The sequence below is a fragment of the Scomber japonicus genome, chromosome 13 (genome assembly GCF_027409825.1).
Source record: "Scomber japonicus isolate fScoJap1 chromosome 13, fScoJap1.pri, whole genome shotgun sequence".
Lineage (NCBI taxonomy): Eukaryota > Metazoa > Chordata > Actinopteri > Scombriformes > Scombridae > Scomber > Scomber japonicus.
The window spans coordinates 14,574,328-14,713,795 of NC_070590.1; the positions used below are offsets into that span (position 1 = coordinate 14,574,328).

The 139,468-nt window shown below is 39.0% G+C and overlaps 11 protein-coding genes, 2 long non-coding RNA genes and 1 other non-coding gene across 14 annotated transcripts; 8 read left to right on the forward strand and 6 right to left on the reverse strand.

The window, feature by feature from the left end:
* The first annotated feature begins 349 nt into the window (after positions 1 to 349).
* On the forward strand, positions 350 to 12,494 carry LOC128371476 (solute carrier family 13 member 2-like). The gene is made up of 12 exons (XM_053331805.1): positions 350 to 593; positions 3,378 to 3,506; positions 3,988 to 4,124; positions 5,012 to 5,268; positions 5,339 to 5,504; positions 5,593 to 5,715; positions 6,288 to 6,497; positions 7,296 to 7,396; positions 7,595 to 7,710; positions 8,463 to 8,624; positions 8,706 to 8,843; positions 10,628 to 12,494. The coding sequence occupies exons 1-12, from the start codon at positions 492 to 494 to the stop codon at positions 10,751 to 10,753; spliced, it is 1,767 nt and encodes a 588-aa protein (XP_053187780.1). The 5' UTR covers positions 350 to 491; the 3' UTR covers positions 10,754 to 12,494.
* Positions 12,495 to 14,031: 1,537 nt separating this feature from the next.
* Positions 14,032 to 28,841, reverse strand: unc119b (unc-119 homolog b (C. elegans)). The gene is made up of 5 exons (XM_053331678.1): positions 28,218 to 28,841; positions 15,933 to 16,046; positions 15,705 to 15,804; positions 15,409 to 15,581; positions 14,032 to 14,270 (listed from the first exon to the last, which is right to left on the reverse strand). Exons 1-5 carry the CDS (start codon positions 28,486 to 28,488, stop codon positions 14,158 to 14,160), a joined length of 771 nt encoding a protein of 256 aa, XP_053187653.1. The 5' UTR covers positions 28,489 to 28,841; the 3' UTR covers positions 14,032 to 14,157.
* A 4,567-nt stretch (positions 28,842 to 33,408) lies between these two features.
* LOC128371314 (beta-crystallin A1-like) lies at positions 33,409 to 34,565 on the forward strand. Its single transcript, XM_053331598.1, has 5 exons — positions 33,409 to 33,470; positions 33,630 to 33,748; positions 33,871 to 34,012; positions 34,112 to 34,254; positions 34,418 to 34,565. Exons 1-5 carry the CDS (start codon positions 33,432 to 33,434, stop codon positions 34,563 to 34,565), a joined length of 591 nt encoding a protein of 196 aa, XP_053187573.1. The 5' UTR covers positions 33,409 to 33,431.
* A 4,876-nt stretch (positions 34,566 to 39,441) lies between these two features.
* LOC128371205 (Golgi SNAP receptor complex member 1-like) lies at positions 39,442 to 58,004 on the forward strand. The gene is made up of 9 exons (XM_053331463.1): positions 39,442 to 39,484; positions 40,877 to 40,985; positions 41,230 to 41,305; positions 41,697 to 41,804; positions 41,912 to 42,003; positions 43,725 to 43,799; positions 56,777 to 56,806; positions 57,050 to 57,132; positions 57,504 to 58,004. The coding sequence occupies exons 1-9, from the start codon at positions 39,442 to 39,444 to the stop codon at positions 57,626 to 57,628; spliced, it is 741 nt and encodes a 246-aa protein (XP_053187438.1). The 3' UTR covers positions 57,629 to 58,004.
* Positions 48,030 to 48,955, reverse strand: LOC128371207 (uncharacterized). The gene is made up of 5 exons (XR_008322800.1): positions 48,905 to 48,955; positions 48,702 to 48,768; positions 48,565 to 48,621; positions 48,341 to 48,433; positions 48,030 to 48,168 (listed from the first exon to the last, which is right to left on the reverse strand). It is a non-coding gene; the product is annotated as an uncharacterized LOC128371207 (long non-coding RNA).
* On the reverse strand, positions 57,148 to 59,772 carry LOC128371206 (trafficking regulator of GLUT4 1-like). The gene is made up of 3 exons (XM_053331464.1): positions 59,371 to 59,772; positions 59,071 to 59,186; positions 57,148 to 57,368 (listed from the first exon to the last, which is right to left on the reverse strand). Exons 1-3 carry the CDS (start codon positions 59,770 to 59,772, stop codon positions 57,224 to 57,226), a joined length of 663 nt encoding a protein of 220 aa, XP_053187439.1. The 3' UTR covers positions 57,148 to 57,223.
* Positions 59,773 to 62,790: 3,018 nt separating this feature from the next.
* Positions 62,791 to 70,646, reverse strand: LOC128371548 (uncharacterized). Its single transcript, XR_008322812.1, has 2 exons — positions 70,447 to 70,646; positions 62,791 to 63,283 (listed from the first exon to the last, which is right to left on the reverse strand). It is a non-coding gene; the product is annotated as an uncharacterized LOC128371548 (long non-coding RNA).
* Positions 70,647 to 76,937: 6,291 nt separating this feature from the next.
* Positions 76,938 to 77,009, forward strand: trnaw-cca (transfer RNA tryptophan (anticodon CCA)). The gene has a single exon. It is a non-coding gene; the product is annotated as a tRNA-Trp (tRNA).
* Positions 77,010 to 83,124: 6,115 nt separating this feature from the next.
* On the reverse strand, positions 83,125 to 94,542 carry LOC128371091 (apoptosis-inducing factor 3-like). Its single transcript, XM_053331290.1, has 18 exons — positions 94,481 to 94,542; positions 93,474 to 93,583; positions 93,135 to 93,244; positions 93,013 to 93,057; positions 91,641 to 91,722; positions 91,279 to 91,391; positions 91,081 to 91,167; positions 90,830 to 90,921; positions 89,144 to 89,274; positions 88,476 to 88,591; positions 88,236 to 88,307; positions 88,090 to 88,153; positions 86,070 to 86,146; positions 85,797 to 85,914; positions 85,340 to 85,438; positions 84,216 to 84,291; positions 83,996 to 84,100; positions 83,125 to 83,158 (listed from the first exon to the last, which is right to left on the reverse strand). The coding sequence occupies exons 2-18, from the start codon at positions 93,580 to 93,582 to the stop codon at positions 83,125 to 83,127; spliced, it is 1,530 nt and encodes a 509-aa protein (XP_053187265.1). The 5' UTR covers position 93,583; positions 94,481 to 94,542.
* Positions 94,543 to 96,379: 1,837 nt separating this feature from the next.
* LOC128370884 (TLC domain-containing protein 2-like) lies at positions 96,380 to 100,477 on the forward strand. Its single transcript, XM_053331069.1, has 5 exons — positions 96,380 to 96,558; positions 96,653 to 96,735; positions 97,236 to 97,318; positions 99,381 to 99,586; positions 100,276 to 100,477. Exons 1-5 carry the CDS (start codon positions 96,380 to 96,382, stop codon positions 100,475 to 100,477), a joined length of 753 nt encoding a protein of 250 aa, XP_053187044.1.
* A 1,054-nt stretch (positions 100,478 to 101,531) lies between these two features.
* On the reverse strand, positions 101,532 to 106,714 carry LOC128370885 (F-box only protein 40-like). Its single transcript, XM_053331070.1, has 6 exons — positions 106,697 to 106,714; positions 104,910 to 106,112; positions 104,057 to 104,343; positions 103,432 to 103,563; positions 102,272 to 102,605; positions 101,532 to 101,817 (listed from the first exon to the last, which is right to left on the reverse strand). Exons 1-6 carry the CDS (start codon positions 106,712 to 106,714, stop codon positions 101,599 to 101,601), a joined length of 2,193 nt encoding a protein of 730 aa, XP_053187045.1. The 3' UTR covers positions 101,532 to 101,598.
* Positions 106,715 to 107,150: 436 nt separating this feature from the next.
* Positions 107,151 to 112,376, forward strand: LOC128371087 (F-box only protein 40-like). The gene is made up of 10 exons (XM_053331286.1): positions 107,151 to 107,171; positions 107,861 to 107,897; positions 108,055 to 108,622; positions 108,773 to 108,982; positions 109,043 to 109,308; positions 109,959 to 110,150; positions 110,694 to 110,935; positions 111,133 to 111,264; positions 111,575 to 111,902; positions 112,021 to 112,376. The coding sequence occupies exons 2-10, from the start codon at positions 107,895 to 107,897 to the stop codon at positions 112,231 to 112,233; spliced, it is 2,154 nt and encodes a 717-aa protein (XP_053187261.1). The 5' UTR covers positions 107,151 to 107,171; positions 107,861 to 107,894; the 3' UTR covers positions 112,234 to 112,376.
* Positions 112,377 to 115,559: 3,183 nt separating this feature from the next.
* On the forward strand, positions 115,560 to 118,731 carry LOC128371090 (coiled-coil domain-containing protein 92-like). Its single transcript, XM_053331289.1, has 3 exons — positions 115,560 to 115,689; positions 115,813 to 115,860; positions 118,010 to 118,731. Exons 1-3 carry the CDS (start codon positions 115,560 to 115,562, stop codon positions 118,729 to 118,731), a joined length of 900 nt encoding a protein of 299 aa, XP_053187264.1.
* A 3,124-nt stretch (positions 118,732 to 121,855) lies between these two features.
* LOC128370886 (clustered mitochondria protein homolog) lies at positions 121,856 to 135,017 on the forward strand. The gene is made up of 28 exons (XM_053331071.1): positions 121,856 to 123,161; positions 123,293 to 123,456; positions 123,553 to 123,724; positions 124,315 to 124,455; positions 124,551 to 124,681; positions 124,785 to 124,939; positions 125,122 to 125,247; positions 125,366 to 125,513; positions 125,653 to 125,745; positions 125,982 to 126,200; positions 126,384 to 126,559; positions 126,693 to 127,004; positions 127,098 to 127,246; positions 128,182 to 128,283; positions 128,365 to 128,465; positions 128,622 to 128,774; positions 129,459 to 129,521; positions 129,622 to 129,869; positions 129,967 to 130,051; positions 130,680 to 130,833; positions 131,698 to 131,837; positions 132,010 to 132,090; positions 132,206 to 132,331; positions 133,639 to 133,760; positions 133,880 to 133,973; positions 134,057 to 134,191; positions 134,711 to 134,784; positions 134,870 to 135,017. The coding sequence occupies exons 1-28, from the start codon at positions 121,856 to 121,858 to the stop codon at positions 135,015 to 135,017; spliced, it is 5,118 nt and encodes a 1,705-aa protein (XP_053187046.1).
* The last annotated feature ends 4,451 nt before the right edge of the window (positions 135,018 to 139,468 follow it).

Below are 139,468 nucleotides of genomic sequence, written 5' to 3' on the forward strand. Positions count from 1 at the left end.
AAATGTCTAAGTGTGCCTTGACTCCAGGTTGTAACCTGCAAAAAATTGCCAGCTTTTGTAGACCTTGAAGCGTATCTTGTGGCCGCCTATCAACTCCTTCCAGTTCAGCTGGCACATGCACAGCACCTGACCTTTGGTTAAATATGACAGAGCACTGCTCCTTTAGATGATAAAGCTTTCTATTGTTTGACTATCTCTCTCCCCATGTATCAACCCCCCTCTTTCCCAATAGCCTCATCTCCCTCTCTGTCAAGGATTGTGATCTCTTTGGTGTCAAGTTAATGTTTGATATGCTACCACAGATATAAAGAGTAAATTGCAGCATATTAGTCCCATTACCTCACTGGTTCAACTTCACCTGTCCTTACCTGCCTGTCTCTGTCTTTTCTTCATTGGACCTGTTGCCATTTCTCTGTCTGCTCTGAGTCACCTGGGAGACTTTCGGACAGTGATTTTTCTCTGGTTTGCCTGTCAGATTTGCTGAGAAAATCATGGGAAGGTGGCTGAGTTGGCTGTGGCACCACAGGAACTTCATCATCATCCCGCTCGTTCCACTCGCAATTCTCCCCCTGCCTCTGGTCTACCCTTACCCGGTGAGTGTGCTTGTGCAGTGGAGGTCATGTTTGAGATAACTAGGCTGTTTAATCTGTGTTTGTGTTGACTGGAAGAACATCACAAGAGTCTGAAACAGGAGACTCATTTTGGATGCTGTGAGTTTTGTCCTCTTTTTGTATCCTGCTTCTGTCCTTCTTCATGTCAGACAAGAACATGTTGAAAACAACTGCTCTCTGGCTAATATGATCTAGTATATTAATACCTGATGAAATTAACATGTTAGTTAACATGCATGTTTCAGCAGTATGAAAAGGTCAACAAATATTTGTCCTGATGATACAATAACCTTAATTACAAACAAATATCCTTCCACACAATTATTGAAACAAAGAAATGAAGAAACTGAAGAAAACAGGAATTCAAACTAGCAATCTGTCTCTAAACTTTCAAAAAAACTGACTGTATTTGTATCTTTAGCTCAAATGGAGACAGATCATTTGATGCTAGACTAGACTAGCCACCAGGGATCAATTATTAAAAGCCCCCACCAGTGGATTCAATGCAGGGACACCTGGCTGGATTTTTGCTTTCTGCAGAAATTCTGACTTGTCATCGAAGAAAAGGCACAGACGTAACTAATTACATTAATAATAGATCAGTTCCATGGTGCCACACTAAGGCATGCCAGTGAGCCAACATGCACAATGCAGGACCCTGAAACTAGCTAAATGGACAGTATCCATAAACTGCACAAATTGTCGTTGTTATGGTTGTCATTTTTCAGTAAACCAACAAAAAACATTTCCCTTCACAATAATTTGAAAGATGTCTTCAACTCCAAAAACCGTAAAACTTACATTTAATACCACAAAATGGAGTGGAAATCTATCTGTTTTTCATGTTGACGGCTGCTTGTTGAAATGTAGAATTCTATTTGAGATAGATTACGTAGTCACCTAAATTCAACCTCAGTCTTAAAAGGGCAACATTATCTTTCAAGCTGACAAAGGTGATACTGATGAATATCAGAAACTAACACAACACAGCCTTACACAGATAAATGCTTTATATTATGTAACTTGTATGTGTCTTATCACTAAGGAAGTCTCCAATGTAAACCACCTAATCCAACATAAAGATAAAGTGTGTGTCCAAGGCCAAATTCCTTTCATGATCAGTGGAAACAGTCATTCAATATTACCAGTGACCCCAACCAGTGCAACTTAGTCATCAGCATATAGATGTTATTATCTACATTTTTCAACTTATTGTATTTAAAACAGTTTACTTTGTGTCGGTGAGGTGTTGGTGCACAATGTACAATTCAACTTAAACCACATTTCAACCCTCATGTCCCAACACAGACAATGCGTCCTGATGCATCCCAACAAGGACATCATATATTTTATTATTTTGTTTTTTTAATTCACTACTTTTATTTCTGTGCCTCTGTCTTTATCTCTGTGCTCTTTATTGCTTAATTTTGTTTTCCTTGTTTGGTTTTATTACTTCTGTAAAGCACTTTTGTAACTTTGTTAAGAAAAGTGCTATGAAAATAAAGTTTTATTATTATTATTATATTATAACAGGAGGCTGTTTTGATGAAAGTGAGAAAACACCAAATGACTTTGTCTGAACAGTTGGAGTAGTCTATGTATGTATATTAGTTCTTAAAACTTTTTTTAAGCTAGACAGTGCAAAACAAATCTGGCGCTTGTCTGGCAACAGACTGATGTAATAATTGTGCAGCTGCCCACTGGTATTCAGATCACGGAAACACATTTTAAAACCACGTGTCAACAGCCTCCATGTGCCAATAAGACAGAAAGATTGCTGCCTCCTATTGGGTCCATCAGCCAGTCCCACAATGCAGAGCATGCCAAGATCCTTGAGAACTAGATGAGGATATTGATAACACGCCAATGTACCGGAAATATGAGGCTATCAGTTGTTTTGGTCTTAAACCAGACATTGTTTACTTTGTATGGCTAGCTGTTCAGTGTTACCAGTCTTTATGCTAACGCGTTAATGGCTCCAGTTTGATGCTAAGAGAACAAATGAGAGTATGTCAATCTTCTAATCTAACATATTTCCAGAGTGACAAAAGAACTGTTCTAAGTGACTGTAAATTATATATACAAATAAAAAACACAAAAAAACACAAAAACTAAAAAAGAAATAGAAAAAATGTTTATTTAATGAAAGTATGTTTTTGCCACTGCTAAAACTGTATGTAAAGTGTATGTAATATAAAATAGTGATAAACTAAGTAAAGTAGTAATGGAAGTTATCCTGTTGCAGAGTGAAGTAGATGTATGTATTTATTTCAATAATTCATATGTTTAACATTAATATTTTAAAAGTTGAATTGCCACAAAGCAGAAACACTCAGTCAAAGTAGATTACCTGCTGAGTTGAGCGAGGTCTTGGCGTGGCAGTGGAAAGTTTTATGTCGGGTAGTTCAAACAGGTTTTACTGAGGACCCATAAAGAATTATCTGTTAAGACACAAGAACGACAAACTGTTTGTTTTATGATCAAGGATTACTGCTATCTGCATGTGTAAAGTCTTATTGCCTTTTAAAGAGAAGCCAGAGATAAGTTTTGAGAGCTGAAATACTGTCTTTATAGTTAATGTGTGCCCACCTCTGCTTCTGGGTGTCTTTGTTTGTCTCAGGGTTTTACAAATCACATCAAACACATATATTTTTCATAACTCCACATATTTATGCTTCTCTAAGCATGTGATATTTATCACTTCTTATTTAGAGAATTTAGATTTCACTGTTGATCCTACTGACCCGAATGTGTGTGTGTTTACAGGAAGCACGATGTGGTTTTGCCATCATCCTCATGGCTCTGTACTGGTGTACAGAGTGTATGCCTCTAGCTGTGACTGCCTTGTTGCCGGTTGTCCTCTTCCCGATGATGGGCATCATGGAGGCTGGAATGGTATGATCAATATGTACTTTTACTCATCAGATGTGACTACTTGACTTTCAGGAAATGCTTTTTTTGGTTTATGTGACTATTACTGTATCCAGGTAGAAGAAAATTTTGGTCCCTGTTCTTCCTCTATTACATCGCCCCTTTTTGAGCTATTCACAAGGTGTTTGATTCGTCCTTGGTGCCAAGTACATCGCTTCATTTGGAAATACCAAACAATTAATGGTTAGGTTCACACATTTTCAAGTCTATCCTAAAACAGTAGTCAGGTGCCCAAAATGAACATTGGCCTGGTCAGAGGTCAGGATGAGATGGACTAGGAATTATGCTGAAGGACTTTCAACGACACTTCTTTCAAGGACATGTTGTAGCTTTACAGACATAGACAGATCTGCTTATCCCAGTGTTTTACTTTTACAGCTCATAAAACAAATCACATATAACATGATTCTTTGGCTGAAGTTTGTATCTGTTTGATCTATTTCAGGTTAGTATTGAGTATCTGAAAGACTCCAACATGCTGTTCATGGGTGGCCTGTTGGTAGCTATTGCAGTGGAGCAGTGGAAACTTCATAAGCGTATCGCTCTCAGAGTTTTGCTGTTGGTTGGCGTTCGTCCGTCCCTGTAAGTAAGCCTTTATTGTGTTATGGCTCACCTGTGTACACACTATGATAGACAGCAAAGAAAACGGCCCAGTCACCAGAATAAAACCCTAACCCCAACCCCGACCCATCATTTTTAACCTATACCAAGATCTTTCCCTAAACCTAACCAAGTGTTTTTGTGCCTAAACCTTACCAGAACTTAACCGAGCATAGACCATAAAACATCATTATTCAACTGATAATGAACTTTTAATGTGATGTAAAAGCTTAGTTGTTAAAACATAGAGATTCAGTGTATCTATGGTTTAACAGAAAGACAGCATGGTCAAACAGGGCCTACAAGAATCTTTAAAGTCTCAATTATTTACAGTAAAAATGACTACAAGCATACTCCTTCTCACACTTCTCATATAAAACTATCTTTATATGGCTTTAGGATGATAGTATTCAGTGATTTTACACTGTTGGGAACTTTTCAGTGATTTATCCATAACATCTTAAAAAATAATTTAATCTTACATTGCACCTTTAAGACTCACATTTCCTATGACATAAATCACTAAATAAATAAGTACAAGATAGAATAATGTAAATACTTTTTTTGAACAGAAAGAGGTGTTAAAATTGATATTTTTTCTTTTTTGTGTTGCTAAGCTACACATGTACACATTTAATTGTGATGTTACGATGATTTTATCTCATCCTACATAAAAAACATGGCATTGTTAAAGCTCAAAGTTTAAAAAAATCACTGGAAAGTGTGTCAAAGGACGATATCAGTCAAAAGTCGTCTTCCAATGATAAACCCACATTACTACACAAAACTGCTTGTTGACTAAACTATAATTGTTCATGTATTTTGATCCTTTTCAACACTATCCTCATATTCTCTACCTTGTCTTACAGGTTGATGATCGGCTTCATGGTCGTCTCCTCCTTTCTGTCAATGTGGATCAGCAACACGGCCACCACAGCCATGATGCTGCCCATTGCCTCGGCCGTGCTACAGCAGCTGAAAGCTACGGAAAGCCGGGCAGAGGACAGAGATTTACAAGAGTCAGGCGAGGAAAATCACGGGTTTGAGCTTGAGACCGTACAAACTAAGCAGGACCTGACAGATGGGAAACAGCCAGACATTAAAGCTCAACAAGAGCAAAGAGAGAGTAAGTAAAAATGTTTTACATGGTCTTTTAAAGTTTAACCCTTTCAGTAACTTTGACAAATATGCTCCAGTTGAACAGGACACACAGAAGGAGATGAGGAGGAAATTGTTGGATGCCAAGTACGAACGCCTGACCAAAGGGATGAGTCTGTGTGTGTGTTACTCTGCCAGCATTGGAGGCACGGCCACGCTCACCGGCACGACCCCTAACCTCATCCTCAAGGGTCAAATGGACGAGTAAGGCATTAACAGTAACCCAACACATACAATCAAATGTTATTCTGCATAGGTAACATCTGACATCTCTTATTTCTTTTTTGTGAAGTCTCTTTCCTCACAATGGTGGTGTGATCAACTTCGCCAGCTGGTTCGCCTTTGCTTTTCCAAACATGGTGATCATGCTGTTTTTTTCCTGGCTCTGGCTCCAGTTCATGTTCCTCGGCTTCAAGTAAGACAACTTCTGCTTCTGTGAGCAATGAAAACGTTGGTGTTTTTCCCATGTATACAGCATCATGTTTATGGTTCACTTTCTGCAAATATTTTTAGTTACATAAGAAAGTTTGCTCTCTAGACTGAAAAGTGCAGTCCACAGTGAGGTGTGAGGAGTTATCACTGCACTGCAGAGACACTGATTGCTGACTTCCTAATTGCTTCACTTGCCTTTAGATGAAAGGTGTCCCTATGAAGCAGTGGTTAAGTAGTTAGCAGTTATTTGATAAAAACTGGTGGGCCAGCCTCATAATTTGAAGAACTGGAAATATAGTTGTTTTGTCCCTTTTTTCAATTGGTTTAGCAGAAACCTCAAAACACCTGCCACTGTGTGTGACTCAATATTATGTAACTATCACCTGTGAAGAAATTTGATTTAGTCTAGTTAATGACAACACTATGAAAAACATCTGTAAATCTGTAGTTAAAACCTTACAGTTCAACCAGTTCATTGAAGTTAGTCCATGTGAATAAATCCTTGATTTGTTGACTGATCTTCAGCATCTTCACCCTTTGTACTTCTCTTGTCAGCCTGAAAGAGTCATTTGGGTGCGGCATGAAGAACGAAAGAGATAAGGAGGCATACACAGTGATGAAGGGGGAGTACAACAAGCTGGGCCGCATGAAGTTTGCTGAGGGGGCGGTGCTCACCATCTTTGTCCTGTTGGTGGTCCTGTGGTTCACCAGGGAGCCAGGCTTCATTGATGGCTGGGCAACAGTGCTTTTCAATAAGGGAGGGCCGTAAGTCTCACATTTCCTCTTCCTTTTTATGGGGGGTAGGGGAGGCATGACTTTAAAGGATAAGTCTCATAATTTTTTATATTTTTTATGATAGTCAACAAATCCAATAAAAGACCAAAACTGAATTGTTGGTGTAGTAAAGACTGATATAACTTACTCCTCTGACCTGTAGAGGTCCGTTCTTCTCCAAAAACTGAAAGTATTTTTGTGCCACACTGTTGCACTTAGTGACATGTTCCTTCTCCTTTCTCCTCCTTCTTTATTTGTACCTTCATTAAGATGGACACTGTATTTTGTTTTAAGTTGATCACATATACTGTATACTATTGAGCACCCAATCCACCGCTGAGAATATAGTCCCCAACAAATACACCATTTGCTTCTGTTTAAGCACAGCTTTTGAACATTTTAAGCATAATTGAGATAATGTTTTAAATATTTACATCTTCAGCAAAAAACAACAGATTTAGAGCTCTATGCTGCAGGGTAGAAAAGTCAGAAAGAATTGAGAGACAGACTAACACATAGTTGGTTTTTGTCTTTTCATTTGTTGATAATAAGAAAAACATATAATATTTGCATCCTTACCCCTCTTTTATTTTTTGACTCCTTCGCCTTCCATCTCTCTATTTTGTTCTTTCCTCTTGTTTTCTATTAAAGTGTGCAGAAAATCTTTTAAACTCTGGTTCTCCAATTGTTTTTCACACATTTGCACAGTGACTACACAGATCAGAAAGCAAAAACATCTTGAAACAACAATAAAAAATATGTCTAATAATGTTTGTTTGTGTCCCTCAGGTACGTGACAGATGGAACGGTTGCTATCTTAGTATCGATGCTCTTCTTTGTTATCCCCTCCCAGCTGTTCTCGTTTGGAGGGTACGGCACCGATGAAGAAGGTAAAGGGTTTTTTTCAAACCCCACTAGTCACATTTACTGAGAAAAAAAAATACAATGTAAAACAATGCTTTTAATGATGTTGATGTGACCTAAATTTCAGCTTACTGGAGCACTGGGGGATGATTACCCAGCAGATATGACACTGCTCTCTCAAACTAATTACTGCTTCATGTTCACACTTCATGTGGGTCTCACAGGTAAAATGGTGAATAGTCCTCCGACTCTCCTGAACTGGCAGATAGTTCACGAGCGAATGCCGTGGCACATCATCCTGCTGCTGGGAGGAGGCTTTGCTCTGGCTGCTGGCAGTGAGGTACACACATCAACACTTTGTTTTCTCCCTTTACAACTTCACATTGTCTTTTATATTGGTGCTGAAACAATTAGTCGATTAATCAACTAGTTGATCAGCAGATTTTGAATGAAAAATTACATAACTGATTTACGTTATTCATCAATTAAATATTTAGCTGACTATAGGTTAATCTAGCGAAGTCACAATCATTTTCATTATCAATTAATCTGGTAATTATTTTCTCAATTAACCAGTTCAGTTCAATTAGATTAAATTGAATTACATTCACTTAAATTCATACTTTATTAAGGAGGCTTTTCAATCAATTAATTTGTCTATTTTTAATCTGCGAACTGAGGATGTGGATTTGTTATTATTTCTTTACAATAACTTACTGTGGTTATTGGAGGTTTTGTGCAAAACAGATAAGAAAACAGCAGATGCTGATATATACTGACTATTAGTTGCTAAACTAAAACATTTCTGAGACAATGAAAAGATGCCTCCGCAGTCACAAAGGATATTATACAGCTGTTGTCCCAGGCTGAGCGGTAGCCTGCTGCTCTTAATAGATAAACAAATCTTTATGTGTAAGACTGGTGGAGTCCTGTTTAAAAGGAAGAGCACTAAAGTAGTTTAAGGCCCCAAAACACCAAAATCTAAGACTGTTATCACCATGTTGTCTCTACGATGTGTAATGCAGATTCACAGCAGCTGACCAAAATGTTGCAAAATGAATAAACATTTCTGCTTGAAACATTTTGTTACAGAATTCGGGTCTGTCTAAATGGCTGGGGGAGAGTTTAGAGCCTCTAAAGGAAATCCCACCTTTCGCCATCTCAATGCTGCTCTCCCTGTTGGTGGCAACTTTCACCGAGTGCTCCAGCAACACAGCCACCACCACCCTGTTCCTGCCCATACTGGCCTCAATGGTACACACAGTTCAAATGTATGCATGCAGGCATTAATACACAGCTTCTTTTTTAACTGTGTTGTGTTGGTTTGTTTTATAGGCCACTGCTATTAAGGTACACCCGCTGTACGTGATGCTGCCCTGCACCATCGCCGCCTCTCTGGCCTTCATGCTGCCTGTGGCCACGCCACCCAACGCCATCGCCTTCTCTTTTGGAAAACTCAGAGTCCTCGATATGGTGAGATTCACACAAACACACACACAGTAAATAATAAGCATTCATGTCAGCAAGAGGTGAAATTATTGTTGAGGCCATGACTCTCGGGTCTAATTTGGTAGCTTCTTTATTGAAGTATGAAGGAGGGAAGTTTCCTTTCTTCACGTAGACTGTAAAAAAAATATGATGATGTGACCTGAGATGTTCTGAGTGTCTTATTGGTGGCATCTTTGTCAGTTCCTGCACCCAGAAAACCTTTTTTGTGGTTATGAGATGAAGTTTTATAGATCGATAACCACCAATAAGCAAAAACACACACAGACGATACCTTTTTAAGCCTTAATATCTTCTTAATAAAAAAAATACGAAAATAGCTACGACACACACATTGGTGAGAGTGAGAGCCAACATTAAAGGAGTTCACAATTTTTCAAGTCTGTCTTATAATAACAGTCAATTACTCAAATGAACATTGAAGTAGGTTTTTCTTGCTGTAATCATTCCTCCTGTTCATAGCGACCATTAGAAGATTCATAATACTCTTACAATTTAAGTGATGGGGGACAAAATCCACAGTCTTTGTGTGTAAAAATGTATTTAAAAGTTTAGATTAAGCTAATATGAAGCTTCAGTCATCCAAACGAGTCAAGTTAAGTAAATATTACAGTCTTTTTAGTGCCAAAGTTTCTTTTTGTAACTTTACTTCTACCACAGCTCACACACTGTCTAAGGAAACACAAAGAGGGAATTAGATGCTAAAAAGACTGTAAATGTGGCAGGTATCCGCCTGATATGACTAACTCAGACTGCTGAAGCTTCGCATAAGCTTCAGATCAACTTTTAAACATATTTTTGCACATAATATAGGCATGGACACATTGTGGATCCCATCCCATTTTGGATCACTTTTTGATTTTTAATAGCCAGTATGAACAGGATGAATGATTACAGTGAGGAAAACCTCTTTCAGTGTTCATAGGGACACATGACTGTTGCTTTGAGACAGACTTGTTCTTTAAGTGATCTCATTAATCACATGTATACTCAGAGACAAAGATTCACCTTCAATGTATAAAGAGGTATGAAATAATTGGAAATTGGCTGAGATGTTAACAAAAATAAATAAACCTGGTGAATTTAGTACATAACACAAATACAAAAAATAACAAAGAGAAAAACAGCGGTGCAACATGCTATCAAATGTTCATATTAAATTGAAATAATAGGCTAAAACTCACCTATTAAGTACGATAAATATCACTTCAGCTAATGCACCATGAACAATTATATTTTGCACAACCGCTATAAAACATGCCTCAGAGGGTGTATGAGTCATGTCTGTTTACTGAAGTTATCTGGGATCTAATTAAGAGACCTCTTAAATTATGACAGTTTGATAGGTTTTGTTCTTAATTTGTGAGTAGAACTGAACAATTCTTTGTTTCTTTCACTCAAGTACAAGAAATCATATGTAGCAGTTGGATGAATATAGGCCTGATTTAATCTCCTGTGCTTAAAAGCTTTTTTTTTTGTTGCCAATTTGTCATTTAATAAGAGAGGAAAGTTGGAGAAACTGAAAAGAGGATTTCTGGATGTAGATCAATACATCTTCACATCACTAATCTGTACTTTGACACTAATTAGTTTGTGTTTTTGAACTCTGCTCTACTGTTTTTGGCCACTGAGCAGATGTACCACTCCAAATCTCGTTTTATATTCTTGTACAATGACAATTAAGGCTTTCTATTCTATTCTATACTACTCACACGACACATTGACATTAACGTGACTGTCTTTTCCTGCAGGTACAAGCCGGCTTTGTGCTGAACATCGTTGGGATTCTGAGCATTAATTTAGGTGTCAACACCTGGGGAAGTGTCATGTTTGACTTGGACACCTTCCCTACTTGGGCCAACGCCACAAAAGGGTAACTGTGAGTGACGGAGGACTGAGAGGAATAGACAAAGTGATAGAAAGACTGAGAGAGTAAATGACAGAGAATCTGCATTTAAAGGAATTTTGAGAGCTGAGCAGAAGCTTTGACCATATTGTTGTAGAAGGAGGAAGGGAGTAAAGAACAGTAGGCTACAGTAAACGTGCGAATAAAAAACACAAACCTAAAGATGATACGTGACACTCAGCAGTGGTTCGACCACCACGTCTAACCAAAAGTACCACAACTATCACGTGTACTCATTTTGTTCAGTACAACTCAAACAGCTACACTCCCAGTACTCTGAATCAGTGTTTTAATTATAAACCTGCATTACTGTGACCGATATATAAAAACTTGAAGTTCTGTCAAACAGTGAACTGCTTCCTTAGACAGACATCCCCCTGTTAATGTTCAGCACTTCCTTGAGTCATTCCAGCGACAGAACAAAAGAGAAAAAATGTGTTTAAAAAGAAAAAAAAAAACAGAGGTCATTTCCTTGTAAACATTTACTGAATGTGATGTCATCTCATTAATTTATTTATCGTTCACAATTAATGCAAATATGCAGTACGCTGTGAATTTGACTGCTGATTGTTTAAAAATTATGTGATTATATAACTGAGTAGTTTTTATGGACATAATGAACTGAAATTGAATTAATTGTATCAGTTAATTTAACTTATTGCTTTGGTCCTTTTGTTGGACCTCAAGTCTTTGTTTTTAGTTTTTTTTTTTTTCTTATCAGTGTTTTTGTCACACTGTTTTTACCACGAACAAGCATTGAGTTTATATATCTTAACTTGTCATTTCAAGAATCCAAACTTATTATGATTATTTGTATATTTTCCAAAATAAATAGTAATCATTTTCTCACCGGAAGAATAGAGATGGAAGCGGGAATAGTTTGACATTTTGAGAGATATGTTTATTTGCTTTCTTGTTGTAAGTTATATGGGAAGGCTAAATAAACTACAGCCATAAAGACAGGAAACAAGGGGAATCAGCTAGCTGGGTTATTTCCAAATCGACAAAATCCACCTAATAGCTCCCCTAAAGTTTTCCTTAATCCATACACAAACAGAAGAGTTAAAGCTTAATGTGTAGTTATATATCAGGCTTTTTCTTGGCCAGGCACAGTGACTTCCTTGAGGCTCTGCTGGTTGTATGACAACCTCACAATGATGACAGGACTCAAGAAATAGTCTGATACATAACCATCCTAAAAATCCCACAACTTCAGTTTTGTATGCATTTTAAAAAATGGGACAAGAGAGGGCTGATACAAAGTAGTAGTAAAAAAAAAAAAAGTAGTAGTAAAATGTCAAACTATTCCTTTAACAAAGCCACTCCTGTTATTAATTTGCACAAGTACAAAAAGTTCAGGTGGCAATAAAATGCTCCCTTAAGCGTTGAGGAAAACACGTGACAGACAAGCAAAAGTGTACAAATGTCACTAATAGGAAGGTGTTGCTAATAATGTGTACACTGTGTTCAGATCAGGTGGCTGGTTGAAGGATAACTTTAAGATAAGAGGCTGCCAACAGGATACGATCAGAGTGGAGATCAGTATCTGTTGTGTTTATTACAGCTCAATGTAATAAACATGAAATATGGGAGAGAGACATAATGTCCCAGCACAGTTGCCAACACGTTGTGCTAATGTGTTTCTTTTCTCCACATGACATTTTTATATACCAGATACATCTGTAGTGTGAAAATAAAGCATCACCATATGAATGAAACCGATTCTCTCTTACTTATTCAACATTAACGGTCAAGACATTTTGATTTTTAAAAAAATCCCATAAATCTTTATTTAATTTACTTTTGTTCACTCACACCCACATTTGAATAGTCAAAAACTTTACATCAGTTTAATTTTTTTTTTTTTTTTACACGAGTCACAATCGGTCATAAATAAATCTGTTTCTACATTTCTGTTTTTGACATAACATTCAAGTCAATCTGTTTGATCTCTGATTAACACCGTTCAGAGTCTCATTGTGCACATTTCTTGCAACACATTTTTCAGTCACCCTTTTCTCCCTGTTACTCAAACTCACTAGTGCAGACCCAATAAACCAGGAAAACCCTCTGGTAATAATTAAAAAAAAAACAACAACAATCATCCAGATTTGATCATGTTGAGCCAATGAGGAGAATATAAATATGAATCTGAATCCAACATAATTTCCACCATTTACTTGTGTTGATGTGCATTCAAATGAGAGAAAACAACACAAAAAATGAGAAAATGTAAGATTTCAGGGTGATTTGTTGATAAAATGACTTCTGCTACATTCCCCCGAATCTCCCTTGAACATCCTTTTTGCATCACATTTTCGACTAAAAAAATAACTTTTACAATTCCAACTTTACCTTTTCTTCTCTTATTAAGAGTTTCCAAACAAAATAACTTTTACTCGGGGACACACTGTGCAACTTAGCAAAGTTTTTCACAACTTATTTATCACCTAAACAAAGCCACACACGAGGCTGGAAAAGTGGGTTGGTACACAGATGACAAATTATGTCATACATGATCAGCTCACCTTTACATGTTTCCTCATTGTTGGCTCTGTAAGGATGTTGTGCTTTGAGCAAAGACAATAAACACATACGTCCTACAGTTAATACACATCACATGACTCAAGAAAAAAAAATCAGGAACGAAGGGAAACAGGAAATAGTTTAAATTCAAAATTACTAACTACTGCCTAACTGTGTAGAAAATGTCCTAATATTTTAGGTTTTGGAAATCCATTTGACGATTAATGTTCAACGTATCTATCTCTCGACACACAGACAAACATACAAAGCACAAAAACACAAACACACACTCAAAAAAAGCACACACACACACACGCACACATACACTCATATTATCAGTGAAATTATTTCCCAAAACTGTAATTTAAATCCTAAAAACACTCTTTTTTAGATGCTAGATTTCCTCCTAAACCCTAACATGTAGGAATGACATAAGGAGTTTTTCTTTTTTACTCTACAACGTGGCTAAAGAGCACAAACCATCCTAAAAGTTTCTTATTTGCTGGTTTATCATGTTACAAACTGTGTTACAGCAGTACCACACCACTCTGCAGACGGTGTGTGTTTGTGTGTGTTGTTTTTAGGCTTTAACATGTACACACAAACCTCTATATGCTTACACACACACACACACACACACAGACAGTAACTGACACATCTGTACGGGCGTTTTCTGGATGGTTCTCATGATGAGCAGGACCACTGCTGATCAGCGGGAGAAAGAGAGAAGAAGAAAGAGAGAGAGAGACTACTGGATTGACAGGATGCTAACACCACACACCAGTGTGCTCTGATCGTCCCTCAGGCCAGTCCATACATCCACCTGTCTCTCCTGATGGTCTCTTGTCTTTACGTTCCACCATTGTAGGAGTAATCCGCCTTGTTGTGCATCACCAGCTTATTGTCCACAAAGTAGAAGCTGTCGGACTGCGTCTCGTATGGGTGCAGGACCATTTCTCTGACTGTGAGCACAAACAAAAACATCACTACTGTTAGAGCACTCGTTCAAATGTTTTGAAATTTGTCTTGTGAAATAAGAGATATTTTCATTACTTCAGGGCTATAAAAATCCTTCAAATTGAGAAATAAATGTGTTGAGCAGGTCATTAGTGTTAAAACAATAAGTCGATTCATTAATTAGTTGATCAACAAAAAAGTCATCAAACTTTTTAAATCATTTGTTTCAAGTCAAATATCTCTGGCTCCAGTTTCTGAAATGTGATGATTTGCTGCTCCTCTCTGTTTAATATCCTTGTGAAGTGAATATATTTGAGTTTTTAACTGTTAGGCTGTAAAATTTAGTAGTTTACAGATTAAACAGTTACTCAGAAATGAAATCGGCAGATTAATCAATAATGAAAACAATCCTCAATTGCAGCCCTGCCGACCATAATTCATGTCAACACTAAAACCATAATCTGGGATAAAAGGTCACTAGTATGGTCAAAAAGGTTTGGAAACCTAGCGTTAGATTAATAATCTATTTGGTTCAGCTATTTACACACAGATAATTCATGTGAGGAGAGAAAAAGGAATAACATGTAAGTGAAACATCAAGAGAGCAGAACATTAAATTACTATAAAAAGAAAACCCAAATGAAGACTGAAAGAGGTGTAGTAATTCCTCCTGTTCATACTGAACAGAGGAGCCGCCCCATTATGAATTTACAATGTAAGCTATGGAGGGAGCCTAGTTACAGAGGGAGTGGGTCCGCTTTCAAAGCACACCATGTTTCTACAGTAGCCCAGAACAGACAAACCAAACATTGGATCTACAGAGGGCTACCCAAGGTTGGGGCGAGGGGTGGTTTATACAGTTGGCTGCAATTTTTCACCTCACCACTAGATGCCACTAAATCTTGCACACCCTAACCCTATATATGAAGAAACTGGAAACCTCTGACCCGAATCTAGACACTATCAGCTAAAAACACTGGTGAATAATGCATTGTGTAAAGGAAAAAGTAACTATGACCACACACAGAATGAGTTGCCAATAACAGCATTGGTATTGTATAGGATGCATGCTGTCTGAACCACAAGACCTCCCATTGTATGTTTTCTAGAGCTGTGTGTGTGTTTGCATCTGTGTAGACTTACTAATGTCCTCAGACAGAGGCGGGAATTCGTAGATGTGCTCACAGGTGTTCTTGCTGCTGGGCATGCAGAAGCCGAACTCGAAGTCAAAGCTCTTGAGCAACTTCTCTCTGAAATAATGTCTCTCAATCATCCTGAAGTTTTCTATCGGCATGTCTCCGACTGTGAATTCAACGCTGAAGGGACAAAGAAAAACAGAGACAGAGAAAAAAGTGAGCACGAAAGACAGAAACAGACAAACACATATGGTAATATACCTGCTGGTGACTACATCCTTTTAAATAAAGATTCACACTTACGTGGCTCCAACTTGCCGCAGGCGGAGAAAAGCAGGGGTGAACTGGTAGCGGACAAACCGGCCAGCGTTTGGGTCAATGTCCCTCTTCTCCCCAGCTTTGTCTACAGAGAGGATCAGTTAAATTAAATAATAGTGGATGTGAGTGAAGACTGCAGATACAAAGCTGCTTTATAATAAATGTTCATGCATTAGTAAAGGTTCAAATCCACAGTGTAGTTCAGTGACTCGCCTAAGGACGGAGGCTTGGTGATCTCAAACAGCACTGTGCCCGTCTCCATGTCTCTGATCTTGAACCTGGTGAAGTCGATGTTGTACACGTTCTCGTCCGGGTTGCAGAGATAATCTGAGACAGAAAAAGTGAGAGACAGTGTCAGAGACTGAAACCATTTTTATTTACTGGAGGTTAGAATGATTAATTATCTGATTTAATTGCTGAGAATAGACCCAGATCTCTTCTTTTAAATCCACAACATGTAGTATTTGAAGATTTCAAAGTGTGGTGCCCCCCAGAGGTACTATCAAAAAACAAACATCTGCTGCTGACAAATATTGTACATATAAAGCTTTAAAAAATTAAAATATCTGACAAATGAACAAAACAAATATTGGGTATAATGCTGGTTTAACATTGAGTAAACACTGCAAGCAAATATAATTCATTGTTTTAAAGGTGCAATAAATGGCATTCAGCCTCACAAGCTATTTCCTATGCAAGGATACAGTGAAGTAACGGTGACCAGAGCAGTGAATTAAGTCAAACCGCCACTTTGTGTGTTTTCTTTTCTTTTTAACCCTGCATGTTAGTGCATGTGAGTCCCTTTGTGTCCTCCATGTCTCTTTCTAAGATGGTCGCCATGTCACAAACTCTCTCAAATTACAGCTGAACACATCACTAAATTATGTTTCTGAAAACATTTGAAATCGGTGATGAGAACAGAATCCTGATCCATATTTGATCAGCACTGCTGAGATAGACAGTTTGATCTGAGTTTCGTGGGATCACTTCTTTTTTTTCCAACTTTATTGAGTAAACAATGCATGCTATAGTGTGACATCTAGTGGCTGAATTCATGTATTACAACTTTAAAAAAACTGGTTTCACCAAAGTCAAGTCAAGAACTGCTTTGCATTTTACAATACTGAGAGTAAACCACACTAACAAGAAAATCTCTTAAGTAAAACTGTTCCTGGTTATACCAAAAATGTGCATTTGAAAATAAAACACATATGCAAAGAACCAAAACCACATTCAAATACTAAAACTTCAGTCATGTTTACTGTGGTGTCAAATAATCTCACTTCCACCATTTTAAGTGTCTAAATATCAGTAAAAATGTGTTGGAGGAGCAGTTTCTTTACAAACATAACGATGCAGGCACACACATGCACCCACTAAGAAAGAGAGGAGAGTTATTTTTATTCCTCTAATCCTTCCTGCCCTCACCAGGCAGTGTCAGTGCTTATTAGCGTTCCCCAGCAGAGCAGACACTTCCTGTTCCATCCAATGATACCACTGGCCAGCATGGGTAACTGCAATGTCTCTCCATCACCTCTGCTGAGGCCTGCTGCCCCCCAACTCACAACTGCAATGATCACATGATGTCAGTGAATGAAATATATTTAAAAGAGATAACATTGTTTTGGGGATGTGAGAGTGGATCACTGCAGGTCCGAGCACCTGAGCAGCCATGAGTGAAGATGCTGAACGTTTAACAGATCAATAAACATGTACATTTACATCCATGTCCATCTATTAGCTTCATATGTGATGTTAATAGATCTGCAGATGTCTCTTCATGTTCTGCTGTTTCTGTTGATGGCCAACATCTGTTTTCTCAGAGACAACAGTAACATAGCGGCGGCAGGGCCGTCCATCAGTACAGACACAGACAATTTAATGGCTAACGATATCAGCTCTGACAGGCCACCAGCTGTGTATTCATCGCCAATCGACAGCAACAGCTTCTCACTATCAAAACAACAACAACATGATATTTCCAGATGTTACCATCAGCTCCCAACTGTGAACTGCATTCATGACGGTTGATAATGTGACAACAAGCAGTGAATAGGACTGCTGTAAACCAACCGCACTATTAAAATCCTTCAATACAACCTGTTCACCTGTTGACTAACAGGATGGTCTATTCTAAATACAAATATGAGTCTTAAGTTCAACAGCAACAAACATTAGATTGGAATTCAAAATGTATCTTCCAAGAGGAATTATATCTCATGTTTAAAACATCAGTGCAGCCAGTAAATTATCAGAGGGTGTGCCAAGATATGACTGTTGTCCCTGATATGATGATGGATGTTGACCGGTCAGTTATCTTGGGGGACTGTCTGCTAGCTCAGAGATGACGGAAATCTTCAAAAATAATATTTTACAAAAAATCTTTTAAGGGTTCACCTGCTGCAAAGAAAACGGAGGAACAAATACTTCTGACTGTGTTATACATGTAATAAATGTACAGCAATCATCTCCTCCAGTGACTCCTGGAAACTGTGTATTGTTTAGACACATTTACTAACAAAGTGGTATGTTTATGACACATTCATTACAGATACAAACTCCTGCTGGACACTTCTTAAAAACATGGTGGCACTACAACAATCTGTAAAATGATCAGATAACCAGTAAACATTCCAGTAATGTGTACTCCTTGTTAACAAATCACCAGGGTTTCTAAATGTGAAATGTAAATAAAACAAGATGAAGGTCAGGAGCATGTATTGTTAGTTGATAAGAGATGTCAGCCTCTGGCTTTGGTCCTGCTCTTTTTTTTAATCCCCTCAGGAGGATTATTCACGATGCTCCCTGCATGTTATTTTTCATATTTATGTATTCATGCTGGAGCATCCCCAGAAGTCGAACTGTACCCGCAAGTCACAACATGTTGTCAACTCGGTTTACTGTATAAGGTGAGTGTTCCTGTCAGAGCTGATGTTATTCAGGCTGACGCTGAGATGCCTTTGCTCTTCTATCAGTCTGAATGCTGAGGTCGGCTCTTCTATCAGCTCACGCATAGCAGCGCTCCATTTACTGCTGTACAACACCTGCAGATTCACACATTGTCCCCATGTACACACAAACAGACAACGCATTATTATTATAAATAACATATTATTATTATGTCTGTGTGTGTGTGTGTGTGTATGTGTGTGTGTGTCTGTGTATGTGTGCGCATGCATGCAGAAGGTACATCTGCACATATATATAATCAACTGTACCACAGCTGGTGTTGTCCTCTTCCTTTTGCTAACCAAGTGCTAATAGTTACCTTTGAGCCTCCTAATGAAGTCCCATGAGGACAACATGTTTGAATAAGAGACAATGAGTTTATTGTGTGTGTGCTCTCACTTTGTCTCACCAAAGCTGAGGTGCTCGTTGTTAATTTAAAACACACACACATGCGCACACACACATACATTGACAAACAGCCATATGAGGATAACTGACTGAAGCCAAGTGTGAACTCAGCTGTGGTCAGACTTTGTAGAAATACAGGAAGCTCATCTGCAAAGCACTTCTTCAAACTTAAACATCAGCATATATTAACAAAATACTGAAGTTTTAAAAAAGGGTAGACAAAATAGGCTTAGGCTTCAGTCTATACCTTTTTTTTCAGTCAAAGAAAACAAAAGAGAATAATTAGAGAGATTGAATAATTTCTAAGAGAAACAGACAGGGATGAGGAGAGAATGATGATATATTAATTGTTTTGTTTATATATCTTATAACTTCTTATAACTTTCTCTTATCTTTGTTTTGTTTATATTATAGTTTTGTTTGCATGAACATCTGATCAAGAAATTATTCATGGAAATTATTGTGAATTTTTTTGTAAATGATCAGAAAAATAAAACTTACCTAACCAACCACTTTAGATTTCATGTCCTCGTCATGGGACAAATATGTCCAGATCCTATATTTTATAATTACATAGTTTAGCTGCCACTTATGAATAGCGCCTCCAATACAACACAATGATATTGCTTTACATAACTTGACATTTTTGGGAACCTATAATATCTCTATAATAGTTGAAAGTGTGAAAATAGAACAAGTGATTTCCGAATGTTACTTTTTCTACTACATAATAAATAAAGAGCTCTCTACAAGCTGCACCTCCAACATCTCATTAAGGAAACTCCCTGCTGCTGTGGGAAAAGCTACTCAGTGTGCAGCATAAAAATAAATTGTAGCAGCGATTATTACTGTCTGACTTCTTGATTAAAACAACTTATGTTTGTATGGCTGTAAACAGTTACAGGAATATACAGTAAACCTCACTTATGCCACTAGTAACTGTGTGTTGTCAAATCAACCAGGATTGAAATCTTAAAGATTAAAACTTTAATGATATTGAATTGATTTGAATGATAAAGCCAATGATACTGCCACACTTTGGGACCATCTGGAGTAACTGACTATTAGTTTGGGTTGACTATTAGTAGCTAATATGTAATAAAATGAAGTGAACTCAAAGCACACACTGAGAGAGCAAGAGAAGTGCTGTTTATCAGAAATATGAAGCTTTTTATGCTTTGAATCAATCAGCTGATATCCTGCCTGTCCTGTCACTGCAGATGTGTCACCAGGTTACAACCAGACTAGGTCGGGTATGCAGTTCAACAGGTACTGTATTTATATGACCTACATTTAGCCAAAATAAACTTTTCTGGTCTCATTTTAGCACCCAGATAACGTTAGGACAGGACAGATCTTAGGAAGCTTCCAGTATGAGGGTTTAAGATCACTAACACATGAAACCATATTAAAGGCTTATAAACACAACATGCATGCTGATGAAAATTACAGCTGACACTGATAATGGGATCTAGATCAGTCTGTCCCACTTGAGGATGAGCAACTTCACTCAGGGTCCATCCTCACAGGAAGTTTTCACCAGCCTGCAAGTTAGGATACACATTCAATGATATAAAAGGTTTTGGCTTCCACATTTAATTAAACCAGACTGTGTGCATAAGTGATTGCTTCAAGTTTTATTTATACTGTGAGTTTATTAAGTACTGTACAATACAAAACTGAAGGCAGTTTCAGTCAGTTTGGAATGATTAGTTTTCCTTATTTTTGTAAAAATGAGTTTTGGGGTGAAAATCCGTTTAAACGAAAATGCTCAATCAATCTAAAACCAATCTATCTTTTGTGGAAATTAGTAAAATCTGACCATTAAAATGTTTCAGTGCATTTCATATATTTCTAAAACTGAGAAAAAAAGTGATTAATAATTATGTGATCTCAATATTTAGCAAAAAATAACCTGTTGAAATTGTGCCATGCCTAAATGAAGTCTCTTTGTACTGCGCTATGTACTCTTATAGCTTATTACATGGTTGCTCACATAACATATGTGAGTGCAACATAGCTCTCTAGCAAAGATGAGAACATTTTAAAGCAGGAATCATGTAAGATTAGCTCCAGAAACAGATGAGTGTGATTGATGGAGGAGGGAAGAGAAGAGGATCAAACACAGCTGAGCAGATTTCTTCCTCAAGTTCACCAGTTTTGTCTTATGAGTCATTTTACAAACTCTCCACAGAGGTAAAGACTTGTTTCACTTGAGCTTTTTAGAAATGTTGAGTACATGTAAAACACTGTTTAACTGAACTCACAATACTGATTCACCACTGTCACTTATATTCAAAGTATTCCTTCTTTCAGGGTAACACTGTGATCAGACAGAGGAGACAACTGTAGTGATATTTTCCATTTTTTCATGTACCCTAACATCACAATTAACACTGCTAAAGTGTTCTTTGATGTGATGTTTTTATGAATGAAATCCCCACAAATGGAGCAGGAACATGGGCATGGACAAAGAGTCTGATATAGAGATTTGAGGACAGTGACAAAGCTAGTTTGGAAAAGTTTGGAAAAGTTTGGAAAAGTGTTTCGAAAATGTTTGCGCAGTTAAGAGAGTTTGGTGAACGCTCACAAAAAAGTGAGCAATTTATGATAAGAATATGAAAATGTTCTTGTGTTCTTGTTTACTCTCAGGTTTGTTTCAGCTGCTGGTTATTTTTTCCAGGTATAAACAACTACATTTATCCCATATGAGCTGTAAGCTTCTCTTCAGCCCTGTTGAGTGTATCTCAACCACATACATTACTGCCAGCTCCCATAACCCACTCCTGGACCTCTGCCCCCACCTCTGGCTTTGTGCCGTTGGTCCTGTTGGCATGGAAACCACATATTTTATCTACTGCACATCTCACAGCGTCGGTCACAGCTTAAAGTAACAAGTCAGATTTCAGTTCACGAACACACAGTTATTTTCTAATTGACAAACACACGCACACACAGTACTTCTCAATCCAACATGCCACTGACAAAAACACGCTGGTGAACAGTCAGAAGGAAAAAGAAAAAATCAAGTTCCAGGATGTCTTAAAATAATAAAGAATATTGTTTAAAATGTATTGAAACTACATATACAGTATAGGATGGTGTTTAACACATCAGAATTTACAGTATTTAGTGTACAGTTTTTACATTTATCTAAAGTACAAACAAATAAACCCACCAAAAGTGAAAAAATGTGTTATTAGCTGTGTTTTTATATATGCTTGACTATATTCTACTATTTTAAATTTCCTATTTTCATTGTATTCAGTTTTATTGTTGTTTTTTTCATCTATCCCTGCTTATCCAGAAGGTCGGAACATTTTTGTTTTTACTTATGAAAACCAGATTTCTTCAGTACTTAAAGAGAAAGCTTTGCCAATGTGTTTCCTTATGATGTAAAAAAATAAATAAATAAAATAATAATAATAATAATAATAATAATAATATCAGCTAATATATTATTTTCTCAAACATGATGCCATTTTTAGCTCTCAAATTTCAGCATCGACCGAGCTCTGCAGAATATGTAAAAACACATCCACTGTCTGCCCGTGCACCTGCAGGATGTTACAGTGAAACAGAGCGATGATGACAGTGACCACTTTGGTCTGTTTTGGTGAAGGGGGGATCCACTGGTTTGGTGGGAGGAGGAAAGCAATAAGGCCCAACAAAGCTCACATTAATCCGGTTTAGTTTCTCATATGAAGGCAAATCCAACTAATCACAGGAGGGAGGGGGCAGGGTTGAGGCTGCGAGGGGGGAGGGAGACAAGGATGGAAAGATGCAGGAGTGCAGTAAGGATGGTAACCATGGCTGTGAAACTGGGGTAGATGAAGTGCTTGCAATTCTTGAATGAGCCGTATCTCTCTCTTGTGATTGTGTAACTTCCTATTTCAACAAGAAATATGCCTGAAAAAAGCCATTTCATAATTTTTTTTTAGTTTGCAATTTGGCATTTGAAAGATTAAAGCATTTGTCAAACATCTGCAGATTCATTTATGTACTAACTTTACTATTTATCTGGATCAACACAAGTTAGATTTTCTACAGTCACTTATTAGCTGGCGACAGGGATAGTAGTCTGTTGGTTTGTCCTCTATTTTGTCCAAACTGAAATAACAAGCATTACATGATTGCCATCTGAAATTTTGTGCAGACATTCATGGTCCTCAGACAAAGTAACCCATCAGCTTTGGTGATCCCCTGACATTTCCTCTACCACCACCATGAGGACAAGATACTTTATTTGTTTTATGGGTGAAATATTGCATTAAAATTTGATACAGTCATTCATATCCCCCTCAGCATGAATTGTTCTGTCTTTGGTGGTCCCTGATTTGTCCTACAGCACCATCATCAGGTCAAATGTTCACTTATCAAATTAGCCTCATCTGAAACAAAGAATTATCACGGCCTGCTTTGTTTATGGTTGATTGAAAGTACTGTTGTTGTTGCACCAACATGCCTTTTCTGTTTGACTGCCACCTATTTGTGTTTGTGAGGAACATGTAGACCATGCCCTGTTCAAACAGCACAGTACAACCAGTTTCAAGGCATCTCCTGGTGTGGATGCAGTTATTTTAGTTCAATTAGTTTCACTGGGATTTACATGAGCATTGTATTTATTTTATCTACAGAGTATTTGTGAAAAAATCTGCAAGTTGTGATGTAAACAATGAAAGTCAAAACAAAACTTTCATAAGGGGGCCAAATATTTTTGTTTGGAAGGCCAAATTTGGCCTATGAGCCACTATTTGCCTACCACTGTCATAAGTGACTTGTGTTTATTCTGCTAAAATGACAAGCTTGAACTTGTCATTGTGAACATGTTAGCATGCTGACGTTAGCATTTAGCAAAGCACCACTGTGCCTCAATGCAGATGCAGAGCTGCTAACAAGACTCTTAGTCTTGTTTTCACAAAACTTGCTGCATGTTTCAGCAGGACTGTGCTTGAGGATGATGAGTTTTAAGTCTCAATCCTCTGCCTTTGCAAATATACCAGCAGTGGCACTTCTATTCCTTGTTGTAGCACCAAATAATACAATAAAATGTAAGAAATGTTGCATTCATGTCCTTATCAACTGTTAAACAAGCAGATCTTCTCTTGCAAGTTGACTTACTTTCTTTTTGGTCTTTTCCTTATTTGAAAACAGCAAGTTAATAATATTAAGGCGTTAGTAATAAGAAAGTCAAGTATAAACTATATGCATGAAAACTTTAATTTTTAATACCAAAGTGTCTTGTCAGATACTACTTAATATAAAGCGGACACAATACATAACAATTATCTCTCCTAAACATTGTGACCCGTGGTGAAGTTTGATATCATGTAGGATTAGTAACACATCTTGTCCCTGCCTTACTGACCTGAGCTGTGTGTTACTGGCCACAACGTCATCCAACACAGTGCTGAGGCAAAAATGGAGACGATCTCAAAATTTGGGACAGTTAAAAGAAGACAGGATGGGGAGACAAGGGAAGGAGGAAAGCCTGAGACTGGTTTGGTGGAAGTTTATCGTAGAACTCGACACAGTATGAACGTATCACATTTGATTTCACAAAACTTACAGCTTCACTGTCATGACATCAGGCGAGTAGCTACTTTCTGTTGACATGATTAAGTAGATATGTGTAAAAAAAACTCTATGAGAAACAGTCACATCAGGCCAAAAGTGTGGATATTTTGTTGTTTAATGAAACATGGGGGGACATCTGCTGTACAAGCCATCTGTGTCATGTTACAGTGATCTTCACAAGCAAGTAAAAGTGGCCTGTTTTCATCACCTGCTACCCTATTTAATAGCACAGAGCATTGAATGGCATCAGATATTCATCAATACACTGCTAAAAGAGTACAAGCCTAAATGGGTTATGTGAGCCCTGAATGCTTACAGATGATCACTTTGCTTTCACACCAAAGACTACAAGGTCACAACCCAGCTCAAAGAGTCGCCTCGGTCGTGTCTATGTGAACACTTCTGTCACTGGGTTTACACAAAAACAAGTCACACCACGGTTTCTCCTCTCTAAGATGAACAGGAAATGAGGTTTAAAGTTGTGAAACTCCACCAGTGAAGTTCGTTGGTGTGACTGACCATGACTGAGTTTAACACAGGCAGATCATTTCTGGTAGTTCTCAGACTCATTTCTCATAAACATTGAACTTAGCTCGGCACTAACCAAAGCTAACTGTAAAATAACTTCTGCTTTGTAAGTGACCTTATTAAAAATATTTGTTTATCTAAAAAAAAAGCAGTACCAAGAAGTTTAAAAAAATGAATTTATAGCTTGTGAGTTGAATATCAAAACAAGAAATTCTGTCTCTAATTTCTTAGAGCTAATAATTTCTTAAAATTGGTTAATTGGAAAATATGATTGTACTGACAATAACATATAATTACAGACCTAAGAGGACCAAAACACAATCCTGGTGTCTGCAGAGGAGCCTTTCTTGGGTTGTAGTGATGCAGCAGATTAAGATTCAGTTAAGAACATCAGTTTGGATCAGATCAGTCAACTGAGCAGAGAGCCTGTTCTGTCTATGCAAATCTTAATTAATCTCAGCAGCTTGCTTTGATTACCAGATGGATGGAGCACGGAATAATTAGTGGCAACTTTATGCTATGTGAAAGTCACTTTTCTGGGAGTGTTTTTGACACAAATGTCCTCTCCTGTGATGCTGAAACATCTGTGCTACGAGTAGGTTCAAACAACTACTGAGTAATAAAAAAAATGTCTAGTCTGTCTGAGCTGTGCTTAGTGTTGTCAGTTGTGCATCATGCCACTTAGAGAGGGAATCAATTTCAGCCACTTGAGAACGTTCACCAGCAGCAAGAAACAGCAGACAAGTCACAAAGCAACAGAAAGAGTGCTCAGAATCTCTCCTGCTTTGTTTGTCTGCCAGTAACTGTGTCATGCAGATGTATGTGTGTATATTTGTCTATATGTGTGTCCAGTGACAGAAGAACTTCACTATTAAACAGCGGAGCCGACAAGGGGAAAGAAAGAACGGGGAAGTATAGGAAGAAGTGTGTGGGAGAACAGGCCAGAGATGCACGCTCCGCTGGCTGTAACCAAGGGGAGATGCTTCATGTTGCCGTAGTGATTCAAGTGTATATCCATGTTGCTGTGGTGATTCACACATGCCTCTTCTTGCCTCCAGCGATGACGCTGGGAGAAGGGAAAGTGCGAGTTTCCAAGACCATAATAGGGTCCAGCGTGGGAGACCGGATCATTACGGTACTCCCAGACGTGTCAGTGCTGAGCTGCATGACAATCCCCACAAAGACTCACTCATGGGGATCACCAACAGCTGCCTTACACATAAAAACACAAAGATAGACACTAACACATGCATATTCTCTTGTCCTTCATAACAGACTGGAACAATCACAGAAAAAACAGTGACCATCAGTAAAAGTGGGAGGACAAGCTGAGCCAAAGGATGTTCCCAGTGCACTTCCTCTTACTAAACTCAACAAGCTGTGATTATGTAGGATCTGATGCATCCTGCATTGTGTTGAGCTACACGAAAGATTTATAAAAAAATATGGAAAAAGAGGACAAGGGACCAGAAAAATGTGATTTGACAAATAGTTTAAAGAGACTACAAAGACAAGCACTCATTGTTCCACTTATGGCATCTCACATTTACATGAGGAACTGTGTTCAGCAAACATCATGACAGATATGTGAACACCAATACATGTAAATAAAGTCAGTTTAAATGTCCAAAAACCTAATAAAAACACCTTGGAGAAGATCATGACCGTTTTATTGGCTCATGTCGGACAACATGTTTGCATGTTATCACACTCAGTATGCACCGTAACAGCTAATGTAACCGTATTGTGTAAGTAAGCTTTTTAGCTACAGGCCTTTAAATAGTCAGACATCCTGCTGGCCACCTGTTAGCTAACTGCTGTTTTAAGACCTGAGTTGGTGATAAATGAAGAAGCTCCTGTGTACATAAGAGCTTCCTGGCTGTTGTTTCTTTATATAAGAAGCTTGTTTGAGATTTAGAGTTGTGACATAATTAAAAACCAAACGCATTAAGCAATACGCTATATAATCATCTTCATTTTCATTGTTATACATGAATATACAAATGAAAAAATGTTTCAGGTCTTTTAAAAGACAAGTGTGGTAATCAAAAATGTCACAAGTGGAAGAAAAGTATCTTTGCCTTGAAAATATTAATTAAAGTGGTTTGTTTATGAGTGAATAAGCAGCTCTACTTGTGTTTAAAGGCGGCATACAGTGCGCCTAAATATTGATTTGTTAGATATGCACAAAAAGTTTTAAATCATGTGTTTAGAAAGCAACTAATATTTAAAAAGACCAACATTTTGGATGTTAGGTGTGCAATCTGCAGGTCTCTCCTCTGACATATCTCTCCTGCTGATGAATACATTGTTCCTGCTGAGGTTACTTTAAATCCAAAGCTACCTGGCTGTAAAACTCAAACTAAAACACTTTCTCCACATTTTCAACTGAGTCAGAGATCTCCTTTCAATCATATCTCACAGAAAATTCTTAATTTTAGACAACACACGAGCAGCGACTGCTGCATATGCAACGCACACGTTGCCTGGGTGTTTTGAGTTCTCTGGGGAGGAATGAAACAGAAAGGTGAAAACATCTGAAACATCTGAACTAGACAAGAACTAATGCATAGTAGGAGTACAGGCTGCTTTAAGGGGCTCCCCCTCGGCCACCTGAGCACCTACAGAATAATCCAGATGATGAAGACATGCAAGGGATGATGTCATTTAAGAGGGTGAAGTTTAAGTCATGCATGTTCAGCTGCATTTGGAAACTGCTGCATCAAATATGTCAACCAGCACTTATTTCACTCATCCACCTCTGCATAACTGTGTGCTGAACTTAACCTCCACGGGTCACAGGGCTACTTACATGAGGAGCTTTAATGAACAACTGCAGACAGGTTGGCAACACCTCTATGGGGAGAGAGGGAGCTCCAATGATGCATTATAATGTGTTTGAATAGGGCCTATATAGATTACATAAATGAGGGGACACTATGATGACGCCATAGCTTCATGATTCATATAGGAGCTGTGACATTTTAACACATGTCTCCTCTTCTCTTACTCAACAACCGACAGCAGCAAACTTACTCTCTGTGATCTTCTGCAACCCCAGAACATCCTCCGGAGTGATCCCCGTACTGCCGAGTAGGTCCTCCTCCATGGTCAGCGGGACCCCCACGTCGGTCGAGTTGCAGCCTTTCTTCACTTTCATCGCCGCCGTTTGTTTCGGGCTGCCGTTACTGCTGCGGTCAGTGCTGCTGTCTGTGCCTCCGGTATCTCTGCCTGGATTATTACCGGCAGGCTTCTTAGCGCTTGATGGGTCCTGGCTGTTGCCTCTGCTGGTACAAGAATAGCTCATTCTCCACTCCTCCTCCTCCCCCTCTCCTAACCCAGGGCTTCCAAGATACAAAACAGTTGCCTCCCTCTCTCCCTCCCTCTCCGAAGGATGCACAGTTGCTGTCTGTTATCTGGTGCTTAATTCAAATCCGCTTCGTCTTTATGAGCCTGCAGTCTGTCTCCGCAGACGGGCTGCATGCAAACGGCCCCGACCCTCGTTGGCTGAGCGCAAGATGAGAGAGCGGGCTCCGTTCTGCGCAGCTGCCCTTTCGAGACGGTATTTCGGCTGTGTTAAGTGGAGCTGTGAATCTGTGGGAAATAATCTGCTGGCTTTCAAATTGAAAAAGAGGCGGCAGATGGCCGTCGCTGTTAAGGAGGGGGGGGACGTCTCCCCTCAACAGTGTCCTGTGAGGCTGACAGGCAGCGGATGGTGCTTCTGCGCACATTCTGCACTGCAACCCACAAATGCGCTATTACGCACACCGACCAAGATGACAAACCGCCCAACAATAGCATAACACCACCCATTTTGCAATGTTTGTGTTTTTTCTATTAAGTACACTAAAATCTGTGAAAAATACAGTTAAACACTTAATACTGAAAATAACTTGTAGTTTGTGGCAAGGGCGAAGTCACAGTGCCTTTAGTATTTGTTATGTTTCTTGTATGCCACTTTTGCCTATTCCTTTTCAGTGCTGGAAAGTATATGGGTACATTTACTCAAGAACTATACTGATGAGGTAATAAATACACTTGAGTATTTTCATTTTATGCTACAGTACTTTATACTCCACACCATTTCGGAGTGAACTGTTTGTTTTACAGTCTCTCATTGCAGTTCAGATTTTACTAACAGTACACAAGTTTATTAAATATGATGCCTTGCTATAGATTAAACTACCAACATCAAAGTACTGCTTACATGGTCATACATCACTAATAATAACAATGAGAGGAGTCAGTCTGCAGTACAAGTACTTTTGATATTTTAAGTCCTTTTTGCTGATAATCCTTATTAATGCTTGAATTTTACTTGTGATGGAGTATTGTTACTGTCTATTAGTGCTACTTTAACTTAAGCAAATCTGACTACCTCTTGCATCACTGCTTCTGTCAAAACTGTACTCCTAAAAGAGAAATGTATCAAGGGTTGTAGGTCTACTCCATACACCAAATGCATTAGTCTGATAATTTAGTTTGGTAGATGCTTTGCTCATTAGCTGCATTTTGTCCAGATTTCAAATTTACAGCATACTGAAAACCAACTTAACTGCATATGAAGTATGTTTACTGTGTGGAAAAATAAATCATGGGATGACAAACAGATGTCAGGTCATTGTAACACAGTTGGAGAGGAGGGAGAAACAATTCTGTGAGGGGTTTTATCCTGATTTAGTCTCCCTTACGCTCTCTAGTGATGCATGTAAAGTCTCTGTATGAGTCACAGGAGATGGTCACACATGACCATCCATCTCAGCCCTGCAGTGGTGCTGTGCATGATGATAGCGGAGCCAAAACACTGCAGTCAACAGCAGCTGTAAAACCAGAATAACCAGTTAAAATGGTTCATGAGCAGGATCTAGGAGCCATTCTTGAATCTCCCTTTTCAGTGACATCACTAATAAAATAATAATTATAATAATAATAAACTGGGGTTTTTTTATATGAAATGCAGCTCAAGGTGATTCACATAAAATGTACAAAAGCAATGCACTTAGTTTGCAAACCAGCTGTAAAATAAAGTAGAACTGTTTCAGTGAGATTAAATAAATCATTAGCTCACACATGGCTCTGCACTGATTGACCCCAGCAAGCTTGAGAGGTCATTAGGAGTGTGATGATGAGCTAAATTAATTATCATAATAGACCCGGACTATGGGTTTATGTGGAAATGTTGCACTCTAGAGGCAGTCTGTATTCACTGCAAATCCAGTCTCTGCTGTTGACTTTGATTTGTCCTTTTCTGGGAAGCTGGTGAAGAAACAAAACTGGCAGCTCTCCACCAATAGCCACAACTGGCTTTGTTACTCCACTGTAGCTGTTTTGATGGGTGCCATTAACCCTGAGTGGGCAATTTAACTCAATGCAAACAAGTAGTGACCAAAAATCACTTGCCAAATTATAAAAGTTCAACAAGAAGAAAGAAATGTAATTCCAAGCTTTTATACTTCATGAAGACATGAAGTATAAAAGCTAGAAGACAGACATGAGAACGGAGTTGTTAAGTTTTAGCTTATTTATTTTTCATTTTTATAAATATTTACAGGTCATGTATGGTGGTTATGTGTGTCTTTGAGAGGAACTATAGGCCGAAACCCTGCAGGATCCTCTCTCTGCAGGTGGTTTTAGTGTCTATTAAACATGTTTAGAAGAAAATTATGTTTTGTTATGTGGACATCTGTGATATCTGTGTGTGCACTGAGGGTCGGCTATATGGTCAGTGTGAGCTCTTCACATCGGTCTGCTGAGTTTGCTTGTCCCTTTGTCATGTCCAAGCGGCTGCTATCATCAGCAGAAATACACATACGCACACACACACACACACACACACACACACACACACACACACACACAAACACACACACACAAAGATATATGTCCCGTCTCACTTTCTGAAATGAAGTATTTTAGCTGTGATACTGTTTTTAACTGTGAATATATGCACGTGTATCTCTTGCTGTTGTATAAACAATCAGGCAATTACATGGGCACACACACACATACGTGTGCGGACACACACACACACACACACGTGCACACACACACACAGACAGAGAGTCTGGGCAAAGTGCTGACCTCAGTCAGCCATTCCTAAATGTGTATTGTTCAGTGCGGCTAGAGGAGAGAGGAGGGTGTAGGCTCAGTTATGTACCTACCAGCTGCTCTCTCTCTCAATATCTGTTTTGTTAATTATTTGCTTGCTTGTTTTGATTTACTAATGAAGAGCAGGACCCAGTCATTCCCAATATGTCATCCCACCAGACAGAAAATAAAATAAGTGGAATTTTCAAGACTGATTTTTTATTTCAAGTTTTTGGCACAGTAAAGATTGTGGAAATAAAGTAAAAATACATAAGTATGCAAAAAATAATTATATACTTCCTCTTTGACAGGTGTCATTATTTTTTATCTGCATCTGGACTACTCTAAAATACTCATAAACATGAAAACAAAGCACTCATTATAGATCATATTATCATAGCGCTAAAATGAGTTTAAAAAATGAAATAAACACAATAAAGGATAAATAAGTGGGAACAGGGGCTTTGGGACAGGAGTGTGTGTAACAGTAAATCTTCAATCTTTCTGCATTTTGCCTTAACATTTAAATATGTGCTAAAAATGTTTCAGTCTATTTACCAGTGAATCACTCTATTTTGGCTCTTCTTTTGGATCTTCTTACATAGAATAACCTCAATATTTTCCCTGTGTGAGAATAATCTATTTACAGCAGTATCTGAAAATGTGAAGCTGCCAAAACTGCTCATCAGTCGATGCCAGAATGCCACCAGTCCTGCCAATGAGGCCTTTCAATGTGTGCCATTACCCCTTGCTAACCTCGTCATTCATTGATGAGTTATTCACTTGTACAGGTTTGCCAAAAATAACAAAAGGTACTTCCATTCACAACTCTTGTTTAATCCACGTCTTGTGTAGAAGTATTACAATCATTGAGCTGGTGCGCACCAAAGGAGGTGAAACAGTTCAGAGAAGCTGCTTTCAGATAAAAGCTTATCTCTCTGTATGCCCACCAGACTACTGCCATTTGAATTTTGTTTAAACTCTGCTCAGCTTTCATACTATTGTCAACAAACTTGCTCCTAGATCCATAGATTTGCAGCATGTTTTATCAACATCAATAAAACAGTCTGATTAGATTTTCAACACGGCCACCATCTTCCTATTTCAAATCCGGTGATAATGTCATTGATCCATTTTGTCCAGCTGTCATCAAGCTCAGTGTTCATGTTTCAGTAAATTAGATTGAAATGCATTTTCAAATTAGCCAAGACAGGACAGAGACAAACAATTGATCTGAGTCTTAACAAACAAAAATGATGTCTGATCATGCTACACGTGTATTAATGAGCATTAAGCATGTGATTGGCTGGCTACATGTAATTAACTTATGGATTTGACTAACTGAATAATGATTGCCTTTATTTATAGTTTATGTATGCAAATCATTTCTATTAATACCCAACAAAACACTATAAATAGTTTGCAAATGTCAGCAGCAACATAAAGTTACATTATACATCTTTAATGGCCTTTTAACATACTGGTGGAGAAAGGTACTGTTTTTTCCCCTTAACATATAGATTTAGGCATAGGTAATGTGGTATAGCTACTTGCCTTGCCTCTTTGTGCATGCATGAATCACTGTGTGTCTCTGTGTTAACCCCTCTGTGGCTCACACAACAAAACAATGGAGTCCAAAGCAAAGTGCTGACATGAGTCCAGGCATGCCCCCCCTGGCCCCTGACACCCACGGGTGTATATATACCCCCATACACACTCTCTCTGCAGATCGTTCAGTGGAACCCCGCGATACACAGCTCTCCATTTTGGGTAGGTCAGTCTGGTTTAAGCTGTTAAAAATACAGTACAGTTTCCCAAATCTATGGACATGATGTAGTATGGGCCTCTAATGTAATATAACAACTGACAAGAGGGAGTCTTAATTAATTCGAGTTCATGTTACCTTTACAGCAAATAAGGAGGTCATTTAAAAATGTAAAGCTTTAACAAAGCAAGTAAAGGAATCAGGAGGCTGGAGATTATAGGCTTATACTATCTAATGCAAAACACCTGGAAGTAAATTTGGTGACACAAATGCTAAAATGTCACCTAGGTTAGCATTGAATTTGGATTATTATATAGCTTTGTTTTTAAGTGTTTTCTTCCATCCCCGCCCTGACTGTGTCTCTATTTCCTAACAGGTACTACTGAAAAAAAGACAAAATGGCTCAGACCAACCCAATGCCCATGGGCCCTTGGAAGGTGAGCATATGACAAGAATATTTATCACCACATTACCTGTGAGCACAGGGCAGAAAATTCAATACATGGTTCCCCACAGAAGAGTCTCTGATCCATGGACTGACTCAAAGCTTGACTGTATGAGCCTAATCTTCATTGTCATTCCCTTGTCTTCCCCAGATCACTGTGTACGATCAGGAGTACTTCCAGGGAAGGCGTATGGAGTTCACCGCCAGCTGCCAGAACATCATGGAGTGTGGTATGGAGAACATCCGCTCCCTGAAGGTCGAGTGCGGCGCGTACGTATCTGAAGAACATCTCCTCATGGGCAGAAATACAAGAAATGGAGTGGCATTTCTTTAGATTCTGGTGGGGTTTAAAGAGTTTCTGATTTTCTGTTTTCTTCTATTTCTGCTTGCAGTTGGGTCGGCTATGAGCACTCCAGCTTCTGCGGCCAGCAGTTTGTCCTGGAGAAGGGAGACTACCCTCGCTTTGAGGCCTACAGTGGCAGCAACTCCTACCGCATTGAGAGGATGATCTCCTTCAGGCCCATCTGCTGTGCTGTAGGTTCCAAATACAACCCAGTTAAACTGCCTTTAGCTTTCCTCATGCGGAGCTTCACTCCAAATTGTGCTAAACCTCCTTTTACTTCCTCGCTGCAGAACCACAAGGAGGCTCGCATGATGATCTTCGAGAATGAGAACATGGCCGGTCGTCAGTTTGAGCTGTGCGATGACTACCCCTCTCTGCAGGGCATGGGCTGGATGAACAAGGAGGTTGCTTCCATGCAGGTTCAGAGCGGAGCGTAAGTCCATTGTTGTGGTTTTTGCTGCAAACTGAAACTTTACACACCTTCTGCTGTACTTTACAGTCCTGAAAATACTCAGCTACTCACATTACTGCTTAATCGCGTTTACTTGACAATTGAAGTTAATTTGTTTGATTAACATGTTCTTGTATCCTTGCAGCTTTGTGTGCTACCAGTACCCCGGCTACCGTGGTCACCAGTACATCATGGAGAGTGACTGTCGTGGAGGAGAGTACAAGTGTTACCGTGAGTTTGGCTCCCACGCCCAGACTCCCCAGATTCAGTCCATCAGGAGGATCCAGCACTGAGAGGGGAAAATCTCCTTCACACTTCCTTATCTCCTCCTCTTCCTCATCCTTTCCCATCTCCCGTACTTCCATCCTCCCTTCCCTTCCTCCTCTACCCCAACCTCCATCTCTTCGGCTCCGCTGGTCTGGCTAGTCAAAGCAGGATCACGGGCTGGACTTCAGGTGCTTACTGGTGTCAGTTGTTCACAGCACTTTTGCTTTTTTTTAAAGAAACATCACAAAAGAAAGGAAAGATGTAAGAAAGACAGAATATAGGAATGACCGAATTGAAAAAGTTGAATCAGTGCGAAAGAGAGACCTCATCTGCTGAAGTTGGCTGAAGAAAGATGACAACACCTCAAAGTTTTTGCTCTTTTTCATCTCCACCACTGATGGCATCATCCACACCATCGTCATTGTCTTCTACATCAAGATCACAATCACCAGTCTTGCTGTTACTGTGATATTCATGACTGCCTGTGTTCAAGACGATGAATAAAGAGAATGAGCAAAAAAAGCAGAGAGATTCACAATGCGAGTGACATGTCCTTCAATCACATCTGTGTTTTTTCTTTCTCTATTGACACTTTGCCTCCACTAGTGAGCAGCAGGCCAGCAAACATCCTGTATAACCATTTACAACTATAATCATCAGCTTGCAAAACATGAACTTACTGTATATGGTGAATCCCAGGTCAAAAGGTCAAGAGTGAATGAGGATTAACTTCTTTAAACTCCACAAACAGGTCATAGGGTCAATACTTACAAACTCAGAGTTCAAATCTTAAGGGTTTCCTGAGATGTTAAACATGTTAGGATGAATTTTGGGGAAATATGAACAAACTGATACTAGTTTCAATAACTTTCCATTTGACTGAAGAGAACAGCCATAAAAACATGAAGTCTTGGGATTTACTTAATATTCATAGAGCTTGAACAAAGAATTCAGAATATGATTTTAATGACTATAAAACTAAGGGAAAATAAAAAGGAAAACCATATGTTAAAGGGTTAAATATCCATACAAACCCATACATTTGAATAGATTTTGGCCTTCTGTGTTTTCTGAATACAAACCCACGGCAACTGCCAGTTTAAAGTTAATAAATAACCAGAGTGTTTAAATTGGGAGTCCAACAGTCTGAAACATCAGGTAAGAAGTAACATACTGTATGAAAGGAAGTTTAAAATGAGTCCCAGTATGTGGACTAAAACTAAAACATTGTAAATATAAAAAAAAACCCTGCTTCAGATGTCAACCTGTTGATGGAAAAGATCCCATCAAAGCTCCAATAGTTATAGAGTACATTTACTAGCACTTTTTTGAGGTATTCACTCTTTACTTGAGTAATTCCATTGCTGCCCAATACTTCAGAGGGTAAAATGATTGTAATCCACCGCAGCCCTCCAAGTTACTTTACAGTTGATTAACTCATTGATTCAACTACACAGGTGCATAAAATATTTAAATTAGCGTCAACCAACTACAACATCAATTCCTGCTTTCACACTAATGCACCAGAGGGCATAATAATAACCAAGCAACAGCCTACAAAAATAGCTAAAAGCTACCACGAGTGGTTGTGCCTAATGAGTGTTTTTGCCTTTTCCGCTTAAATAGATTTTGCCCGTAATGACATGCACTTTTACCTAATAGAAATCTTAAATGCAGGACCTGTAAAAAATTGTGGTTTTTACTTTTACTTAAATCTACATTTTTGCAAGAAGATGATGATGATCATCATCATCACAGGGCTACATCAGGGAACACTTATGACGGCAATCTAAGTGATGCTTACATTTCAGTTATTAAGCAATAAGCCTATTCTGTTGGTTTTCTTGCCATAATAATTCATCCTGTTCATACTGGCCATTAGAGGATCCCCTCATAATGCACTTACAGTGTAAATGATGGGGGCCAAAATCCACAAGCCTCAAATGCAAAAAATATGTTCAAAAGTTTATTTGAAGCTAATATGAAACTTCAGTCGTCCAAATGAGTCAAATCAAGTAGATATATTTCAATGTTATAGTCTTTTATGTGCCACAGTCCCTTTTCTTGTCACTACATCCACCACAACACTGTCCAAGGAAACAAAGGCAGACATCAAATTGATATAACTAACACAGACTGCTGAAGCCTCATATACGCTTTTAAATGTACTTTTGGACAAAATGACTGCAGTTGATTTTGGACGCCATCACTTACATTTAAAGGATTTTAAGGTGATATTCTAATGGCGAGTATAAACAGGAGGAATGATCGGGGTGGAGCTAGGTGGTGGTTTTGCAGCCCTGTATGTTTTCTCAAAAGCCCTGAATCTATTTAAAGGTAGAATATGTAGAATGAGCAGAACAACGCCATCTAATGTCTCGAGATCGTAGTCGCAACAACCAAAAAGTAATTCCAGCAGTCGGGTTGCCAGGTCCGGTGCCGGATTTTATTTTAGCTCTAACTCTGTAAATGTACCACTTTATCCACATGTCTAACCTTTTTAGCCGAGAAATTAGCCCTTTAGATCCACAATGTGACGCTAATTTGTCCAAATAACATCTGCTTAAAGTTTTGTTCCTGCGAATTCGGAGCCACTCAAGTTAGCCGTAGCGAGTAACGCACTTCCGGTCTTTTTCACAAAATAAAACACCCGTTGCCTTTTATTATTAAGAAAACCATAACGATAGAGTTGGTGCTTTTATTTTGAAAACAGGAAGCGAACATACCCTCGCTGTAACTGACTTGAAACCACCGAGGTACATTACATTGTAACGCCAGTGGGAGTAGCAGCAATGTCTCTGTATGTACTGCCTAATCCTAAACACCGATTGGCTTGTGTGTGGTGTCGTCAGAAGCAGAAGAGGCTCACGGTCGTAAACATCTAGTCACGTGTACTCTGAGATGGACGCGCAGGTCAGGAAATGACGTAAACGGACCGTATATGGTTTGTTATTTGTGTTATTACATTACGTGTTGGACTAAATACATGGACATATTGAGGAAAATATTCCGGTTTTATGAAAACGGATTTCATATTTCACAAGAATGGATACTTGGCGAGCTGTACAGAAAGTCCTGAGTCATAAGATGATCGTTGTGGATAAAGGGAAGACTTTGAAGGTATGTAGGCATTATAGCTTTTCTCACTTAGCTGAGTGGCTAGCCGAGCTAATCGGTAATACTATTACGGCTGTGAGCAACCATATAAGTCGTGAGTGGTCTTGAATGAATCAGAACAATCTAAGCTTTCCAACAATGTACGGCATGAGTATATATGTTTAAGGGTTGGTGTTTAAAACATTCAGAAGACCGTGTGGCTACCTCCTAACATCCGTCCCGTCCCGTGAACGGAACAGCGTGCGTTAAGAGGTTAATGATCAAATATCAAAATCCGAATTGCGTCAGAAAGTCAACCCACTCTCCACATTTCCATTGCTACCGTTTTGATACTTCATGGTACACAAAACAAATAGCATCTCATATGGAAGCTAAGACCCTGGCGAGTTCAACAGTACTACTATTATTGCGCTAAAAACTCAGTGAACCAGCAGCATACAAAGGTAAACAACCACTTATTTACAGCGACTAACAGATATTCTGTCTTACCTTCGAAGTTTTGTGATGAAAAGTTGTACTTGAGAGCAAAAAACGCTGGTTTTAGTAAGTCCAACACGGCTCTGCTTGTTTACAACTCCATTTCACCCAGTGCCAGCCTACAGTAGCTGCACCTGAACAACAGACAACCCTGGCAACCCGCAATTCCGGCCGTTAATTGGCTGGTACAATGTACACAGAACCCGTCAAAAAAATTTAAAAATATTAATTCAGACTAAATATATTTTTTTTATGGAAAAGCAATACTTTCATTCTGTACCCCTCAAAACGCCCCGTGGCTGTATTATTTAAAGAAAAATATAGCTTTTAATAAATATTCTACATATTCAACCTTTAAGTAAAGAAAATTCAGGTTTTCTGAACAGTGACTTTAACTCGCTGCCGACTGTTTTTCGTGGTGCCTGATTGCTTTTTTAACATTTTGATCTGACCCTAACCATAACCCTGTTTTTGATGTTATGCATTTGATTGGTATCTGGCCATCCGTTAATCATTTTAAAGCACAAATTAATAATTTACTCAGTAACGTATGAATGTACCAATAAAACTAACTACCTAACTTCATTTCAACTTTCATACTTTAAAAAAAGTAAAATGACTGACTTTGGAAAATACTCAAAAAAAGTAAAGTAAACAAAATAACTACTCAATTACATTAACGTGAGTCCTTACTCTGTCTACTCTGCCTATTCATTTATTTCTTACGGATCCCATAAAGGGACATGGGGAAAATAAAAAATAATTAAATTAAACTTTCTGGTGAGCACAAGATACTTTTTTGTGCTCACAAGATACTTTCTCGTGAGCACGAGAAATGCTACCTTCAGCTGCTCGTGAGCACGAGAAACATTTCTCTTGCACACGAGAAAAGTATCTCATGCTCACCAGAAAGTATCTCGTGCTCACCAGAAAGTATCACGAGAAACCAAAATTTTTTTTTCTTTTTACCATGTTACGGGCTCCGTAATTTCTTTAAGCATTTCTTTTTTAAATTGCTAATAAGGACCAAAATAAATCACTACGAATACTACTAATGTTTGCAATAGTCATACAATGTAATAAAATTAAATTCTGCATGTGAACCATCCAAAGTAAATGGGCCTGGCTCCTGGTGATCCTCCCCTGGGAATGATTACAGCGAGAAACCTCTTTCACTATTTATAAGGACACCTGACTGTTGTTTTTAAGACACACTTGAAATATTGTGATGTGCTTACAGTCTGAAACCACTAGAGGCCTTAATGGTTAAATTGCGACAGTTCCTTCTTCTTGACGGCTGATGATGACATGTCAACAACAAACATGGCAGCCAGCAGCAACTACTGGGAAGGTAAATTATTTTACAGCGTCTAACTTAAAATAATACTTGTACTGTACTTTACTGTTCTTCGCCGATTCAGCTCAGCCATATTTAACATGTTTCGTAGTACATTAAGTCAGTAAACGATATATGGTCGAGGGATAAGCGTTTTTAAGCTGCTTTCAGGCGAACCTGTTAGCTTTTTAGCCTACTACGTCGAGTTGATCTGTGATTGTTTTCTTCATGAATCGATTAGTTGTTTGATCTAAAACATGTCAAATCATGTTCCCAAAGCCAAAAGATATCACGACCAACAGACCACAACCTGAAGATCTTCAGTTTACTACCACTAGACTAAAGAGACCAGTAAATATTCACATTTAAGAAGTTGGAACCAAATAGATTTATATTTTTTCAACCTTAAAAATGACTTCGAGTGAGTAATAAACTACACTATGAAGGGTGGCGTAGTGTAAGCGGGGCATTGACTAATGTGGGACACTTATGCTCCAGTGCATTCACTCTTTTTCTGCAACATTAAAGTGAACATGATTGATGTTGAATCCCAACAGGGGTGCCATGTAATAGAAATCATATGACTTTGTGGGTCTTATGAAAGAAAGGGGGGCAGGAAAATAGTCAGACAGGAAATACCCCCTGTGAAGTGTACTTAAAGGTCAGTGACATCAAATGAGGCATAAGCCTAAAAACTAATGTCCCAGATTAGAAAATCCACAAGTCTGAAACCATTTGGCACAAGGGACACTAATATATGTGCCATTTAAAATATCTAAAACATGTCTTCTGCTTTAACAAGGAAACATCTTGAGGATTTCATAATGATATTAGGTTCTGATATAATGTACTGGCTTCATATGTAAATATCACACACCAGTCAGAATTGCAAAAAGTGTCCTCCATTACCCTAATTCACCCTATTTAGCATTGACTGTATATTTAAAATGCATGATATGAATACTTGAACAGTCTATCAAGCAGTCCCACAAAGTAATGGACTGTACCTTAATAGTTGATATTAGATTAGATTAGATTAGTTTCAACGTCATTGTCTTTGAGAAAAGTACAAACATTTAACAAAGAGATCAAGTTGGTATGTAAGCAGAGGTGCAATTTAGGCACAAAGTGATGTACACAATATAAATTACTATGATCATCTTATAAAACTATTCAAATATATAGATATACACATGTGCCGTGATGTTTTATAAAACACACTGTGGTGAGCAATTTTGTGCTTTTTTCAGTTCTTCTGGGATTTTCTAAACTGTAAAAAAAAAAAAAAAGATTGTCTTGCTAAAATGTTTTAATGTCATGTATGGGCCAAATGCTCAACACTGGACCAGATCTTGTTCTTCCATCCCAAAATGTTTGTCCTGAACGTCTCTCTGTTTCTTCACCCAGATTTGCGTAAACAGGCCAGGCAGCTGGAGAATGAGCTGGACCTCAAGCTGGTCTCCTTCAGTAAGCTCTGCACCAGCTACAGCAGCAGCAACCATGACCAGCGGACAAGGTCAGCAGCACAGACCTCACTCACTAACGATATGGATGCACACTGACATTTGCTACCTTTTGATATACAATCTGAATATATGTGTTACTTCATCCTGCAATACCGCAAATATACTTATGTCATGTTTTGTCTTATACTTTGTCATTTTGTAAACCTGGTCCTGAAGAAATGTATATTTAAATTCAGCCATATTTATTTTAATTGGAATTGACAAATAAAATGTTTCCTTTGATCCATAAATCAGGTCCGATTCTGTTGGCTCATCTCATGACAACATGCTGGTGGCGATGACTACTGAGCTAGAGCAGCTCCTGACCAATGTAAGTCAAATGTCACTACATGTACTTAAAGGTTTTTTTTATAGGATTACTCTGAAGTCGGGTAACAGGATGCCTGAATATTTAAAAGGAAAAAAAAAGAAAAGACCAACCCACCAAAGAATTGTTATATTTTGGGAATACTATTATAAATTTGGCTTGTACTTATTATAATACGTTTACATCCTTTTACTGTTTGCCCAATAAAAAGTACAATTTTCTAAATATTAGTGAGGTGGTTTGATATTTAAATTAAAATTATAATTATATTAAAATTATAACCATTTGACATTATTCATTTAAAAAAAAAGTTTTTACAAATCATTTACCACAAAAAACCCATAAACATTGTTTTCATGACTTCTTGACATCAGTTTTGTGTTTTTCTTGGCAGCTAACAGCAGTTAACGACAAAATGGCAGAATACACGAACACCCCGGGAGCTTCGTCACATAATGCAGCACTAATGCACACCTTACAGAGACACAGAGACATTTTACAGGTATATAAATAGTATTCACTTTTTCTAACATTATTTATTTTTATAATCAATATCATCTTGTGTATTCCTCACTGTAGTTGACATCTTTCTTTTTTTTTTCTTTGTAGGACTATACTCATGAGTTCCACAAAACCAAGAGCAACTTCTTCAGCCTGCGAGAGCGAGAGGACCTGCTGGGTTCTGTTCACAGAGACATTGAGTAAGCACCTTCACCCATAAATACCCATAAATTACATATTGTTAGTAAATGTAAAGTATGTCTTCCTACATTCACCACAGCATTGTGATTTTCCAGTCGTTTTGCTGGATACCTGTTCAGTGTTTCCCTTTGGCTGACTGCTTTGGGGTGTGTTTATGGTGTATATCTAATCAGTGTTGATAAGGTTATGGGGCAGTTAAATTACTTTTAATAGAGCTTAATTGTAACAGGTCTGTATGAAGTATGTATCAGTAGTACACATGTGATCCAAAGTGGTGGATACTTTTAAAGATCCAGAATTCATCTTTACACATGAGGATATTTGTGAAGATTTATTGTTTGGTTTGGAGTTGGTTGATTGGATGAGATTCAGCATCCATGAAAAAAAAAGCATATTTGTTGTGTAAAATTATGTATTTTGATGGAGCCCAGGACAAACTCTGGTATATATGCTTAGATGTTAGGTAACTTTTATACCAGAGAGAGATTTTATGTATACCAATGCTCTCATTTTCATCATTTCTTCCCTTCTTTTCCTTTTTTCTTACTTTTCTCTTCATCCTCCCCAGTAGACTTTTGTTATATTGTCATTAACCAGTAGGAGGCAGAAATGTCCACTTTGTTGCTGATTTCCCCCACCCTGTAATTCCGTCTATCATGTTTCATCCTCTAATAAGAGGCACCTCCTCTTATTAGCTGATCTCTCGCTCTCTCTCTCTCTCTCTCTCTCTCTCTCTCACTCTTTCTCTCTCTTTGTATTGCTCTCTTTCTCTGGGGATATCTTTCCTAAGTGCCTTCTACAGTAAATCAAAGTGCAAAGCATTCATTCAGCCAAAGCTGCAGGAGAGCGGTTACATCTGGCCTGCCTGATACACAGACAGGCTGTATCAGGGGATGAGGGCGAGACAAAGGCAGTCACAGAGAGATAGATAGATGGATAGAAAGAGAATGAGACATTGTGGTGTTCTAATGTTGACTGGTCACAAAATGATAACGGTGAATTTAAATTATGCACACAGACATGAGAGGTGTGGAGGAAGGCAACAGGGCATATAATGGCTGATGAATTGATGATTAATCCAAAAAGGGAGGAGATGGTGTAAATAAGAGATGCAGGACAGAGTCGGGGGTTAAGCAATGCTAATCACTTAAAAGCCTTAACGCAGGAAGTACAGAATCAGCATCCAGTCATCAGTTAATAGGAGAGAGTCAAATCTCCATTCAGTCGCTGAAGCCAAGACAAAAAAATTTATAGTGACAATTTCTTCTGTTTAGGCCTGAAATTCTGCTGCACCCAGTCGGAAAGATGATTAAACATGATTATGAAGTTTAGGTTGCTGCATTAGGTTTTCATGGAGGGTACGTCATGTGTATTACAACGGGCATATGGTAGTCTACACACACACACACACACACCACACACACACACACCCGTGGGCCAACAGGGAGGTTTGTACGACTGTGGTACACTCTGGGAATTAGTAATGAGTAAACAGTGATGATCTAGCATCTCTGGCATTATTCAACTTTTAACTAATTTATTAAATGTACATTAGTAACCAATTGTTTCAAAAGATGCATACCACCCGTTTACATATAGACCCCACATTGTCTCTGTTAAATAAAGCCAAAAAAAGGTCTCATTTGTTGTATCCTATTTCTAGCTCTCATCCCTGTCCACCATCATTTAATGTTTCTCTCTTATGTGTTTTCTCACGCAGGTCCTACAAGAGTGGTTCAGGGGTGAATAACAGACGGACAGAACTCTTCCTGAAGGAACATGAACATCTCAGAAAGTAAGAGCTTTTCACTTAGAAACACTGGAGCAGCACTACACTAATATATTTCAGATGTTTAAAATTAGCGTTGTGTGATACTTTACCTGTGAGTAATGATGCAAAATAATGCATGATGATTAGTAAGTGTCTGAAATCTCAATTTACTGCTCACTACTGATTTAACTATTTACTGTATATTATATCAAAAGTGATGAATGAGATAATGAAGGAGTGATTTCAGACACAGTCACAGTCCAAGTGTAGCAAGTATGAAGAATATTTATTCTGCTTGTCTTAATTGATATAACCCTAACCCTAACCCCGAGTCCATTATGATAATGACACCAGTAGGCATGGGTAGGTATGAGATTCTAGCGGTGTGATAACCATAAGCAAAAATATCACGGTTTCATGGTATGGCGGTATTGCGATTACAGATCTAAAATGTTCCTAAAAGGAAGAAAAATAAAGACAGACATGTTAATTTAACCTGAATCTGTAATGACAGTGTGAGGGGTCGTGATACTCTACCCCCCAGCTGCACCACCTGAGGGATTTCTGACCAGCACTTTCTGTCTTTGACCAGACAAAAAACAGCTCATTGGCGGTTTCGGTTATCGTGGCTTTTTCAAATCGCGGTATACCTTGAACATGATTTTCATCCCATGCCTAGACACCAGTAGGATCAGTATGGAGAACCAGCAGACTTACAGTACACTGATCTACATGAAACCTGTTTCTTCAAGGTCTCAGTTGGCCTGTAATTTCTGTTACCTAATGATACATTGAATCCTACACATGGAGGTAAGATGAACGGTTCATGTGACTTAGTGAGTAGTTTTATTTATAAAAGCAAACATGGTTTTCACCAAAGTGCTTCATAAATACAGATATATGTATATGAGGACATATATGTGCATAAAAGGTTAAGATTAAAATTGAAACAAGTTTAAACAATTTAAATCCCAATTTAAAAAATAGTTTGGTTTTAAACATTACAGAGAATGGTAGAGAATGACATAGAGGGGTTTTTAGATAAGTATGTGAGTGGTTTACCGGACATGTTTTCAATCACGTTATCAACACTTTTTCATCACATGTCACAGAAATAACATGGAAGTAATAGAAAATGTGGCCAAAAAAAAGGGAAGACAGATGACACATGAAAGAAAAAGCAACTTAAAGTGTGTTAGTTGTGTTTGACCTCCAGAACCACTTCAGTGCTCCTTGGTGTAGATTCTCCAAGTCTCTGAACTCTTGTGGAAAAGCGTCTTCCAAAAGTTATTCCCTCAGTTGGTGTTTGGTTGATGGTTCTGCTGTCTAAAATGTTGCTCCATAATTTCCCATAGGTGCTTAAGAGGTTTGAGATCTGGTAACTGTGATGACTACAGTATGCAGTATGATTCATATCATCATCAAACCTCTGCATTTATGTTTCTCTGCACATTCAGCCCTTTTCATTTATTTATTTTATTTTGGTACAGGCTGACATTACCTTCACACAGAACTTGATCCCACAATCTTTCTCACTGAAGACGGGAATCGTCAGTATAATCTGCTGATAATGATAAAGTCATGGTTTGGGGAATTTTATACACCAATGTCAGTTTATGTGGAGTCCTACTGTGTTCAGTGTGCGACAACAGTTGCACAATGTCCTCTGTGGATATTAATAACACTAGTGATACCTAGATTGGTGCTTTGTGGCTGCAGATTTAAATCCTGTGTTACAGACTTTGTGGAGTTTGAAAGACAGAGGTATTTACAGAGCAGAGAGGGTCAAACAAAAGAGACGATGGAGTTGCTTTTAAGTAGTAGAATCTACCTTTTTTGTAAACTTCCAAATCAGGATATCTTGGCCTCTGCTGCATCAGTTTTAACTATAATTTTGTCATCTAAGATCTAATGTGAAAACTGTATGTGTAGCTCATATACAGTGTACATAGACAGGGTATGAGTATGCACTGATAGAAATATATGATGATGACGACAGTGACGGTTTTCAGGATAGTGTAAAGGTATTTGAATGAGTGTGTTTTGATATATTTCTGTGGTGTTATACAGAAGTAAGCTATACACAGGGCTCAACATTCACATTGCAGTTGTTCCCTGAACCAAAGCCTCCCGCATTGAGTCCCACACCCATTTTGTGTATGTTCCCAATACCTATTTTGACTCTGTCCCCTCCTGTTCAAATATACAGAATTATATGTAAATAGATGAGATTTATTCCTAACAATAGAAAATAAGAAATACTAATAGTAAGTAAACAATATATTCCATAGTTGAACTGAATGAAATATTACACCTGAAATACTGATATTGCACAGTAGTGTACATTTAAAAATATACAATACGTAGATACATATAACTGTAATATGTTTATTTTGACTCATTCTAATAATTCAACAGTATGGTTATAACCAATATTACAAAAAACAAAACAAAAACCCACTAAGAACAATATTAATATCTATTGATAATGGGCAAAGTGTAGTTATTTCAGCATACAGGTGGACATTTTTGTATTTAATCATTCACCAATTCAGTTCACAAAACTTAAATGAATCAAACAGTTAAATCTACAAATACTTATTTGGTAGTAAAGTCATATGTAAGATGGCTAATATCAATGTTTATTTTTTAAAATGTCTTAATGTTAAACATTTCATCATTAAAGTGATGTTTGTATATTATTATGTCATCGGCTCCCGTTATGTTTGTCAAGGATTTTAGATTTATTTGAATGTGACCGCAATCTGAACAGTCAGGTCGTATTTAATGCGGCTTTGATGTTATTCTGGAGCAACACACAGCTAATGCTCCAAGGCAAGGCAAGGCAAGGCAGTTTTATTTATATAGCGCATTTCATACACAATGGCAACTCAATGTGCTTTACATAGAACAGAAACATTAAAACATACAATTAACCCCCCCCCCCCCCCCCACAATAAAAAAAAGTACAGAAAAATAGAAAGACATACATAAAATGGTAGAATTGAGCATTAAATATAAGATTGCAGCATAAAATAATAAATTAGCTTTAAAATCATTAATAGGACATAGAGTGCAAATGAAAGATTAAAATGTAAAGTGCTTTAAAAGAGCTCAATCATAATCACAGGAGAAGAGAAATGTTTTTAACCTGGATTTAAAAGTGTTCACTGTTGGGGCTGATTTCAGTTCTGCTGGTAGTTTGTTCCAGTTGTGTGCAGCATAACAGCTAAAAGCTGCTTCACCATGTTTAGTTTGAACTCTGGGCTCAACTATCTGACCTGAGTCAGTAGATCTCAGAGCTCTACTGGGTTTATATTCTACTAACATGTCATTCATGTATCCTGGACCTAAACCATTCAGTGATTTGTAGACCAGTAGCAGAACTTTAAAATCTATTCTATAGCTGACTGGGAGCCAGTGTAAAGACTTTAGAACTGGAGTAATGTGCTCTGATCTCTTTGTTCTGGTTAAAACTCGAGCTGCAGCGTTCTGAATGAGCTGCAGCTGTTTAATGCTTTTTTGTGGGAGTCCAGTCAGAAGACCGTTACAGTAGTCGAGTCTACTTGAAATGAAAGCATGAATCAACTTCTCCTGGTCTGTTTGAGACATAAAACCCTTCACTCTGGATATGTTCTTAAGCTGATAGAAGGCTGTTTTGGTGATACCAGTAACTTCACTTTACTTTTAACTTTAAAAGTGTAATATGGACAGCCAAACAAAAAATTGGATTTGAGCATCTGCATTATGAATGTAGCCTAAGTGTCCTGCAGTCTGCAGAGCACTTCTCAGAACCTCTGCTATTTGAAGAAGAGTGTACTCAGATACCTGTCTGTATCTGTGTGAACTGCCAGGTGACATTACCTTCTCTTATTGATTCATGGTTTGTATGTTTATTCTCTACAAACCTCAAAGTAGTAACCAAACCATTAAAACACATGAAGGTGTTATTGATTTCATCAGGTGTTGTATTCTGTATCAACTCATATATTATCCCCCCTTTTATTATGACACAGATTAATCTCTAAAACTAGGTTTTATAATAAGAGGAAGGGAGGTTTTCTGTGTGGAATCAAGTTAAAACAAATCATTTTAGGTTAATTACTACATTTCTTAGCTAGAAGACTGAACAAATTTGTGTTTGGAAGAAGGATGACGAATAGATAAATTTCCAAGACATCGAATATCCACCAGAGTACAATAAGGTCAGTCATAAAAAATGAAAAAATGGTAAATTAGCCAAAGACTGTTTCATACAGTATGTAGACTTTATTTTTGGAATTGAACATTTTTCAATACTGTGTTCAAGGACATTTCAAATATCTCACAATGAAACAAATTGTTTTTTTGTTTTTTTAAGAGTCGTCCTTTTCATCTGCAGGGCAGCAATTTCCTAAAAGAGATGGAGACAAAGAGAGAATAAAATACAAGTACTGATGAGAAAATGAGGATCATATACTTTTACAGTGATGCATACATAGGAACAGTTAACACACATTAACATGTCACATCACATGTGATACTGTGTCCTATCTGACAAGTAAATCTCTGAAATTTCTTGTTACCTCAGCCGATGCTAGAATTCCCTGAAACTGATCCCATGTTAACATTAGAGATAATTTTCTGATCGCCACGAACTACGTTGTCTTTCACTCCACCTGTTTTAAATACGAGTATTGAGAAAAGAAATTAAAAAAAATTCACCAAAACGCAGATAATGTCTGAACATTAGTAATGAATATTAAAATTAATTGATCATACCTTCATAGCATTATGACAAATAACTCACCTTTAATGTTGGACATCTTTTCTTGTCCTCCGACATTCTCCTGAGATGGGTTGGATGCTATAAGAGAAGTCATGAAATTGTTGTCATAAGACTGTCAAGATCACCTGAAAGAAAAGCAAGGTCACAACTGGGCTTACCTTGATCCTTTGGTCCATCGTTCTCTGTGGTAGGGTTCTTCCTGTCCATTGTTCCCGCTGAAATAGACTTAATAGGCAAACAACAACTAAGTGACAAATGTTTAGGATAAAATATGAGGCAAAGTACAAAGTAAGTATTATAAGACAGCAGCTGATACAGACATGAAGCAGAGAGACACACAAATATACAGTCTTTATCTTACCACTGGTTTCAGATGTCCGTCGTCTGCTGTGAGGTGAGATTGTTGAATTGATTAGGGAAGACGTTGCTTTTATGTCCTGTATGTTCCTGTATTTCAGGGTTTAGGAGGAGGGACTTCTTTCAGGAATTTGATGGTTCAGCAAAAAAAAAAAAAATGGAATCTCAAGGGGATATTTTCAATACCACTAACTCATGTACATGTTGAAATGTTGCCTTGAAGGACCCTTGAATTTGAATTTCAGTACTAATTACAAAGTCATTGTATAGAATGAGTCTCCTGCAGGTTAGACTTCTGAAACATCCACTATTACAGAATAATCAATTTCCCCAACAGAAACTCAAGTTATAAAACCTCTTCAACTTGTTTTGCTTTATTTTATATAAATGCAGACACCTTGTAATTGTAGATTTAAACACCCTCACATATTTGGTTATCTGTTCAGTTATTTTTAGCCAAACACTGTACTTGATTGAAACATTAAGCCAATAGTTCCCATTCTTGGAACAATTTAATGTTTGTATTTTTGGTTTGTATAGTGTATTTTTCTTTACTAGATCCACAAACTACTTCAATAGATCAATCAACACAAGTGTCACAAAATCAGTTCAATTATTATGTTGCCACAGGTCTAAGAAGGAAGAAAAAAAAAAAAAAAAGAAAAAACCCTAAAAATAAGTAAATGTTGCTAGTTAGTATCTAAAAATGCTAAATACCATCTTAGAACTTATCTGTTAAAACAAACTGGATGCTATTGTTATATGCCAATACAAGACCCTGATTGACCCTGATATTTCCAAAAGTAGTGGGGTTATAACAGGTTGGCCAAATGCTTCATGTGCATTCCCTTTTAATGTCAGTTTATTTTATTTTTTTTGGTCCTTACTGAAACCCCAAAATCACCACGAGTCACAAGAGGTACATACGGACATCAACCTGAATTTGCAGCTCTGGTTTAGCTTCTGCATGACCTGAAGTTTCACTTTCAGTTTGAGTTTGTAGCTGCTGTTGAATCATGTGATTCGTCTTTTGTGGCTGGTAACTGCATAGGCATCATTTATCAGAAAAGAATAATAAGGACTTTTTCTTGAGTTTTAATTCCTGCTTTTAACAAATATGCAAAGCTGGCCCTTTTAGGATTGAAGGAGGTGTTAGTAGCTTAGTTTCTCTCTGCTTTTCTTGCAGTTCTTGTTCCTCAAGTGTTTCCGTTATCCAAACCTCTGTGAAGTATATATTATATAATAAAGAGATAACACTGTAGGCTTATTGCTGTAGGTTCCTTAAGTTCACCATCTCAGTGTAAAAGATCCTTCATGTTATTAATATTTTATTTCTCAACTGGGTGTTGTGGGTAAGGTGTTACCCATGTGTAACCCACATTACATTTACCTGTAACGCAGTAATGTAATGTGTTACAGTGTCTACATTCAGTAATCACATTACACTTACTAAATAAACAATTATCTTGTTACCTGCGTTACAAAAGTTCTTCAATTATTATGTATAAAGTGGGCAGATAAAAAAACCTGTGAAATGCAGTTCATATGCAATTTCATGGTGTTAGAAAGGCCAGTCTCTTATTTTATATATTATTTTGAAGCAGTTATTTGTACAACATGGTGTTATATATATTTTATTTGTTGGTATTTCTTTATTTTCTCTAATATCTCTCATGTAGCTAAGGAGTAACACAGAACCCAAAAGTAATGTAACTAGTAGTGTAATTGATAGTAACGAATTACCTGTTTTAAAAGTAATGAGTAATGTGTAATATATTACATTTTTTTAGTAATGACCCCAACGCTGTTCTCAACATTAGCCATATTTGTGGTGTGCCCCACTTCAATCAGACAGTCTATCACAACTCAGTCCTTGAGTATGGATGTAGCTCCTCCTTGCGGTCACTCTATCGTAATACACTTGATTACTCATTGCCGTGAGGAATGAAGTTTAAACAGCTTGGTTTAAATGTGTAGTATTTTTATACCCATGAAAGACTGGAAATTGATTTATTTAACAAATAACTTCATTTTCCACCAAGTTAACTGAGGCCAGTTTTAGTTACTTGATAATGATCAAATAGAACATTTTCAGTTGCAGTCGGTGATCAGATGTCTAATTTTGATTCACTATATTATGGAGCACCTCAGGGGTCTGCTCTAGGACCTGTTTTATTCCTGATTTACATGTTTTTGTTTTTTTGACCAGACTTTTAATATATCTCTTCTACACAGTGTATTCTAAGTACTAAGCTTCAAATGAAAAGAAAACCTCATATGCATCTTCTGCCTTTGACAAAAAAATCAATGCAAAGACAATTTCATGCAGTATGTGTTCATGTTTTTATATATATATATTGAACCCATTGGATTTCTGTGATTTTTGCTGATCTAAAGTAATGAATTTTAAATTTGCCATTGTTGTGTTCAAAGATATTCAAATTATAGGACATAATTATCTGGCTGAGTGGTTTCTGATCTGTTGGAGAGCAGTTTCCTTAAAAAAAGAAAAAGACGTAAAGGAAAGATGAGAGAACAAAAGCTGTGAGAGAACAGTGATCGTAAAGAAATGATGCATTCACAGGAAATGTTAACCCACATACTTGTTATATGCACATGTACACATCCATTACTGTGTCCTACGTGACCAGTAAATCTCTTCCCTTCTTACCTCAGCTAATGTTGATGCGGTTCCCTGAACCAATGGATCCTGAATTATGACCAACGGTAACATTACTGATGTTGCTAATATTTGAATTGGCTGTAATGTCTCCTGTTGAAATACCAGGAACATGAGACATTGAAAGCAGTTAATCATTCTTAGGTTTGTGCTGTAGAGAAGATAATGTCTAAACATAAGTAATGACTCATAAACCACCCACTTATATAAAGATAACCCACCTGTCACAGTGTAGTTGTTCCTTCCACCGATGCATCCTCAGTTTGGTCCAGAAATATCAATGTTTCTGACGTTGCCCAGAGAAACCTTTTTCCCTGTATTGCCTGAAGAGGAGAAGACATGAGAGAAGATAGTGTCTCAAAAACTCTCAATATGAATAATCTGTAAACTTTAGGTTAATGTGGAGCGGTTGAATTTACCTTTTTTAAAGTTCTACTCATTCTCAGCACCGATCTCTCCATCGCTACAACCAGCAGTGTTGTTTTTGTCGTTAGCATTGTTGAAAGGTGTCGGTCGTGCTGAAATGTGGACAGAAGAACCCAAAAAGATGAAGAAAAATATTGTGCGGTTAAATCTCTTGTCAACACTGCAGCTGTGACACACTTGCTACTGGTCAACGGAAGATATTTTAATCTGTAATTTTAAAGTTTTATTGATTCAGCTAATGCTCCATTTCCACAGAAACAAAAGGGGATGGAGGCATTTGTTTAACAGTGTTCAATACCAAAACCATGAACTGATCCCAAAAATTACTCCACAAATGTTCACAGGTATTTTAATAAACATGTTTTGTCAAAAATGAATGTAGTAATTGTCACACTGCAAAAATGCCCTTCAATTTGAAATGAAAATAGGTATGAGAAGTCTTAAAATGACATCAATTTACTGGAATTAGGAAAATAAACTAGGAAATAAACTTTCTCAAAGGGAAAACTTGCATATGACAGATTTTTTCTTTTTTAATGATCATATGCACCCAAAAATATAAACTTGAAACTATATATGTTTATCCCCCGTGTAAAAGTGTGAATATACCTTCATGCAACTCCAAAGACTAAAACTTGAAATAAAATGTTTTGTCTTGAAACTGCAGAGCTTCCAATAAGTGTGAAAGTATATAAGCCAAACAATTAATAAATGAATCTGTAAAATATAACAGAATCATTTTTAAAGAAAGTCATCATTAACTGTAGCTGTAGACGTGTGACAATAATGAGTAAAATCATTCAATAGATATTTCAATTCATGTTCATCATATTGAATAAGTCGGTGTTGTTTTTTCATCACATGAAAATCTTACATTTTCAAGAATATGCAGATTAGATATGAAAATGTGAACTACTAATGTGAATGTGTCACAATACAAGTAAATGTTGAAAAGATAAGTGAGATTATTTCATTGTTGCCTTTTACGTAGAAGTCAGAGCTGCATTTTGTATCTGTGATTCACTGTTTACTAACTGAAGGTCCACAAGTTTCTGCATCAGTAAATAATTCAAATGCAAAATGTCTGTAAAAACATCTGCAACCATCCCTGCAGCATATTTCCCTTCTCTGTTGTTGATCTGTATGTTCACCACACTCTCAGTTTCTCCATAAATAACAGGAATAAATATCTCGCCCACCTCCGCAGAGGCCTTGTTAAGGTCGTCATTTTAGAAACAACATTGCGGTCACAGTGCTGCCCGGACTTTTCTCCTTTTATTTACATCTTTGTTGATTCATTGTCTCAAATGTTCAGTGAGGAGTAAGGTCAATGAGTTCAACTCTGCTCTGTGTTCAGCCTGCCAGTGAGCCAGTGATTGATTAATAGAAACGATCAATTAAAAGAATTGCTTTTCCAGTTAAGCTACTTTTTATAGACGGTAAAAATTAAAATGTTAACCATTTGTTGTAATTTAAAAGGGGGAAAAAAGGTAATTCAATATTCAAGTCCCTGGTATTTTGATTAAAGTAGTCACTTATTGAGATCATGTTCTTTTAAAGTTTCTTTTTGTGCTTGATAGTGATTTTAATTATGCAGCCCATACATCAATGGAGAGAGTAGACAGGAGTCCAGGATGTCTTGTATTGAAAAGGTTTATTTACTTCATGAAGGAGAAGTGAATGAATGATAAGAACAACGTTATGTTTCTCTCCTCCGGGGATAGACTTTAAACCACACAGATAATGCCCAAGGTTGAGCCATGCCCATATATGGGCAGATCCAACACATCTACAATATACAGAATTTAGTCTACTGGTCTATAGCCAAAACATTGCTTAGACCTTTTTTCTGTTTGTCGGTGGTCAGATTCATCGTTTCTGTCTGAAATTCAGACATTTGTGAAGAAAGGTTGTTGCACACTTGTAGCTGCGATATGAAAAATATATAACTTAATCATTTACCAACATTTCCACATGACTGTCTTCTTCGAGGTATTGAAGGACATAAACAGCTCAACAGACATGTAGGAGAAATGGATTTACATACTGAGCAAGCTCATTCATATTCCGTTTAAAAAATCACATTACTGTAGCATGCATGCCAAAAATGTTGGTGTATTACTGGAATACATTGTTCGCATCATGGCTACGATTGTACAACGACCTTCCTTCACACCTGGACTTTGATGGTGGTCAGCAGCTCCTCTGCAACACTGGTGTGCCTTCCTCCTCTCTCTCATCACAGGAACATTGTCAATAAACAGTACAGGACTGAGCACGTCCCAAATATGAGAATGGACTGTGTGTGTATTAGTTTATACAGCAGTGTGGTCTTTGTGTATTGTTGAGGAGTTTGTCAGTTTGTCCTCGCGTATTCTTTTAATGAAATAGGAGGAGAAGCATTTTAGTTCAAAACAATCAGTTTTATTTTAACACCAGTAGAATGTGCAATATTACAGAGCTCTGGGTCTGACTTATAGTATCCCTGACAAGCAACAGAGTGTTCATCAGTTCACGAAGTCTGACTGACTATCTCTTCCTGACCCAGTGTTTTACAGCGTACAGAGCAATAGGTGTAAGGCAAGGCGGCGTCCTCTTCTGATTGGCTCAAGACGTGTCATTCCTTCTCCTCGTGATATCTGACTCCATCCGTTGTTGTGACACCTTAGAGCCCAACCTGAAACACAACTGTTAAGAGACAAACATCCTACTTTCTCATACTTGCTGAAAACACATTCAAGGTCATCTTTTCACTCTCCGTACTTTTCCACTCCAAGTTACCTTGTGTTTTTTTGGTACAGTGGTGTGACTATGACAAGACAATGCAAGCATTCACTTCTTATCACTTATAAAAACCCTTATTAATTAGTGCAACATAGTTCCCTTTAACCATCCGTAAACTACTGAGACTGGCTACATGAGAATAATATAACAGCTTCAATATACTGACACTCTTACTATACTGCTCGTGTGTGTGTGTGTGTGTGTGTGTGTGTGTGTGTGTGTGTACGGCCTTGTGCTGTGTGTGTCTGTCTGCTGACCAGTAAGATGTACCTAATACTGCAAAAGTAAAACTTATTTAGTTAGTGTTATCCAAAACCAGAATATGATCAGGGTGACTTTTGAACACTGGAAATAAATCATGTACTCATCCAGGCAGCAGTCCAGTGGCACTCAAAGTTTACATGTAATATCAGCAATAAAAACAATAAAACATAACAAAAACAACAAAACAATAGTATCGATGGCAGGTCATCATTGTGCACCTTCAGCTAACTGTCAATAACTACCCCATAACTAATGGTGGTTCAGTCCCTTAGCCACAAACTAACCAGAGGTGTTTCCTTTAAATGAATCCTTCTGTGGCGCAGCGTTCACTCACTGCCTATAAACGTGTCTGCTTAGAGTGCACACACATTAAAAACATTTAGTCAGTCCAGGTACAGCCTGCAGCTCCAACTTTATTTTGAAGTGCTGCATTTAAAATATGCTCAAAATGATTTACATTTAGTTGGACACAAATCAAATATCAAGCTTACATAATGTGGCAGTTTATTTCTGCAAAGGACAAATGTTGATTTAAGAGAGAATTTTACAGCAGATGTTCACATTTATCAACAGTAGAGTAATATAGCCCAATGTTAGACTTTCGTTTTGGATAAGGAAAAAAAGACAAAAAAACCTTGTAATGTGGGAAAAATGTAAGAAACCTCAGTAAGAGTAACAGAGGTGAGATCCCTCTTTCAGTCAGACATTTGCCTCTGTTGTTGGTGAATTACAAATGCTCATTTAGTTCTTGTGAAAACAGAAATCAAACACACTTAATTAGACGACACTACTCTACATTTCAGCCAGCTGTCACCCTCAGACAGGAAGCCAGCAGCAGTAGAAACTAATTTTTAATTGCTTTTTGATGTTTTAAAGTCCGTAATATAATCACCATTAGGCCATCAACGCCCATAATACATTTAACAAACTGGATCCAAACAGCATCAGACTACTTTGTCGAGTTTAATGATTGAGGAAGCAGATCCAAGTAGAGAGTAAGTAAAGAAAGAATAAACACAAAAGCAAGACCCTGCCTCGCCCAGGCCTCTGCTGGCTAATAACGGATAGGGAGACAAAGCAGAAGACAGCAGGAGATAGATGGTGGGAGAGGTGGACGGATAGATGGAGGAAGTATAAAGCGCAATATTGATTTTTGGTCTCCAGTGGAGTCCGCCAGGATGCTCACAGCTGCCCTTATATGCTCTGCTCAGCCCTGAAATGAACACTTCATTTTTCTGTCCGTCACTTATCTCAGCAGCTAATGGCGTCTGAAATGGCATCTGTAAACCTCGTCCATGCTCATGTGTTCAGGCTCAATGTCGTTCATCCTTAAATGTATTTACATATCTGTCTATATCACTTATATTACTGTATGTATTAGTAAGCGTCTGCTACGACAGGGTGGGAATTCTGACTTTCCCAAAACTAAGCAGCGTTTTGTCCTGACTCACAGGAATCACAGGAAGTGCATCTTGTATGATAATAAACCCAGAGAGCTGTGTGGTTTCATGGCAGGGCTTTTCCCTGTGAGCTGTAGGATTATTTCATGACTCTTCCATTAGAAATCTGTACAGCATATTTTAATTTGTATCTGAAGTGTATTTGTTGTAAGTTTCATCCCACAATGAGATGAGTAATTGTGAAAAGTACTGTAGTAAATCTTGACTTTATAAATGGATGCTTTCAACTGACTTATCTATTTCTTCCATTTCATGTTGACAGCTCAGATCGGCTTATTGACAATGCAATAAGGTAAGGCTTTATTACCCGTTCACTCTCCTCCTCTCCCATTTAACTCTCACTCACTCAACTCAGTCATGCACACACACACATCATAAGCAAACAGCACGTGCAGGTATATTAAAACAGACCGTCATACCTCCCTACTTTTTGGCTCCTGAACTGACACATTATAACAAACTTAATGTGATGCCGTGAAGTCAGCCATATGCCTCGGTTCCTGGCACTAATCCCTCGTGGTTTCTCTCCCTCTAGCATCGCCATGGCTACCAAAGAGAACATCACATTTCAGCGTGGGATGCTGAAGTCCATACAAACCAGGGTCACAACTTTGGCCAGTATCCTTTTATCGTTTTACACTTTTTTTTTCTTTTTTTATTTGGTTGCATATAATATCTCTTCCTGCCCTCTGATGTGTCCTGACCATCTTTAGTTGCTCAGTTTTACATCTACAGCACATTTGCAGGGATTTTTCTCAGCTGCAGTTAAACCACAGTGCACGCTGACGTGAAGCAGAGATAACACAACCTCACTAAGAGTGCAAGCAATCTCCACCATTAAGGCTCCATTTATTCTTTTTCCTGGTTGCATTCAGAGCTCTGCTGATGTATTTTCCCTTCTACTTTCTGTCTCTTAGTCATTGCAAAGAGGGAAAACTCTCCTTGGATCTTAATTATTTTCCTTCACCAGACTCCCCTCCGCCTCTCAGATCGTTTCCCTGCCATCAACAATCTTATCCAGAAAATCAATTTGCGCAAGAGGCGGGACTCGTTAATTCTAGGTGGGGTGATTGGCGTCTGCACCATACTCCTGTTGCTCTACACTTTCCACTGAATCGCTGATCAACTGACCTGCAGCTCCCTTCTTTAAGAACAACAAATAGTCATTTTTACTGACCAAATGTTGCCAAGACTTTTATAAATATAGTGTCAATGGTTCTCTATGTTGTAGCCCCCCCCCTTCAAAAAAAAACCCAGATATGAAAAAAAAACACTTTAAGAAAAGTCTAAAGATTAGATTCTCTGATAAGAGTTTATTTATTTTGGAGAATTATGCTAACATTTCCATGATGAATCTGTACATTGCTGCTTATATCCTGTTGTAATTTTAGCTCTTTATAAATGTATGTCATATTTTACTGACATTGTATACTGTTGATGTCATACTTTTTATATGGTGTTGGCAGTGCCTACTTAAATAAAGGTGATGAGCTCACTTTCAAGTTTGTCATGCTCATTCAAGTTTATTTCAGACATGCAAAAACTATGGCACAGTAAACCAGTCATACAGTATAAATGTATAAACATCAACATCAGAGTGCCGGGAACAGTGCATACAGGGAAGAACAACCCCATTCATATCTTGCAGTATATGTAAACATAATCAGGTTTAGAGATCCAGGAAGTTCAGTAGCAGTCTGGACAGGAATCTGCTCAGTTTATCATAGTAGCAGGCAAAGCAAGGTATCACATGAGAACTGCAGAAGGGCGTTGTTGAGATAAAGGTACATGAGTTTGGGATGTAAACAGTGTATGAAATCAACTTACACATTCCCACAGCCATTAAAGTCCCGTGCTGATATAACAGAAACAAAAATCAGTCCAGTACTTCAAATATTCAAAGACACAGGGCAGACAGGAGAGGCATTACAGACTAGAGGTGCACTGATGTCTTTTGTTCATTTCCCACCACAAGAAGGTGACTTTGACTCTATGTACAAATCTTTTTATATTTATTTGTTTTTTTTTTGGGGGGGGGGGTTATAATGATGTTTGTTTGTGTCTTGTTATCTAATTTTCGGAGTGTCAGGTCAGTTGGACTTCAGTGCACCACTAGTTTGGACTATGAGTAGCTACACATGCTCCGCACTGTCTGATGAACAGACATAATAACTGTGCAGCCTTCATTTTCCCTCCTATTGTTCCTGAGTTTGTGGGGTTTATTGGGCCAGAAAAAGAGAAGTGGCCTCTTTCCTTTTTTTTCTTTATTTTTCATCCATAGCAGAAAAAGCACTGGAGTCTCCCCAGCTTCTTGTTTTTCAACTCAGATTTTGTGCTTTTTCATCTTCAACAGGACGTTCCCTCCTCATCCTCTCATTCTCCTGTACACATTTGAGATCAGATGAAGTTGAAAGGAGACTGTAGTTGTCACTCCTTCCATCCCACAGATCACTGCTGGAGCTCTGAGAGATGCAGAAAAAGAGATGAAGTTACACAACTTTATACTGAAACACATGTGTGTTTGGTTTAAGTTCTCCCTCCATACCTATTGTAAACACTATGAAGATGATGACAGCCACACCCAGAAGCATTGCCAGGCAGCTGAACAGCATAGACCGACGCCCATACTTCCTTGCTCCTTCAATATCTCCTGTATGGAGAACAGACCTCGACTAACGGGAAAGGAAAGACAAGCGGGAGATCAACGATTAATTATTTAAATACAGCATGGACGCAAAACTCCTGTCGTGCTTGAAAATAATTCAGTAAACCCAAACACCTAAAGCGCAGATACACATAACAACCTAACTTGTATTATTAGGAAGGTTAATGATAGTAGATTCATGTAAAACTCACCACATTTGCATACCACAAGGCGCAGATATTGAGTGGTACTGCGGGGCAGAAACAGGACAGCACCGCGAGCCAGAGGTAACTCGGGGGTGCAAGCCCGGGAGGCACAGGGGAGGGCAGCGGGCCCAGGCTGAGCCGGGACGAGGATTTGGGTGGGGTTGCCAAGTGCCCGACGGAGCCTGACTTTAGCGGTGATCTGTGTCCGTTCTGGTCCGCATCCAAAGACCGGACGCTCCCTCTGATGTTGAGGGAGAAGGAGTCGGACGCCTTGATGTTGCTCTGCCCGGTGGGCTCGGTGGCCGCGGTGCTCAGCAGCTTCTCCGTGTCCTGGAAATCGGTGGGATTAGAAACTTCCCTCTCGCCGAGAGCGCTTTTCCCAAAGGCAGCATCAGTGTTAATGGCCATCACTGAAAGCTAAGGAATCTCAAAGTCTTATCTGTGTGACCGAGGCGCTGTCCTGAGGATGGAGATGCTGAAGAGTCTTCCTTCAGATGTTCTCCATTGGGGGTCATCAGATTAAATATTATAACTTCAGAGAGCTCAATTCCTTCTAGGCAACCTATTTAATTAAGCAGTCAAACTCCATCAAAATTGCTTATTGATGAGCGAGAGATGTTATTGATGTCTGAGTCCCTCTCGCGTTTAGTTGGCGTTGAGCGTCCGGACGCACGCCTCGCCTTTCACCCCCCGCCCCCCACCTATTATATTATGTAGTGAGGTATTACCGCATCCCTTACATCTCCACAGCACATCCCCAGTGTCTGAGTCTACTTATGCACCCGGCGAGGCGTGTGACAATGCAAAAACAACAATTAAACCTCTTTTGGAGTGAACTCGCGCGGTGCGTAAAAGCTTTCCATTTACGCGCGTGGGCATCACTTGGATCAGCATGTAGGACACCGCACAGGATGTGTGAGGGAGAGAAACAGAGAGAGAGAGATGGATGGATAAAGTATACTGTACATTTACTATAATCCGTAAAACTCTTAACATTTGCACGCTTGCTGACTGTAGGTCCTCCTGTAAACTCCTATTCTGCCATATTTCACAGTTTAACAGGAATCTCATCGTCTGTCTCATGTTATCAAGCTCCCCCCTAAAATACTGTCTCACTCTTTAAATCGTGCTTTTTCGGCTTATTTGTCAAAATAAGGCCTGCACACAAGAACAAAGTTGAAATGTGGTCCCTCACGTTCTTTACCAGACGTGGATTTGTCAAATTATCAACAAACATCAATCAGCAGTGGTGGGAAGTATCTAATTTACAAGTACAAAGTATAATTTACTTATAGTATTTCCATTTTATATTACTTAACTATGTGTATATAGAGGGAAATAGTGGACTGTTTTACTCCACTACATTAATTTTACAGCTGTTTTCACTGTTGTAGACCAAGATTTACCTAAAAATATATTTACCCACAAGATAAAGCTTACAGTGTTAGACATTAAACTACCCAACAGTAGTATGAAGTAGCAGTATGAAGTAGTTAAAATGACCACCGCCTCAATCAGCACCATTATAGAGTACAATTTGCACATGTACTGTGCAACACACACACAAATGCATCAGTTAATCCACTAATAGCTATATAATAGTCAGTCATTCCAAAGTGGTCACTATGGTGTGCCACTAGGGCGCTTTCCTTCCACTAGTTCGATTATTTGGTCCGCACCAGGCAGTAAAATTGTTACTATGTAGGCCTAGCATACAGACTGTGGTGTGGTCCGCGTTCAAACCTGCAAACGAATCAAAATTGGTCCGATTGACGTTCCCTCATCTTCAGGTAGAAGCACCAGAGGTCGGCATTTGGTACCTCTTTTTGGAGGTCTCGGTCCGCTTGAGTCAGTGCGCACCCGAGCGCGGTTGATGCTTTCACACCAACGAAAACGAACCGAACTAAAAGCTTTTGGTCCGAATGGACTGTTTAGTGAACGCGCCCACATGATGATCCACTTCAACACAGTCTGTGTTTCCATTTGTGCAGTTTAGTGTATGATTGTTGCACATGGGCATGATGGGACACACTGAAGGCCTCATTCACATGCTCGGTCTCACTGGATTGATTAGCTTATTTAAACTTATTTAGAGTCTGTTCCGTTTTTATATACTTTAATAGCATCACACATAATCTGTGATCTTTAATTGTAGTTGTAGCTTCGATTGTCCCTTCTTTGGCTCTGTGTTGCAACATGTTCCCACTTTTAACATTTATTGATGATGATGATGATGATGATGACGATGATCCAATTAAGTGAGAATTCACCACATCACAGTTTTAATAAAATGTTCATCTATATGTGGTGGAAGTGACCCAGTCTGAGTTAATATTCCTGCAGTGAAACGAGACTCCATGAAGCACTAATGTTTAACCATAATTTTGGAGATAATTACGCCATCTAGTGGTGAATTTCAGAAACTGCTTCAAAGACCTGGCGCAGCTTAATAAGGGCGCAAACCTCCAGTTTCACTTGATCTTCTGATTTATAGGTAACTTTACCTCTAACTTCCTGTTTGTCTGTGCAAAAATATTCATAGCATTTATTCTATTTAATTTTGTCATGTTATTTTTTGGCACTGCAGCCTAATCAGACTTGTCAAATAAGTTGCTAAACTCCTGCAACTCAGATATCATTAGAGCCTGTAAAACCTTGAAGTGCTTACTTTGACAAATATTATCAGATGATTGAGGGTTTGTTTTTTATAAACTGATTGTCTACATAAAACAAACGTTTCCCTTGCTAAACTAGGGTTGGGGTTAAGGTTACCTTCATGAAGTAATAACTTGAATTTGCATATTGAGAATTCAAGATGCTGCAAGAAATTTACATATAAATATTAGTCAGTTATTAACATATTACTATTACTACAATAGATTGCTTCAATCTTCCTGTTTCATAATCATGAGTTCTCCAGTTGCTGTGAAAGTTTGTGGTTTGTGAAGGGATCTTTTGAAGTAGCAGGTGAAGCCTTTGGACCGTGAAAATAGACAGTACTGTAGGTACATTTATTTTTCTCCCTCTGGTTTCACATCTTATGTAACAATAGTCTAACTGGATTCATACAGTCATGAATACATGTTAATTTCTTGTACATTAAGTTTTAGTTTTGTTTTTACTACCGGAGAACAAAGACTTTACAATCATTCCCAGCTCAACAACTTTATATTTGTAGCATCTTAAATATTCTTCTTTTATTCATCTTAATCTTCATTGGGATCACCACAGACCTCAAAGTTAAAACTGACACATTTTGCATTAATCTATTATGTGCTTCTTACTTCTGCTTCTCACTGCACTTACTTCATAGTTATTTTTGGAAGAGTACAAAATCATTGTGTGTTGTCAATTCTGCTGCAGTTTGTATCTCATTGTACATGGTGTGCAGTTTTTTTTCTCTACAACAATAAATCTTCAGTCTGAGAAAATAAATGTTCTTTATTATAAGAAAAAATAACACATCATAGACAAGTTTTTTTTCAGTTGACAATGTGTGTGACCAGTGACCACAGAGAAACACAACTTCCATGTGGAAGAAACATAAACAATGGTGTCTCAAATCTATCAGGTTATTAATGTCCAGTCTTACTACTGAGTGTATGAAATGTTGCCTTCCTCAGTCCTCTTCCCACCACCACCATCCCCCCATCCGCTTCCTATTCTTGAGTCATCCGGGGCAGGGCTGACCAGAGCAGTTCTTCAGCTGGCAGCTTTAGCATGTGTACAGGAACATAAAGCTTGCCAGTGAAGAACTGCTGTGTGTCAGCCATTTGGGGCCGTGGGTGAGGGAATTCTGGGAGTCAGCCAGCGAGCGTGAGAGTCGGCCTTTCCGCAACAGGCAGCCGGGAGTGACTGACAGTGAATTAAGGCACAAATTCACTGTCAGTCCTTTGTCCGTCTTTAGGTGCACATATTCCTGCAAAAAGAGAAGAAGAGATTGTTAACTTCCTCTCTAAACTCTCTGCTTCTGGTAGTGTGGATATGAGGTGGCCTGCAGCCAGTCACAAATGTACAATAAGTGGGTGCATTGGAGCCACAGTGTGTGCAATCAGCTGTGAGTGAGTCGGTGAAATGTAAGAAAGACTCAGGAGATGAACACAAGATCATGCATCTGATTACCACCAGGGATACATGCATCAGCAGCGCTACACGATACACAGCGCCAGCGAAACATTCTTAGATTCTTAGATAGTCTCTTAGTTATGATGCTCAAAATCACAGACCGGCCTTTTCTGTCAGTTACCGTGGTTACACAGCATGAGCGAGAGGTGATAAAAAGGAAAGGACAGCCTCTACATGAAAGCAGAGAATTGTTTCAGGAGTCCAAAGGATAAAAATGAATTTTCAGAAGCGTTTGTCTCTCTAAGAAAACCTGTAGATACACCTGATCTCCATTTTCCAAATGTTGGAGAGGGACTACTTGTTTGGAAACACACTTTGTACAGGTCTGACAAAGTTGATGATTATAAAAGTGGAATTATCTTACTTCGACTAGCAGTTTAGCCACAAATTAAGGGTCACTTAGCAGAGTTGCTGTAAACAAATGCTTTACATGTTAATATAGGCAGGAGAGCAGGTCAGTAACCTTATACCCCTTTTATCCTGTCTAAATTAAAGCAACTATATGTGTACTTTTTAGCCACGTTTGTAGAATGGCTCTAAGGATGGCAACATCTTTGACCCAGACTGAAATATCTCAAACTATTTTGTGGATTGTCATGAAATTTGATGCAGAAATTCATGTCTGGACATGTATGGACTATAATCACTTTGGTGATTTAACACCAACATTTCAATTATTTCTATATTAATATGATCAAATACCTACAAAACTTGTGACACTCACTTCAGCCTCAGTCGTACTTTGGGTTTAGTGCTTACACACTAAACCATTGACTGTATATAAATATACCTCATGCAAAAGTGAATCCAAAATATCTCCTTTCCTGGAGCGGACATCTTACTTGAGTGACATCATTTGGAGCTAGAGTCAGGTGACAGGATGGCGGACAGCGGGACGGTTTGAGAGCAGCTGTCACGTGTCAATCATGAGGACCCAATCACACCCCCTTTTAATATTGTCAAATAACTAATTAAAAACAAACTCATCAGAAAAGTGTGATAAGAACTATGACAGCAATCATCTTTGGGAAAAATTTGACATGTATTTTGAATTTTTAGTCCCATCTGCTAACATGGAGGGGCAGGATTTATGACCTACATCAATCAGCCAAAACATTAAAACTACTGACGGGCAAAGTGAATAACATTAATTATCTCGTTACAATGGTACCTGTCAAGAGGTGGGATCTTAAAGGCAGCTCGTGAATAGTCGGTTCTTGAAATTGATTAGTTGAAAGCATGAAAAATGTTAAAGGGAGAGTGAAAGAATCTGAGCAAATTTGACTGTGTCAGAGAATCTCCAACACAGCATGTCGTGTGGGGTGTTCCTGGTACGCAGTGGGCAGTACCTACCAAATGTAGTCCAAGGAAGGACAATTGATGACCCTGTGACAAACTTTGGGTGTGGGCATTCATGTGGATGTTACTTTGACATAAACCATATGTCAAAATATCTTTTGGAGTCTATGATGAGTCAGAGGTGTTTTGGTGGCATGAAGGGAGCGTACACAATATTAGGCAGGTGGTTTTAATGTTATGGCTGATCGGTCTATACTGCAGCCAGCCACCAGGGAGCGATGCAGGTGATTTGGCTTCACTTTTAGGGAGCTGTCATGACGTGTTGGCACATTAGTATTTCAGTCAGAGCACCACTGTGCTGAAGTACCGCCTCTCAAAGCAGCTAGCATGGCTGTAGATTGTTAATCAAGTAATTTTTTAATTTATTTTCTCTTATAATGTTTTCACACTGTGAAATTTGTCAACCTGGACCTTTAGGTACTGATACTGAAATAAGCAACTTTTCTCTGATAATTTCCTGTAAAAAATAAATAAAAACACACTGAAAATCTTCCATTTTGAGGCTAACACACGTAAAACTGAAGCAGGTCTGTGCTTTTCTTGCCTACAAAGAATGTAATCTTGCAGTAATCTCGAGATATTGAGGACATGCTCTACTTATCCGGTTGACGATGAGTAACACATGCTGTACATTCCTGCAGTAAGGAGAACCAGAATAATCTCAGGTATTTGAGTGCCCTGTAGTCAGCAGGGGGGCGGATCACAATCAACAGGGCGTTTATGAAAGTTTTACAGACACTGCCGTGGGGAGAAATCATTTTGTCTCACAAGACTTTTAAATTTAAGGATCATCCTGAGAGGATGTGATGATGAGCTGGAAAGTACAGTTTGTACATGGAAAAACACTAATATGATTTACTTCCACCTCCTGACAAATTTATCTACATGACAAATGTCAGAAATGTTTTTTTCCCCTTTGAATTGGGTGAGTCAGCACACAGAGGCCCTCACTGCCTGTTCTGACTTGCTGTGACTGACACACACTGAAAAAGTTTCCTTCTTAACGAGTTATTAAATCTCTTACCTTTTTTTAAAGAAAGAAATCTGCCAGTGATGTGCCAGGATTGCACTTGATTGCCAAACAAATCAGTCTCACACATTTTCTGCAGTCTGAGCTGAAGCTCTTTAGCCCAATGTGGTGGCGCGTCTACCCGGGTCTATCTAAGCCAGACAAACCTCTCTCTTTCTTATACAGTCTACACCTCCAGGTATTGGTTTGTTTGACTTTTTTTTCTGCATTCAATACTTGCACACTTTTTACTGATGCAGCTGACCGCAACACCTTGTGCTTATCCTATTGTAAATAATCAAGTTTTTTGCCTATTTAATATAAAACATTCATTGGCTGGTGTCAGACAATATGAGCTGGTTTGTTGCTCACCAAGCACATATGCCAAAACAAGTTTTCTGTCTTCCTGGTTTTGTCCACTGCACGTGTATTAGTGTCTCATCACGTGGACTTAAGATTGGAGATATTAAACAAATCAAAATGGATTTCCTAGGCCAGTAAACATTAAATATTCATGGTATATAAATGTATGATACAAAGAGTAATAAAGATTTTCTGTGCCACTTAAAGTGTCCTCTCAATAGTTTTCCAGATGTGTCGCTTACAGTGTCAGTATGCTCTATTTGACTGTCCGGAAAAACTTAAAGATTTGCTAAACCAACAGTATGATCATTATAGCCACATTATGCTGTGATTGTTCAGGTCCGCCTATCATGGGAAGATGCTACAGAGGATTTTTTTATTGCAGTACTACAATTGACCACTGGACCAAATTGTCGGCAAAACTGATTCACAGCAACATATCAAACTCACTTATTACATAAATTAAAGATACTCCCCAGACATATTAAGGTGACGTGCTAAGAATTAGAAAGAAAAATACTGTGCTTTGAATAATGTTTTTCCACAGATCCTAACCCTTAAAAATCACATCTACCCTTATTAAAATATTTTTCATTTAAAAAATAGTTTGTGAACTGGAGGCTTCAAGTTTCAGCATCACACTGACTTGTGTAAGCTGTGTTCTGGACCTGACTGGCTCAAAAGTACTTGTCACAAATCCTACCCACTAGTACACGCCTTAAAATCTGGTTTTCAATGAGCTCAGAGAAAGTTTTCACTTTCAGAAGATGAATGTCAAAACAGTGTCAAACTCTGCATAAACATAATTCTGCACAGTGAAGCTCAAATATCCAACTAAACGAACAAGAAAAATTGAAACTTTTTTGAGTGGAGGGCGACTTTAATTTATCTACATTTATGGCTGAATGTAACACTTAATAACAATGTTTTGTGGGTCCTGAAAACTGTTCAGCTACAGCAACAGAAGCCCATCATGCATTACTTCAGTATCATAAAGTGAACCAACACCCTCCTCCACCCTGAAGGCCTGCACACGCGCTCATGCCTGTGTTAGTCTGAATCAAGGAGGACGTACAGTAAAGTCCTCGGGCCACACACAGGACCACTGACAGTCTGACTATGGCTGCCACAACCTCAAACTGAGGCTGAATTAGTTTTTTGTTCTATAAACAGACTACTCCCTCCACAAACAGTAATTCTGTAGCTTTATGTCCACAATGACAGACACTGTTGAGCCCCTGACTCCTTAGCTGTGCCACACTTTCCCGAATATCACTTCTTCTTTTTTTGCCTTTCCTGAATTGTCTGTCCTCTCCGCCCTCTCTCTCTCGGTCAGATCAGACTGTCCTGCATTCCTGACATTCCAGCTGTGTATGCTAGAAATTCCATCCGGCTGCTGTGGGCTCACACACTCCTTCTTTTCCATCCCTCTATCCTTCACCCATCCCCTCCCATATCTTCACGTCTACATCTGGTCTGGGCCGGGGCTGTGCAGCACGAGGCGGACGTCTCTTCGCTGTCAGGTTCATCCTCACCCCTCTCTGCCTGTTCTTTTTTTTTTGTTTTGCACCTCCTTCCTCCCCCTCTCCGACTCTTTTCTTGCTTGCTTTCTTTCTTGGCCTCATCCAAGCCAGGCAGTCAGACAGAGCCACATGACAGCCACTGTGGAAGGCCTTGAGACAGGCTTTTATACATGGAACAACAGTGTAACACACAAAAGACTGAGCTTATCTGTGCACTGTGGATGTGCATTCTCCGCCACAGCAGGGAGGATAAGAAAAAGGAAAGACACACGAGCAGGATGTGCGTGTCAGAAAGAAATAGACATGATGGTGTGTAAACAGGAGGGCGTGACTGAGCCTTGTCCAATGCAAAGAGGAATTATTGACATTTTAACTCTTTTTGAAGATTGTCTTGTTGAGGTTTAGCTGAGTTAGGAGTTAGCAGAGTTTGAATTTATTTATCCCGAGACCCTAAAAAAATGTGTATTATGGAAAAGAATGAATGTGAACAGGTGGAAACAGGCCATGTCTGTTTGAAGAACAAAAAAGGGGCGTGGAGAAGGGTGTCCACTAGATAGCTGCCACAAAGATACAAGCTCATTTGACCTTTTCATGTTAAGGGTCATGCTATTGTGCGAGAATGCCATATGACGCTGATAAGATTCATTCATCAGTCTGACTGTGTATCATACAGCTGTGAAACTACATGCAGAATTATCACATACAGCGGAGTTGCACATTAGCATAATGCTGCTGCAGCAATGCGAATGGTAACACACCATAATTAAACGTTATATGCCTATTACATATCAACTCAGGTGCATTCCTCTGCTGTGGGTGTGGCCCTGCTGGAGATTGTTTACTGCCCCAGATTGTAGTCTGTAATATAGACTGATCATTTTAGACTGGGAATGGGGACAAAGACAGGGAAAGGGCGGTGGCTTTGGAAACACACTGATCATAGTGCGGGGAGCCTCTTCTTATGCTCTGTTGCTCGCTGTTTTCTGGACCTTTAAAGGCTATCTGACTTAACCCCTGAGATCACCACAAATCAGAGGCTGCTTTGAGAGGAATAGCTTCTGAATTCATGACATCCTGGGAGACGGTAATGTGCTGCATGCAGGCCTGTAAGCCTGTCCTGAGGCAGTCTGTGCCATTTTGCTTGAAAGGACTGGATTCTTTCTCTAAATGAACCTACATAACACATCCCTTCTTGCCCCATCTTCCCTTGACAAGACACGCAATAGGAATGAAGGGTGTAGCCCAAGTTGAGCAAGATGGCTTCACTTCTGCAAATGTAGGCAATAAAACAGCAGCTGGGGTAGCTTATTCTGTCTGGATGCAGGGCAAACAACACATGTAGATGAGATGAGCTGCTTTTTAACTGACACCCTGTCAATGCCATGTGATTTGACAGGGCGGCTTATGTCACACTCGAGGTTTGCAATGGCACAAATGCAGCTCGTGACACAGCCTATTGCGCATTCCTACTGGCGCAGTGAACTCTGGCTGTGCAATTATGTAAGACTGGCTCCATCGATGTAACATACACTACAGTAAGCTTCACCCCCAAACCATTTATCACAGAGAAACACTTATACACTCAGCTGTAGACGTTTAACAGAAGCTTGTACAGGATTGAATGTGTGAGTTGAGGAGACTTGGACAGAGAGGCCTAATTACTTCTGTTACGTCACCTGCTTTAAGAATGTGTTACTGGTGCTCTCAAACATCCACAATTATACTTGTGTTGATAAACTTTCATTTGGAGACAATTCCTCTCTGCCAGATGACTGCTAGTGTCACTGCATTCCTGAGAAATGACTCGGCCACAGTTATCTTCCTGATTTTCACCTATCCCCTACTTCAGAGCAGGCCTTTTGCCTGGCCAGTTATGAACTCAGCAAATTTTAAGAGGCTTTGAATGCTGACACTTTTTTGACAAGTTTGGATTATATTCAGACTTCAATTTACAACTTGTACAGCTCATAAATCCCAAATTTGACAGTTAACTGCTTATAAATGACTGTGAATTCTTAACAGGCCTGGTTTTCTACGCTTACAATGTGACAGTCCTGAAGCATAGCCTAATAGATTTAAAAACAAATCATGACATATTTCAGCACTTAGGCCTATAACAAGCTGTGTGTATATTTGCAGTTTTTTTGGTTCCTTCCTGTATTGGTTAGTCATAATTCACACCTTTTAGCAGATTTCATGCACTTTTTTAGCTGCTATTACACTAAAATCTTTGTAAAAAAAAATTAGAACATGTCGAAATACTCCATGCTGTAGTTTAACAACGCATTTGCCCACTGTTTCACTCTGTCAATCATCCAAAATGTTGACTAGCTGGGGGGTTGCAGTGGGGTGGCCAAATGTCACATTTGTAGGGTGCTCCCCTGTGTCAGTAGGCCTGGACGATATCTAGGCTACATGACACATAGGCCTTCAGCCAGAAGTCCTTTAACATCAAATCTATACTCTCCAGAGTCTGACGACGCTGAATTGCGCAAAAAACAGAAATCAGACCTGGAGAGGTGATTTTTACTTGGTTAAAGTCGTGTTGAGGACGGTTTTCCAGTTGCCGTTTTAACGCAAACTGGGTCATGAAGCCGCCACAGGCTAAATCAGGCTGACAGGAACAAGCATTTAGCCAGCAGAAACACACACACACACACACATACACACACACACACACAGACACACTGTAATGCGCCCCACCTTGACCACCGGCCGGGTCGCTCCTGCGCCGCCGACGCATCTGAACGGTCCGGCGGAGTTCAGACTGCCTCGCCCACTGCTCGGTGGAGTCCGGGACCTCTACCAGGGTGTGTCGTCGTCTTTCTACTTGTCTTGCATCAACGATATAACACGGTTTGTCAGCATTATATCTGGTGGTGAGCCTACTTTTCCACGCAGCAGCAGCAGTGGAGAACGCAGCACAGGACTTCAGCCCCTTTTACACAACTCTCTCTCTCTCTCTCTCTCTCTCTCTTTCTCTCTCGCTCTCTCTCTCAATCTCTCTCACAGACACACACACCCAAGTCAGCCGGCTTCCCACTCCGATCAGCTGGCAGCGTAATGACGTCGGCAGGAACGAGAAGCGCACGTCAGAGGCTGTACGGATCTGACGGACGCAGGTCTGCTGTATGCAGCGCTTCAATGAGGCAGCAGATTGACCTGTTAAAAATAATTAACAGAGACAAACTCAGACGGAGTTTCATGCATTTGTAAAAAAGAAAAGAAAAAGTAGTCAGACAATAACATTATGCTTATCTGATTTCAGAGCATAGGTGAGACATCAGACATCAACATTAGATCTGTCTATGTTAGCAAGTTTAATTGTACCTAAATGTACTGCAAAGGTCATTACTTATTTATAATGATGAGTATCAAATTCTTCAAAAAAAATGCAGACTAACTGGATACACACAGAAACCACAAGTTGTAAAACATCCACAACCGTCCAAATTTAAAAATACACAAGTCCAATAATCGAGTTGAGCTAAGAGGCAGCAAATGGGGCCTTTAGCTGTAGCTGTAGCTCAGCTCCGTATCTGTTTACCTGCTGTAAAGGTCAAAAAGGTTCATCCTACTTTAAAAGGAGCCAAAATCACAGCCCTTTACTTCAGTAGCTGTGCCTGACTTGAGCTACAGACTTGTGTCTGACAGATTTTTAGCCACTTGGCTCATCAAAACAGTATAAACCCAAGCAGCAGCCACAACTATGGCTAAAATGTGAAGCTGTTGATGCCACTGCAGAGGTGCATTACTGGAAATGGTTTCTACATGTCTGCTCCCAACAAAAGACCACCATTAACACAACTGTACTTTCATTTCCACATTTTTGATGCCCCTTTCCCTCCCCCTGCATGCATTTGTGGTTACAGTTTCTAATCTATCTCTTGTAATATGTGTCCCGGTGGTGATTTTGAGAAGCCATCAAGCAGACATTAGAGCTAAAAGGGGAAGCATAGTTTATGTCTGACTGATTTATGATCCACAGATCCACATTCATCCAGGCTTTCTCTTTCTCTCAGCTCAAATCTAGTTTTTTTTGTGTGTTTGTTTGTTTGTTTTTTTAACTGTTGAAACATTATGTTGTGTAGTTAATGCAAATCTAGGCATCAAACATCACTTCAGAAACAAAACTGGATTAACTGCTGGGCAAAGCAACACACTGCACTGAGGCGTCTGACCCCAGGTTCACTGTGTGGTAGTTGTTTTGTGGTAATTTGATGAACTGGGTTGCATCCTGCCTTATTAGATCATATTAAGGCCCTCCCTTAAAGACTTCCATTTAGGCCTATAGTTTTGCACTTACATGTTGCATATTCAAATGTTAGATCAAAGCAAGTCTCAGGCCATGTAATATTCCAGTTTAGGATTACCGTACACACTGCTCAGAGAGGGGGAGGAGCGAGGTTTAATTGGGGCCTATAGCAGGTTAATCCATCGTGTTCAGAAGCCTGAATGATGTCAGCAATGCTACATCCACGTGAGACATTACATATACAGCTCAAATCCAACTCCATTTCTGTCTCAGCTGTGTTCTAGGAAAATAAAAATCGAACTGAGTCTGCTGACATTGAGAGTTTCATTTTGAACCTGCAACTAATAACGAGAAAGTTGTGCTGAACGTGTTTACTGCAATCAGAGAACCTGCAGAGACATTAGTAGGTCAAGATGAACTAGTTCCCCTCTCAGCATTGACATACATGCCAGACTCCTTTATTTCTGTCCCTCTACCTCTACCTCTCTCTCTCTTTCTCTCTTTCTCTCTTTCCTGTGAACCTGGGCTTGTCACTCTGCAGCTTTAAGGTTGCTGCAGTTTGAGAAGCTGCTTCCTCACTGTCACCTGACGCAGTGAGCACATGCAGCAAATCCACACGAGACCAAATCCGCTGTCTCATCCTCGAGTCTTCTACTTCCCCCTGCATGTTTTATGAGCCCTCGTACATACATAACCACAGCATACTTGAGTAAAAGTACTGTGAGCCATCAAATGTTGAGAATGATTGTAAAATTACGTTGTCCAGTCTGTTTTCTACCTTGTTGGGAAATACTTTAAATCCTGAATTCTTTGTGAATTACTCCACTTTCATGAGACTCCAGTGACCTCCTGCCATTAAGATATGATGCTTTTGGAAATGTTAATCACTCCAAAGTTGCGCATTGCTCGCTGATAGCCTGTAAGCAGTTAGCTAAGTACATTTATTCAAGTACTTTAGTACAGTTTTAAGATACTTGAACTTTACTTGAGTATTTCCATTTTCTGCTACTTTATAATTCCACTCAGCTACATTTCAAAGGGAAAAAATATTGTACTTTTTACTCCACTACATTTATTTGACAGCTTTAGTTACTTTTCAGATGCAGATTTGATACAATTGATAATAGAACAAGCTCTTAAAATACAACACATTGTTAAAGGTGAAACCAGTGGTGTCAACCTTTTTGGCTTTGACGTCTTACAAAAAACAGTGTGTGGTCAGGGTCACATGGTTTCATTTGAATAAATGTTCAGATGATCAAATATTTCAACAAAAATCAAAGATTACAGAAAAAGTCCAAAAACTGAAAACAGTTTTTTGCCTCTTTCCTCTCCCATTAATCATCTCACGACCCCTCAGATATACCTGCTGACCCTTTGGAGGGGCCTGAGCCCTAGCTTGGGAACCACTGGACTAAACTAGCTATCTGTATATAAAATAGTTGAAACTATCTCCACCTCCAGCAGACACAACAATAATGTGCTGTTTACTGATGCTTCAGTGTTAATAGTATAATATCATATGTAACACTTATGTACTTTTGCTTAAGTAGGATTTTTCCTTCAGGACATCTACTTATAATTACAATTCTTGATTAGTACTTAATTTTACTTTAGTAAAAGATTACTAAAGAGTACTTCTTCCACCACAGGCTGTAAACTTTATTGGCTACTGATTCAGCCATGACTACGAGGCTTCAGCTTGTTGGAGCAGTACTGAAAATGAAGGAAAGACAATTCATGATGTCACTCTAACTGTTGTTTGGTATGAGTGCCTTTAAAAAACGTCATCAGAGTTTTCACATAGCCTGCTGTGTACATATTTGCTGTGTACAGTCTATTGTTACTGTGTGAGCTCACCTTCCAAATAGTTTGTGGTTGGTTAGCTTTTAAAACATTTACTAACCCCACACATAATGATTCAGTCCAAAGAACAAGTTGTTCTCTGGAGCAGTTACTCAACATATTTAACACAGAATAACCTGCTTCACCACAAGATCTAACTGCACTCTTCAAACTGCCTCGAGAGGGTGTACCAGAGGTTAAAACCTCATTTTGTATAACATTTACCCTTGTGACTGACTGGATTGAGACATTTCCAGGGCTTTTATGTACAAGTACCCTCCAAACAAAATCTGATTTGGCACAGTTGCAAAAGTTGTTGTTGTAAACGGCTGTGCGAGCAGATGCCAGCGCACTTACTGTAACTCCAGATCTGTTTGTGTAACAATGTCCACACCAGATGGAGAAGCATGCGAGTCACTTCTTCCCCCTCCGCCCGTGTCTTGCAGGAACAAGGCGTGAGCCATGAGGGACATGGTTTAACAGCACATAAAAACACTCCCGATCACATGATGTAGTGGAGGAAATAGTGAGCTTTGTGGGTTTGAGGGTGTGTGAAAACTTAAATAGGCTGAAGTAATTTAGTCAGACGGTTTCCTGACAACCAGCTTAAAGAAGACAAACACCTGTATCACGTCTACATCTCACTGTGATCTTTGTCACTCCTGCGTAGATACATATTACGTGTCCTCATGACTCAGCGTTTTAATTTATTACCTTTCTTCCTGTAGTTACAACACTCTTTCTGGAAGAGCTCAGATGTGTGTTAGAAATACAGAAGCAGGACAGACTTGTTTGAGCTTAAAGATTGAGTCTATTCTTAGCAACTGGTGGGTGTATGATTTAATAAGAGCAGACAGCACATATCATTCAAGAGCCAAATTTAGTAATGATTAGAAAGGTTGTAGTGTGGTATACTTTCCAGATGATTGTGCTTTAAAGAGCCAAATGTATTAACTTAACACATTCAGCATGTGTTAGTGTGTGTTTTGTTTCTCTGTATACATGCTTGTGATTTTTGTGTTTGCACTCCTGAGAAGTCAGTGGGGGTCTGAACTCTGTGGGACAGGAATAGGATGGAAACTCCCTGGGAAATACCACGCTGTGCACTGAGGATGTTGTCTGAGGTGGCATGAATTCTCCATGCAGCGATATTTAAAAGGACATATTCACAAACAGCGTTCAATTCCATAACATCAGGAAAAACACATTAACACATTTAATGAATACAGCAATGTTTTTTCCTTTAAAACAGAAATAAAAATACTTATACTGCTAATACAGATACTTAAAAGTCCAGAGAATAGGCAGTCCATCAAAAAAACAAGATAGAGCAACACATTTTTAAATGAGAGTTGTGTATTCCTTTGAAATTGGCATTTTGCTCCAGACTGAAATAACTAATGAGATGGATTGACGTGAAATTTTGTAGAAACATTCATGTTTCACAGAGGATGAACCCTCATGACTTTGGTGATTTCCTTATTTAACTTCTAGCACCACCAGCAGGGCGAAAGTTTCCCTCATCAGTGAATTTTCTCAACATTTTCTCAACATCTTCTCAACTTCGGTGATTCATCATTTTTGAGTGAAATGTCTCAAAAACTGTTTCATGGATTGCCATGAAATTTGGTATCAAGTTAAGATTTTAAACATTGGTATACATCCAGTGGAAACAGACAGGGTTAGCTACTAGCTAGTGAAGACAGTGAAACGTTTTGTAGGTAAAATGCTGGATATTTCCCTGCAGACACCAAAATAGTTATAAAGAGAGTGAATATTGAACTTAAATTCATATAACTAGAAACACACTACAAATGTCCTTTCCACTGCCTCCAGGTGGTCAAAATCAGTCATTGCAACTTTAAATTTAGTTTAAAAATTTGCAGACGAAAATTAACTCAGAGGTAAATTTCATGAGAGATATTGAAGGATAAACAGAACGTACATTTCTGTGGTCACTGATAATTATCTCTTTCTTGTAGGTTATTATTCTGGTTTCAGTTCAAGGTCGACTATGTCTGTCCAACTGACTCTCATCAATAACTGAAGGTCCATTGTCTAAATTTATCTGAGAGCTTAAAATAGTTTAGACCAACAGGTTTCACTCTGCTCTGGTTTTATCTGATGATCGTGTGCTCTCTCCTGCTGAGATTTTTATTTCCATGTGATGACAGTTGAACTTTTCTAGTCTGAATGACGGATGACGGTCAAGATTAAATTATCCAGTATTACATGTCTCCAACACCAAGATGAGGTCAATAAGATATGAAAACTTTGAAACAACAAAATAAAAAGCAGAGTATAAAAAATAAAAACATTTAATGGGGATCATGAGGTAAAGAGTGAATTTTAAAGTCAGATTCCTGTTTGGACAGCTGGCATCAGACCTGCTGGTGGAGAAAATGTCTAGTATGATGTAGCCTAAATCAATAAATCAATCAGTCATACTTTATATATATGGCACATTTCATACAGTGCAACTCAAAGTGCTTCATCGATATATATATCAATAGTAGAACAGAACAGTTGGGACTAAACCACATGAGAAATAAAACATATGAACATTAAAAAATAGATAGAAAAACTATAATTATAAAAACTAGTAAAATAAAAACTAAGAAAAACTAAAATGATGAAAGTGTGTTATGTATGATACTATAAAATAATAATTACAACATGAATACAATGGAATTAGGCTAGTGAATAAAATATAATAAATAATGTCCATGAATCAGTCTTAATCAAAAGCCAGGTTAAAGAGGTTTTAAGACACAAATATAAATAATATAAATCTAGCATTGGGTTTATAACGATTCCCATATGAGTTGCTAAATCAAACAACAGCAGTCTGAGTCAGTGATGAGGGAAGACTATCGATCAAACCACGGGAGAGTTGAGTTTCTTTTGCTCAGTGATTCAGTGTGATCATTAGGAAAAGAAGATATTTTAAAAAATGCACTTCTTTAAATTCTTGTGTTATTCTGTAAATATTTAATAATGTAAAATGTGGTAATTTTTTATACATCCTATTTGTAATGCATCAAATAGCCTAAGTAGAGTACTATTTGTCAAATGGTGTGGCTAAAAGCCATTAGACCTCGTGGCGCAACGGTAGCGCGTCTGACTCCAGATCAGAAGGTTGCGTGTTCAAATCACGTCGGGGTCAAAACCTTTCATTTGGTCAGAAGCACAACGGACACCCAGACCTTATATACCTAAAAGGTGTTCACATATAAATATTTGTGTTATGTGTTCAACCGGCATAGACTGTATATGGTTTAACCCAGGCGTCTGTACTGATGCTAAGCTGCCCAGATCAGGTTTTAAGGGTATTCAGATGTGGTCCACATGGTAACAGTACACAAGCAACAAACATGTAAACACAAACATAACAGTAGGAGTTTAAAATGATTCAGTGTCATGGAGGTAGACTGTGTGTTTGAATATTGACATGATTAAAAAAAACTATGTGTGTGCAAAAAGCAGATATGAATAAAAAGCAATACGAAAATACGTACGAATACCAAAGTAGAATAATATACAACGCCTATTATGAGCTCATGAAAGTTTGTAAAGTGCTTTCATTGTGTTTCCTTATAACACACACACACACACACACACAAACACACACACACACACACGTAGTTCATCAGGTCAACATACAAAGTATTTGCAAAGTATCAGTTTTCTTATAGAGATTTAAACGTGATAAGAAAATAATGTTTTTGACCACTTTTCGTTGAAAAAAAAATGTATTAAAGCTCTTAATGAGGAGGTGTGTCCTGTTGTCATGGAGACGCGTTGCTGGCAACGAACGAAGCGTGGTTCTGATCCCGGAACAAATATCAGAAAGAGGTTGTTTACACTTGTAGCTGCCCCTTTGTGCGATGTAGGCTTATAAACTTAATTATTTGAATTAGAAAAATAGTTTTTCTCTGGACTGAAGGCCAACAACAGCTGCCGATTCTCGCCCAACGTCTGGTAACTAAACGAAGATTTACAGGTTTCTGTGTTCAGTATAATTCCTATTTTCTGTTTCTGAGACTCTTTTAGCTCGTTTAACCTGCACAGATCTTCTCATCAGCACCCAGTGTATGTGTAAAGGTACAACCTATTAACATGCCAGAGGACAACAACTGTAAGCTGCTCCAGACCTCCAGCAACACAGACAAGAAAAAGAAGAAAAAGAAGAAGAAAAAGAAAATCACCACTTCCAACATTCATCCACAAGATACAGGTAAATGCATTGGAGTAAAAAAGCAGCATGTTAATAAGTATAGCAACACCACAATGTAAAAAATAATCCTTAAAAGTCCTGTAAATGTAGGCTACCTAAATATTATCAACAGACTATCTAACTCATTATGTAGGAGGGTGTTACTGATTCATTCTTTGTTGGTGGTATTTCAGTTTGGTTGAGGTGGAGCTCAGTTTAAGTACTTTATGTACTGTTGGGTAGTTTAGTCTTTAACCATGTACTATAGTTTATAGCTCAGTGCAGGTTTACACATTGTAATCACTACAAAGAAGAATATATTCCTTGGAAATGTAATAAAGTAGCATGAAATCATATACTCAAATAAGCACCCTAAAGTTATACTACAGGTAGGCTACTTGAATAAATAAACTGACTCACATACCAACCAGTATACAAAAGATGATCAAACCCTCTTAGGTTTGTTTTCCCTCTTTTATGCTATTTTACCTTACCTTAATAAAATATATTAGTCACATTTTGAGATACTGGTACTGGAACGGTTCAACAAATTGATGAAGTAACTTATCAGTATGACAGTTTTTTTTTTGTTTTTTACAATTTGAAATGGAAAAGTTTTCTACTGTTGACTAATAGATGATAGATTAATCAAACAATTGACACATCAATCAGCAATGAAAATTAATCATTGGTTGCAGCCACAACTGAACTTATCATTTTTATTCTTCAGGAAATATTGTTATGACACTAGTTAGTGTACAGATTAAGGTTATACAAAACATAACTTATAAATAATATGATTGAACTTTAAAATACCCAACAGGATGGTGACACCATTCAAGATATTATAAAAATATCAACAATAATTAACACAAAAAAGGTCCCATAATTCAGAATTAATGTTTTTTATAGTTGAGAGCTTGTAAAAGAAAACAACTTTTTATTTATTTTTTTATTTTAGTTTATTTATTAGAACATGTTAAAATAACAAAGTAAAATAAATAGGCAGTGAAATATAACAAAATAGAAATGACAGCAATTTTATTTTTAGATAAACAACAAAATAGTAACCATTCAATGTTCGAAAGAGTGTAGGATGAAGTAAGGAACATGATTTTTCACTTTTGACTGGACAACAGATAAATAAATGCCTGCTGTTTTCATTCATTACTGATGTGTTATAGACTTATGGCCACTAAGCTATAAAACAGCACATTCACTGGTTTATGTGGCCTCCTATACACACAAAAGTCTTCATCATGTGAGTATTTTTCACTCTTCCAGTCACTTAAGAGCTTCTTTTTTTTTTTATTAAATGCCTGTTACGTGATGACTCAAAGAAAAAATAACTTTGAATCTCGAATGAAATCCTGCATTACTCATAAAAATAGAGGGTTAAGAAATAGATTTGGGACCTTGGGCTTCTTTAAAGGAAATTAGATTACCGTGCCACAATCTCCATTACAAGCAGATCCTTGAGAAGCAGACCATGAAATATGTACAGTCCTCCTGGTGGAGCTCAGAAAGTATTCACATATAAACTGAATAACAATCATTCAAACCTTAAATGAAGATCTGGTTTCTGCACACAACGTAAGCACAAGTAAAAAGGGGGTCATGTGTTCCTGGTCTGGGATTCCCTGCGAGGCTGAGCATCTCATTACAGATCAGGCCCCCAGTGTTGCCCTCGCTCACTGGACCATTACAGCTCATTACTGTAACAAAGCCATTATCCCTCCAACTCCAGAGGGACTCGTTAGTAATCTAAACCCTAAACTTTGTTATGTGCATGTTTATGTTGGCTCTCCGCAGAGAAACGCCAGACAGACCTCGGTCAGCCCAGAGGCCAGTTGTCCACGCTCAGAGCCACCAATAAGAAGGACGGAGACTGGCTCGCTGGCAGTGGCCGCAGGAACAAGAAACACCCAAAGGATTCATTGGCTCTGCTGACAGCGGCCAATAAAACCGCAGCTCCAGCGCAGGGGTACGTGTCAGAGCTCAGTGCCCAGGCCAGGGAGAGCCTGAGGTGGGAGGGAGTGCTGGAGGACCCCCAGGCTGAGGAGAAGAGGCTGGAGCTGTACCGGGCCAACAGGCGGCAGCGTTACATTGCACACAGAGAGGGTCTGTTGAAAGAAACCGTGGACACACTGAGACAGACTTTTCCTGCGGAGGATGAAGAGAAAAAAACTTCTGAACAGCAGAAGTCTGAGTCATCAGTACATCTGAGCACAGTTTGAATAAAAGAGGAAAATCATCATCAGTCTTTTTTCATTTAAAGTGTAATTATTATGCTGTTAGTTCAGTTAAAAGCAGATGAAGCCACTGTGAGGGCGCCGTTACGATGTTTGAGAAAAATCTAACATGTTGCTCAATAAAATTCAATAAAAGCACCACACAGACAGATGGACGGACGGACGGACAGTCTCACTCCATCAGATACACATCACACATCCACAGAGCCTTGACTGTCAGGACCTCCTTCTGTTCAAAACTGAATAGAGGATTTGGAGAGTTTGTCTTGTGCCTCTAAATTAAGTTACACCTCCAGAAAAGACCCAAAGTGAATCTCTCAGGACTGAAACCCAATCACACCACTGCACCCTCCTCACATCTGCCTGTTCACATGTCTGTGAGGTAGAGGAGGGGTCACATGACCTTTGTTCTCCACCGACATTACTATTTCATTAAAATGTAAAAGTTTAATTGTAACATTGTGCGTCTCCTTAATGTCGCACATTTAAAAGCTCAAACTGTTATAAACTTATTGGCTGACCTGATGGACCAATGAGCTCATTTGCAAAGTCCTGAATTCATCCAGGAAGCTCTGTCGCTTTCTCTCTTTCTTTCTCTTGATTTCCTGTGTCTCTTGTTACTGAATGACAGGCAGCACTGGTGTGTTAATTTTGTTTCATCCTGATATCAGTGCTGCTGTTCCTGTCTCTGGTCTTTATGGTTTAAATAAAGCATAAACGTGACAATCTAACATTTTATTTAAAACCAAGTTAGTGACGAAACAAATGATGTTGCTGTTTTTGTAGTGATTGAATCACACGTAGAAAGAGATTCAGATCATTTGTGATTTTCTTGTGGCTGTCCACGCTGACATAAATCATGGAAACACTACCTCTGCTCGACGACAGGTGGCAGAAAAGTCGTGCGTTCCCCCGAGTGAATCAGCTGCTCCAAAATTGATGAGTCAATGAATGCAAAGAAAGAGAGAGACAGAATAGTTGTGCCTGAGATTTTGTTTTATGCATGAACAAATGAAACACGAGACAAACGAGTTGCAATAATAAGAACATCTCCATTATTTCTTCCTTGGCATTTGATTTTCAGCCTTGGGTTAGGGTTACAACATATTCATTTTATACAATGCAACAATAAATTCAATCAAAATGCATTGTTTAGCTAAATCCTAAAAGAGCTTACTTTTTTTTTTGCATCAAGGATTCATGATAAATTAATTTAATAGTATATTTGGGTGATGAATACGTTTTACAACTGGCCGCGTTAGTTCTCTCTGAGAGACGTGAGATTAAAGGAAAGTCGGTTTTGCCTTTTTCTGGTAAGACAAGCAGAGAGATGGAAATTATGCTTAATAACATTTAACTTTAATTTGATTAACATGAGTTTTGTCACACTTTTTACACCACGTTAGGCCCCTTTTTCAAATGTTGGGGGTAATGTTGGAAATAAATGAGCGGGATGGATTTTTTTTTGGCAATTTTGTTTTTTAATATCTTTAAAAATTAATCAGTGTATGAATTTTTCAGGTACTTAATTTGTTCAATTCACCAAAATAGAGATCCTTGTCTGGTTATTCTATCAATTAACAATTTCTCAATACAGAAAATGTATTTTATTACAATACAGATCAATAATATGAAATTGCATTTAGAATAATAGAAGATTTTATCAATAGCCCAACTAAAATTAACTCCTATTGAGTGTGAATCATATTTAAATACAGATTATTATATAATTATTATATTAAACTTGACCATTGCAAGGAAGAAAAAAGAATTGTCTCATCATGTTTGGCAAAAAAAAAGTCCAAGTCTTTTACATACAACATTTGTACAAAATATAAACATTTGACACCTGCAACCCTAAAATATTGTAACTGGCGTTGGTCTTGAGACACCGTGGATACAGTAAACTGAGGCGTACTGTGGACAGGAAAGGGCATTGAGAGTGAAGCTAAAAGTACATGTCGAGGTGAAAAGAGAGGTGTGAAGTTAAAAAAAACAGTGATAAACCAGCAGAGATGGAGGGAAAGAGAGAAAAACGCAGCATTTCTTTTGTGAAGGTTTGGTTGCACTGCCTGTGTGTGCTGTCTGTCGAAGGCCTTTTGTTCCCTGTTGGTGTGTTTTGTCACCGTTGCCTATTTCAGCATCTCTGCTTCAAAGAGCTGTACGTGCCCCTTCTGTTCCCCTAATCCCCCCTCCCACTCACTGACCAGCCCACATACACAGCCGCAGTGGGCATTAAGGTCACTTGTGTTTTTCCAGTGGCCCCATTCAAGTAAAAGGCAGCTTACACCACCTTTTAAATATTAACAGCAGAGAACAAACTGAGGCATTTTAAATGTGACATCTCTGGACTGTAACTGAAATACCCCCGGAGACAGAAAGTTAAAACAAAATGTGAATAATGATAATAAAAAATATTAAGATTTAAAAAGAAGCTAAATGTCCCAAAAAGCTGCGTGTGTCTGAGGTATCTGTTGTTTGCATGTTGGAGTCGTCCTCACATGAACACTGACTGTTTGACGAACAGTTTGAATCCACACAACCTGCATCTGAACACTGAACTGTGAAATACATTTCTGACACTATCAGTGAAGTCTGTCTCTACTGAACCAAACATTTTGTCTCCCAACACTTTGTCCTTGGTGAGAGCGGCGTTGATGAAGAGACAGTTGAAGCACAATCTGGCTCATACAGCATCACACAGATGATGATGATGATGATGATGATGATGATGACGATGATGACGATGATGATGAAGATGATGATGAAGATGATGATGATGTAATGAGCAGATGAATGGAAGAAAGTGTAGATTAGGACACCTGCAGCCAGCTCAGGTCATCCGATCTGTCAGAAAAAGGAAGAAAAGATACTACACTTTTATATGGATTCACATCTTTTGATTCATTTTCTTATATGTCTGCCTGTTTTTACATTTGTTGGTCAGTAAAGTAAAAAAAAAAAAAAACACACACATGGAGTGACCCTGACATGGAGAAGCAACAGGTTTTATGGGAAATATGATCCTCTGAGAAACACCAGCACCAAAGATACCACTGGTGTAATTAAAATATGAAATCATGTGGCATATAACTTCTTTTCAATAATCAATAAAAAATTCTGATTGGCTGGCAGGAGTCCATTAAAATCTTAATAAAAGACGCCTAAAACAAAGATTATGTTGGCAGATTAAACACCATTTTGAAATTTTACCATATATATATATGAACATTAAAATGAAATAGAACATAATTCCAAAAACCTTCCCGTGACTGCTCCACTGTGTCTTTTTAGGACACCTCGTCATGTATTATTGCTTACATATGTAGAAGCTTTAAAGGGGAAACACACAATGACATAGCCATTGAATGCTGAGATTTTGTTCCAGCAACCAAAAATTATGTTTCATCACTTCTCTACAAATGATGTCGTTCCAATCAGTCATCTTTGTAAGAGTACAAGCTGCAGATGGTCACAAACATTATACGATGATCTTTTGTTATAGTAACAAAACTCTGTAACATACCGTTTCTGGTCACATGTAAGTACCTGTCCTTACTTCTACCCAACCCTCATAAGTAGAGTGAGTGAATGACTTTGTTAATAAGAGGCTAAAGTGATAGAACAAGGCACACATAGAAGTAAAGAAACAAAGTGGCATGAAAATGTAGAGATGTTACATACTGAGCCTCTTTCTTTGTGATGACTTTTCCTGACGTGAACCTCTCAGCAACCGCAGACACTGCAGGATCGAAGTTTAGGCTGACTGCTGCTATGACCTCATCGTTCCTATTGGAAAAACATACATATTTTAGGATTTTTATGTTAATGTAACATAACATTGACAAGAATATGTTTTTTATTCTTTGCTTGTTCAGATCAGCAGCTGTTTTTCTTGACTTACTTGACGTACATGGCCAGGAACTTCCTCTCCTCAACCTTTCCTTTCATTACAATTTCAGTGTATCCCTCCCCATAGCCTGCATAAAACCATAGCACAAACATGCGTTAAATTCATTGGCGATGAGCCCTGAAATCAAAAATCTATCATTGAGGGATTCAGTGTAAATTCAATAAGTTACTGAGCAGCAGGATAAAGAGTTTTGGGCACCTTGGCCCACTACAGACCCACTACAGGCCGAGGGGCCACCAAAGAGGTCAGGGGCCCCAAGCCAAAGAATCTGTTTGAAATTAAATTTCTTGTTGAAAGTTGAAAGAGCTCTGTTAAATGTAGGGATGTCCTGAGCATGTTTTTGGCTCCTGAGTCCAACATAATGGCTTCCAGAGTAATATCTGTATCAAATGTTGCCTTGCATAGTTTCCCAGAATATTAGAGTTTAGGTTTAAGATGTGGATCTGTTTGACATGAAACTTTGGGAAGAGTTTAGACAATCTCTCTTTATTTCCAGCCTGAACACAACATTTGCGTTCCAGGTGATATTTTCTACCAGTAGCAGCACTTTGGAGTTATGCTGAACTGGCAAAATGTCACTAACAAAGACTTAAAACATTTGCAAGTGATGCAGCTCTGTCTGTGGCATGGGTGGTGACTCTCTGTCAGGTAGTGGGAGATCCCTTTATACTGCATTTTTGTGTCTAGGGGCTCATTGTCTCACAATCCATCCCTGGTTGCAGCATTTTATATTTTTGCTCTTTTATTAAAGGGTTACTGTTAATAAGTTCAAAGGTAAATGACTCCATTTAAATGATTATCTATAGATCTATTATCTACATCTACCAATAATTCATGGATATTGACATGTAAATACTCATTGTGAAGACTTGTACAGACTTACTGACTGTACATCATAGAAAATAGTAACGTTACATGATCAAATAAAAGAAATAGCTAAAAACCATGTGGGGCCACAGTTTGTGACTAAACAGTGTTGTGACAAACTCAGTCATGTGACTATGAAGCCCTCTCAGTGTGGCTGAGCTCAGCATTAACATCAGTTACAAAGATACACAAACAAATATTTATGTGTATGTGTGTGTGTGTGTGTGTATCTATTGGGAGGTGCCCACCTGCATATCTCATGGTTTTACCCAGTAGGACGGTCCAGTAGAAAGGAACTGAATTGAGTTCAGTTCGTTTATCCAACATGTTGAGGGCTGCTATCCTCCCTAAACAACATTACAAAAACATTCACAGTTCAAATGAAAATACAACTAAGCAAGATATGATATTAACATATTACACAGATAACAGATAATAGAATAAGATAATGAGGGTTTAGTATAGATTCAGAGTAGTATTTACTATTTCAATAGTATGTCTTCTATTTTGTTTAATTACAGAGAATATCATGCTGGAAGTGATTACTCACTTGCTCCACTATTACTACTTTCCCTGAAGTCTGAAACAGTGTGGCACACTGGGACACGGACAGATATCATAGACATAGCTGAATACTTTTGCATTGTATTGCTTTATCAGGCAGTTTGGGAGTTTGTTTCTACATTTACATTGTTACTACATTACCATGTGCTTGAGCCATCTGCCAGTGTCCGATGTTGACCAGTCGGCCTTTGGCCATCGCCAGGGGGAAGGTGGCCAGGTCACCGCCGCAGAACACATCGGGGACATTGGTGCGCATGTACTGAAGGAGAAAGACACAGGCAAACAACTGATGATCAACAGTAATGAATACGGATTTATCTGAGAATTTATTAAGAAGAAATGAAGGTCATGGGCCATGATACGTGTTGAGAATGAGATCTAGATAAGCAGCTGAACAGCAGGTTGCTCGCTGACCTTGTCGACTATAACAAAGTTTTTTGAGTCCATCTGTATTTTGCTTCCCCGAAGGAACTCTGAGTTGGGAATGATGCCTGGAGGGGGAGACAAACATGACAAAAGTGGCTCAGCAGATTTCTTAGGAGTACTGCTGAGTTGTTTTTCACATCTCTGTCATTGTTCTGACACATGATATGAAATATGAGACATTAACATAACATTACAAAGAATCCAAAATCACTGGCAGCACTTTGTTGGTCTGATGTTATAATGGTGGATGTTTATGCAACTATCAAAGAAAATCAAATAAAGTTTCTGAATTAACAAACTTCAAACAAATATTTAAAGGTAGAATATGTAGAATGAGCAGAACAACGCCATCTAATGTCTCGAGATCGTAGTCGCAACAACCAAAAAGTAATTCCAGCAGTCGGGTTGCCAGGTCCGGTGCCGGATTTTATTTTAGCTCTAACTCTGTAAATATACCACTTTATCCACATGTCTAACCTTTTTAGGCGAGAAAGTAGCCATTTAGATCCACAATGTGACGCTAATTTGTCCAAATAACATCTGTTTAAAGTTTTGTACCTGCGAATTCGGAGCCACTCAAGTTAGCCGTAGCGAGTAACGCACTTCCGGTCATTTTCACAAAATAAAACACCCGTTGCCTTTTATTATTAAGAAAACCATAACGATAGAGTTGGTGCTTTTATTTTGAAAACAGGAAGCGAACATACCCTCGCTGTAACTGACTTGAAACCACCGAGGTACATTACATTGTAACGCCAGTGGGAGTAGCAGCAATGTCTCTGCATGTACTGCCTAATCCTAAACACTGATTGGCTTGTGTGTGGTGTCGTCAGAAGCAGAAGAGGCTCACGGTCGTAAACATCTAGTCACGTGTAGTCTGAGATGGACGCGCAGGTCAGGAAATGACGTAAACGGACCGTATATGGTTTGTTATTTGTGTTATTACATTACGTGTTGGACTAAATACATGGACATATTGAGGAAAATATTCCGGTTTTATGGAAACGGATTTCATATTTCACAAGAATGGATACTTGGCGAGCTGTACAGAAAGTCCTGTGTCATAAGATGATCGTTGTGGATAAAGGGAAGACTTTGAAGGTATGTAGGCATTATAGCTTTTCTCACTTAGCTGAGTGGCTAGCCAAGCTAATCGCTAATACTATTACGGCTGTGAGCAACCATATAAGTCGTGAGTGGTCTTGAATGAATCAGAACAATCTAAGCTTTCCAACAATGTACGGCATGAGTATATGTTTAAGGGTTGGTGTTTAAAACATTCAGAAGACCGTGTGGCTACCTCCTAACATCCGTCCCGTCCCGTGAATGGAACAGCGTGCATTAAGAGGTTAATGATCAAATATCAAAATCCGAATAGCGTCAGAAAGTCAACCCACTCTCCACATTTCCATTGCTACCGTTTTGATACTTCATGGTACACAAACAAATAGCATCTCATATGAAAGCTAAGACCCTGGCGAGTTCAACAGTACCACTATTATTGCGCTTAAAACTCAGTGAACCAGCAGCCAAAGAATACAAAGGTAAACAACCACTTATTTACAGCGACTAACAGATATTCTGTCTTACCTTCGAAGTTTTGTGATGAAAAGTTGTACTTGAGAGCAAAAAACGCTGGTTTTAGTAAGTCCAACACGGCCGTGTTTGTTTACAACTCCATTTCACCCAGTGCCAGCCTACAGTAGCTGCACCAGAACAACAGACAACCCTGGCAACCCGCAATTCCGGCCGTTAATTGGCTGGTACAATGTACACAGAACGTGTCAGAACGTCATTGTCGAACCGTCAAAAAATTTTTAAAATATTAATTCAGACTAAATATTTTTTTTTATGGAAAAGCAATACTTTCATTCTGTACCCCTCAAAACGCCCCGTGGCTGTATTATTTTTAAAAAAATATAGCTTTTAATAAATATTCTACATATTCAACCTTTAATTTACTATAAACATTGATAATAATTAATGTTGTTAAAAGTCTGTCACTTACCAATACCAACTATCAAAACATCAGCTGGGATCACTTTTCCACTTTTAAGCACAACCTCCTTCACCTGGAGGAAGAGAGGACACTAGGAACTGATATTCAGACATAAAATATAAAAATGTTAATAAATACTCAAATGTGAACATTACCTTGCCATCCACACCTTTGATCTCTATCACGTTATCGTTCATGAAGAATCGGATATTTTTCTCCGACAGCATCTGCAGGAATGACAGACAAGTAACTGAACTGAAAAGATTGGAGGAGGTATTAAATTAAATGGAAGTATACTCTCTCTCTCTCTCTCTCTCTCTCTCTCTCTCTCTCTCTCTCTCTGTCTCTCTGTCTCTCTCTCTCTCTCTCTCTCTCCCTCCCTCTCTCTCACTCACCGTCATAGTGACTCTGCCAATTTCAGGACCGAGTGTGTTCTGGTACGGCAGCTCACTGCTGCCAATTACTGTGATACTGGCAGCTTTGTCTATTAAATAAGATGCAACCTCCATGCCTGAAAAAAGTCAGCAAAGGTGAAGAAGAGATTATCAACAAGTACAGTAGAAAATATTATTAATAGGTTAACAGACATGTCAAAAATATTAGTTCAATGTTGTAAAAACAAATATAATTGTATATAAGCATTGGAGAAATGTGAAATGTTAAATGAGCAAAAATGGGGGAAATAAACATTTATTTCATCAACTAACTAACTGGTAAAGGAAAAATAAATCTTTTTTTATCATCTGGCTGAAGAGTAAAGGGACAGTATAAATATACATTTCTTTCATTTACTTTTTAACATTTTATTCTCTTATGTATTCTGTTATATTTTTGACTGATCTGATAACGTTTTATTTTATTTTTTGGAGCTAAAAGAAATAAAATTAATGAATGAAAATCTCTTAAATGAAAAACTTCAAATAATTCTTCTCTATTTTTCTATATGTTATATTTCACAAAACACATTGTCTCAGTACAGTAGATCTGATGATGTTCCTGCACATCTACAGTACAGACAAATATAAAGCAGGTGCATATTTTGAACAAACTGTAAACATAGTACCAACAAAAGACGTTCCTACAAGGACCACATTGCAGCCGAGACAGGCTGCGTGGATTTGCCGAGCGTCCTCTGGTGTCTCCAGCATCTTAACATTGTTCAGCTTCTTTCCGGGAACGTCCAGACCTTTGGCTCTAAAGGACAGACCAGGACTCTGTTCATAAGTAATGCAGTGAAATGTGTGGCTCCAACACAACCCACCTCCCTCATACAAAGTTAGTGCACAGTCACAACATCAATGTGTTTTGAACAATCCAACTATAAGGTTACATTTTAAAGCCCACTAACATTGTATAGGTGCCTCTGTTCATTTTGTTTGTCATGAATTAGATATTTAAATATACTCTGCAGCATTTTTTTTAGTACACAAGAAAACCCCAAATTTAGTGTTAGAGTATTCCCAGAATGACCAACAAACTTCTGAATACGACAAATGGCAGATTTTGGGGACTTCATACCAAACTTTAGAATTTGTGGTCCTCTATAACAAATAATACATGATTTAGAAAAAGAGGTGTTTGATACATAAAGATGACCCAAGAGACAAAAACACCACATGATGCAGAGATTCAGGTTTTAGTTAGTAGAGATTTTTAATTAGGAAGTGTATCCTAAAGTTGTAACATGTTGTCTTTTGCTTTATATATTCACCACTTCCATAAGAATGACACTGTGTCAAGTATCGAGAGGGACCCAACTGCAGTTGAGATGACTGATCAGGGCGCCGCCATATATCTAATCCATGCCAGAAGTCCCAAGCGGAAGTTTCTTCTTCGTGTAATTTATTGCTTTTTCGGCGTCCACAATACATCCATGATCCATATCGATTAGCGGTTAGCACATTATTTAAATATTGCACAGTGATAATGGTGATAATGTAGTGAGTAATGGGTATGGACAATGAGAGTAATGATATTGCATGGTATACGGACATTACACAATATTAAATTACATTAAATATTAAGTATTGATAAATTAATATTCATGTGAAAGTAAGTATGACATTTATTGCAACTGCTGCCTAATCTGAAAGTGCTCAGTTCATTTGGTTGTTTATATATTTTATTAATCCTCGTTTTATTTAATCTGAGAACTCTATTCAATCTTAGTTATTATTCTTGTGAGTGTGTGTTCGTGTGTGTATGTGAGAGTGAACCCCCCTACCTCCACCACACAAACATAATATTCACATTTGTATTCATAATGTTGATATTAAAGTTAAATCTATGAAACGTTAACATTATAACTTGATTAGTGTAGGCTTCTAACTAACTTCTGAGTCTTACAGTAGTCTATAAACTTGTGGAGTCAATTATACCGTTACGATAAACATGTAACTGCAATAAAATCATAGAATTATGTGTAAACGTATGTGGGGTTTTTTTAGGCTTTTATTTTTGTTTTCTCTCAGAGCACCGATTAACTTCCGCCTGACACTTCCAAGGATTGGATATATATGAGCGGCGATTGACTAACTACCGCTTGGGACTTCCCCCAAGGATTGGATTTATGCTGGCACTCTTGTCGGCCATCTTTACTGCAGGAAGGTACTCTTGAGTGTATCCAGTATACTTTATGTTTGTTGTTTTAATCACATATATTCTGGTTAATTGTTGCTGTGCACATTTACACTTCAGGTTTCAAACGAAACGTTTGCATACACATAGTCAATGTTTGTGTCATCTGTACCTGCAGCCCGTTGAGATGAGGAGCTGATCATATCTCTGGACTGAACCATCATCAAATGTGACGGTTTTCTTGTCTGTGTCCACGGACAGCGCCTGTCAAGACAGTGAGAGTCCAGTCAGTTTCACAGTCAGAGGCTGTTAAAACTGAATCTATCCACACTCAGGTTCTCATCTGTCCTGTCCTATACTTTCACTGGACAGTATTTAACATCAAGTGTGTAAGGTAGTCACAAGAGAAGATAAAGAACTCACTTCTTTCCTGAGCCACACCTCAATGTCGTACTGATGGTAAAACTCCATCCTCCTCAGCACAATAGTGTCACTCTCCACATTCATTACCTGTAAAATGGATTCAGGGTGTTTGTGTTTAGGTCAGTCAATGTGAACACATACATACATATTCATGACCATCGTTTTGGTGTTCAGCTCATGTAATTTTCTCCACAGGACCTTGCTGAGTCGGGTTTTGTCATAAGGTAAAAGCTCGTCTCTGCTGACCATGATGATCCTGCCGCCAAAGTTTTCCTGACGCAGAGTCTCAGCACAGATCAATGACGCCGCCCCTGTGCTTGCAGAGAGTGAACACACCATCACACTCACTGATAGCACAACCGAGACCATTGCACTGCATATAAAACTGTCAAGCATAAAAACTAACCATTAATATAGAGATAATGTGATGCTTCAAAAGCAGGACAAGGCTCATAAACATAAAGAAGACCCAATATTTGTCAATAAGTACAGAAATGCAGTAATGACAACACACATAAATACACACATACACACACACACATGGAGTAGTTCACTCTCACCTCCTCCCACCAGCAGAACAGTGTGAGTGACTCCTGGCATTGCAGCCGCCATATTCTTTATTCTTTTCTCATGACCCATATTCTGAAGAAGGTATAAAACACACCATCATCAACTCCTCAATAGGAAGATTTACCAATTATATAAAGATAGAAATAGTCACATGGTGACGTTTGTGATCTGTAATTAATCCCAAATACAGTATTCCTACATGTGGTATTGATAACTGGTGAATTTATTAGAAATTCAATTGTTGTTGGCTCTTCCAGTGTCATTCCTTTTTAGACAAATATTGATCCAGTGTTTGAATAACGTGTCCAACCATTACACTGCTGTTTGCTGCACTTGTGAGACTTTTACATCACGTTAAAGGCCTTTTTAACAGCAGACTTTGTGACAATGTGAAAATTTGTAAAGGCACAACAGAGAGCATTCATTTAAAAATAGCTTTTTAACCCTTTTAGATCACATCCAATTTATTTTTATTCTTACATCAAAATATGATCGTGTATTTCTCCTGTAAAACCAAATGTGACATGTGCTTACGTAGGCTTGAACCAACAATTTCCAACTAATAATATCATGACATCCATTAATAAATCTTCATCATGATACGCCCACTTTTAAATGTTCAAATCAAAAACCTCTTAAACACTGTTGAAATGCTGTTTCATCTGGACTTTAACTCTCAGAGTAGACTCTTAAATAAAATACTGGACTGTAAATATTTTTAGGGCACTATATAGTAAATAGGAAGTGATTTCAGACACAGCCTCAGAGTTTGATGACCACATTTAAATCCTGGCATAGCTCAGTCCATCTCTGATCAACCAGATTAACTAGAAACACCTGTGACTCTGCTCCAAATGGTCTGCTCCTGTGTGAACACTACTTTCTTGTTGTTCATGGTATTTCTTCTAACTCTCCTTCTGATCAATCTTGCACCTGGTCAGCTAACTGAGAATTTGTACCACGGTTCTTTTTGAGTCACTGTCCTCTAACACTTGATTGTCTTGCCTCACTTATAATTTTCTTTGGATAAAAGCATCTGCAATTTAATTATTAGATATCAATAAAATCAAACCTTCACATCAGTTTATGCACACTGTATGCACACGTTGTCCAAAAATCCATCCCAAAGGTTTCATTTGAAAGAGCTACAAACCTCCCAAAAAGTTTTCACTGGTCTGGGAGAGTTTCAATGACTTAAAGTGCAAAAATATTTCTGAAACTATTCAATATAAGCACACAATATTTCAATCCTCCAAACCCTTATTTTCACTTTGAACACTGACACAGAGTACATTTATGATAAGACAGGAAGCAGCGTGACTTTGAGGAGAAGAAACAAACCAAAAAGGTGAACAAACGTACCTTTTTGCTTACGGTCACATACACTTTGCTGTTTTGAATTTTGACCTTCAAAAGAGAAAAGACTAATTAAATTGACAGCAGATGTCAGAAGAGAAATGTCTGGCTCTATGTCTGGTTTGTACCTTGTGACAAGGTAAACAGTCCATGCCGGGAAACTCCTCCAGATCTCCTGTTTGGGCATTAAAACAGGCACCGTGCCATGGGCAGCGCACTCTAGTGCCTGAAATAAACCCTGAACACACACACATCAGTCATCATCAACATCATCATCATCACCATTAACATACTGATTAAAGAAAAACTATAAAAAACTAGCTATTTCCATGAAGCTGTTATATCTCTATGAATCACAACAAAGAGCTCCAACTGAAAGTGTGAATAAACAGACTGAAGGTGTGTTTGTTGTGAGTATTGTGTGTGTACGTCCCTCTCAATGTACTCAAACTCATTCATCAGTTTACCTTTGCTGAGTGGGGCGCCATAGTGTGTACACTGGTTACCGATGGCACTGTATTTGCCATCGCTGCGTGTCACCAGCACGCTGTGATGTCCCACTTCAACCTCCAGCATCCTAAATACACACAGACACACACACGCATGAAAGCACAGCAATAAGTTGTAAATACTAATACTTTTTTTTATGTTTCTATGAAGTAATATATCTTTCTAATGTGTGTTTTAGTAAGCTCAACCTTATGTCCATCATTCATTTTATAAAGTTTTTACAGTTTTATACTGGAGGTGTTGAAGATTTAATCCTCTGTGGCAGTGTGCGCTCACCAGAGACTACTGTTAACTCTGTGCTAACTTGAATGGGTAGGATATACAAAAAAAAAGAAGTCATGCAGCCTTTCTAGACTTGCCAAATATTATTGGACTGAATGGATCAAATTATGATTCTGAACAGGGCAGCGGCAGAGCCTACGATGTAAACGATGCATCAACAGTGTTTTTGTAATTACTCTCACTGCCAGAAGAGGGAAATAAAAGTCATGCACTCAAGATTTAAAAGTGAGGAGTTTTTTAGGGTTTAAAATGATGTAACCCTAATCCTGTAAATCACATTCATAAATCAGCCCCCGAATCTAAACTCCTTTCATCATATGCACGTTATTTTTTCTGACTTTATGTCAATCAAAATGTGCAAATTTTAACCCATTGCAAAGTATCACAGTCCCAATCACAAAAGCAAAGGGAAAAAAGAAAAAAATTCTATTCTTTTTAAGCATAAGAAATTAGGAAATACCGCTTACTACCCAAGCACAGAAAACACACATAATAATGACACATGAACCACGCAGCAATGCAAGATGACTCAGGGATCACCTGCAGAACTAATGACTCCAATGAGCCTCGGTTCTAGTGTTCTATTTAGCAAATGTTTCAAATCATTTATATATAAAAACAGGTTTGGGTTGCAAGGTTACGAACCCCCCACCCTCTCCCTAACCCCCCGTCCCCTTCTTACTGTCCATCCTGCAGGTCTGACTCCAGACACACGACCTCTGTCAGCTCCCCTATTGTGTCATCTGGATCAGAGTCTGGAGGCTCCAGACAGGCTGAACACACACACACACACACACACACACACACACATACACACACACAAACACAACTTAAATTTCAGACATGTGGCAGCTTCACAAAAATTATCTGTCTGATCTGTAATTCAGGCAATAAAGGTTTAAATGGATTACTCACAGGTTTTGGTCCCGGACATGTCTCTGGTTCACCAATAGCACAAAGATACACTGATCTCCTCCAGAAACATGAAATGTTAGTCAGATGATCTGCTGTCCGTGCTCACAGTTTGCTCTCTTCTCCTCAACTGGATGATGGGATAAGAGTCCGTTTCCACGGTAACAGCATCATCCCCAACCCTCATACCTTGATCCTGGAAGGCTGTGAAAAGTTGAAGATTTCAATTTGATATAACAACCAATCACCAAATGAAAAAAAAGTTACTTTTGGGAGTCCTGTTAGTGAATAGTTTGGGTAATGTCTCTGCTCATGTTCAGCCCCGTTGTTCCAGAGAAAGGCGATGGTCTTTTGTGTTTTACAGCGGCAGTAGCTATAGAGAAAGGCTGACGAGGCAGCAGCTGCTGACACTGAATGGACGGCAGGCGACAAAGGAGGCATTATCAGTCATTTAGTGAATATTGTTTCAAGCTTCAAGATTCACCACTTTCCCACAAGGCTTTAAAACTCAAGAAGGTAAAAGATTCAGCTAAAAAAACAAAATGATTCATTTTTTAAGTTACAAAAAAAACTTGAGAGTTCATTCATTCAGCTTTTTTCACGTGTCATAGTTTAAGTTAATTTTCTCAAAAGGAGCTGACATGAAAAATGTAATTTATATTAAGGTGTTGCTACTCCAAAAGATGATATAATCAGGCTAATTACAGGGAAAATAGACAGTGTGGAGTTGCTACGCCTCCAAATAATTAGCAATGATTTAATGTATGTCAGCCAAACATGAAGAAAAAGAAAAAGAAACAGAAAAAGAAAAAGAAAAAAAGAAAAAACGTCTACACACCAACAACTATTGGATGTGTTGTCATGAAATTTGTGGCAACCATTCAAGTCCTTTTCAGGATTAAATAATAAAATAGTAAAAATTATTATATTTAAAAAATAACTTATCATCAAACAGACAAGCAGAACGAAAGACATTCTCATCATTCTCAGTTGTACTTTATCATTTCTGTCAATCAGCAAATGTTAATATGCTAACACATTAAACTAAGATGATATAATATACAATACATAATGTTAATGATTAGCTTAAAAAACACAAATGTTTTTTCTTAGTTTTAAGACTTTTTCCTTTTATTTTTGTTTCAATAGTTTATTATTTCATTTTTGGGTTTAGTCATCATTATCAATCATATTGCTTTCATGTTCTGTGGATAATGTTTATATTATACCATCCTCTGAATAAGAATACAGAGTTGACTTAATTGGGCAGCAAATGGTCTTTAAAACAGGGTGGCTGTGGCTCAGGAGGTGGAGCGGGATGTGTGTGTGTGTGTGTGTGTGTGTGTGTGTGTGTGTGTGTGTGTGTGTGTGTGTGTGTGAATGGGTCAGTGTGGCTCATATAGTGTGAACCTACTATAACCCTTATATTAGGTTATTTCAACATGTGGCCATGACTCCTTCACCTGTTATCAGCCATCAGTTTATCACCACATGTGAGTGCCGGTGTATGTGTGTTAGAGGGCAGGGGTTGCAGATATTATACAACATGTTAAGGATAGTTCCTTTTTCTCTCTTAAAGAATATTTTAGTCTGAAATGTGCACTGAACACAGGAGCACACAAGATTACAAGTGAACTCAAGACACCAGCCTCTGTGGTAGAAGCTAGTCATGGATTTGAGGTCAACACTTCTGGTCATTGGAGGATCCGCGTGCTCTTTCAAACTGCTAAACACAATCATCAGATCCCTGCCCACACCAGAGCCGGCACGCAAGAAAGCCTGGAGGTGGAGGAATATCACCACTTCTTTAGCTCACAGCTCGCTGACAGGAGCATGGGCTGTTTTATGGTGCGTAAAGACACAGTAATAATTGTTGGTTCTATCTTTTATTTTCACTTCATATCATCTTAACTCTCCTTGTGATCTTCCTCTCACCGTGCAGTTTTTACCTTGAACCCAAGATGGTGGAGGACCTGATCTCCTCTCACTCCATACTCTCCAACAGCCTTGTAGCAGTGTCTTCAGGTGACATCAACACACATAAAACATCACATTTACACTCAGAATGACATGAGATCAGCAGACAGATATCTTTATGCTGCCACAGTCAATCATTTTTAATCATCTTATTTAAAATGGAAACAGACCACAGCTACTTGAATACGTTCTTTACAGATTTGATCTGAGAGGTTTGTTTTTTTTTAAAAACTTCATGACATTTATGCTACTGGATTTAATATGAAAGTGAACCAACCTCACCTGCATACCGCATAAGTGCTGACCACACCAAATTATATACTGATTAAAAAATAAGTTTAAAGTGTGGAAATGTCCCAGAACAAAACTTATAATAAAGGGATTGAGCAGCTTTAATAAAACCAGTGAAATATTTTTTCTTCCTGGTGGCCCTTTTTCTCTCATACGATTTGAAAATTATGATATCTTACATTTCATCATGTATGCATGTGCAAATATTCATGAGTATATGTGTAAATACATGCTCACTCATTTACTTTCTCCTCCAGGTTACTTCATCCATGACTTTGTGGATCTGATCTTGAACCAATCATTTAAACGGTCGTGGGAGGTGCTCTTCCACCACTCTGTGGTAATAAACTTTATGCTTTTTGCATGCACACTACACTTGAGCTTGACACTATGCAACATGCAAACAGATCAAACATGAGCCAACGAAGAGAGCATCTTTACCAGTTTGACAACATATTTGTTGTATTTAGGAAACATTTTGTTTTACATTTCAATTAAAAAAACACAATAAAATTGAGAAATACATTCACAAATTATGCAACACGTGCAGCATAAAGATGTTTTAAAATAAAATAACTCAAAAGAATGTATTATTCTATACGTTTATTTATTAGTCCAAAATTATTGGAGTTACTGACTTAGCGTTAGCCTTTCATTACATTATTAGCAGTATGTTCATCAGTTTTTAGTGTCTGCTGGAAACCTCTGTTTCGCTTATCTACTCTCTATTTTCCTGCACATATCTTTTATACATATGTGCTGTCAAATTGTGTTTTATCAGTTTGCAGATTTTTGTCTATAAGCGAGGTCTGTATTGTCAAAGGGATGAAGATGTTTTCTTTATTTGCTTGTATTATGTATGCAAGCCAAGAATGGCCATGCTTGCACCTCAAGATCACAAATTGTTTCATTATTTCAAGAAAACATGCTTTGTTATCTTGAGATAATAAGATACTCAACTCGTTATCATGGTTGTTTCATTTATCAGAGATCAAGAGTGATATGCCAGCATGGATATTTGATGCCTTCACAACCAATTTAAGCTGAAAAATGTCAAAGAGTAACCATTTTTATCAACAGCACCTTTATAATGACATCTGTGTCACGGTCAAATAGCAGGTTGATTAACTCCTGCTCATAATACGATTGGATATAGGAGGAGTACCAAGCAATAGATTTTAAGCATTTTCATTTTATTAGAGAAAGAAAAATAGTGGAGACAGGGAATATGAACCAACATGACAAATATGAACCCTTAAAAGTCACCTTAAGGCTTCTTGTGCTTTATCTAAATAGTTGAGTTATCCATTAGAGGGAGACATAGAGAGAGGATGAGAATAAGAAATGAGAATGAGCTCCATTTGTGATTAATGTCATGATAAATGACCTTATCTTTTGTTTTCTTGAGATAACAAGATAAATTAACTTCTTCGATCTTGAGATAACGACATTAAAGAGAATAATTGCAAGCACAGTTGTTATATATCTATTAGTATGTATTTTTTTAAGTTGCAATGTGCTGTGCATGCTTGTACATAAAAGAAATGCCTGAGATCACTAAGGAACAAATCTCATGGAAATACAAACATTTCTGTTTGTTTTTTACACTTTTTTGGGCGATTATTATGAATCCTGTGTTGCAGCAGATAATAGATTTTAGTCTGCAAGTTTAAAAAAATGCTCCAAAGTGTCTACCTTTGACCCGCATGTAGGAAAGTAATTCTCTGGCTGACATTATTTTGTGTTATCCATTATGAAGATGTATTCTTTCCCAAACCAACTAAATAACCTAAGTTCAAAGGTTCACTTAACAAACTAGTTTTAGTGGCCAAAGCAAACAAACAAAAACCTCTGCTGGTGTTTCTTCTGGTGTTTGAACTCAATATGTTACAGAGGTCGTGACCTGTTTCACCTCCAGCAGGGCCTCAGTGTGACTTCAGGGTCACAACATCGTAAAATGTCAGACATGCTTTCATGTCTTTTGTGAATGTTGGCCTGTAGCTTAGCTGATTTGACAGCAGAGGAGTAAAACATTTATCTCTACATGGAGGACACTTCTTGATCTTAAACGGCACTATTTCATCACAGTTCAAGGCTCGCTTGTTTCAAGTGTGGTGTGGGAGTTTTCTATGTTTCAACAAAACTTTTTTTGTTGTCAGTTTATGCAAAATACCCTACAGTATCCTCAGCCATCATATCTATATCTAATTATATCATAGATTCATTATTGATTGTAGACTATAATTAGGGGTGAGTAACTGTGAACTTGGAAGCTCTGCTTATGAATTTTAATGTACCATTTGTATATGCATGTACGCATTTGTTAAAGTGAGAATGTGAACGATGTTGTGCTGCTTGTTTCCGTGTGAACTTTGATTCCTCCATTCAAACTCTTCTCTCAGGTGCTCTCGTGCTTCAGTTTGGCTGTGACATCCCGTCGCTATTTGGGCTTCGCTGTGGTGTCTCTGCTGGTTGAGATCAACTCTGTTTTCCTTCATATCAGACAGCTCCTCCTCCTGTCGGGAAAGAGGAACAGGCCAGGGACTGAAATTACAGCCCCTCGGCCCTCTGTGACCTACCGCATGACCAGCTGGCTCAACCTGGGAACGTAGGTGGCCTAGTTATTCTCTGAGTGAGAAAAGTCACAGTAAAAACACACATGAACAACAGTGAAAGTGCTACTTGGACAAGAAGTTCCTGTTATACTATTTCATAATTTCATTTTTTGCCATTTTACAGACCAAACAGCTAATTCGTTAATTAAGGAAATAATTTGGGTCTCAGTGATTATGGGCTTATCTGGTATTGGATACCCTTGTTTTAATAAATAACAATTCAGCAAATATATACATGTATTTATTTGTTACATTATGTTTTATGAAGTTAGGAAAGCAATGTTTAGGTCAAGCTTGATGTTTCCTTACACATAAAACAATGATCGCAGTTTCTTCCACACAGTGAGGCGCACACCTTATCAATCAAACACTGGTATCGGAATGGTACCTGGTATCAGCTGAGACACAAAGCCCAGACATCGGTATCAGGATTAGGAAAGAAAAAGTTGGACTGGTTCCTCCCTAAAAATAATAATTGTTAGTTGCAGCCCTGGTTACATTCACTCTCACATCTGTCTGTTCACTATGACGCTGGAGCCAGGTGGACGATTAGCTTAGCTTAGCATAAAGACTGGAAAGTTGCCTGATATCAAATACAAAAGCACTTTAGCTAAAGAAAATGGAGATTTTATTTATATTGTGTTTTATATTGGCAAACTGGTTGATTTTCTTTCTTTTGCAGGTTTTTGGTGTTTCGTGTCTTTACGCTGGGTTGGATGAGCCGCTGGCTGGCAGATCACAGTGATCGTATTACGCCTCGCTACTTCCTGCTGATGGGGACAGCAGGTCTGGGTCTCCTCTCCATCATGAACACAGTGCTTCTCTACAGACTGATCAGAGCAGACATCCTCAGTAACGCACACAACACCAGCAGGGACCACTAGACGGAGGCAGGGACGTGTTTCTACTGGTGATAAATGACTTAATTGATACCTCATGGTGTGGTTGAACATCAGGACTGGGACAGAGAGACATTGTGATTTATTCTCTTAATTTATTCAGGCAAAAACTATGCAAAAGTTGACATTTTTAAGGGCATCAAGTTGGACTTAAAAAGAATCACACAAAAGCAGCTTTGAGCTCCAAGGGCCTACTCTCTATAAGCTGTGTACTACAAAATAAGGATGTCTGCAGGATAATGTGATAAATTAAATGTGTTTTTGTTTTCTCATTTTTCTATTCGACACTGGCCATTTTATAACATCTTGTCAGTTGAATTACATTACTTCACTGTTTTGTGAAATAAAGAGTCCTCACAGGATCACAGGAGTTGGATCATAACAGCTGTCCCGATGTCTTTGCATTAACTACTAATTCAAGCAAGAGCTGATTTCCAAATCCTCCTTCTTCCTTATGTATAAGGCTTTAAATGGATTGGCTCCTTCATCTCCAGCCTTATTACTTAAAACGTAAAACACGTCTTTTGCATTCTCTTCATGCTGGTTACTTAACTGTTCCTAAAATTAACACAATCATCTAATTTGTTTAATTCTTTGGATTAAACTACCAGCAAACTTGGGGAGTCTCAAATCTAAGCTGAAACATATATTTTCTCTCCCTCTTAACAAGTAGTAACCCTAATCCTGTTCAGGTTATATAATGATATTCTTAAATTCCTCACTTCAATTCTGCTGCTATATTACTATTATTACATGATATATGATTAACATTATTACCTCTGTGTGTGTGTGTGTGTGTGTGTGTGTGTGTGTGTGTGTGTGTGTGTGTGTGTGTGTGTGTGTGTGTCTTTGACTCTTTGTGTGATGTGCACTTTGAATAAACTGAAGTTAAAATATGAATAAGCTGTTCATCAAAGGGACATTATTATGTACAACTGCTCAATTATTTACACATTTGTGTCATTTAAAAAACATTCACACATAACCACATTCCCAGTAGTGACACTGAATACAAAGAAAGAGAGACAGAGGGGCAACAAAGCCTAACACGCATAGAAGGCATAACTGTTTTATAGTAACAGATTAGGGCAGGTCAGTATTGCACACTACATCATGATCCTCCTCTGCTGAAACAAGGAAACCAGAGTGGGACCTTTGCAGGTTGGGTTGGTTTTGACTTCCTCTTTAAAATGCGGCAGGTGAATACGCTCTGTTCTGGATTCTCTCTTGTAGTAGGGACATGTCTTCAGGTGCTCTGACATAGAAGGCACATCTTTGAAGCACCAAGTGTCCACAGGAGAAAACAAAGTGCTGAACTGCCAGACCTGAAGTCACAGAGAGAGAGAAAGACATGACTGAATACTGTTCACACTAAAAATCACTAAACAATTGTACCCAATTTGAGGTGAAGTAGCAATACAATTACACAATACTGGGTTAATGATAGCCAGAAAGCCAGATGAGGGATTTTGACCCAGTTTTAGTGTTACTTTTTATTTGACTAAAGCTTGTATTATATTGTATTAGTGCTGGGTAAGTTTATTCATTCCTGATTCTGAGTCTTATCTTAAAGTGTATTGTATTATTACTTTAACTTTGACCTTCTGATATTAATTATCACTTTCTCTTTAATGTACATGACATACTTTAATGATGTGTGCTGAAAAAACTAAATCATTGCAGCTTCCAGATGTTGATGATGAAAACTCAAATACATTAATCTTACTTATTGTATACGACCCACTTTCCTCCTGACAGATACAGTGGTTCTTAGCTTACCCTCTCCTTCACCTTCCACTTGGTTCCTCCATGTGAGTAAGTCTTCTTCTCCCAGCGTAGGGTGACCATCCCTCTCTCCTGCAGCAGTGAGGAGCACACCTGCCTCATGAGCTGGGACACCAGAGCCAGCTGGGACAGGGAAAGACTGTCCAGGAAACTGGCCATGTGGCACAGCACCTCGTAGGGCAGCGAGCTCAGAGTGTCCTCCCCTCCAGCCCGACTTCGTCTCCTCCTCTCGGTGGTGGAGGGGTCCACTGAGCTCTTGAATGGCTGCGAGTCATTACCCACAGAAACCGTGGTGCTGGGATGCAGCCTAAAGCAGCCCAGGTCCTCGCTGAAAGTAAGTTGAAATTGTAGTCTTTAAAGTGGCATTACTGTAATTTCTCTGCAGGAGATTAATGGGCTTGTTAATCAAGATCAGGAAATCAATGATGAGGGTACTCTGTCTGGTGCTGCGACTTATTGGCTTTTAAATCGTAATGACAGGACCACGCTTTAACCATCAGAAAAATTGTTTCTGGACACTCCCTCACTTATTATCCCATGATCCCAAATAATCACATGACCACATGTAAGGTGATCAGAAATTGTTACTGACTTGCTGCAACATTTAGCAGCTGTAAAGCCAAATATTTCCTTCAGTGGTTGATGCAGAGCAAAAGAAGGAAAGGGAGATTCATCAGGTGTCCAGAAACACATCTCAAAATGTTTCTCCATATCTGCTGAGTCTTAAATACACAACTGTTTGCTAACATGTAGAATTTTCATGTGGTTATAACATCATTAATATATCAAAGTTTTTCATAAGTTTCAATGGCCAGTAGCCCCAGATCTTTGCAGGCTAACACGAGGCTGCTGGCCACAGAGGGGCGCCAAAGATTTTCAGATTTCTCAAATAGGGGCTTTAATGAGATATGAAAATGAATATCATCAGAGATTATTTCTGCCCTCTGATTATCTGTCAAATTTTCCTTTCTCACAGCTGAAGCCCCATTCATATACTCTTTCATGTTTTCCTATATCCCACCCGTATTATCTTGCTCTCTCATGAAATAGATCCAGTTAAAGGAGCAAGAACTGCAAGCAATTTGGTACACTGTGCATGAATCTATATGCATAAGCACCCAATAATTAAAGATGAGCTATGAGTTTTATCTCACTTGTAGGTGACGGTGGCTTCATGTGTGGAGGGTCTGAATCTCCTCTGGCTGTAGGTGCAGCCCAGATAAGCCAGCGGGCATCTCTGCTCAAACCATCCATTCACACACATCTGGATGTCACTGTGGATGTTCCTGCATAACAGAGTATACGGATAAATCAGAAACTTTGCTTGTTTTTCCCAATCTAATCATTCACACATCAAGCTGATCATAACATATTGACCTGTGTGATGTAGTTTTAATTGGTAGCATTTTTTTTAAATCTACTTGCTATGCCAGATGGGTGGAGTTTAGTGCATTTGGACAATTCAGATGGTCAATAAAAAAATAAAAAAATAAAAAATAAAACCTGATGATAATAGAAACATATCACATTCTTTGTACTTTTCTTGATTCACAACTGTATATGTAATGTAATCTAAATGGCTTTGATTGTATTTTTATGGCTATCCTGATCTAGTATGATCTTAGAATGAAGATTATTTATACTAAATTAAATTAAATTTTGAAACTTTGCAGAAAGTATAATTTTGGGGACTTACTTTTAACCTATTTGTATAAAATCAATGTGTACAAAATGTCAAAGTTATACAGAATTGAATATAACTGAAAAAAGAAACCCCACTTATAATGTTTGCCATATTCACTGCGCTGGAAGGTTTGTCCACAGAGGAAGGCGAAGGTGGAGCTGGCCTTGTGGTGTCTGCTTGTGACGCTCTCCACCTGCAGCTGGAGGTGCAGCTCCAGGGGTTTTTGAGCAGTCAGGTCAGCCAGCGAAGTGTTTTTTGGGAAAGGAGCAGACTTGAAGTTGTAGGTCTGAGTGCCTTCATCTATTAACAGACCGTCTGAGCAGACGCTCTCTGCAATCAGGTGACCCCTCTGCTCCTTCTCCAGGGAGCACAGCAGAGAGGCCTGAGAAGCAAATCAAACGCATCATGTGATAATTACTGAGTTTGTGTTCAATGTTATTAGTGATTGTTCACAGTGAACTTGGAGTCATGAAGATATTAAACAACCAAGATGATACTGAGACCACCTGAGCAAGTAATTTAGCCTTTTTTCTTAACACAAATGAAAATATAGTTGTTTTATTTGAATAATTATATTATCATTGATGGTTTAAACCTTTTTTGTAAAATATGTAAATTGTAAAAAATTCTCATCACAATTCCTAGATCTATTGATTGTTTTGTTTGAACAAAATGTGAACTACAAAATATTTGCATGTTTAAGTCTCTCAGGTGTGAAGATTTGCTGCATATCTCTGTTTTATGGTATTGTAAACAGAATATTGGCTTAAGTAATACATTTATTTTGAATATATTATCTTTCTTGTTTCATTGATTAATCGATTGATCATTTCTGCACATTTGAAACAAGAAAACCCAGATCCGTAAATAAGTTGATAAAAAATCAAAAAAAAAAAAAAAGGTTTTAATCAAAAAAGCTTTAATGGCGGATGAATTTCTTCCTCTCACCTGAACTTCCTGCCAAACTGGCATCTTGTCGAGCCCCACCCCCAGGTCGCTGGTGTCCACAGCCTGGTGCTTTCTCTTGTAGAAACCAGGGTTGCGGATGCGGACCTGCCTGGAGGTGTAGCTGTTTGGGATTTTAAAAGTACGCACAGTGATGATCTTCATCGGCTCCACATGGCCGTACACAAATTTTTTTTTCTTCCTCTTCAGATTGCTGGCGAGACTGGTGGCGGCTGATGCGCTGCTCACATGTTTGCAGGTGTTTGATGCTTTGGCACCTGCACAGCTATCTGCTGTCTCAATATCTTCTTCCGTCACAGTGTCCAGGCCCCTCCCTTCAGCCTGTCCCTGGCCTCTGCCTTCCACAGCTGGCCCTGTGGCCTCCCTGCAGCCACCCTTCTCCATACTGAACATCCTCTCCCAGGCGTTATAGTTTTCTAATAGCTCATCATCCACCTGAGTGTGCCAGGCAAGAGTTTCTCTCTCCTCCCGGGTTAGCTCTCGCTCATATTCAACCTCAAAGTCATTCCCATTCCCATTCTCATCCTCATCCTTATCCTCATCCTTTTTTCCATAAGGACTATAAGTGCCTAATGGTCCCCAGGTAGCAATACTAGCTTCCCTTGCAGCAACCCTCTCTGCTTCCTCCTTCTCCAAGGCAGCCTTTCTCTGCTTCTCCCTTTCATTCCTCCTCTCCTTCTCCTTCCTCTTTTCCTCCTCCACTTCCTCCTTCCGAGTCTGGATCAACTCAGGAAAGATTTTCTTCATCTTGATGGCGTGAAATAGATGGTCCTGGTCTTTCAGGGCCATGGCTAGGTCCAGACATCCCCCCTGCTCTCTTTCCCTAAGCAGGTTTTCATGCAGCTCTGTGTTTGGACAAGAATGGGCATCATCAGCTGGCCATCGGTTCCACTCCATGGAGCAACAAACCACGCTGGCTGGACACACCTGGAGGTGAGCTGCTTGTGAGGAGCGGGTCAGGTGGACAGGGCAGCCATACTCAGCGTTAAGGCAGGGCACCCTGACATTGGGGCAGAGCAGCAGGTGATCCTCCTCTTTGCACAGGTGGAAGACAGCTCCACAGAACAGGCGGCAGGGGATGACTGCACAAGATACAGAGATCTCCACAGGAGCCCTGCAGCGCCGACTGTAGCAGGAGTCACAGTGGACATGCTGTCGCACCCTGGCGGCTCGAGAACGATGACTCTGATTGGGTCAAAGAAGGAGAAAATGGAAAATAAAGGAAAGGGCTTCAAAAGTTTCAGTGTCAAGAAAAGTTACTTAATCAGCACATTTTTAGATTTTGAACTTCAGATTTTGTGATTTTGTGAGTACACATTACACATTAATACACATTTAGTACTTTAGTATTCATTTGTAGTATATTGTTTACAGTATATGGTTAATTTGATGTTACAGTTGCACAATACAATTATACCATCCTTCAGATCCTCTGAATCCAGTTTTGGTTTTCCAGCTGTAAAATCAGTCTGTCCTGTAAAAGAAAGGATCTATAAATCTCAAAGTCACACAGACCAACCATTTTAAGAAACACATCTACAGTCTTAACCAAAAACACTGCATTTAAATACAGAGTGGCAATATACCAACAGCAGAGTCTTGTGGCAATAGAGTCAACAGAAACAATGAATTACAGACTGTAGCCTACCGCTGTATGAGCTTGAAAGGAGAGAAACAGGTTCCTTGTGCTGTGTCTTGTGATTTAAAGACCAAGTGTCTGTGCTATGTGTGTGATATAAATAGAGCTAAGTACTGGCATGACATGTTACACAGGGGGTCAGAAACATGGTTTAAGTTACCAGCCTTCTCAGTCATTTAGAGACAGGAAATCACTCTCATTTTCCTCACTCAGTCAGATTGTGGAGTCGCTGACAATTGATTTCAACCTGCAGGGAGCAAAATGAGTCTTATCTAATGTCCAAACAGTGTCATCTAGTGGAGAGATCACTGTTAGTATATATTTTGTTGCGGTTATTTCAACAGAAGATTACTCTGAGGATTTATTCTGTACTAAAAACAGTTTGTCATGTAGTCAGATGCATGACAAAGAGATAAAAAAGTACTTAATAAAGTTTGGTTGCTGTTGCTTGAATTCGCTGCTGCAAACTGAGGGGGGAGTTATTTCTCCTGCTGAACCTGCTTGGTGCTGCTTGGCTAATTTTAACTTGCCTTCAAAAGTTCAGGGACTAACAGCAACGTTATAAGACAGAAGAGAAGAAACAACACGCTTGCTGTGGCACTTTGGTAAGACCCTGCTTTGATCCCACTGTGAATGTGTTAAAATTGTCTATTGAATTCAAACAGACACAAATAATTGAACTGGTGAGGTTGTTTTTAGTATTTCAGTTGATTTTTGTACTGGTCTGACTTGATTTAAGCCAACTGATAGTGCCACAGACACATAACTGATCGAGACTGCATTATAGCTCTATAGTTTATAATTTACTTTGAATATGAGTTCCTCAAAAAATGAATACATTTCTGTCTGATTGCTTTGGAGGCAAGTAAGAGTTATTCTGCAGTGCATGAAGGTTAAAGATGTTTACATCTGGAACGTGTCACATGTAACTTCATTTTGTGCGGTAGGTTTGTTGTGTGGTCACTGATTCTGAAGCTGTGAGGTCACAAGATTAATCTAAAGAGTCATGAAATTAACAGGAAAACTAAAAGGAAAACATGAATGCTGAAAAACATCTTCTAATCTTTTTCTTGTGAATTAAAGAATAATTTCACCAATTCCAGCCTCTGAAAGTCATTCAAATCAAGCACGGACAAAAATCCCTCTATAGTTGACCTAGTTGTAATCTGAAGATAGATGCACAATGGATCACAATTATTTTGTTTTTAGAAAAAAGGGTTGGGAATGTGGCTCACTATTTGTGGCTAACAGATTAAAGAATCAATGTTTACCTTATTCTGTATTTTTCTTGCAGGATTACAAAACTTCTGATACAAAGTCCTGTACATATGGTGAGTCACAAACTTTCCATTTTGGTGTTAAATCAAAGATGAATCATTATACAGTCTCAATGTGCCACATTGTATTTCTTACAAAAATCTCTATCTCTCTCCTCATTCATTCATTAATTTCAGTTGTTTCCTTTCTATTTCTTTCTCATCCAATCAGAGTCATCGTTCTCGAGCCCCCAAGGTGCGACAGCATCTCCACTGTGATTCCTGCTACAGCCGACGCTGCAGGGCTCGGGTGGAGGTCTCTGTGTGCTGTGTGGTCACCACTTGCCGCCTGCTCTGTGGAGCTGTCTACCACCTGTGCAAAGAGGAGGATCACCTGCTGCTCTGCCCCAATGTCAAGGTGCCCTGCCTCAATGCTGAATACGGCTGCCCGGTTCACCTGGCTCGCTCCTCACGGGCAGCTCACCTCCAGGTGTGTCCAGCCAGCGTAGTTTGTTGCTCCATGGAGTGGCTCCGCTGGCCGACTGATGAAACAAACCCACACAGCAACATGACCCTACAGGAGAATGTGCTGAAGGAAAATAAGGGACAGGAGGAGGCCCTGGATCTTGCAATGGCCCTGGTTGATCAGTCAGACCTCTACGCCCGTCTGAAAATGAAGCGCCTCTACCCAGAGTTGATGGACCCAAAAGAGGTGGAGGAGGAAACAAAGGAAGAGAAGAAAGAGGAGACAGCAATGGGAGGTTTTGTTAATGGTGTCCCAAACAAAGACGCCAATGAAGGTAAATCATCAGGGAAAATGTTGAGTAGAAATTTAGAAATGAAAACTTTCAAGTCTTTCAGTAGAGTGTCAATGTTTTAACACAAGAAACATAGCAAATAGTTTATGTAATTTTCATTATTTTTCTTCTCCTTTTTGGTAGGCTTTCAAGCTGGTTTCCAAACATCTGTTTCTGAAGAGAATAGTGAGTTTCTTGAGTCTCGGAGCAATGAGGTGTTCGGTGTAATGCGTTTCGACCAAGAGAAGTACAACCTGTTTGAGAAGATGTTCAACAAGGAGAAAGGTGGTTGTGTTGTCGCTGAGGCAAATCAAGAAAATCCCAAAGAGAGTACGACACCTTGTGAGAAGGGGAAGTCCCAGAGTGGGAGAGATTCAAAGGAGGATGAAAAGCAAGGCAATGTGGTGAAAAACACAAGTACAGACCACAGAGAAGAGAAAGATCAGGCTTCTACAGATAAAAACTGCTCTCAACCAGACACAAATAAGACCGGTCAGGCCCCATGGCAGGAGGGGGTGCTGGAGCGTCTCGGGCGGGAGCTCACACCACAGGAGTACAACATGTATGTGGTGCATCATGGGCGCATGCTGCTCACCTTTGGGCAAATGAAGGCTTGTACACCACGAGAGAAGGATTTTGTTTATGGCAGCCTGGAGCCTATCCCAGTTCAGACGTTGCGCTCTTTCAAGGTGATGATTTCACACCATATGTTTACTGTAAAATGGAACTTTTTCATCAACTTTTTAAGGTGTTAACGTGCCGGTCAGTCCATTAGTTGTACCGACAGAACCAACAATCAGATATACAGGCCTGCTTCACACAGTTCGAGTTCGAAGATGAGAATGGAGACAGGATTTGAATTTCTCTCCATAGTGCTTTTTTCCACTCTCAACAATTTTTTCATACTGTTGCACTTGCCCACCAATAAACAAGTGAACACTACTGCAGCTCAGAAGTGCTCCATCCTCTCACCAGCATTCAATTTTATGTGTCTGGCTGTGACTCTTAAATAATTAAAGTTTCTTATACAACATCAACATATTCAGTTATTTCTGTGTGCTGAAGTTCAGAGGGATTGTTGCCCAATGCAGCTTTCGAATTGAATAATGTGGGATACCTACAGCTCCAGTGGGTGTAGGATGATTGGACATTTGAGATTATTCTGATCACATGACATCACAGCTTGCATTGAACTATTGTTTTTTTGATCTGCATTTGTTAGATGAAGACCTGCAGCCACTGGAGTTTAGTGTCCTACATTACAGCAATTTACCTGTGATTACTGGACTGTCTTTGAGTCCAATGTAATCTAATGTATTCTCATCTTTTGTTTCTTAAGATCCCTGATGCCTATCACTACAGGCATCGCCGGGCTCGTATGTATGACGTACCTCAAGCAGGGCAGCAAGGACTCCATGAGACTCGCTGTGTGGACACGTCAGACCTTGGTGTCAAAGAAGAAGACTGGTTCAGTGATGAAGCAGCAGCCACCCTGGTGGAATGTGCAGAGAAAGAGATCATGGGTCACAAGGTCAGTCAAATATCTTAATGACAGTATAAACAGAAATATATAAATTACACTCATGACCATGTGAGGATGATGGAAGAGGCCAAATTTATGTGTGTATGAATACTTTGTAATAAACTGATATTTGATGAATAACTCAGAAGTACTCAGAATAAACAACTAATCTATGATGATGTGAGTGTGAATATCAAAAGAATTTAGCATAGCATTTCTTAACATTGTCGACTCACAATGGACGGTTAAAAAAAAAGAACCAGATATATCGTCTTTTTTAATCCTCTTCCTCATTAAAAACTGGCACTTACATTACCAAGAATGCAACTGAGAATATACTAGTAGTGGCTAATGTAGCCTCAAGCAATCAGCTTTCACACAGCTCCCATTACATTTAATGTGTCGTAAAAAATGTAAAAGTTTAAAACACAATGAAATGATCTTTAAAATGTTTAAAGTATGCATGATTTTTATAGTAAATGGGCAAAAAATGCATTAAAAAATCTTTAACTACAATTAATGAGGTAACATGGTCGACTGGTTTACATGCAGATCAGTGAGACAAAAGGGTTGGACGGGCTGTTTGTTGACTTGGGAACACAAACGCATTCATTCCGCTCAGCACCATTTAAAGGGAAGACGACCCTCAGAGACGTGATGGTGGACAGACCGCTGAAGCTTCATCTGCAGCTGCAGGCTGAGAGCGTGAACAGCAGACACCACAGAGCCAGCAGTGTTTTCACCTTCCTCTGCGGTCACACTTTCCACCGCAAGGAATTCGCCACACATTTCAGGTGTCTGTGAATATGACTAATGTGTGTTAATGTTTTACTGAGTTTGTAGTTTGAATTGTATTACTTTTTAAAACAGCATGTCTTAATATCACAAAAGTAATAATAACAAATCATTTGTTATTTTATACTGTATACTGTATCACTTAAGTATCTCAAAGGATTAATATTATTGTCATTATGTTGAAAATGTGATTCAGGAACGTCCACAGTGACATCCAGATGTGTCTGAGTGGATGGTTCGAGCAGAGATGCCCCCTGTCCTACCTGGGATGCACCTACAGCCAGAGAAGGTTCAGACCCTCCACACATAAAGCCACCGTCACCTACAAGTGAGCTCATCTCACATCTCGTACAATTAACATTCAGTTCACAGTATTTGCTATTTGCCTTTTAATAGTTTCAGTAAATATTCTGCCCGCAGACAACAATATCACCTTAACATCTAGGATTTACACAATAACAACCTTCCGTTTGAAACATAATTCATCAAATCCCAGAAAACACTGCAAAATCTTGCAGTGGATTAAATTCATTAATAAAGATTGAAATATTTTAAAATAAGGAGTAAATAACACTTTTAGTTGATGAACTCATGTTGCGCTTTGACCTGCTTAAGTAAATGTTTTTTCTTTCCCATAGTCAGCAGCTGAGGAGTTTCAACTTGCGTCCGACCCACATATTAGTTAATGATTTACAGCCATCCAAGACCTCACCTGACACCTCCACCACCGAGAGGAGGAGACAAAGTTGGGGAGTTGGAGAGGACGACACTCTGAGCTTGCTGCCCTACGAGGTGCTGTGCCACATGGCCAGTTTCCTGGACAGTATGTCCCTATCCCAGCTGGCTCTGGTGTCCCAGCTTATGAGGGAGGTTTGCTCCTCGCTGCTGCAGGAGAAAGGGATGGTCACCCTCCGCTGGGAGAAGAAGACTTACTCACATGGAGGATCCAAGTGGAGGGCCAAACCAGTGAGTGACATCTACTAAAAAATGCAATCCATCCATCATTTCAGTCTTGTTTAATCATGAATCCACTACTAGCTGTGATTTTTCCTCTTCTCTCCTCCCGACTCCTGTTTCTCTTTAGGTGTGGGAGTTCAGTCACCTCTTCTCTTCAGTGGATTCATGGCATATGGAGGATATCCCTCCTATATCTGCCCATCTAAAAGTCTGTCCTTATTATGAGACCAATACACTCAGCAAGCCTGTTCCCCTCCTAAGTATGACTGAGAAACACAGGAACAGCCAGGAGAGACTAAGTCTGATCCAACATTTCACAGAAAACACAAAGCAAAAATGAAAAAAAACTTTAATTCTACCTTGTATGTATACTTTAAAATTATTTATTTGTGTGCTATTTACACTGATGCCCAGATTACACTGTTCAATTATAGGGATGATGTATTATAACCAGTATTTCAAAAGACATTAAAACGACCTGAACTTGTGTTTTTGTTCATACTTTAACTAATATTCAAAAATATGAAATTAATGGCCTCTGTATTTATCCTTTATTAATTTGCAGCAAGATTTATGATTATGCTTTTGAGGCATATATAGTTGCCAGGCTAATACTATTCACCTGCATCTCTAAGTCATCTCTTAAAAAAAATAGCAGATAGATGAAAATGTTTGGATATATCCAGTCATGCTGTGTTTGTGTAGAGTAGTCATCCAGGTTGTTCTAGTGGTAAATAAACAATTAAAATTAAAGATTTTTAAGAGATGCTATTCTTATATGACTTAAATCATTTTGATATAATTTGAATTATTAAATAATAACTCTTAGCCTAAAATAATTGGTGAGTGAACTAAGATAAAATGAATACATATACAACAATGAATACAACATCATGGCCAGACTATACTGCATATACTGTACATACACCCATATACGGAGTGGATTAATGTGACTCCCATTTTAAAACAATATAAGTGAACATGCATCAAGCTGTTTACAACTTAAAGTGATGTTTTGGCTCACTTTGACCACTGGAGTCTGTGTTTTTTGGCCAGAAAACAAATATAACTGGCCACTGACTAACAATCCATAGATTATACAGTTAGAGGGAAGAAATATCCCCTTAACTTCATGGTTAATCAATATTCTTGTGCGTTCTGTAATTACTCCTATATTTGTTGAAGTCCAGTATTGGGTGTAAGTGTAACGCACAATTTAACATGTTACTGTAATCACATTATATTTATCTGTATCTGTATCTGCAGTAATGTAACACGTTACAGTTTATTCATTCAGTAATCACATTAATTGCTAAACAAACAAATATGTTTTTACTGGCGTTACATAAATTCTTCAATTATTATGTATATATCGGGCGGATAAAAAAATGCTTTTCATGCAAGCTTTCGTAACAATTGCCTGACCTCTGATGCTGACACAAAGCTAATAGAGAAACACTCATAGGCCCACAGTGATGCTCAAGTTGAGTGTATTCCGACCCCAACCAAGCAGCCAAAGCTTGTTTTCACAGAGGAATCTCCGTCTTTCAGAAACAAAGTTATCTAGACCGGTTCGGGCCGTTCTCATCTTCTGTTCATATGATATCGTACGAAAGGTTGTGCACTACTTTTCATTTGATATCATACGAATCTAAATACATGCAGTGACACAAGTGATCAGCCCTGAAATTTAATCTATTGATTAAAATCCAGTAATCCACGAATATTATATATTACTTTAAAATGATAAATTATATATTATTACTATATTATTAAACATTTAACCAGGAGATTTTGCCCTTTTGTGTCTTTATACAATTTTATTTATATCCTCAACATTTCTTAACACAAAAACAAGAAAGTGTCCTGGATAACTCAACAAAATGTTGGGTGAATGTTATGACCATCAGTTTCAATTATTTCACTTTTCGATTGTGAGAAATACGTTTTATTTCTGCTGCTTTGGACATTAGCGGGAGTGGCTACTTTAGCCTACCCATGATCCTCAGCGAATGTAACTGGTTGTGAGGAATAAAAAGAGAAATAAACGTTCATGTCTCAAATCTTCTGCTCATAGTTGCCTGGCCAGTCTTGTGCTGACTCCGAGGAGAAACAGGTTGTCTGTAGCTTATATTATTTTGACAACATAGTGTTATGATGGCCAAGACTCATATTATTTTATTTGTTGATATATTATTTTTACGTGACATCGCTGGCATTGCTAACGAGTAACACAAAAGTAATGTAACGAGTAATTGATTACTTTCCACAGGGAAGTAATTAAGTAAAGTAATCTCATACATTATATTCTTTGAGTAACGACCCCAACGCTGAGGATATATTCCATGTGACAATAGAAAAACATCTATCATTTATTTCATTGTGTCACAAATCTCACTCTTTTTACAGAAATATTATTCATCATTTCGAGTCTGTCCATCTTCTGTGAAGATTACCTGAATAAATTACTTTTATTGGCTTTTTACTCATGGGGCTTTCATTGCACTTACAGTAATGTAACTACTGTAGTTATCCTCAAATCTCAACCGCTGCCCGTCTCTGCCTGCAATGAAACACAGCAGAGGAGAGAATATAAGAAACTATCGCTACCATTACAGCAAAATGCAGTAGAGACTATGTTTATCTACATAGTCTACATTGTCTACTTGTTTAATTTCAGCAGTGTGAGAGATTTTACTGTGTTTTGCTGTCATATAGTCCCACCATAACTGGTTCAGCCACAGCGGGGTACTGGGGGCTATGTATTAATTAAATGTATAAAAAATGTGCAATATCGAGATATGTATCATTGTCTAGATGTGAAATGACCCATATTTTGGTCATAAAGCACAGCCCTAGCTGGTATTCTATATGACTGTGAAGCCCCTCCTCCTGCTGCTGTTCTGTGGCACTAATCACCCTCCATACCGGGCTGCTTTGTTGTGAATACAGCGGTGCCACCGTACTCTGCACGTACCACCAGAAGGTTATGAGGAGGTTATCTCGATTCTGACTGCAGCAGGATTCGTCCACAGCGAGAAAAACGTCTGCCAGCGCTGCAACAGAGAAAGTGCTCACCTGAGAGCATCGGAGAGCTAGAAACGTGTCGTTTTGCAGACTGGACGCTGTGCACGCGTCTTTTGTATGCTCCATTTCTGCTGCATCAAGGACAGAGATACCAGGGCGATACCAGGATCCATGAGAGACGTTTCGAATAGGATACCGCTTCAGTAGCACGGTAGGCCACGGTCAAGCTGGTGGTTGCTGTTACAGGTAGACACTCAGCACTACGATGCAGAAATCTGCTGAAAGAATTAATGAATGACATGAAACAAGAGAGTAGGCGTTCTGCAAATAAGCGTACAAGTGGATTACCTAACAAACCTCTTGATTGTTGCAGAAGAAAGTAGTGCATGGTGTAGGCTATTAATGGTGTGATCATCGTAAAAGAATATATTACTAACCCTAACCCTAACCCTATAAGCAAATCTAACATGCACCATGACTGCATTTTGATAAGTATTAATGATTTAATTGGTTTGGCATAGAAATGACTTAATATCTAACTACAGTTTAAGTCAGGCCTGAAACTCGGACACTGATATATTGTAAACAGCTGTGTTCCATCTACCAATGTCTTTGTGCAGGTTGTGAGGGGATTCAGCCATGGATGCAGGGAGGCTGGAGCAGCAGGTGGCCAGTGTGGAGAGAGGCATCACCTTCCTGAAGCAGGAGCACCTGGCCCTGCTGACTGGTTTGCAGCTGGAGATAACACACCTGAAAAGGCGTTGTCATGGTCAGTCTACATGTGAACCTGCAGCTCTCCATCTCTTAATCATTTATCTCTTAATCACTTGACTGTCTGTTATACTATCTTATCCTTTCATGTCCGCCATGCTTCTACTCCTCTTCTCTGCAGAGCTTAGCTGTGAGCTGGACTCCAGGTTTCCTTACAGAACCACAGCAGGTGAGACGATACAACTCTTTGCTGACATGCTGGAAAGTTATTTGTAAGAGATGCTGAAGAGGTCCTTAAAATGGCACCTACCTCTTCTCTTTCATAAATAGAATCAGAATCAATATATTCAAATATTTTTCATTTCAGAAGTTTAACTGTTGGACGCAAGATGTCTTTTACCTAACTGTAAAGTCCATTCTCAGTGTGTGTGTACTGGAGGCGTCAAGTACATAGACAAGATCGACTCCAAACTAGTTGTGACATCACAAATCCTGCTCGTAGGCCCCTTAAAATCATACACATGCACATACATCGTTCTGCACAGTGATGCTCAAACATCAGAGTGAAGGAACAAGAAGAAACATTTTTAATTTTTAATCATTTTATCAATGTAAGATTCAATTTGAGCTTTTAACATTTATTGTATTTATTTAGTGTCCAATAAGCCAGATCTGTGCCAGTTCTGACTTAATGAAGTGATTGAGTACAGGGGTTGACTTAATCAATCTAAATTAAATAAAGTCTCTTTGTATATATGTCATCATATAATTCACTGTTTCTGATATACTTTATATTAATTCAGTCCCAGTGGGCCACTCACTGCCACAGCCTCGCTAGCATTAAAGTTACCTACATAAAAGATTAAAATGAATGAGGTGAGATTAATTCTCCCCTGTCCAGTCAAAAATGTGTTTGGCTTTTAGTTCTTCAATTGGATGTTTGAGCTTCACTGTGCAGAAAGATGTATGTGCAGCGTTAGACACCAGAAGACTGTTTCCACATTATTTTGATTGTAAGGGACTTTAAGGGACTGTATGGGAGTTTATGGGCATGATTTGTGTCATCACAAATTTTGGAGCCAATCGGGTCCTGAATAAGAAACTCGCTCAAGTGTGACATGGAAATTTGAAGCCATCAGTGCAAAGACACTGAAAATGAACTTTACAGTGAAGTGGGAGACATCTTATGTCCACCACTTGAAGTTAATGAAAAAATACTTGCATATCCAAAGATTATGGATATTTCAATAAGGGAGAAGATGTAATTTTAAGGATTTTAAGGAGATAATTTGACTTTTTATGGGGGGAGAAACCCCATATCAGTCATATAATGTTAGTCTGATGATGTGTTGAGTGACAAAAACCTTTAAATTTGGGAAAAGAGACTCTGTAGTTATGTATAACAGGTCAAGACATGGTGACAGTGTCCTCTGTGTTTGCGGTATGATAGATTTGTTATTGAGTATCTTTACCTTCTTGTAGTGCATGAAAATGTAACAACACATGAAAAGCCAAAAAATAATGCAACTGGAAGCAGTATGTAATCATGTAACATGGCACATTTCTTCGGTACTGCATATTCTTGTTCTGACTGGCTGTATTATTATATCCATGTCTGTCAGGTGCTTTAGTCCGGTGACTTACATTAAATCATTAAAATTTGAATCTGCAGAATTAGCTTTTAATCACATAATAGTTAATAGCTGTATTGTTTATTCATTCAGACAGTTTGCACTGAGTCATAAAGCAATTGCTTGAATGCAGAACCACACAGTGAACAGAGAAATGTAAGAAATGTAATATGAGAAGCACTGATACAGGACAGCATAGAAAAACAACCAAAAATAAACTACTAAGGCAGAATACAGTGACCTCCTTATCACCTGCAGTATTTTCTTATAGGCACAGGTAGGGCTGGGCAATTAATCGAAAAATAATCAAAACCGACATTTAGAAACTCTAATCGACTTAATCTTGCTCATGTCAATTAATCGTGGTGTTCACTGTTGCCATGACAGTAAAGGTTGCATATCTTTAAGGGATTTGAAAACTTGTCTCCAGTGTCCATTTTAACCCATTTAAACCATGATCTTCAAGTAAACTAGACATTAACCACAGCATCACACCTTAAAACATCATTATTTTCACTCCCTAAAGATACTCATGTGTGAGGGCAGCAGTGTAAAATACAAAACAAAAGAAGTGGTGAAAATACATAATTGTTCATCACTTTATGCGCTTTATTAAAATCACGATTAATTTAACTTAATCATGATTTTGATTTTTGCCAAAATCACCCAGCCCTAGGCATAGGTATCCATAGAAACTATGTGTGTATGCATATACTCCAGTCTATACTGTGTTTGTGTGTGTCTCAGAGGAGGAAGCAGAGCTGGCAGCACGTTGTGAGGCTGCACAGCGTCTCCTAGAGGACCAGCAGTGCATGATGGTTGCTGTTCGTGGGGAGCTGCGCGCTGGCTGTGCACGAGCATCGGCACTTGGAAGGAGCCTCAGGGAAGAAGAGCGTCACTTCTTGGAGGAGCTGAAACGCCGCAGCCATAAGATCACACTGCTGAGTCGTGAGCTGCAGAGCCAAAATGTCACCACCTCGACCCTCTGCCACGAGCTCCACACTGCACGCTTGAAACTGTTCAAACAACGCCAGAGCACAGACTGCACTACAGAGGGGAAGGACGAAAACAGTGGAAAGGAGGAAGAAGGAGGAGAGGAAGAGGAGGAGGAAGATGAAGATGAGGACAATGAAGACGACGAAGGTGAAAACTCTGACTGGCTTCTGTCTCCACCTCCTCCTGCCTCTCCCAGCCAACCGGACGTGAGACTCAGGAGGCGTGTCAGCGTGAGGGAGGAGAGAGTCAGAGCTTGCATCCCACAGGAAAGAGTGACATCACCACAGAGGCCACACCCCATGCCTGACCCCGCCCTCTTCTTGGTGCCACTTAGGTACCGTCTCCTTCGCTGGAACCGGCCTGTCAGAACACAAGATGGAGAGGGGCCTATGGATGAGTGGGAGGATATAGAGGACAGCAGGGTGCACAGAAGGGTGGACATGGGAGCAGGAGAGGGAGAAACTGCTCTGTGATGGAGGCGGGGAGGGGAAGTTTGTCTTCCAGCAGTCAACATCTGATGCAGTTATTCTAGACAAAGGTTAAGAAGAGAGGGATGTAACCTTGTGATTGTCTGTAGATTTCAGGAAGTGAGTTTGATATTTAGACTTAGTTGCACAAGAGCGTGTGATGTTAACTTCAAAACTACACATAGATGCATTGATTGAATTCGTGACATTTGATGGTACAATATGTACTAACAAAATGTGAAGAAAGGAGACTGAAAAGGGGTGCTGTTTCATATGGATGCCTTTTGATTTGAACACTGTTGATCACAGCTTTTACCTGTAATTAGTAGCCTTGCCTCGGGATCTGTGAACACTGATACTGTACTGTTCAAAGTGGCAACCTGCTTATTTCACTGCACCAGCTGTATTCCAGGTCAGAAAGTCACTATAGCAGGCTTAGGGACATTTTGTATGATTTGCACTTTATTAAATTCATGCAATGTGCCTAGTAATGGCAAAACAGTGTTTCTGGTGTCATGTCTGTTTTCAATGTCTAAAATATGCATGGTAGAATTTTTTCACTACAGATGTTTTGACTTGTCATAACAAGAAAAGCACAGGTGTTATAAAACGATTAACAATGACAATGACATCAACTAAATGGAGTTTACACATCATTAATTTTATTATAAAATGTTTTATCAACTCTGAGACAACAGTGTGTTGTCTATAAGCTCTCATGTCTAATCTGAGCACTGGGTGGCAGTACAACCAAACCTTGACTGGGACTGGCATTGCTTAAGGTAAGAAAAATGTTTGGGGTTTTTTCAGCTTCCAGTTCAGATAGGGAGAAATTTGGAAGAATTCTTTTTTTGTCACTGTATGTCACTGTAGCAATGATTGTCATATAGTAACAAACACTGGTGGGGTTCAGATGAGGTATGGTGGAAGGTTGTAATAACTCAGTCAGACTGTCCTTCACCTGCATCTCAGTATGGATTTATTTGCAACATGCCATAGTGCTACCTCCAAATAATGCAGACATCAGTGCAGGTAGAATGCAAAGACGAGCTGAAGCTGTAGTGCTTTAGCTGTGGTGAAAAACAGGCATGCAATGTATTTTAAAAAGAATGACAAGGAAAAAAAAACAAATATATTATAAATACCTCTTTTTTATAATTATATATTTTTAAACATATAAGAAAAAGACTAGATAGTAAACTACAGACACTTATAAACTACTAAATGCAGTTGTAGATGGAGATGTGGTTGTCATGGCATCGAACACACTTCTCTCTTAGCAAATGTCCCATTCTAGAACGTTCCCACAGTTGTCGTGGAGACTGTGCTCAGAATGTTAATGTATCTCTGCAGTGCTGCCATGGCAACCAGCGAGTTGCATTCCAGCTCATGCCTAAAACTGTGTAAAAAGAGCGGAGAGAGAGCACTGGAGGGGTTTACAGCACTACTGAGTTTGGGAAGCGATGTGCTCTGTCATTCCTGTTGTAGTTCTCACAGGAGGAACATTTTGAGGAGGTGCCAGGGTGCTATTTATACACCTCTTGCATGTGCTCACATTCAAGGTTGATAGAGAGTGCATGGACCGGTCTGAATACAGGAAGTTACATCATAAAACGGCAGAGAGGTTGCCCTCTTCTGGATTTGGATGGGTACTATGTTTGTGTGTGTGTGCATTTGTGTGTGAATAGAAGGCCGACAGGCTCCCTTACAGGTCCTCTCCACCCATGAAGGGCAGACACACACATGCACTGACACACAGCTTTTGTGATGTGGTTTGCAGCAAGAACAGGGGAGGCTCCTGCTGTAGAGGAAAGCCTGGGATACTCAGGATTCTGATTTCAGCAGGATGAAGAGCAGATGAGCCTGGAGAATATGACATCTCTGTCTATACACTGGCTGGTAGGGCCCAAAGACTGATTATATGAATGTGATATTGATATTGTTATATTGTTATATTGTTATATTGTTATATTCTTCTGTTGCTTGAGAAGTTTTCTGCTACACATTTGTGTTTTCATGAGCCTGAAGAAGGTGTTATTTTATATAAACTGGGACTAAGACATTAAACTTGTGTCTACTTTGGATATTCTTCAGTTGTGAACCACCATCACTTAATGGCATTTTTTACTTAAAATTGTACTTGTGTGACCTTCCATGTGTGTTCCAGGATTTCCACATATTCAGCATCGTTCCAGAGTTCATCTGATGGGATTAATCCCAGTCCTCTCCACTGTAAAGTGACACCACTGCAGGAACAATTCATAATCTTCCTGTCATGAGCTGTTGTCTAAGGCTCTTAGCTTACTCACATTCCACATGCCACACAAACAGACAGATACATGTGGCAGTGACAAAGATCTTCTCAGGTTATACTCAGCAGTTCAGTTCAAATTATCATGCATTTGAGAGTTAAAGACTAACTTTACTTTAGTACGTTTTTAAAGCCCTCTCTTCACCTGTAACCACACCCAACGGTGATGTCACAGTGTACTGAAACCACCCTGGAGTACGCTTCTACATCACTGCAGCAAGCTGGCAGGTTAAACCTCTGAAGGTATGTACAACTTGCTTTTTTTTGGAGGGGTGAGGGCGTTTTATTTGGTTTTATCTCTCACCTCTTGTATCATTGTACTCACTTAATTATTCTGAAAATGCAGTGACATTGCTAAAAATTTGTCCAACAGGGGCTACAAGAATGCTTGTTATTCACAATCAGTCTTTAACAAAAACACAGGTTAAACAAGTGTCTTTCAAGTTATTTGGAAAAGAAAACAGAACATCCTCCTGTTTCAACTTTAACCTCCAGTACCATAATTGAGCACGATCACGGTTTTCTGTGAAATGAGAAATTATTCACGCCTTTAAAGGTCAGGTCAACTCACCTCCCGTTTTACCGCCAAATAAGTTAGAAGCTAAAACTGCTGGCTTGTTTACAGGCATTCTGACAGGCTCACCACTCATGTTTGCTGCCCTGTTTGATCTATTTCTAGCATTGTTTTGGTGAATACATTATAACCATGGCTACAATATAAAATTCAACTTATTGTCACTTAACTTTTTTAAACACTGTGATCTTTTCTCCCTTAGGCTGCCTACACAGTTGTATTGCTGCCTTGTGCACAGAGGCACCATGGGAAACATCATCCAGTGCTGTCATACACTGTCAGACTACTTTAAGTGTAATGATGTACCAATCCGCAGTGAGGCAGAAAGATCCCCACTGCTTTCCAGCGAAGGGAGTGAATGTGACTCCTCCACCCTGCCAGACAACCTGGAGGACGATATGCTAACCGTCTCCACCGGTGTGACAAACCCTGCCCTCGAACCGGAGAACTTCCTGTTCCCTGACATCATCTTAAGCAGCAACCTTGGAGGGGACGTGGCTCTGGTGGAGCCGATGGTGTGTCTGTTGGTGTCGGAGGAGGAGGAAGGAGGAGGTGAGAGGGTGAGGGTTGGTGAAGGACTAGAGAGAGGAAATAGAGGGAGGAAAAGGGACTACTCTGAGGTTGAGACACAAACTGAAGTGGAGACACAGATTGGAATGGGGGTACAGACACAGACCGGGTTCCAGACAGAAGTTCAGACGCAAACAGAAATGCTGGTGTCCAGAAATGAGAGCGTGAAGAGAGAAGTAAATACACTAATAAATACTGGCATTGCAAAAGAGATGGTTGGAAATATATGGCAAGGTGATGGAGCACTGAAACAGGTGGATATGCTCCTGGAGGCAACGACATCACACAAGATACACTCAGATAATCAATCACTTTTTGCAGAGCTGGAAGTTCCAGGAAAGGTGGAAAAACAGACAAAACAGGAGAGAAACACATTGGTGTATACTGGCGTAACAGAAGAGGGAAAAGCTGACGAGAAGCAGAAAACAATACAAGAGAATGTCTTTAAGTTGCAGCAGAGTACTGTTGCCATCCAGGAAAATATAGACTTTGCCTACAATGAGCACCGCACTTTGCAGATACAAGAGGAGGTCAAGCAAAGAGAACAAAACATTGAATCAGAGCACGCCTCAGTGATGCTGACTGAACACGATGTAAACAACATGGATGAGAACATTGGTGCAGTGGAGAACAACACCGGCATTGTGGAGAATCTTGGCCCTACTGTAGACCTGACACAACAGAGTATTCAGAATAATGAACAGATGGAACAAGAGACTGTGGTGTCCCATCAGAATGTAAATGAAAAGGACCATAACAATATCCACAAAAAAAACAAATTAGATCTGTCAGCAGATCAGATTGAGTCTGAGAAAAACTTACACCCTAAAAAGAGGGAAGAGGACCATGACACACCTGGTCTGCAGCATGTTTTGGAGTTGGATACAGCTCTGCCACAGGTGGAGAAGGAAGAGGCTGAGATGAAGAATGTGACATTGTTATTAGTTGACAGACTGTTTCTGGCAGCACCACACGTCAAAGGTGTGTGTTTGTCAAGTATGTTTTTGTGTATGTTCTGTCATATTCAAAGGTGTCCATGAGGCTTTCAGCTGCAGCTTGTACAATAGATCATCATGCTTTCATCATTATTCACTCTTGTTTTGAATCTTCAGCAGCGCCTCCGAGTCAAACTGAAGAAAGCCCCGAAAATGATGGCCTGGAGGAGTCTGATGTTGATAAAACAAAGCAACTTAGCATCCGTGACATAGTTGAGCTCCAAGAGACGGGCTTCACTGTCAAGATCCAACCTCCTGGAACAGAAAGTTTTGAGCTTCAGGTCCTGCTGTACTATGATTATTAAAGCCACTTAATTGTATCTTCATGTCTTTCCACATCACACCAGTCCAACTCTCTGCCTCTGTTCTCCTCTTAGGTGTCAGGCCAGATGCTGGTGGCAGAGCTGCAGCAGGTACTGATGGATCATGAGCTAACCTGCCACCGCACATGCTTCTCCCTTCAGCTGGGAGGCGCCGTGCTCGAAAGCCTCACAGAGTTACGCTCCATTCAGGGCATCCAGGAAGGAGGGCTGATCAAAGTGATGGAGGGTAACTGCCTCTTCCTTTATTTTACTTTCTAAACTGCACCATTTTGTTTTATATTGTACAGACATGCACTGATTTGCAGTGGTGGAAGACGCATTCAGATCCTTTTCTTAAAAATAACAATACAACAAGTTTAAAGTACAGAAACGTTACGAGCACAATATGCTTATCAAAAGTAAAGCCTGTGTGTGTGTTATGAAAAATTACATTAACAAATAGTTGATACTGATGCCTCAGGGTATAAAAAAGTAGAATTGTATAGCTCTAACTGGTCAAGGTGGAACCAGTTTCCAGTCCCTCTCCAATCTGCTTTTTCACAAAATATTTGATCATATTTCTTCTGTCAAATGAATGTAGTGAAGTAAAAAGCATAATATTTCTCTCTGAAATGCAGTGGAGTAGAAGTATAAAATAGCAGAAAAAGAAAATATTCAAGTAAAGCACTTCGGTACAGAAGTTACTTTCTATTTTTCCTTCATTGCTGATTTGTTTAATGAAATGCATCACAACAATAAGTTTCCCATTCACCTTGTACGTCTGTAAGATTGAATTAAACACTTTATATGCATGCATGTTTTCTGATCTTGTTACAGATTCTTACTCTGTGCGTGATGCTCGTCTTCATCTCAGACATGTCCGTGACCTTCTGAGGAGTCTTGACCCCACAGATGCGTACAACGGAGTGAACGGCAGTTCTCTGTCTTACCTCACCTTCTACACCCGAGGAGAAAAAGGTAATGTTCTCTCATACCTGGTCACGTCCTCCTCCCATCCTCCTCCCTTGTCTGTGCATTGTTTGACACTTTCACCTCCGTATTAATCCATTCAGATAGTGAAAGTGTGGGGAAGAGGCGAGCTGCTGAAAAAGAGTCTGTTGACTGCAGCCCTCCAGAATACATCCTCCCTGGATACAAAGATCGACTGCTTACTCCGCTTCAGCCAGTCAGAGGTGACTGGAAGGTGAGAGACCAGCTTTTTTATCTAAAAATATGACTGGTTACGTAAAACATCTATTAAATATGTATTAATTCAAGGATCTGGACTGCTTTTCTGTGTTGGGTAGCCGTTACAGTGCCTGAGGGTCCTGACTATGAGTAGCTGGAACCCTCCTCCTGGAAACAGGAAGATGCATGGGGACTTAATGTACCTCAATGTCCTGACTATGGAAGACAAAGAACTCAACATTACATCCTCAGCACGTGGCTTCTACCTCAACCAGTGAGTATTAAACTGTTCGTCCATTTGGGAGTAGTCTAAGCCATGAACATTGAACAAGAGTTGCCTCAAGTATATTGTATTTTTGCCTCTTTAAATTTCACAAGAAGACTTAGAAAACCCTCGCCCCGTAGTCATTCTTATAATGATTATGTACAATGTGTGTTTCCCTCTGACTGCTCCAGGTCCACTAGCTTCGACTTCAATCCTAAACCTGCAGTTCCCAAAATCCTTTGCCACTCTCTTGTTGAACTGTTGAGTCAGGTCAGCCCTGCCTTCAGGAAAAACTTCAGTGCCCTGCAGAAGAAAAGGTGACAAAACCTTATGGACCTAATGTATGGTAAAACTTAGTTGAAAAGTGAAAATATGGCAATATCAGTAACATTTCTAGAATTCACACGCTGTTTTCTGTCTCTTGCTGTGAACCAGAGTCCAGCAGCATCCTTATGAGCGAATCGCAGCCCCTTTCCAGGTGTTCAATTGGATTGCCCCTCAAGGAGACCACACCCTTGACTGTGTCAGAGCAGAGGAGACACATACCAGTCGCATGGGCCAGGACGAGCACACAGCCGGGCAGGTTGCACAAAACTCATATTGCAAATGCAGACAAATGTAACATTTCAGGGAAGTGAAGAATGTTTGCTGTGTGCTGAGGATTCATGGTGCATCTGAGGGTTACTGATGCTGACATTTATTTGTGTGTGTCATGAGCACAGAACCGAGAGTGGAATGAGGAGCTGCAGGGATGCAAGGAACTCCCCAGAAGCTCTCTTCAGGAGCGTCTGCACAGAGAGAGGATCTTATTCAAGGTAAGACCACATCTTCTTTATAATCCTTGTTCTGATTCGTGGAAAGAGAAGAAAACTGACTGTAAGAGCATCAGTTTCAATACCTGAAGCTCTATCCAGCAGTACAGAATGAAAAAGATTAACTAAACCTCCCTTGTCCAATACTTCCTCGGTTTTGTGCTCATTCTTTTCTTTTGCTGCTGCTCTTTTCTGACATGGGAAACTGCATTAACCAAGATATTCATTCCTCCATCCAGACCAACAGTGACTTTGTTGCTGCTGTGACACGAGGTGCTATAGCAGTTATCGATGGTAACGTCATGCCGTTAAACCCAGGGGAAGCACCTCATATGCAGATGTTTATCTGGAACAACCTCTTCTTCAGCCTTGGGTTTGACATTTCTGAGCACTACCGCCCACTAGGGGGCAACACTGCAGCTCATGCTGCTGCCATCTGTGACCTCAGAGGAGCACAGGTATGCATGAGTCCTGACTCACAAACCCAAAGAGTGGTGGCAGTTTCATGGATAGATTATTTTACTCTCACTTTTAAAACACGTTTATCTAATCCTGTGCCACACAGTCATAAATCAAAAGTTCAATTAGCAGGGATACTTGTATGTTCTTGCAATCCAGTTACAAATATTTATAAACTACAGGCATACACATCTGTCGACATAGAAGGGCTACACTTACTAGGGACAGCTGTGGTGGATTATCGTGGTATCCGTGTCATCGCTCAAACGATCGTTCCTGGCATACTGGAGAAAAATCAGGAGCAGAGTGTCGTCTACGGCTCTAATGACTATGGAAAAACTGTGTTTACACACCCCAGGTACACTCACACAAAACAATGAAGTCTTGCACTGTAGGAATTTGGATGTTGATCAAGTAAAAGTTCAAACATGTAATCTTACAGGCTAAGGCAACACTGATGTGTGTTAAAGCAGAAGTGTGTTTTGTTGCAGGTTTCTGGAGCTTCTGGATAAAACCAGTAAACCACTGAGAATCCAACGTCACCAGGTGCTCGACCACAATGACAGCTCAGTGGAGCTTTGCTCTGGCATCGAGACCAAAGGCATCCTGGGTAATGACGGACGACCCTACATTTTGGACCTTCTCCGGACCTTTCCCCCAGACCTTAATTTCCAGTTCTCAGAGACAGAGGAGAGGAGAGAGGAGGTGCCAAAGGAATGTCAGAGCTTTGGTTATCCACAGCGTCATCCTCACAGCCTGGCCAGCCTGAGACCGGAGTTGATTGAGGCCTTCGTCCAACACAGGTTAGACAGAGGACATGGAGAGCCCTTTGATGTGTGAACTGAGCTTTGGAAATAAAGTTTGGCACTCCAGATTCTTTATGCTTCCTGTTGCAGGTATGACGTTTATGTCACGATGGTGTCCGAGGGGCTCAAACAGCTGGAGGAACGTGCTGAGATGATTCAGGATAAAGATGCAGGGCAGAGTGATGAACCAGTCGATGAACCGAGAGCTGGAGATATAGCTGCAGCAGGAGCTGACATGGGTGAATAGTACCAGCTAAATGAACAGAAAGATGTTTTTCATTGTTGATTAATCTATTGATTATGTTCTTGATTAATTTAGCTGTTGGTCCATAAAATATCAGAAAATGATGGAAAATGTAAATCACTATTTCCCAAAACCCAAGATGTCCTCAGATATCTTGTTTTGTCCCAACTAACCCATAACCCAAAATCAGTCTTTTTACTGCCACAGAAGACTAAAGAAACCAGAAAATATTCACATTTGAAAAGCTGGAAACAGAGAATTTGGACTCAAAACTATTAAGCGATTATCAAAATCTTTGGCAATTGATTGAATTAATTGGATTCTAATCAGTTGATTGACTAATCGTTGCAGCTCTCATGTATTTGTAAACCAGGACTGAATAGACTGACAGACATAGAGTGAGAAGCTACAACATTAACTGAATACAGGATATACTTAGAAATATAAATTCATTGAAATATGTAGAACTGTGAGGTGAAAAGTTTATTCTTGATTTTGAAAACACAACGTCACTTCACTTTTGACCATAGCACATGATCCTCATCAGTGGATGTATTTTGCTCAAGAATTAGGGATGTTCAAATTTGCAGTTTTTTGGTGCACTTTGAAGACCTCTCATTCCTGTTGGTTTAAAAGCTGAGGTTGAAAGTTTGTTCTTGATGTGGAGGTCCATTTAGGCGCTGTGAACTTAGTAAACTCGGTTTTCATGCCAACATGGGTGGACCGTGTAGTTAGATTGTTTTCCCAAATGGAGAATCATGATTACAAAATTCTGCTAACTTAAGAATTATTACTGAAACATCAAAATACAAATACAAATATTGATTGTAAATCAATGAATGAATGAGACCAAATAAAGTGGTGAGGATTGTGATACTGTGCTATTTTAATGAATGATTCATTGTTGTTTTTAACTTTTTCCTTTCATAGAATTTCACAAGAGAAATGTGATCATAAAAGCTTGTAAAGCTGTTGGATCAGTGAGTGACACTTGCTTTGACATTCGCTTCAACCCTGATGTTTGCTCTCCAGGTAAAGTATAAGTTAGATGTGTGTGTCCCACAAAGCGTCATGTATATAAGACTAAGATCGAACTGTTTGTCTTTGCTGTAGATGTTTCTTTTCCCTCTGAGTGTGCTGAGGAGGTGCAGAGGCAGAGACAGCTCTTATGGGATGCAGCTGCTTTTCTACTTTCTAATCAGATTCCAGCTGTGGTGAGTCTTAAGTGGAATAATGTTCAGACCTTTCATGTGCATGGTGATGAAATTTATGTGTGTGTGTGTGTGTGTGTGTGTGTGTGTGTGTGTGTGTGTGTGTGTGTGTGTGTGTGTGTCTGTGTGTGTGTGTGTGTGTCTGTGTGTGTGTGGTAGGTGAGGGACTGTCTCGACCACATGGCAGTGCCGATGGATGGTGCGACCCTGACCTCAGTGCTGCACCAGCGGGGTGTGAATGTACGTTACCTGGCAACACTGTTGATGGAGCTGGACAAGATGGAGGAAGGAGACAGACTCAAACACATACAGGTACCTGAATCATCATTTATTCCTCCTTCTTGCAGATAGTTTAAATTGATACAATTTCCTTTACATCGCTTCCTTGTGTTTAATTGCAGGGATTCATAATTTTTGTCTTAAAAACAAATACATTCTTTAAGACCTTCAACAATCTTTGCTGATTGTAAGCAGGAAATAATATTCACTGTGGTGTATGTAACTTGTAACTCAGTGTATAATTTATCAGTCTGGCAATTTATAACAGATGTGCCTTGACAATGGTGCAGGCTTAATGAGATGAACTGGATTACATTTCAAAGCCAGAAATAATTACATCTGCTTCACAGTGATACAGTCCTAGACCTTTCCAACTGTTCCAAGTAATTATTCTACTAGATCAAAGAAAACCCAGTTACAGTGGTGGTTAGTGTTGAAAAAGGTGAAAGAGATAAAAGATGGTAATTACCAAGCGCTCCACAGATGTGTTTACCAAAAGAAATTGACCAGTTAGATATTAACCTCTCCTGTAAAACTGAACAAAGCATTATGTAGATTTAAAAAAATTAAGGAAAGCAGCTACTTCAGCCTCCATTTTATCATATACACTTATCTATTATATCAGTGTCAAGATCAAAGGTTTTACTACTTTTTTGGTCAAGGCCAAAGGTATCTCTAATCAGTGTCTTTTGTAATGGAACAAATGTTTCTTCACAGAGGATTTCTATTGGTGAAGTCATCATCCGAAGTGCTAAACACATCTTCAGGACCTATCTGCAGGTTGGGGTACTCAAATAACATCCACAAATAAGATGCATAAATGACATGTTAGAATATAACATTTTACAATCTGGCACACATTTTCCTGTTTTTCACTCAGGATGTGGAGCCTGCTGCTTTCTCTGCGGCTGTCAGCCACTTCTTAAACTGCCTCCTGAGCTCCACTGCCTGTTTCCCGGACTCATGCTCAGATGAACTGCTCACTCGTCGCAGGAGCCGCCGCCGCCGTAGCCACGGGAGTCGAGTTGCCATGTTGACAGACAGTGTGTGGGCTAAAATGACCCCCAATGAGCTGTGGGGCAAGATCAGGACTGAGGCTGGACAATATTATCATTACACCATTAATGGGTGTGTGTTTGTGCATGTGTGTGTTTGTGGGTGGGTATTTGCAAAAGGATTTTTCATGTCAATGAACTGAATGAGTTGTCATTCTCTCTGTGTTCAGTGATAGTATGGATGAGGTTATAGGGAAGTACAGCTTTCAGAGGATCTCCCTACTGAGAGAGATGGCCCTCAAGACTGGGATCCAGGTCAGACATCTATCATGCTTGCCTCCGTAACACATTTACCTATGAAATGAAATCAATCCTGTCTATGTTAAAGCTGCACTAGATGAACATTTTATCAGTTTTATCAGTAAAACTCTGAAGCTGCAATTGATAAAAGTTTGTCATCCCCATTATCTGAGACATAAATTTATTTGACCACAAAAAAGGGAGGAATTAGGACTGGAGACATAAATACAAAATTACATAAATACATCAAGTTATGGACTGACTTATGATTGAATCTGCTGCAAATGTTTTTCTCCATTATTTCATCCCGTCCAGCAAACATTGGAAGATTTAGATGTGAGGTAATCTTCTGAAGCCCCCCACACCTGTGTTGTTAAGTTCACAGGGGGAAAAAATGCTTAAGTTAAATGCTCAATGAGGTCTGAATCTATAAGTTTAGTATGAGGACTGACATTATGCTTCTGGAGTTTTTAGGTGCTGGAATCCTTCAAACATGTAAAAATTAAATTAATATGCAGCATTGACTTTTTGCCAGAGATAGATAAAGATATCTGGTGTAGCTTTGACGTACATTTCAAAGTCTCCCTTTCACTCAAACTGTGTTTTCTACTTATACCCCTCCTTCTTTTTGTCTGTATTTTAGGTGCAGTTGAGGGAGTATGCGTTTGAGTCTCGACACAGGCCGGCGTTTAGTGAGGAAGACGTCGTCAACATGTTTCCTGTGGTCAAACATCTCCAACCTAGAGCAACAGATGCCACACTCCTTGTACAAAATGCACAGGTGGCAGTGCAGCAGGGTGAGAGACACGGACACAAATATTCACAATTGCATACTGTATGTTTACATTTAAGGCTGCGTGTTGGCTTAACCTGGGTGCTTAAAGTAAACGTAAACATTAAGAGGAGCACCTACACAGGAAATACACTGTTCTGCTAATGCACTGCAGCTGTGATGATGTGAGAAAATGTTTTTTCTGCAGGTATCAATACACAGTAGAACCACACGATGATATTTTCAGCACGGGAAGTCAAGTTAACAATATACTTGACATCCAAGTGGCTTAAGCTCTGATTAAAACTGTTGCTAGGAAACTGAAAACATAAATAGACATAGCTATGAGCAAGCACTGTTTCCATTTCAAAAGGAGAGTGATCACAAGCATCCAGACACTTTCTACTTAAAAAGGTCATTCAAATGGACTCCTTCTCGTGCACCATACGATTACATTTACTTTCCATTTTGCCACACGCTCAGTGCATAGACACAAATAATTAGGGCCACCATCCACGCATTAGCCAACCTTTAATCAATACTGATCCTGGCTGAATTCAATTTCATTTCACTTTAATTGTCATTCTTATGCAGGTACTTAAAAACGAAATACTGTTTCACTAGTTAAAACACTTTAAAAAAGGGAACAGTGCAATAATTAACATTCAAATTTGGAGGTGAAGATCTGTCTACAGGGGCTCTGCAATTTCCTTTGTGGATCGTTATCTTCTATCTTGGTGCATGGCAACAACAGAACTTCAGAACCTCAAACACTGATTTCCACAGATTTCCACAGATTTCCACTTGTTAATGGATTAAATCATTTAAGGTGTACATCATTTTAGGAACAGATTTTATACTCATGAGCTTGTTTTATGTTTGCTTTTAGGGCTTCTCAAAGAGGGCTATGAATTAATTAGCCAGGCCCTGACTCTGTTCAGCAGCGTGTGTGGGGTCCTTCATGAGGATGTGTGCATGTGCCTGCGTCTGCTGGGACGGCTCAGCTACATCTTGGGAGATTACGCAGATGTAAATAAGCATTACAATTCAATTTTATAAGGTTATTTGACATCATCCCCACACATCTCAACTTTTAAGATATTAATGGAGTGGTACCAAGCAGCCATTTAATCTGAATATTAAGAAAGAAACAGACTGCTTTCATAAATTAATGTCTCTCTCATTTATCCATGTCTCACAGGCCCTGAGCCACCAGGAAAAGGCTGTCATGAGTAGTGAGAGAGTACAAGGAATAGACCACCCACAGACTATACAAGACTATGTGAGTTTCTTCACCTTTTCATTGATGCAAAACTTGTTAATACTGTGACCTTTTTAGTTATCTTTTCTGATATAATATTTCATTTGTGTGAAGTATTCTCCTTTCTGTGATTCAGACTTTTTTGGCCCTGTACTGCTTTGCTGGAGGTCGACAGTCAGTCTCTCTGCAGCTGCTGTATCGTGCTCGGTACCTCGCCCTGCTTGTGAGTGGAGAAGATCATCCACACGTCGCTCTGCTGGATGTAAGTGAGACCTCACCTGCATGTGGTTTATCTCCTGGTGGTTTCTTTCTTTTTACTTTATTATCCACAAAATCTATTTAGATCTTATTAATGCTAGTATAAATTATTTAGTCACAGATTTATGGTAATTTGAGGTAAGTGGATCCTGAGGGAAAGAACAAATGAGAATTTTCTTGTAAATTTTTCTTGTAATTTTCTTCTAAATGTTTTTATTGAACAAGTTCAGAATACAGAATACTTACACTGAATACAGAACAACAGTATATGTTAACCAACAGGCTTCAATATCAACTAGTTTCAAAACATAGGACCTTTACACCTGTAGGATTTTAAGATGATGAAAATGTTGCATCACGGTACCTAAACTCGAATAAAACTTGAGGAAATAATTGTAGATTCAGTACTGGGAAATGCAAATAGGCATTGCTACAACCTGAGGCCTTGCCAAACCATTAAAAAACACTGAATGCAAACACCCAATGAAAGTTACTTGACCCATTGTAATATCAGCAGCTACCAGCAGCTGTCAAAATTCAAGGTAGATTTCTGTGTGCAGGATATTGTGTGTTTAATCAATCAATCTCAATCAATCAATCAATCTTTATTTGTATAGCGCCAAATCACAACAAGGTCATCTCAAGGCACTTTACACATTCGGTTCTAAACTGAACTCTTCAGGTTTTAATTTTAAAGAGACCCAATATTCCCACATGAGCGAGCACTTGGCAACAGTGGCAAGAAAAAATCTGTCATCCAGACATCTACAGGCCCAGATTACCTGTGAGATGAGAAAGCACAGACAACTCCGGGGAAGAAGTTTAGGTTATTGAATGCATTAATAGTACATGAATGTTAATGGATATAGAAGGATGGGTAGAGAGAGAGAGAGGGAGAAGGAGAGAGGAGCTCAGTACATCATGGGGGTCCCCCGGCAATCTAAGCCTATGGCAGCATAAGTTAAGAGCTCAAAGAGCCCTAACTATAAGCTTTATCAAAAAGGAAAGTTTTAAGCCTACTCTTAAATGTAGGGAGGGTGTCTGCCCCCCGGACCGAATCTGGAAGATGGTTCCACAGGAGAGGAGCCTGATAGCTGAAGGCTCTGCCTCCCATTCTACTTTTAGAGATACTAGGAACCACAAGTAGGCCTGCATGCTGGGAGCGCAGTGTTCTGTTAGGTACATAAGGTACTATAGGCTCTTTAAGATATGATGGAGCCTAATCATTAAGAGCTTTAAAAGTGAGGAGAAGCATTTTAAATTCTATTCTCTCTTTCTAGTTTTTGTCCCTGTTGCTCTCTTTTACATCAGAGTATGCTGGGTCTAGTACTTCATGGACTGATGGAGTATGAGGTTTCCCTTAAGTTCCTACAAAATGCCTTCATTTTAACGTCAAAATACCACGGTGCCACATCCCTGAAGAATGCGCACAGGTAAGACAGCTGTCTGGTCAACAGGTTACACTTGCTGTCACCTTCATATGCATGAATTTCTACCTTCCTTTATCTTCCTTATTGTCATTGTTACCTCTCCATGTCTATCTTCTGTACAGTCATCATCTGCTCGCCACCGTGTACGAGAGTAAAGGAGAGTTTCGATCAGCACTGCAACATGAGAAAGAGGCTTACTCAATATATAAGAGCCAGGTGAGCTTTAAAATGCAGTGTTCGCTGATGGTTTATGCAATGCTTTGTTTTAACTGAGAGTCTTCATTGTTGCACACTTGCAGGTTGGCGAGAACCATGACAGTACGAAGGAAAGCTCAGAGTACCTGAAGAGCCTCACTCAGCAAGCTGTGATCCTTCAGAAAGCCATCAACCATATCTACTCTAACACACCCAGTGCCTGTATTCCACCTCCAAAGGTTTGTACAGTTTTATAAATGCATGCACACTGTTACAGCTAGATTAGTGTATCCAAGTGCAGCACACACAGACAAGAGGCAGCGAATTAAGTTTGCAGGGCAGTTTATTGCTGGGTTGGAAGCTGGGCGACTAGGGCGAGTGCTTGGGTGGATCAAGAAACCTGGGTCCAAGGGAGACAGATGATGCAGGAGGACTGGAGAGCGGGGCTTGAGTCAGGTTTAAACAGAGATTAGGTGAATGCTGAATACTACAGAAGAGTAACCAGAACAAAGATAGGCTATATGGAGGCTGAACCCAGTATTTATGCAGGACAAATCATGATAATTGACAGTTAGTTGCCTGATTCCCGCACACCAGTTTTCACTCCTATAATTAGAGAAACACAGACACACAAGGAGGGGGAAAGGGAGAGAGTTGCTGCAGGCTAGATGGAAGACACACACATGCAAACAAAGAAGAATGTACAAAAATATACATTTCTGGTTGTGCGATTCTTCATCTCATCTGTGTTTTTCCAGTTTTCCATACCAAGCCTTCCTAAAATCCTTCAGCAGCTCAACCTGACCTGTGGGATAATCCTCATTCCTCTCAGGTGAATTAATAACATCTTCAAATCTTTAATATTGTTTCATGAAGCAGTGATGTTGACATGTAGTCTTATGTCTTTCTCTGTCTAGTGAAAAAGAAATCGCAGACCTGAGGACTCAGTTCAAGGGGAAGGAAAAGGTTCAAGTGAAAGAGCTGGAAAATCAGTTATTCAAGCAAAAAGATGTAATAACTTCAGACAACAGACAACACCGGGCTATGGACTTGGATGCACAGTGACAACAGAATTTAGTCAGACGTCTGAAAATGACTGCGGAGAACAACTCTGGGCCAATTGGGACTCCAGATAACCTACTTTGGATAAAAGCTATATAGTCTATAGTATATAGCCTTTGAAACAGCTCTTGTTAAGCTCTTGTTGAGATCCAGGACATGCATGAATTCCAGAGGGATTGCTGGGATCCATGTACAACTTTCCTCCTTTTGTCAAAAAAATGCATAAACCCGAGTGATGAAGATGATACTGCTAGATGAATGGACAAGCACAGTATGCTTAGTCATACTTCTACTGAGAAAAACACTATAGCAACAGTGTTACTAAAAGTCACAATTTCTTAAATTTTTAAATGGTATGCTACTTGCAATCCCTCATGTGTCCACTGGGCTTCACACTTGTGTCGTGATCCATTCTCAGAACATGTTGGATGATTTCTCTGTGCCCAAATATTAAAATAATAACCGTTTTGGATGTGTACCAGAAATCTGTGAAGTTGTTGTCATTAAAAATCCAGGAAATTGTAGGGCAACAATAAGTATCTTAGCATTGAATGTCTTAACTCTACAAGAACAAGTCTGTCTCCAAGATGGAAATCAGAGCATCACACTTTGAACTGATATCAAGTGACATTTTTTGGAGTTGACCCTCTCCAAATAAGTGAATTTTATGTTATCCCACATAACTGCTATTTCAATGTATGGCTTACAGTGGTTTATCTGAAAAATGTACCCATTTAGTAGGTGAAAAATCATTTTGGGCTCTGCTATAGTTTCATGGGAGTTGTTCCATTATTCAGCATCCACAAAGAAGCTGCATAATTAAAACTCTCGAGGTGACATCATCACTTTAATCTGTCCTGCTGCTGGTTATCTCCATGAGAAACATGTTTACAATTAAAATTGTTCAAATAAAAACTTGACTGTACATTTAACAATAAAAATTGCATATATAACTATTCATTATCAATATTGTTGTTGTTATTATTTTAAAGGTTGATTTAATAAACTGTAATACACAAACTCATACATCTCTGCTTGAAAATAACTTAAAGTAGGCAGTAAGGGGAAATTGTTGATAAAAATAAACTACTGCAGACTTTAGTGATGCTTGGTAATCCTTTTTCCATGTGCTTAAAACATTTTTTTAAAGATAATTCAAACAAAAAACCTTGACCACTAAAAACAGAGTGTCAGGGTGTAACATAATTTAATTACAAAATAAATGTAACTAATCTGTTACAGCACACTTTAAAAAGAAAGTTACTAGGGTTGGAGATCACCACTTCATTTGATTCAGTGCAAATCTTGATCAGTCAAATATTACTAATATTACATGAAGCTCTTTTCAATTTATCATGGGAACCTGAATTTCTACATTCAACAAGTGAGCAACACTGTTTTTTCTCTGAACATTAACAGGCTGAAATGTCAACACTGACCACAGCTTTTTTTCTTGGGCAAATGCAAAGTCTAAAACATGACACCTCTATATTTTATATTTTTTAGGCTTACGTGTGCAAAACAGCTGAGCAAGAATATTAAAGAGCTGTATCACTAGCAAGAGCTTTATCATTGTGTATATTCTAAAAAAGTAAATACTATCCCATGTGTAACCAATTTTAAAGATATAAAAGTGAATTACAGTATATATAACTTGAACTACTAACGAAACCTGGACCAGAATCAGAAGACACTAAATTCGGGAGGAGCCACTGTACTGAACAACAATAATTGAGTAGGCAGTGACTCAGGCCGTAAGCCTTTAACTATATCAGCTGCCGGTGGGAGCAAGCTCTCAAGGATCTTTCTGGATATTTGCAGGGGGGACATGCTAGGATCATTTTGGAGCAACTCTATGTGTGTGCGCCATGTGTCATAATCAGTTTCATGATAAGGTGTGGGAGTCTTGCCGGAGAAGGAGCGGAGTCTCACTTGGAATTGGCTGTGTGTGCCTCCGTACAATATGCTCGACCACGACCTTCTGGATGTCAGGTGGGTTCAAGTCACTTACTGAAAGGGATGGTACTCTCTTCCCATTAGTGAGGGGAACATGGTCAGTGGCACCATTGTTGCTTGGTGTAACATCTGAAAATGAGGTGTGAGACTGTTGCTCTTTATGAGCAGGTGGGGATACGACAGTGGTCCAAAGGTTCTAAACCTTCTAAAGCTGAACCGCTAGAATACTCAACGATCAGGTTTTGAAAGAACTCGGACTGTGAATCATCAACCAAAAGGACTCTCTCAATTTTACCATGCTGTTTTAGAAAGTCAATCACTTGTTCATCTTGTTCAGGTACCTGAGTTATCCCACTGACAGTAACTGCATTTGGAATTTTGACACCACACTCTTGTATGAAATCCATACTGGTCATTACCTCAATATTGATGCTCAAATCAAATGGCTCCTGGCAGGCTCGCCAATTCTGTAACCAATTTTAAAGATATAAAAGTGAATTACAGTATAATAACTTGTACTACTAACGAAACCTGGACCAGAATCAGAAGACACTAAATTCGGGAGGATCCACTGTACTGAGCAACAATAATGAGGCAGACCCAGGAATGACAATTGAGTAGCCACTCTTATAATTTTTTTTTTTTTGCAATGGATAAGATAATTTGTATGGTTCGTACAGAATAGTGTATCATTTATGAGGACTAAACATTAAACTGCTCACACATTCACCTGTTCATGAGAACAGTGTTTCAATAATACTTATGGTAAGTAACCATTAACATTCAAAATATCATTTATCACAACCAAATTCAGAACCATGTGCAAATAACACAACAGTACACATTTTGAGTTAGATTTAGAGCTGTTGTCAAGCTAAACAAAAAGCTCACACTAGCTGCTATATTAGCAGAGATTGTCAGTCTTCGGGCCTCATTTTTGTGAATCCAGCAGACTGGTGCAGACTGAAGCCAATGCACACCCTAGTGCACCTGTGATGCACCTGGATGCAGAGTGGAATCATAGAGAATACATTATCATACATTATAGGTGGGCTTGTTATAGACCAGTTTCTTCCCCTATAAAAACAGGGCTTACCCCATCATGGTACACTGACAGTTTGAATCCTGTGAAGAGTTTACAATAGAGGATATGTTGTCTGGGTCATAAAATGTTTCAAATATGAATACAGCAGCTCAAATATGCTGCCAGGAACAGAGAATAACTTTCTGCATGTTTAATTTGAATTCATTTTCATGGAAACACTGATGATCCAGTAATCACCATGTTTTATAGGTAGCAATTTTACTTGTCATCACTATAGTCCATACAATATACAGCTGCAGTTACATACCACAATTGTATTATATAATATTATAAAGTGGAATTGAAAATGTCTTTACATTTTATATTTTAATTGTACCTTTAAAGTTTTAATTAGATTTGATTGTTATAAAAATAACATCCTAGGAATTAATATGTAAATGGATTGCACTTATGTGGTGCTTTTCTAGTCTTCTGACTACTCAAAGTGGTTTTACACTACAAGTCACATTCACACACTGATGGCAGGGGCTGCCATACGTGCCACCCTACTTATCAGGGGGAAACTAACATTAATACATATACATTGCTGGCACAGCCATCGGGAGCATTGTGGCATTACGTATTTTGCCCGAGGACACTTCGACATGCAAACTGGAGGAGCCAATGGTCTCTTCCTAAACCAGAATAGATTAAATGCCCTTACCTGGATCCTGAGACAGCCAAACTACTGTGAAGCCACTGCTGATGATGGAGTGGTCAGAGCGAAACCAGATAGAAATATAGAGAATTGTAGGAGCTGTAGAGTTCCTGGGGGTTATTTTGGCCACAGTATTTTCCAATCACGTAGGCAGAGGCGCTGTCCCCATCATGAATCTGAAGGAAGTCAAAGTTGCAGTTGGTGCTGCTCTCCAGGTGAAAGAAAGGAAAAGTAATGCGCAGGATCTAAAGAAGAGAAAGCATAGAAATTGTCATACATTTGTCATTCCTGTTCTATTTGAAATATCGATATCGGCGTACATGTTTTCCGATATACGCGATATGAAAACTTTTCACAGAACATATAATGCAGAAATTGATGCTTTGGGTGATTTAGACATGGTGTCATTACGTAGTATGTCCAGCAGAGCGCGCTTCGACTTCATTGTTCACAATACTGTCCTTCAACATGGAGAAGCCCCTGACATGGGGGTCCCCGGTTACAAGTTCATTCATTCATACTTGTCAAGCAACGAAGCAGTTATGTGATGAGCAGCTATATACCACGGAAGTAATTACTTAAAACATATCGATCACATTGTAAATGTAGAGTTGATCATGTGAATTGGCTGCACATGAATTAACAAGTAGGCTAGTTTTAACACTACCAGTCATTTTGTCCTTAGTTGAATTTTTCAGTGTCATTAGGCTACTTTGTTGAAATAAAACCCATTTACCCAGTACTCTGACTTTTCTT

Bases quoted from the DNA above. Each gene is read 5' to 3' on its own strand.
- LOC128370886 (XM_053331071.1), top strand. From the start codon at position 121,856: ATGGGAAACATCATCCAGTGCTGTCATACACTGTCAGACTACTTTAAG. The intron at 123,162-123,292 runs GTGTGTGTTTGT...TTGAATCTTCAG, and splicing joins GGCAGCACCACACGTCAAAG to CAGCGCCTCCGAGTCAAACT. The intron at 123,457-123,552 runs GTCCTGCTGTAC...TTCTCCTCTTAG, and splicing joins CAGAAAGTTTTGAGCTTCAG to GTGTCAGGCCAGATGCTGGT.
- LOC128371205 (XM_053331463.1), top strand. From the start codon at position 39,442: ATGTCAACAACAAACATGGCAGCCAGCAGCAACTACTGGGAAG. The intron at 41,306-41,696 runs GTAAGTCAAATG...TTTTCTTGGCAG, and splicing joins TAGAGCAGCTCCTGACCAAT to CTAACAGCAGTTAACGACAA. The intron at 57,133-57,503 runs GTATCCTTTTAT...TCCGCCTCTCAG, and splicing joins CAGGGTCACAACTTTGGCCA to ATCGTTTCCCTGCCATCAAC.
- LOC128371090 (XM_053331289.1), top strand. From the start codon at position 115,560: ATGGATGCAGGGAGGCTGGAGCAGCAGGTGGCCAGTGTGGAGAGAGGC. The intron at 115,690-115,812 runs GTCAGTCTACAT...TCTTCTCTGCAG, and splicing joins CCTGAAAAGGCGTTGTCATG to AGCTTAGCTGTGAGCTGGAC. The intron at 115,861-118,009 runs GTGAGACGATAC...TGTGTGTCTCAG, and splicing joins TCCTTACAGAACCACAGCAG to AGGAGGAAGCAGAGCTGGCA.
- LOC128370884 (XM_053331069.1), top strand. From the start codon at position 96,380: ATGGATTTGAGGTCAACACTTCTGGTCATTGGAGGATCCGCGTGCTCT. The intron at 96,736-97,235 runs GTGACATCAACA...TTTCTCCTCCAG, and splicing joins CCTTGTAGCAGTGTCTTCAG to GTTACTTCATCCATGACTTT. The intron at 97,319-99,380 runs GTAATAAACTTT...CTCTTCTCTCAG, and splicing joins TGCTCTTCCACCACTCTGTG to GTGCTCTCGTGCTTCAGTTT.
- LOC128370885 (XM_053331070.1), bottom strand. The intron at 103,564-104,056 runs GTGGGGTTTCTT...TCTGTTATGCAG, and splicing joins GAATATGGCAAACATTATAA to GAACATCCACAGTGACATCC. The intron at 101,818-102,271 runs GTAAGCTAAGAA...CTGTGACTTCAG, and splicing joins AGTGGAAGGTGAAGGAGAGG to GTCTGGCAGTTCAGCACTTT.
- LOC128371314 (XM_053331598.1), top strand. From the start codon at position 33,432: ATGGCTCAGACCAACCCAATGCCCATGGGCCCTTGGAAG. The intron at 33,749-33,870 runs GTACGTATCTGA...TTCTGCTTGCAG, and splicing joins CTGAAGGTCGAGTGCGGCGC to TTGGGTCGGCTATGAGCACT. The intron at 34,013-34,111 runs GTAGGTTCCAAA...TCCTCGCTGCAG, and splicing joins TCAGGCCCATCTGCTGTGCT to AACCACAAGGAGGCTCGCAT.
- unc119b (XM_053331678.1), bottom strand. From the start codon at position 28,488: ATGAGCTATTCTTGTACCAGCAGAGGCAACAGCCAGGACCCATCAAGC. The intron at 15,805-15,932 runs GCGAGTCACTGA...TCCTCTCTGTAG, and splicing joins CACCAAGCCTCCGTCCTTAG to ACAAAGCTGGGGAGAAGAGG. The intron at 14,271-15,408 runs GTAAGTCTACAC...TTGTGCTCACAG, and splicing joins GCCTCTGTCTGAGGACATTA to TCAGAGAAATGGTCCTGCAC.
- LOC128371087 (XM_053331286.1), top strand. The intron at 108,983-109,042 runs GTGGGAGAGATT...ACACAAGTACAG, and splicing joins TGAGAAGGGGAAGTCCCAGA to ACCACAGAGAAGAGAAAGAT. The intron at 111,265-111,574 runs GTGAGCTCATCT...TCTTTCCCATAG, and splicing joins AAAGCCACCGTCACCTACAA to TCAGCAGCTGAGGAGTTTCA.
- LOC128371476 (XM_053331805.1), top strand. From the start codon at position 492: ATGGGAAGGTGGCTGAGTTGGCTGTGGCACCACAGGAACTTCATCATC. The intron at 5,269-5,338 runs GTAAGTAAAAAT...AATATGCTCCAG, and splicing joins TCAACAAGAGCAAAGAGAGA to TTGAACAGGACACACAGAAG. The intron at 6,498-7,295 runs GTAAGTCTCACA...TGTGTCCCTCAG, and splicing joins CTTTTCAATAAGGGAGGGCC to GTACGTGACAGATGGAACGG.
- LOC128371091 (XM_053331290.1), bottom strand. From the start codon at position 93,582: ATGCTGGAGGTTGAAGTGGGACATCACAGCGTGCTGGTGACACGCAGC. The intron at 90,922-91,080 runs GTGAGTTCTTTA...CTGTCTTGACAG, and splicing joins AGGTGTGGCTCAGGAAAGAA to GCGCTGTCCGTGGACACAGA. The intron at 89,275-90,829 runs GTACAGATGACA...TCTGTCCTTTAG, and splicing joins CTCATCTCAACGGGCTGCAG to AGCCAAAGGTCTGGACGTTC.
- LOC128371206 (XM_053331464.1), bottom strand. From the start codon at position 59,772: ATGGCCATTAACACTGATGCTGCCTTTGGGAAAAGCGCTCTCGGCGAG. The intron at 59,187-59,370 runs GTGAGTTTTACA...CTTTCCCGTTAG, and splicing joins CCTTGTGGTATGCAAATGTG to TCGAGGTCTGTTCTCCATAC. The intron at 57,369-59,070 runs GTTTACAATAGG...ACCAGGAAAAAG, and splicing joins GCTGTCATCATCTTCATAGT to AATAAATGGAGCCTTAATGG.